This window comes from Rhipicephalus sanguineus, chromosome 6 (genome assembly GCF_013339695.2).
Source record: "Rhipicephalus sanguineus isolate Rsan-2018 chromosome 6, BIME_Rsan_1.4, whole genome shotgun sequence".
NCBI classification, from domain to species: Eukaryota; Metazoa; Arthropoda; class Arachnida; order Ixodida; family Ixodidae; genus Rhipicephalus; species Rhipicephalus sanguineus.
Genome location: NC_051181.1, coordinates 71,664,575 through 71,799,732, shown reverse-complemented (window position 1 = coordinate 71,799,732; position 135,158 = coordinate 71,664,575). Strand labels below are relative to the sequence as shown.

Here is a 135,158-nt window from a genome sequence, read left to right as displayed (position 1 = left end):
TAGGGGTGAAGACGCCGCCCTCCCCCCTCCCCTTGCGGATTGTCATGCCATTACTGTTGTTTTAATCAAGCTGGACGACTGGTCCTCTCGGTACGCGGTTAGATTTTAGATTGAAGAAGCGCACATGACAGAGACGAGGTTATACGGACAAACCAAGCGCTTTAGAAGCCGTTTTAGTATCGGTTGTCCAAGCGCCTTAAAGCCGTTTTAGTATGTATCGGTTGCGCTGTTGTTGTTTTAGTAGTAGTTGTTCTCAAACGAAGGATAAGGAAGGTCTTGTGACAAAACGTTATCTTTATGAGTGCTGTATTGTAGAAACAGCTTCGAACAAACTATGAGCATGGAACAAGAAGTGTGCGGACAAGGCACGTGATCGCACCACAGTAGCAAAGTCAGGGAGAAAGATATGATCACCATAGCAGGCATTTTAGTCGATATCTCTGCAGACATGTTGCCTGGATAAAAATAAACAGAACTCAGTGGGGGCTTCATCTTTGCCTCTCTTATCAGCTATGTGATTCATATACAGAGCATACGATATCGCCCTGCTTTGCGAATGCCGAGAAGGTGTCGATGTGTGAGACAGACCAGGTCGCGCTTTCCTTTGTATTGCTGCTTTCAACAAAGACGTTGTTACAGGTCTCCACTAGCTAGTGCCATCTCAAGCCGTATCAGCGCAACGGTGCAAGCAAACTGGAGTCCCTGTAAGTCTAAAGGTTCTGCTTGGCACATGTTGCGTAAACAGGGGCCACCCTGTTGTCAGCCGTCCTGTCTCGCCTCCCCTCACGTGAGGAGTATACAGGAGAGGCTATTGCATCTGTGGAGCTCCGTTTTGGCTGCCGGAAAGGAACTCATTAGGGACCGAGCGGCGGAACTGAACGTCTCGTTTGGCGCCCGCTGCCATGTCCTCCTCGCTTCTCTCCATTGCTCCAACAACCGTCGTCCCACCGTCACCTACGCACGAGTGGCGTCCCCTCTCGTCCTCCTCCCGCGCAGTGCCACATTTCGAGTGTCCGTGCCGTTCGAGCACATGCTCGTCACCGAAGCCTCTGCCGTGTTGGATGGGGGCCATCTATAGCTTGGGGGTTACGAGTGCCTCGTGCCCGTCGACAAGGAGCCGCCTTTGACGGGCACCCCGCTGTAAGCCGCTGCTCGCCCCTCGTGACCTTACTACCTCTCTACACGCTCTCTTGCGGCGGCTCTTTTCAACGGGCTCTTACGTGGAAGTCCCGTTTCGAGGAAACATTTAAAAAAAAGACAAAACGCCAGCTTTACGTCGCTAAAGCCCCCTGAGACTTCCTTCGTGTTTGATATCGAGGACGCTCTTACACTGTCCTCGGTGAGCTGTACTTACCGTTAGACTCCTGTACATTTGTGTTGTGACCTAGTTCCCACTGCAAGGTGCTTCACTTCTAAAACTAAATGAAGGGTTCACACGGTGAGGTCCAGCACGGACAAGTAAAATTTTGTGGTAAAAGGAGTGACGTGAGTCTTTGAGGACCGTAGCAGTTTTCCTTTCCGTTCTTTACTTCTTCTTTCTACGTGCTCTTTTTGATTACCATCAAGATGCGAGGGACTCAGAATGTCTGCGCGTCTAAGGAAAATGCAAATTGCATCGCGAACCAAACAATGGAATGACTTGTGAATAACTAATCAAGCTGCCCGGGAAAAGTGTTTTGTAACTCTAGTCTCATGGTATTTATTGGGTGTAAGTGTATTCGTCTGAATTCGTGCGCTGAATTCTTGTTAGGGAAGTTACGTCTGCTATTGCATACGTTACATCTTTTATATGTTCTTCATTCTTACAGTAAATACAAGCTATCTCAGCGATGCTGTCCACTTGTGCAACAACATGTATCCGGGAGCATAACTAGGCCCAAACATCTCTTGTATGTTATTCTGAGAAGAATCCTAAAGAAGAGAAGAGATACAAATAAATTCTGTAGAGCCTAAGAAAAGTCAATAAATACAATACGACGTCGTATTGAGATCGAATGTATATTTTAAGTTATAGAAAACTACTAATAAAACAGTGTGCAGCTTGCACTAGTGGCGCAGCGCAGGAACCATCAGCGGAGCTAGTGTCCGACATAGCCAATGTTTGCTATATTGCGAAGCTTTTACTGAGAGGCTAAGTTTTTGCCAGTAGTACTAAGTATGGCTAGAATTGGCAAGACATGTCACCTGACTACCTGTTACGTGATGTTGTAATTCTGGTCACGTGACTAGCTGCTACGTGGTTTTTGCTGGGAACACGTCACGTGACTACTTGTTACATGGTTTATGACGGGGACAAGTCACATGACGAGCTATTACGCGCTGTGGCCTGATTTTAGTCGCGTGACAAAACGTTACGTGATGTTTAGTCACGTGACTAGATGTTGCGTGAGGTTACGCGATTTTTAGTCACGCGAGTAGTTACATGATCGTCACGTGACTTGTTACGTGATTTTAGTCACGTGACTCGTTATTGCGTGATGCTTCGCACTAGCGGTGCCAAGCCTGAAGGGAGTGCGGAGCTGGGTAGCCTTCTTTGTTTCTCTTTATTTCACACTTTCTTTCTTCCTGTTTCTTTTTCTTTCATCTCTCTGTTTATTCTGTCTTTTTTTTTGTCTTTGTTTATCTCTATTTTTCGCTCTATCTCGCTATGTACTTCTTTGTTTTTGTCGCTCTTTCTATCTTTCCCCTTCGTGCGCTTCTTTCTTTCTCGCTCTCTATTCATCGCTTCCTTTTTCTTTCTATCTCTTTCTCTCTCTTTATATCTGTTTCTACCTATTTTCTTTTTCTGTCTTTTTTCCTTTTATTTCTCTCTATGCTATGCTTTACTCTCCCCCTACTTTCTCTCCTCCTTACCCTCACATCTCTCCTCCTCACCCTCGCTTCTCTTTCCCGCCACCATGCTATGCTGCGCTGTACAAATCTATGTTAAGCTATGCTCTGCTAGCGTTCCTGGATAGTCGAGTGGTTAGGACGCTCGCCTTCGGATCGTGGGTACGCGGCTTCGAATCCCGCCGCCTCATCAGAATTTCTTTTTCGTCATGGTTTTCTATTTCTTCATATGTTTCGTTCTCTTTTTGTTTCGTTCTTTCTTTGTTTCTCTCTCTCTCCCTCCGTACTCGTTCTCTCCTCTCACCTATAAGGGTTATCACAGGCCACGCCGGAGAAATTGGCGCACGTGTTTTAGGAGCGAAGCAGCGGTTAGAAAGAAGGAAGCGAGCGCGGTACCGGTTCATGATGTTGATAACTACTGTCCGCACTACCCGGTACAAAGAAAAGCTTAAACATCTCCGCTCTTAAAACAAATTATTTTGGTCATGACGCGCAACAGTGAAATGTCGCATTCATTTATGGAACAAATCTACTTGCCAACAGAGGAACACAGCGCCTTTCGCATGTGAAGGCCAACATTCCTTAATGACATTGATGTATCTGTGCATATTGCCTTGCAGAAATTGCAGTGAAAGAATGAGCATATAGGAACGAGGTTAGTAAGTGCTGACTGGCGTGACATTAAGTGTTATATGTGCATTACCGCGGCAATAAACGCTTTTCTCATGCACTCCAATCCGCGAGAATAATGAAATGTTTGGGGCTCATAAAAAAAAAAAGTACGAAAGATTACAAAACTTAAATTCTACGTTTTTACGTTCTAAAACCACAATATGAACCGCGCCGTAGTGAGCGACTCTTGTCTACATGGGGTAGCTGAACGTGTGCCTTATAATAAATATTATTCGGGATGCGAAACCCCAATAATCATTATTATAATGAATGTTCATGTGTTTTCAAGGTTTTGACCCAGTTCACATGTGGACGTCGTGGCCGGAAATCTAACCCACGTTTTCGTTCATACTAGAGCAATACCACAGGTGCGTTAAGGCATCATCGACGTATAGGTCAGGTGTTTTAACGACCATAGCAGCACAGTAAAGCATGCGAAACTTTATGTACCCTTGTTTTCAGGGCGAATGATATAAAATGTTTTTATAGTCAAATATGAACGCAGAAGAATATTACGGTCGCGATTTACATCGTCACAAACTAGTAATATTATTTACACCTAAATGGAGGTAGGACATATAATCGCCACTATACGTGACAAAATATCTGAATACGAGAAGGCTTGTATGGCCAGTATCACTAAGGAAGTTTGAAGCAAATGCACTTGCCTTCACTCTTTTTTTCAAGCATTAAAAATTCACCACTATAGTGGGAAATTTTCAATGTTTCTTTTAGAATTAGAACATTCTTTGCTTCTCAGTGCTTTATATATTTAAGTCCGGCGCATCAATTATTGAAAATACCATTTTAGTATGTAAAGGCTGCAAATAAAAATTCATAAAGCGGATAGCAATACGTAGTAGCAAACAAGAACTTCGTTCGTTGTTGTTGCATGCGAAATGCTGTTTATTTTTTTATTGAGTGAAAATATGAGTCGCACGCTTTTCATTCCTCCGTGTGATCAAGACTGTCGTATCCCTTCATGGCGTCCATATTTATTTTTTTGGTTCCGTTCAATTAGGCTACTTAGGCTCTCAGAATGTGAAATTCCTGCTGAAATCGAAACCTACAGTGCAGTGATTCTTTGCTCAGTTTTCTTGCATTTAGAATTTTGTCTTTTCGACGCAGAATATTTTTCAATAAACGTGAAAAAATACTAGACTGACATTCTATAGCAGGTCATATGTTGCACACCGATCCCAACGTCGAGACGCCCAACTAGGCGAAATGTGAAACTGGAGAGCTACATGCTATAAAAGAGAGAGGGAATCAAAGTTTATTGAATCAAAGTTTCCTTTGTAGCCAGCAGAAATATTTTTCGGGGGCTGGGGGGGGGGGGTCTAATCATCCTTTCTGTATGCTCGTGCATGTGTTTGCATGTGTGCGTGTGTATATACACACGCAAAATCGAAAAATTTCGTTGGAGGAGTTTCAACCCCCCACCGATCCCCCCCCCCCCCCCCGGCTACGCCCCTGGTCCACGGCTCCACTGGCCATAGCGGCTCGCCGGGCCTGGTCCAAGGTTGCCAGTAGGCTTCACAGCGTCTGCTCGGGGAGTCGCGCCTCCCACGACCAGTGTGGTAGTGCGTTTGTCCGTATCAGAGAGGAGTTTGCCTCACCGGGACGCGCGCGACGCTATAAGTGTTGGTGTGGCTCCGTACCAGGGACGTACGTCTCTTTATTCCATGGGGTGAATCGTAGACACTGTGTATAAGTTTGTGCGTGTGTTTGTCCGCAGTTGGTGCCAATCCCTGGACAGCCGTCTGTCGAACTTTGGGTTAGCTGCTGCCATGGTTGCTCGTCCCAGTCTTTGAGCTTCTAGGATGTCAGCTCGACTTATTGACCACTCGTCATCGTGAATGATCACGGAGTCATTCTGGGCTACGTGCCGCATTTGAGCATGTGATGCTCAGCTGTAGATGGAGTAAGAAAACTTTGCTAAAAACTGATTTATTCATATCTGTCGCACTGCTGACGACTGCAATCCACGACACTGCGATGCAAATAAAAGGGGACAGGGCAGTGGAACTTTTTTAACCATGTATCGGGATGTATAGCAAGCCCTTATGTAACGTACCTTCCGATGTGGGTGCTAGCATCGAACAGCAACAGAAACAACGTCATTTTAGCGACGTGACCATGGAAAAGTATTACTTCGCAAATTGGTAGCGAGTGTCTACGGAAAATAGCTTTGGTAAAATCAGTCCTGTGTTCTTTCTATGCATAGCTAGAGGAATACCTAATGTCTTAGTCCAATACTTTTAACTGGCAGAAACAACGGGGCACGCAGGATATCACTGGCAAACCAACGGGTATTTCTGAGTGTGTGCCAAAACATAGCAAGCAAGAAATTAATAGGCTTTGGCAGAAATTGGGATGGTGTCACTTTTAGGCATGTGTGTGATCGCGCATAGCTTGGTGTTTAAAAGTGAGTTCCCCCTCGCCTAAGATTATGTAAGGCGCTGCTATGTTTGTAAAACTGGATTCAAGCTATGGAGGATCATTTGTAAGATATGCTGACGAATATGCATCAATCAGTGCCACCGAACCACCGTGCACACAAGCATTTGTTACAGGAACGCATGGATACATTTACTTGCTGTTCGTCTTTATCATGCTCGGTAGATAAGTCATGTGTGAATTCAATTTAACCAGTGGTTACGGATGGTGCTCTGCTCGCAAAATATCTGAGATGGTAACTGAGGTCACTTTTCTTACACGCTTTATAACCCTGCCACACCAGCACGCAGAAACTTTCCTACACAAGCGGTCTTTTACAGAGTTCAAAGACTTTTTGTTGAAGAGGCGTTGTCTCGCAGACACACGGCACCGAAGATCTCTTTTTAGTGTTTTACTCCGGACGCGATACCGGAAGCTGGGCGCTAGCTTTTAAAAACAGGATAGTCATAATAAAATGATGTACCTCGATATATAAAGTCCAAGTGTCCCTTTCCGACCATTGTAGCCCATGCTTTCTGCTTGCGCCCAGACAACGCCTCCTCTATTTTTTTTTTTTTTCAATGAAGACGCTGGGCTGTTCGGTCACCGGCGTTGGCCGTACATGTTAAGATGCAGCGCTTGTTGCGTCCGTGCGTGCGACGCGCTAAGCGTCCCCATGTGCTTTCACCGACCCGTTCCACCGCTTTACGAAAGTACACAAGGACGTAAGATTTAAAGGGTTTATTAAGCCTTATGCGACATAAGAAATATAATTTTTATGATGAGCCTATAGGTGACAGAAAGTTTGAAAGTTTGAAAGTTTATTTAACATAACACATGTATTGGTTACAAAAAACACACTTTTGGGGTCCAAAAAATTTGTTAAAGGGTCTCTACCGAAGTTAGCTCTAGTAAAAAACATCGATAGCAGCAGTTATTATACACATTGTAATAAGATCGAACAGAAGTGTCTGAGTTAAGTACAGCAAACAAGTATAGTACAAAAGAAAATTTCACACAAATTACAAATTTTTCGAGGAATGCATAATATAAAAGTCATCTTAGGAGGGAAAAAAAAGGGAGGGAAAAAGGTAGCTGTGAGCAAGTGTGCTATAGATTGTCAATAAGGGAGTGGTTTAGGTTTCTTAGAAATGTTTTCAAATTTGTTATACTGGTTAGGTTACAGTCGAGTTTATTCCAAAGATATGTACCCTTAAAGTTTAGTGTAGAGCGACCGTAACTAGTATTTACCTTAGGCAGAATAAGACGACGACCATTCACAGCAGTGCGACGATACATTCACAGCAGTGCGATACATTCACAGCAGAGTAATAAACATTCGCGCATTTTTTTTTCAGCAATTTCTAAAGACTGGCACCATCTGATTTCGAGGCAACTTTTTTCCAGAAGTCTTTTTGATACAAACACTTTCAAGTGCCCGTGTGACAAGGGTATTAATTATATCGGCTGCTACTAACCCTTGTCGACATTGTTTTTCACCTCACTACGCAGATGCCAGTTCACGCGAGGTCGAAGCAGCAAGCACCCAGAGCGCTGAAGAGGTGCTGCTAGAGAATACGAACTCTGCACAAAACAACAACCGCCTTTCGCAGAAACAAACTTCCTTCTTGCTCTGTCCGTAAGCATCTGAAATTTTTATGGATGTTTTGTATACATTTATGCCATTCTGCCTGCCCGCCAACGTTGGACTCTTCGTAGCATCGTCCAAGTAAGATTCGGAAGACATTTCGAACGAGTGATACGTCTTTCAGGTGTTTGTCTCTTCCTAACTGGAGGTGTTTCACCTACAAGCTTCTGTTATGTGATCCCTCCCACCTATCACGCGGACACTTCCATTTGGAATAGAGGAAATGATGATATCAAATGAAATTTAAAGGAAGGCAACTGCTTTCATGTTGCTTCCATGCAATCATCGCTTGAATGAATCCATAAAGCACGATCAGGTTTGTCAAATTACCAGCACCAAAACCCAAACAATCATTTAGTTATTGCATATCCTCCGGACATCTGAAGTACAACGCGCCTATAGGATTTTAGTGCAATGCGAATAGTAACACAAAATAGCATTGCTCGCCAACCAAGCGAGCTCAAACTGGCTCCTTTGTGGTTTTCTCGGGCAAAACGTATAGAATGTCTCCGAGCGCCGAGAGCGCGTACTCCTCCCTCCGCCTGCAACTGAGCGATTATTAGATCCTCAAATTTTGGCTGCGTGCCCTTTCAACATCTATTTTCGCCCTCCCATCGCTTTCGTCTCGGCGCCACTTATTCTGGAGCCTCGCTCTCACGTCCACGTCACATGTGCGAGGAAGTGCGTCCGACAACGGCAACCGCAAAACACGTTTCTTTTCGCCTCTTCCGAGCGTGGGGGGACTGTCACAGCGGAAACGGCTCGACAAGACATCGGGTCCCTCTCGGAGCATCTTTGGCCGCGCGCTGCGGTGCTGGGTGGCAGTCTGCAGGGCGGAGGGGCTGCCGAGACAGTCGCACGAGGCGAGACGCTTCTTGACGCGTCCGCTGTCAACCGCTACTGGTGAGAAAACGGCAGGAGAACACACGTTGCGTCGGTCAGGCGTGTCGGTTTCCAATCTCGCCGTCTTCGTTCCCTGTCAGACGAGGGTTGGCTCCGATCTGGGCCCTCGGCATCGTCTCGTTCCTCGAGCCGACTCCTTTGGAACCTTCCCAATGCGTCGGCTATAGCTCGTTTCGTGCTGCTCCCTACGCGACACCTCGCACGCCTTGAGAGAAAGTGACACCCATGAATTTGTATTAAAATGCCACATCGTGTTATTTTTGCTGTGGCAGAAACTGTAACGCCTCATGTTAGAAAAGAGCCCACGCGAGAAAGTAAACTTTATTGAAACAAAACCTGTAGGTGGATTACCGTTGGCGCAGCCCCCTCCAGGTCCTCACTGGCTATAGCGGCTTGCCGAGCGTGTCCGTGGGGCGCCAGCTGGCTTTTCAGGGTCAGATCGGCAACTCGCACCTCCCACGACCATGTACGTACTTGTCGTGAATGCGCAGAGTCGATCCAAACAACAGAACCGACGCTAAGGGAGAAGTTCAAGATACGTTCTAGTTTTCACGTGGAAATATTCAGTGAGCGGGACACTTCCATGTTGAAAGCACAGACTTCTTTGGGGACAGAAGTACGCATATTGAGTTACACGTACTTCATTTCGTGATGTGGCTGGTTCCTCTAAAAAACTGTTCAACACTTTGTGAGTTAACGAATCGTCACAGAGAAGGTCCCTCGAATATCAATAAAATGCCAGTTATCATCATCAGCATATCTCAGGTTTTATGCAAGGTAAAGGCTTTCCCAGTGATGGCCAGTAGCCCCTGTCTTCTATGACCCGATGTCGCTTCACATCTGAATGTAAACTTTCTAATTTTAGGACAATCGCTAAGTTTGTACAACGGCCAACCTCTTTGCATGAAAGCCATAAAAAGAGGTTGGCTGTACATAGCAGTACAACCAAGCTGCCAGGTTCTCCTTGCCTTCGTTCAGCGAACTGGGAGCGCAAAACTGGGAGCGCTCCCAGTTCGCTGAACGAAGAAAATGAATTACCAACTGGCCCACCTTTCGATCCTCCTGCAATGAGGTTCTCCTTGCCCTATACTTGTTCTTTTCAGATAGATGTTCGCAGAGAGAAGATGAGAGCACTTTCAAACATTTAGATTCTTGTATCCTTGTTTAAGATTTACGAGAATGCTATGACCCTCCTGAGCTCTCAACGCAAACAGACCCCTGTTGTTTCATGCATCTAAAATTTGAAGGAAAATTTTGATCGTCACAATTTTCCGATATGACAATAACTGGATCGCTGTCTAAACATTCCTCTGCAGGCTCATCAAGACGAAACTGCAAAAACTACGCCGGTACGTTCAGTGTAGTGGTGGGACCAACGTCCACGTTCGTCCTGCTAATCAGCCTTCAAGACCGAGCCTTAATGCTCATTGAGACGCCCTACATTTGCGCTATACTTTTGACGGAGGGAACGCGCTCACGTTAAACAACCGGGCGAGACGCCCGCTGCGTCAAAAAAAAAATGTGCTTGATCCCTCTGATATAGGAATCGGTATAGAACACGAAAGTGAAACAGTTGGCACATAAGCGGAAGTCTCGGAAAGACTCGCGACCGGGATACATTGTCCGGAGACACTGCATTGCACGCGCCGGAGCATCGAGCAAATCACAGGTGAACCACAGGCGTTCGCAAACCGTGCAGGCGAAACCGACCGGGTTGTCACTGAATCGTTTGGTGAACTCGCGGTCCGCTGCAGCGAAGGGTGCATGATTTGCGGGTCGTGGACCATCCTGTGGGTGTGCTAGGCATCCTGCGTCGTATTGTCGAGCGGCTTCGGCGAAGGTACGATCATCTCGGTCTTGGTTCGGTGTGTGTCGCGATGCGGTCAACTTCAGGAAAGCGAGAGGCAGATTTCTCAACTTGAGCCGTGAACGCGCGAAGGCCTCCCGCTCCCCCCTGGCGTGTCTGTCGCTGCACCAAACTCACTTGCGCGACGTTAGCTCGGTTAGCTCGCCGACGTCGTTGTCTTTCGACGGCGCTTAATGCCTCAGTTCTCGTAGTCGGTGCCATCACACTCGTATCAGTAGACAGTGGAGACGGTTGGTGCATATGAAAGCTGCACTACTTTGCACACGCTAGCACAACACGAAAGACGAAGCACGTAACTGACACACTAATACAACGCCAAAGACAGAGCACGCAACTGAATCGTCACCGAGTCAAATCAGCGCGTATAGCGCGTCGCAATTGCAGCCTCCGCGATCAACTTCAGAAACATTTTCAGAGCGAATTGCGGAGGACACGCTCCGCTGTGCTGAGTAGGGCGAACGCCACCTAGGTGGCGTTGGTAGTGCTTCTTGATGCCAGAGTCCCTTCGAATGCTGGCATCGAGGCGTCGTAGTGCTGAGACCACCGAAGCGTTCACTGTCGGTGCGCGTTAGTGTCATAATGCAGTACTTCTCTTTTCTGCTCGTAGGCGGCGGCACCGCCCCGAGCAAGAGCGCAGGTACACGGAGGAGTGTTAGATATATAAGGCGCGTCTGTGTGGCTCTCTGCAAATGCGTTTGTGGCGCAATGGGTTAAACGCTCGGCGATCTATCGTCGCGGACCGAAAGGTCGTGGGTTCGATTCCCAAATTTCCCATGTTTTGAGAACTTTTTCTTCTGGTTTTTTTTCTTTGTATTATGTTCATGTACATATTAAGAACGTCATATCCGTGACGGAAATACGTCAGTGAAGTCTTGGTGGACCCCGGCATAAAACACTTTCGTGTTAAAAAAAGAGAACATCATGAAAGCAGAACAGCAAGTCGAGAGACGTTTACTACGGAGTCGCCGTTTCGGGCGCTCCTCGCGTCATGTTGAGCCGCGTGTCCCAGGAGGGCGTCGCGATGCGGTTGCCCAGGAAAGAAAACTATACCGGTCGGACTGTTTCCGTCGACGGCACGCGACGGCGACGACTATACTACGACGGCGTGTCTGCAGGCTCTGGAGCTGTGTGGGCCCGAAGAAGCTTCTGCGGCCGGCGTGCTTCGCATTCCGGGCGTCGCTGAGGTTTTCGGAGTGCGGCCAAGTCCTCCTCGCGTGCGCCTCCTTCTCGCTGTCTGCGCTCCGCCCTAACGGTTGCTTTGTGGGCAGCGTGCTTGCGTAGTTAGGTACAGCTGATGATACCTGCGCAATCGTACTACTGCCCAAAACCCGCTGAGTCCTCGCGCAGCGCGAATAATGAAGCACAACATCATCGATTCCTTTTCCGTTGTGTGTTCGTGGACGCCTCCACTCTTCTTCCTTTGAACATTCATAGTTGGCCGTTTTCTTTAGCTGCTACACCCAGCACGAGACTGCAGTCTTATTATAGAAGCTACCATACTGCGCCGACTTGAAATGAACAAGCACCTCCACAGCATTCGGCTACACATGCTGCGTGTACCAGAACATATACAAGAGACTGAAAGTTCTTCAGTGCACCAAACACTATGTAGCGTGTGGCCTGGATATACCAGGTAATAAATAGACAACGCCGATCGAAGCACCAGTAGAAGACCATCGGGATGTCCGGCATACAATCGCATGTCCAGAGTACCACCTACAGCTGGTGATAGGGTTAGGCCATCAGCACAAACACACAGCTACTTGGAATGAGGTGGCAGCAATTCTCTGGGTATAACGAGCTGGCTCTACAAAATAAAGTTTATTCCCCCATGGCTTCCTTCCACGATTCTTTTTGTTTCGTGCATAGGTGACTGAGGTGTTGATAGGTGCTTGATGGGGTGTTCAGTATGTCCGCTTGGACGTGTGAGCTGGCGAAGAACACTTGAGGCTTTTGCATACTAGAGCTAGAAAAGGGCCTTAAGTCCGAGTTTGAATTCACCGTTCGTGCGTATTTGCTTGTAATATTAAGGCGACTCTCACTTTGATTAGCGATGACATCGGCCAATTGAGACGTGAGAACATGTGTACTTCGTGGAAGATATGCACCTAGTGTGTTCTTTTATTATTATTTTCGCTAGAAAGCTGTGCTCCTGATAAGTTTTTTCGCGTATGATTACCCTAATTCGATGTAACTGTGTCAATGATTAAAATAGCCAAACACTGTTTACTATGTGGCCTGGTGATGCAACCGCAGCTTACAGATAACTTCTACCCAAACACCTATAAACCAGAAGACCACAGGGATGCCCATCTGACAAGCTCAACTCTCGAGAACCAGCTACACGTTGTGCACAAGGCTGGGCAAAAACATACTGAGGTGTGGCATGGAGACGGCAGTCAAACTTACGTGCTACTATGCGGAAAGGGGCATTCAAACTAGCCACCCGGTTGTAGTGCACACAACTTCCTAGGTCGTCTCTCGTTCTCGGCTTTTTGCACTTTCTTCACCCCTCATTCTTCCTCTTTTTCTCCCCTCTCCTGCATAACATTCCACTCTCTCGTCTTCTTTGTCGGCCAGTGCACAGTTTCGTCTCTCGTTTCTCGGTTAGACGTGGCTGGCGGCCGTGTGTATAGAGAATGCACATTCCGACCGGCGCACACATACACGCGCCTTGGCAGCTTACACGCGCCAACCGCGGCCGCCACCCGAGACAAAGATATTCTTTCTTGGTTCATCAACGAAAGAAGGTCCGCACGGTGCATTCGCACTCTCGCGATGTCTGGGATGCTCGCGTTGGGAGCGCCGAGCGTAAACGCGAGAGTATAATTAGACGACCACTTCGGGGGCCCGCAGTAAAGTCCGAATCCGAGATCGAAAATGACAAGGAACATTTCTTGCGCTTGCGCATGCAGAATGCCCGAGTCCTGGAATTTGTTCCGTTTATAAAGCGGCCAGGTTGGCACGTAGCGCCGGTACTCGGTGAAATGCTTCACGACTGTGGTGCTCGATTTAGTGCGCCATTCTTCTGCTGGTTCCAAAAGATTGTATGGAAAGGGCTAGAGATACGGAAACAAGACCAACATGTGGAACCGTGTCGACGTTTTTAGGTGGAGACAGTGACATCGTATATTCTTTCATGTGTGCGCACGTGCCTATCAGGTTCCGCGCCGCCTGTGTTTAGGAGTGGCTTTTCCTTAAGCATACTTTTTTTTGCGCAGGAACGTCGGACAATTCCAGATGTGACCTTTCCTTCTGTGACGAGACGATAGACCATATATTGTGCTTTGGCGATCACTCTGTCACCGAAGGCGTTGTTCTTCGCACTGCGTTAAAGCAAATGGACCATGGATCTTCGCACCATGGCCACACGCGTCGCAGGCCAGCAAAGCGACGCGGGCGTTGCTGCATGCATTTCTTAAAGGGGTCATGAAGCACCCCTTGGGCTGATTGAAAAAACACATCCTGCGGAAAGCTGACACGGCTATGAACTGCTCTGCCAAATATTACAGTCGTGCGCGCCGCGTAATGGCCACAAGCGGAGCGCGAAGTTGCCGTTTCCCCAGGCACCCTCTTTTCAAACAGAGGCCGGTTCTCACTCTCGTCGGTGGGCGGGGCGTCTGTCCGCTGTACGTCGCAAAGACACAGCATGCTTATTGGCCGATAGCCGACGTAAATCGAGAGCGGCGTTCGGATCAGATGCGCTTCTTGCCGCGGAATGCCGCCACTTGCCGGCGCCGCACTCGCGCAAGCGAATCACAGCGGGAGAGCGATCGCGTTTCATGACGCGCGCTGGCGTAACTTCTTTCCCCCATGCCATCCCTCCCTGTCTAGCTTCCAGTGCGCTCGTCGGCACGAGAAAAGAGAGAAAGCGCTGGGAGCGTGCGCCAAACCCCGTAACTCCGCTGATTCTTGACGGATTCGAGAAATTTTTGCGGCAATCGATTCGGGAGGCAGTACACTCCGATACTGAGGCCATTAGATCATTACTTGGAAAAGTGGTTCATGACCCCTTTAACGTTGACCTGCCTTAGTGATCATTTGTAGGCATGTACGAGACAATAACACATGTTCGACGCCGATAGCGCCTTTCTGTATTTTCTTTCTTCCTTTTCGTCCCTTAATTCCTTTCCCCCAGAACAGGGTAGCAAACCGGACGCACGTCATGTTGGCCTCCTTGTCTTTTTTTTCCTTTCCTGCTCCTTCTTTCAGAGCGCGGGGGAGGATCTGAAACTGAGATGGTGTTTTACGATAATAATCAATCAATCAATCAATCGTAATAATAATAATGAGAATAATTTAATAATGATGGTAATAATAATAATAATAATAATAATAATAATAATAATAATAACAAGAAGAAGAAGAAGAACAAGAACAAGAACATGAAAAAGCGGCATCATGATTGTCAAGCGCGGTGTGTCTGCGTGGCACTACGCACACAAATTTCAAAAGGGAAGGGTGGGGACAAACATCCAGACGTACCCTTGTATCCACACATGTGTTTGCGTGAACATACTATTATAGACCGCTTCGTGTTTAAACTTAATGTTCCCGAAAGAAAGTGGGGGAAATTACTAATGGACAGGGAAAGGCCATCCGACACTTGACTCCTGTAGTCTGCTACAGGTTTCCAAGGCTAAAGCTTCGCAATTCTGACGCATGATTTATAATTGACAGAAGATGCACGACTTTATTAATTAATTAGAGCGTTGATTTGGTGCGACCAATTTCATGACGAATGAAGTTGTAGGATCACATATACATAAAAAAAACATTGCACTTGCTGGTGTGAAAATGTTTCCAATACGTCGGAGTTGATGTATACTTTATGAGAGCATCTGCAGTAGGCGCTGTGGGGAGTTTTGTAGTTTCTTAGGCCCTCCACTTAGACTCTCTGAGACAGAGTGGAGAAACACTTAGACGCTCTGCGACAGAGTGGAGAAATATTGGGCAAACCAGAGGCAGACTCTGCAGGCGTCGCAAGGCCTTGAAAACCAGCTATATTTGGAGAACATTTATCGGCTGGCAGCAGCGAGAACTGAGAAAGCAACCCATCTTCGAGCACTGCTCGAGGAAGCCTGTCCGATCAATAAAGTTCATAACTATCTGAGTATGAAGTTCCACGCGCGCTTTATTGCCGTCTACATGAAATCAGCGAGAATGCAAAACAAAAAAGTTGTGCTCTGTGCTAGTGCAACGTTGTCAAAGAAGTATAAGCACCGAATCAAAAGCAAAATTTCTCAATCACGCCGTAGTCCCTCTTCGTTTGCCTGCTGTCAGACGAATCATAAATCAATCAATGTAAAAAAATGGATTGCAACATACCATAACCCTAAAGGGAGCTTTTGCGGTTGGCACGCCGTGGTACATGACCGGAAACGATGTGTTACATTAGAATTCAAGTTTATGTATTATAGGAAATAAAGTGTTTGACTTTTTTTTTTAAGTTGCCCAGACAGCATGTTTCGGCAAGCAAGCTGCGATTACATCCTCCATGTATGTATATATACAAGCTCTTGGAGCATCAAGAAACTTGATTGCCCAATGGCGCTCCCAGGCTTTTACGCCCACTAAATAACAAGAAAAAGCAGAGCCTGCTCTCTAATTGACCTTTTCCGTGATTGTTTTACCCTTAGATACGTGTTTTTTTTTTCCGCGTGCTTGAAAGAGTTACTTATATATGACTCGGCGTTGTGCGGATTGGTTGAATAAAGAACTTGCTCTCCATTCCTGCATGATATTTTCTTTATCTCGATCAGATTGGCGTTTATCTACGAGTATCAGAGCAAGTTTATTTCGTTGCTCATGAGAAGCTTTCAATATTTTGGTGTATAAAGAGTGCTTTCTAGTGAAAGTCAACAAAGCAAGTTACAGCTGAGAAAAAATTAACAACTGTTTTTACTTATTCATGCCGTTGAATTCATTACAAAAGAGAGCTCACATTTAAAAAGAGAACCTGTTATGTTAAATAAGCAGAAAAAAGAAAATGAAAGCTTAAGGAATGCAGCTAACTGCATTTGGAAATACACAGATTCACACTTGTGCAAACTTCACACACTGCAAAATGTATGCCCCCTCTGCATTTATTTCTACATTTCAAGAACTGTGAATTTCGCCCAGATTTTCTTGAGTTTAATCTTCAACTGACGTCATGTGGTTTTCACTAAATGTATGACATCTTCTCTCCCATTATTATGACTCAGATAATCATCTTATAGTTGTATGTATAAAACGCCGGTTGATGATTATTAAAACTGGAGTGGTTGCTTTCGATTTCGCAATAAACATTTTATGATCGCGTCGTGATGAAGAGATTTAGCACCACCGCGCAATTCGTGATCCTTCGGAGCTGCACTCAGAGTGCCAGCTGAAAGTCCCTCTGCAATTTTGTTCCTTCATGGCTGATACCACTCCAGTGCATCTCCTCTACTGCAGGCATCGACATCGTGTGACCTTTGGCGCAGTAAAATCTGTTGTTTATGAGTCTAAGCGAGCAGTGATCGGAAACCCGGATGCCTCGTCTCTGGGTCAGGTCATCTTGAAAAAAAAAAAAGAAATAGGAAAAAAACGCAGCCGGTGCAACTTGAAACTGTAGCTTAATCTGTTCCAGTGGGCGGATTTGATGGCAAAATACCCTGCGATGGGCAGCCGATATTGTGACAGTGCACATAACAACAAAGAAAGCGGACACTTTAGGAACAGCGCCGCAACTGAAAAGATACATTGGCGTAACAAGTATCCTCCTTTTTATAGACGCGTTTTAAGCCGCTGCAAAGATGGAGGAATCTTTTTAACGACCCCATCATGATCTTTGTCGTGACGCCTTCGAGGAGAGTAAAGTGGCCAGACAAATTATAATCGATTTTTTTGTGTTTGCATGTTTGTGCTTCAAGTGTATAAGCTGAATGAATATACACTCGACAAAAAATGAGCTCGCTGAAATGAGGCTGCGTTGGTATTCAGTAAAATTTGTCGCGAATTCCAAAAACATCCGGGAATGCGTGCCGGGAACTCCCAGCTTATGCGTGAGCTCTGTTCTAACCATTCTTATCCTTGGGTTGACCACTTTCGCAGAGTTGGGATGGTCGCGTTCTCCGGTTGCGTACACTCTATATATACCCACGAGCAAGTGCTATGGACCGGTGCTTTAAAAACGGGTCGCAGGCGCCTCACCTTCTGTAGTCACTTATGTCATACTATTTTACATTGAAGCTCAGATTATTTTAATTTCGGACTTCGCATCGTTAATATAGAAAATGAATTTGCGATAACTTAGTTACATTTGGTCGTTTACCTTGCCATCTAAATACTGACGCGTCACAGTAGACATCAAGACATCATCCAGCGCATTGTATAGCTTTAGTCTAGATATAAAACTCAGCACTTCACTGACAAAAAGCCACGTTACAACTGGTGGACTTAGGAGCGCTTCTTTGTTACTTTTTAGACAAAAGTGCCGAACAATTGGCACGTTACTAAACTACTCATGTGCTGCTGAATTTTCTGAAGCTGTGGTGATTGGCCGGCGTTAATGCCACCTACAAATTGTAGCCAAATGTGTGCAATGTCATGCTCGGCCTTTCTGCGAGCGGTGGGAGTCTGCTCGTGTTATCACGATTCACGAGTAATGTCGCATACTGTGCAAAAGTGCCTGATTTCGACGTTTAGTATGAGTTTCGTTTTCCTATTTCTCTTTCTTTCTTTACACTTCAAACTTTCAAAGTGCCCCATCCGTTTCCCCAGTGTATTCAAGCGCAGTCCATTCGTCAGTACCAGTCTATAAATGGAAACCTTTCATTGAAATTGATTTTATTGAGCTTATTTTATTCTGCAGTATGCTTAAACACAAATTTGTTTGGCTGAATGGCCGAGCGAGATTACGGTGTGCTCACAATAATAAACGGAGGCGTCTTCGTCGGCGCACTTTGTAGAGAGCACAGCTTCAGCGAAAAGGAAGCCCAGTATTCACTCACGGTTTTCACAGAGGCGCCTCTTAATGCGAGGAAGCTTAACTATTGAAAAAAAAAAAAGAACATGACGTGGCGTGCACCATTCGGGCAACAGCGATGTAGACGTTGCAGAAGATGCGATCCGCTAAGCACGAACTGCATAAGGTTCTGCGCGCCACCATCGCTTTCTTCTTTGAGTTCCGAGATTATTACATTTTCATTTATACCTTTTTGAAAGTTGAGTCGGTTCTGTCAAGAGGCTCCTTGTATTTTAGCTGCTGGCGTTGGCAGAACGCGAGCGAGCGCGCAGAGACCAGAGGCGACGCGAAAGAGCGCACAGCACCACGTCTAGTCATCCATCACACCGTCCCCCTCGTTCTCCTGAAGCCAAACGGCGCGGGAGGAGCCAGGAATTGAGGAACGCAGCGCTTCGCTCTTTCTCCTTTTTTATTTTGTTTTTTTTTTTCCTACGCTCTTCTTCCTCCGAGCGGCAGGAGATGATGCCGGTGTCATTTACGCATGCATTCAACAGAATTTCAAGCACCTTCTACAGTGTTCTGTACGAAGAGTGGTTAGCGTCGTGAAATGTGATCCCTTCTCCATGGAGGTTTTTTATGGTTTCTCCGCGACATCGTACCAATGTTCACAACATTATGCGGATTTTTGATGCAGGATATAACTCTCCTAAACCTGCGAGGTATCGGAGCGATCTACACGCTCAGGCACGCTGATGGATGCTGTGCGCTACCCTGTGTATAAATCTGTCTTTTTTTTTCTTCTGAATATTCCGTTTATGTCATGAAAACATTCTTAAAGAATGTTAGCATGCTCTGTTGTGTAATATCCATAGGACTTTGTTTAGTTGTAACATGTTTAGGGTTTAATATTTAATAAAATTATGAATTAGAAACCATCTTCAGCGCTCAGACAAGGACGAAGGAGAGACGACACCACAATGCGCTAACTTCAACACACGTCTGCTAGCGCTGAAGATGGTTTCTAATTCAGTATACCAACAAGCCCAAAAAATGGCAATCCTAAAATTATGAAGTATTGTATGGTATTTCTGCTTTCATTCGCTCGCATTAAATTCCGAATGCCACAGAATACACAAGACACGCATTTACTAGATCATTGTACCGGAGCGTTATTAGCCGTGAAAGGTGTGTATACAATAATATTATTCATAACTTTGCTGAAACTGGCGTATTACTGGCAAATTTCTTAAAGGTGTGTATACAATAATATTGTTCGTAACTTTGCTGAAGTTGCCTCCACTTACAGCCAATAGCGTTACGATACGTACTTGAGGGTATTTTGCTGCAACAATTTGCTGAAACAGGGGACTTTCTTACAGGCTTTTGAAATACCAAGTAGTTCGATTAGGTGGACGCCGCGCGGAGCGAACAGAAACTGCCGTTTGGCACCACGAGCTTTCCGCCCACATGTTCCCTCGTCGTTGCCCCGCCGGCCCGTCTTGCCGGGTCGCCGTTCGCTTCTCCGCTCTTCTGCCAACGCGATAGATGCCGTAAAACAGAAGAACCTGCCATTCACCGCAACGCTGGCGATAATCAACGCAGTCGAACATGGGGAAAAGAAGCCTTACGGCGTCGCTCAGTACAGCATCCCAAGAAGCACGATCAGTGAGATATTGGAAAACAAGGCCTACATTAGCGACAAGGCAGACTAGATGCTTTCGGCGCCCGACGAGTATGCGCTGCAGCGCATATTTTTGAGGCGCTATTTAGATCGATACCGTGTTTCTCACGTGTAACTCAGGCCTGCATATAACCCCGCATCCCCGACTGCAAACCCCAGAAAAAATACTAATAAAAAACACGTATTGACGTGAAGGCGTCGTCCTTACATTATCATGAGGCGTTGCCGTGACGTCAACGTGCGCACCGAAATTCGCATCGCAAATACAATAATTTCATTAAAAGTTGTATACCGAATTTATCGGATATATAGAACTAATTCCGGTTTTATTGCGAGTTCGATATATCCGGGTTCGACTGGATAGCGAAACTCACTTAACCTTCTTTAAGTCGACAAGGAAAAATACAATTTATTCAGGTTATTCTCGTTCCACCTGGACTAATATTGTGCCTCGATTCCGTGCGCGCTAATCACGCACCCGCCAGCAGTGCAGATCTACCCCATGGAAGAATGCACAGATTATGTCTACTACAGGCAGCATCACACGTGCAAAATTGTTAAGGCGCAGAATTGAAAATAGGTCTTAGTTACGCTAGTTAAACTCGGCAGTCGGCCTCAAACTTTTATTACAGTGCGATTTTGCTGGCCATATTGTGCAGGCAGGCCCGCAGCCAGGAATTTTTTTCAGGGGGGACCCACTTGCTGAAAACATTGACTATTTGAGAATAACACCTATTTTCTTTATTTATTGTTGGTAAAAACAGCTACTTCAAAATTTGGGGGGGGGGGGGCGACGCCCGGGCCCCTAGTGCCCCCTCCCCCTGACTACGGGCCTGTGAGCAGGTGACTTACTAGCCGCACTTCGCCGCATACAACACTTTGACTGCGATATTGCCGGGGGCAAGACGTATTAATAGGCGTGAAAGCTTCCTAGCTAACAGCTACATAAAGAAAAAAAAATCTACCGCTTCTGAAGAACGTGACTGGTGAAGCGCAAGGAACCGGCCGCTCACTCCACACACAACCATTCAAAGTTTCTCATACAATGGTCATTTACGCTGCATGGCATTGAACTTAGAACTTACAATACTGCTTCCTGGCATTGGCTCACATTGCTCGATGCATATCAGTTCTGTGAACAAAATTTAAAACGGGGGCATCAGAGCCGCTGTTCTTGCAACAAAGTGCTCTCAAGACCACACGCCTGCGCGTTGCAGGCAAGGTGTCCAAACGAAACTCAGGCGAAAGCGCACCAGCTTCCCATACGGCCTAGCGGCTGCCGCTCAGAGTGCGCGCTAATTGTTGGAAAAGTCCATCACCGTTGACTCTCGGGCAAGTAGTCTGTCTGCAGCTGTAGCTCATCCTTCCTTTCAGCTTCTTCGGCAAGGATCACGTCATTCTCCTGCGCTGAGGCTGCAACGCTTTTCAGGGCATTGGCTGAAACTTTGTCAGACGCTGACCAAAGTGAAAATATATTTACTGACATTTCGGCTGTAACACGGGAGTCCTACACGTGAGTTGTCACCTTGGTGAGCGTCTGTCAAAGTTTTCGTCAGCATTTTGTCCTGACGGGACTATACCTCGTCAGACCCTTGACATTTCAAAGCAGTGCGAAGGGAATAAGGTTGTTGGTATCGATCATTCCTGAACTGCTCTAAATGCACTCGTGTATTTTTTGAAGCTTTAAGACCAAATTAAGAACTGTAATGCGTGCACAGGACAGATTTCCTTCTTGTCTTCTCTTCTACCCTCATCCCATGTCCCCGTAGAGAGCTGCCAACCATACTGTTAACTCACTTGCCGTTCTCTTTGTGTTTTTTCTCTAGCTCTCTCAAAATACCAACAAACAGTGCGGACGTGTTTAAGTATTTCGGAATGCTTAAGTATTCCTGGATGTGGCGCACACAGGAATTTCCCACTGTTTCATCTTCTACTTGAAGTAGTTTGTACAGGAATTATACATTATCAATGTCTAGTTTGTGTATATATGCGTGCGCTTGCGACTGTACGTATTATTTGTGTGTATATGTGATCGTAGTATATAGCATAGTGATCACCCGACATTTGGAGTAACAAGCCAGGCGATAAAACAGGCTAACGTCTCCGGGAACACGACAAAAATTGAGATCTATCTATCTATCTATCTATCTATCTATCTATCTATCTATCTATCTATCTATCTATCTATCTATCTATCTATCTATCTATCTATCTATCTATCTATCTATCTATCTATCTATCTATCTATCTATCTATCTATCTATCTATCTATCTATCTATCTATCTATCTATCTATCTATCTATCTATCTATCTATCTATCTATCTATCTATCTATCTATCTATCTATCTATCTATCTATCTATCTAGCTAGCTAGCTAGCTAGCTAGCTAGCTAGCTAGCTAGCTTAACATTGGAGGTGATCTCTCTTTTTTTATTAAGAGAGCTGCTGACAATGGGCAAGTACGCCGACCATATCCCAAGTTTATTCAGCCACGCTTTCGCGGCGGCGCAGCAAATTTTCATGTTAATGAAGTCGTGCGAGTGAATCTGACATCGATGTCCGCGACGACATTTTCGGTCAGAAAAGATATACAACCACAAACACATCAATTGCTCACATAACTCTTTATATTTCATCCTTTATGTACAGATCTTTTTTTTTCATACACAGTTACCGGGACAAGAAATCTGGAGAATAAAATTATGCACAAGACAGAGCGGCATGCTCCGTGCGCGCGCGCTGATGCATGGTAGTCTGTCCTCATTTATTCATAGGTATATCCACCTGGCATGCGACTCAGACAACGCGTTAAATAGGCCTATAATCTACACAACTCATAAATAACGTCAACACAGCGGTTCACGGGGGTCAAGCTCGTAATGCACGCCGACTAATTGGCTTGCCGCGGAATCGCTCACGCGCGAATGGCGCGGCCGCTACAAGCGATGACTGGAATAAATTAAAACGGGACGAAGGAATAAAACACAGTGCTCCGTCTTGCCCACCTACTTACCGGTTTGTTTTCGTGTAGATGCACACGCACACAGACACAGACGCACACGCACATGGGCGACGCGAGGACACAACCACCTGTACATTGCGCCTCATTGAACATGACCATCCGCAAACCTGCCTCCCAGATGCCGCTAGCTAAGTTGAATGTCTCAGGTTGCTCGTGTCAAATATATTTCTCAAAACACGTGCGTGAAATGGCCTAAACGTATACATGTAAAAACGCGCACACTGTTTCCTTCCCGAAACGTGTGATGTCTAACGCTTCGATAACAGAAGAGACGCGTTTGAGAATTTAAAAGAAGCCTTTCTCTGTGAAGTTCAACAGCACGTTTGTCTGTCACCGCATTAAATGCCGAGTTACCTCGAACTCGAGAAATGCGTGCTTCCGACGCAGGACATGGACACGGTGAAAGGCCTCCTACTATTTTGTATAAAACAAGCTCAATAATATGCTGTATCACTTAGATTTAACTGAGCTAAACTGTGATAACTCAAAATAATGAAATTTCCTTCCAGCGCACAGTTGCTTTTCTAAGAAACAACCACATCATGTCACGATAGGTTGGCAAACATAATGAAGGTTTCTTATTAGGGTTCTTTCATCGATACCGTAAACAGATCCGAAGCCCAGAACACGAGGCATGAGAGTTCTAACGGAAATTATTTTGGGAGTACGGCTCTAAAGGTAAACAGATCGCAGCGTCGTACAACTAAGCGAGGCAGGCTTGAGAACGCTCGTATAGTATACAATGACGGCACCGCGAAACTACCCAGTGGTTTCGCAGTGGTTAGGTTATCCGCGTTGACCGATATACCACGCCCGAAAAGTAAGGTTCCACGCACACTCACAAGGTGGTACACATAGGCACACGACAAGAAGAAAGAAAAGTTGCAGGCGCACACAGTTCGTTCGCATTGTCCTTCTTCGCAGGGGTCGCAGAATGTTCGCGGTATACGTAGCGACACGTCACGTGATAAATAACCGTCGGCGCACTCCTCACTCTGTTGCACATGCGCAGTTCGTTTTCGAGCTCACTCCTTTTTCAAACGTCTGCCGTGTCTTCGTTACTGCGAGGCTGAGGCGTCGATCGGGGAGGTATATGGAGAAGAGGGTCGGCTTCAGAACCAGTAGAGGTCCTTGCACGGTTCTTGGCCTTGACTATCGAGCCCTGCGTTCCATTGGGGAAAGATGACACAAAATGAGAAGAAGATAATTAGTGGTCACAAAAGCAACGCTACGCTTCCGATGCAGCTCAGCCAACAAGCATTGTGAGGTGCTTCAGATGTCCATTGTTATGTAGTTGTGCGGTCACTGCACATTAAAAGAATAACATGCTTCTTCTTTAATTATCGGCCTTGAGGATCTCTAAGTGTCTGCAGCGACAATAAATTTGAAAGCAGAGTGCTCAGCAATTAAATTGCTATAACAGGCCTGCATGGCGGCCGGTACAGTTATTACAGCGAGCACTAAGTGATCCCCGCAGGTGCAAAATGTTGTCGAATTGCAGAACCAAGAATCTCGTTTCAGTTGGGTGATGTGATGTGCCAGCAGGATGTAAAACGACCAGTGCTCACTCATGGCGCAAAAAAAAAGGAAGCTTGAGGTGCCATGCGGACCGTATATCACGTTTGAAAAGCTGAGCGCTGTATTTTCACAAACAAACAGCACATACCTTCCTTAATCAGTCGGACATTGTCTGAAATCCCCGAGTGAATATATTTCTTAAAAAGACTGTGTTTGAATGTCTTTTCAAGGAAATCCTCATTTGAGATAATAAATGCATCTCAAATGGGACACGTGGTTGACTAAAACTTGCGTGGGCGTTTGTGTGAGTTTCTCTTCCGCTCCGTCCGTCCCCCTCTCCCTCCCTCTGTCGTCCTTTCCCAACTATATATATATATATATATATATATATATATATATATATATATATATATATATATATATATATATATATATATATATATATATATAAATCGTAGCACAGAAACATCACAATTTCACGTCATGAATTATGTAGGTGTAGTTCAATCTATAACAATCTTTCGTAAGTCGCAAGATCACGACGCCGTTAGCTATTCAAGGACAAAGCTTCCAAGTCCCGATGGAAGTGGGTCTTCTGGAAGGTCCAAGCCGACAAGGTCATGCTGAGAACATGCCACTGCTAATAAAGCAGACAAGCTGGGGTTCCAGAACGTTATAGGGAGGGGCCAAGATGCAGTCGTAGCTATCGTTTGTGAAATTTTCCTTCTTATTCAAGGACATGTACCTATGAGCAACAGATCTCGATGGAAGAACATTAAACTGGGACTAACAGCTGGCTTATAATCATATAAGGTGCCGCTGAAATGCGCTGAAATTTTCGCAACATAGAAGGGACTAAAATTTTTAGTTTGCTTGCCGCTGAAAAGAATGGCATGCTGCATTGTGCGAATTCGCAGAACTACTGTGAGCAACTTTCACTCACTGAATACGTGCCCCAGCTCTAATAACCGGGGGTCCTGGCTCGAAACTGACGCTCGACAAGTGCACAGTACCATCTAATCGAAAAAGAAACAATAAAACACTGGACTAGACCTATCTGCGTGTAATATGTTTACGGACAAAAATTATTGGGAATTTCTCATGCCAAACGCGAATTTCCCTATATAAGGCACACCGTAGTTGGGGACAAAGTGTAAGAGTGTTGGTAATCCGCGCCTATAAAAATTTCGCCGAGATCAACCATGTGAGCTTGGAAAAGCTACGCCATAGCCATCCGGCTCGCGGCTAGATATTTCACGGACCACTGAATAGTACAAAGTGCAACAAAACTAATTGTCAACGCATTTTTTTTAAATGCCATCTGCAGTGTGTCACGCAATATGTGCTCTCGAATACACGCCTTGAGTCTGTACTTTCGCACACTTTCCGGGGCCCGATGCGCCTACACTGCGCAATATCCTGAACAGGACATCAAAAGATACAAGACTGAATGGGAACGCATACCATAATATCATATTGCTCAGAATGTTGCTAGTTCAAAAAAATATTCATCTCCATGTATTCATAAAGGGATATTTCCTACAGCTTTCTTCGTGTGCATTAAACTTTGCGGACACAAGCCCGCTTGAAAACTGCTCACTTATCGTATTCTTCAGCTGTGAATAAAAGGCGTCAACGAAACGAAGACAAGAATAGACAAGGTCGTACGCCTATCCTATTCTTAATAAATTGTTTCGGTTTTTCACCAAATAACAAAGTATCCGCTTCTAGTTTACATTTTGTAAAGCGATTCTCGGCCAGGAATTACAACGTTGAAACTCCTGGTCTACAGGCTTACCGCGGAGCGCTCGTTCAAACTACGTGAGCACCACGAAGGCTTAGCTGTTGCTGCAGTTTTGCCGAGCCTAATAGATGCGTCTGCGGCCACCCCGCCTAGATACAACGCACTATCGCAAAACAGAAGCGTCATCACCTCAACAAAAAGAGCGCGGGGAAGCCCCCACGCATTTGTCAGTATACGTCTGATTCTGAGTGGGAGAAACGAATCCGGGAGACAGTCGGCAAATTGGAAATGGCAGGGACCGCCGACATGGCAAGAAAAAAAAAATATGTCGCCATTGCCTCTGTTCAGAAAAGTTACGGCATGAGTCACGCTTTCCCGACGATGGCGGGCCTCCCTCAAGCGTTTTCCCGCGTTCTGCTCGAGCTGCGCTACCTCAACGCTCCGCCGGCGGCGTCGCCAAAACGCTGACTCCCGTCCTCCCGCTGTTCCCCATTTCCCTTCACGAGCTCTCCTCTCCTGAGAAACACCCCTACCCACCCGCACCAGACCTGGAGCGCCCGCTCGCTTTCCGGCCAATCAGGAACGAGGAATGCGGCAATTCCTCCTGGCCGGCAAAACATTATTTACTTCCGCCAATGGCCGCGCGAGCCGCCATCATTCCAGCTCCGAACTATATACCGCTGAACGCCACTCACTCTCCGCCTCGCTGCTCCCTACGCGTGCGCGTCGCAACGAGGCTCCCTTAGCGCGCGCGCGTCCGGGAAGCGGAGAGATGAAGCGACGGTAGGGTGTGCTGCGAGCGTTTGGGAGGGGGCGGCGGTGGCGACGCCAAGCGGGCGCGAGGCGAACTCGTTTTAATTGAGGCCGTCGCGCACCGCAGGTCCTCGCTCTTCCCTGGCACCGATCGTGATTCCGCGGGTCGCAAAATAGACGGGCGCGGATGTGCGAAGAGTGCTAGGTAGGGTGGACTAACGGCTTGGCTAGCCTTGTTTCATGGCCATCACTCGGTGAATTAGAAAGAGCCCGGGCTTCGCGAGGCGTCCTGCCCTTTGGTGGGCTGCCTGCCCTGTCGGCGCAGCTTTGCAGCTGTGACGAAACGCGACGAATGGGGCAGTGATGTCAGGCAGTTGCTTTAGCGCTGCCGCTGCGAAGCTACAATACGAAGTGTAAAAAAATGACCTTGTTCATGTTGAATGAAGGAAGATAATTTTGAGGGCTCGTTTCTTTTTTTGACACAAACTTAATGAAAACCAGCAGATAGTGAAGCCAAGGAAGGTTTAGGCGACATTACTTGTGTATCGTAGTAATTATGATATAAATGTGAACAAAGTAAATTGAACGAAAAAACAACTTGCCGCCGGCAGGGACCGAACCTGCATCCTTCGGATTACGCGTCCGATGCCCTTACCAATTCAGCTGCGGCGGTGGTCGTCCCCTCGTGCACTTTTCACGTCTTTATGTGTATGCAAATCGGGCGTGTTAGTCAGCGCCGCTCGAAGCCATGACAGCGAGTGTGGGACGCTCTTATGCTGGTCTCATTCAGCTGGGGAACACCGAGAATTATTACATACGCTACCTGAAAAAGGAGTTAACTTTTAAAAGTCCGCTTTGCAAGTTTACAAAAAAACGCTTCATTTGTTGGCAGGAGTCTGGCAAAAGCATCATTACATTTACCTTTCACATAATTTCTGTTTTCACGTGCGAAATAAGATAGCAGCAGCTTTAGTCACAAATATATGAAGAGAAGCTTTCTGCGCAGATATCGATGTCCCATAATTGAGTTCTTATCCATTGGAGTTACAAGAACTGAAGCGATACAGTAATTGAGTCAGGTTTGTAAATTATGTGCGACTTTGTATTCAATGTGGATAAAAAGGCACCCTAGGCTTCACAACTACAACTTTGAGGCTTCAAAAAATACAATCGGTAACCCAATTTCCTTAACGCTTGCCTATTTCCGAAAAGAAACTGTTCTCTGAAACAACGGTCTCGCAATATATTTTCACAAGTATATTCACCGCTTCACAGTATTGATACTCCCGTCAGTGGACGCAGAATGAGCATACCAAATGCAAAATTTCTTAATGAATAATCATCTTGAGTAGGAACACAAATGGGGCTTTGGAAGTGTCAAATATAAAGTGTAGCTTTATTAAGATATCTTGTTTGTTTTCTAGCTTTTCTTTATAACTATATGCCACATTCGGGAAATTTTCAATGTTCCTTGACAATTACTTTGTGATATATGCACTTGCCTACTGCACTGGAACTGTGAAGCTGCGTTAACAAAGTCTAAAAACTGGCTTTAACAACAGCACCTGAGCAAACATAGCATAACATTCGGTTGTTAAAAAAAAATATGTGGTTTATTCCTCAGGCCACTGTGATATAGTGCCCACTGAAAGAATGAGAAGTCAAATCTCGAAACACGTACATTAGGGATGAATCGCCACTTTTTGGAAAGTGTATCACCTGAGAAAAACGTTTGTGCACTCAAATGTTAGACCATGATGAAATATAGTTAGAACCTTGGAACTCCTTTGTTCCGAAAGACGAAAGCTTGCGACGAAATTTTGGTAACTTGCAAGACGCATTAATCTTACTCAAGGAGCACAAAAAATTATGCAGGTTCTTTATGAAGAATCTGGGAAACGGGTCTGCGAATAATTTCGAACACTAGCGAGCGCATTACTGAACTTCAATCACAAACTATAACAACTCTCCGTATCTCTGAGCATGTATACCTTGCCCTTCTTTTATTTTCTCCTGGAAAGGCTATGCATACCGAGTGGAAAATACCAGCTCAGTTATTATTGGCCTTAATTGCTTTCGCACTTCGTGAACTTCGGAGCACACAGTCGAGATCAGCCGTTCCAGCGGGCTACCCCTTCAAAATGTTAAAACAGTGCAGAAGCTCAGGGAAACACGGAAACTTGAGGTGATGAAAAATACTTGAACATGGAGAGTTCCTGGAGCCAGTGTCTCGACAAGTGGTCTTGCCTCTGTCGAGGCAGCCTTGGAGAAGGCAAGACCACTTCTCGAAACGTTGCCTCCAGCCCTGTTCAAGTATTTTTCATCCCTACAAAATGTTGTCATTTTACGGGTCTACAAGAGCGATATTTCTTACATGCATGTTGTCAGAACAATTTAACTTCTAGGACGGCATATTTCATTTGTTTTAGATGGCTGTCTTGTTAGTGTTACTATTTCCATTTTTCATAAAGAAGCGGCTGGTAATTGAATCTGGTCGTTTCAGGTTTCCGCCATTACAGGCAGAATGCATGGAAGGGCATTCATAGATTTTTTTTCCCTTCTGGCACAGTATTATTTAAAGAAACAGAAGTTTTAATTTCTTGGCGACGGCTATTATATTGCATAGCAGAATACGTGGCCTAATTAGTAATCTGTTGTGGCCCTCATCACCGAAATCAGTGCCTCGGGGAGGCACAGTGACCCACCTACAATCACTACGGCCCTTTTGTGTCAATTAAAGCTTGTTCATTTTTCAAATTTTTATCACGGCGAACAATATTGGCTATCATAAGATACAATGGAGGTTGAAGCACAGTTGACGTGGAAACAATGGTTCGGTTGAAAGCGTCATACCAATGGTCCCGCTGCTTTCCTAAAATTCAACGACACATTACATTACTTCAATGAAAGGTGAGGGATTAATAGCGAACCTAATTTTTGAATTCCGTAATGATCCCCCATCTCATGATATTGAAAAAGCGTTAGATTAGGGAACTATGTTGCTATGGCATAAGCCAGGCATGGAGAAGAGGCGGAAGACGTTAGATGGCGGCCTCTGATCGCCAGCATTACACTGCCAGTAAACAAAAACAATTCAACCGTAACAAGATAGTGGTGTAGGTGTTCTCAATGAGGAGAACCCTTATTAAACTCTGTCCTGTCGTGGCGAGGATGAACCGACACTGAACGCATCTAGAAGCAACGGGTTAACATGGCTAGAAAATTATAGCATCATGGTTCACACATACGTCGCATATGTTCAGTGCAACATACAGCACCGGCTGTCATTCATGTACAAGAACTTACGGATCACCGGCCCACATGTGCATTGCATGTATGCTGTTTAACTAGATTGGCCCTGTGACAAGGATATAATACCTAAGATTTTGAAAGCTTTCTGTTATAAAAAACCTACCGAATAAATTCAGGAATTCCCAGATGTCTTAAGAAAGAGGTGTAGGCACTGTATTTTACCTTCGTAGCAGAATGTAACCCTCAACGCTTTCCTTGGCGTCTAAAAGGCCATAGCATGATGACATTGTGAGAAATAGGCTGCTGCGACGACAGACTGAAACTTTTGACATTTTGCAATCTCGATGGTTTATGATATCACACGAGACTTGTTGCGTTGAGCTTGACAGCGTAGCATACGGAATGGTTACGTCAAAGATATTCACTGACGCTCTCTCGAAATGGCCGGTAATTCAGTGTGACCACCCGCTTTCACTATGGCTAAAGATAGAGATAAAGTAATGGGAAAGAGCCAGCCACCACAGGACAAAGAGTTAGACAACAGGAGGACTCGAAACATCACACCGCAACCAAAACCACCACCACCGTTACAGCAAGCAAAGACGAAGCCCATGTTAATGCACAACCGCCTCAGAGAGTTGGTTAAACTAAAAGCGCAAGCATCCATAGCCACGAGAGTTTCTGCATTTAGTTTAGGGGACGCCAAGCGAGGAGCGTAGAAGCTTCCAGGGAAGTCTGGCAGAAGCGGTAGAAACAAAACAAAACGTACTCTTGCTTTGTCGTAGTGACGTCACCCGCTGTAGACCCACCGGTGGTGGTTGGTTCGGTATTTTTGTTTCGTTTTCGTTTTTTTTTTTTCACCGGTACGCGTGCATCGCCTGGAACTTGTACAACTCCAGCATGTAGCCGCCGCTGTTGGGATCTGGAGACAGTGGTGCAAAGTACGTTGCAGACAATCCGCCAGTTCACTACAGTCCTGGTACACAAGCAACTATCCTGTTTCGTAAGCGTGTTCTCTCCCACTCATGGCACTGAGCTTCTTAAACACTGCGAGTATCATTGCCCTCTATGCGCTAAGCTGTATACCTAGCCACATTTCAATATATAGAAATTCTAGAAGCACCCGTATATACTAGGGGTTCCCTACCGGTCATGGCGGCCGCGGCTGCTGCGGCTCCCATCCCGTAATGATGATGAGCGGCTGCCTGGTATCCGGATGCGTCCACCACGTGGTGCCCGGTCAGCTGGTCGTGATGGTAACGGGCTGCGGGCGAAGCCCACGCATCGCTCTTGTCCAGCGCAGTACATGTGGCTGGAGCCAGGCGCGAGGAGCGCGGCTGCAGTAGCAGCGAGCCGTACTGCTGGGCACCGAAGCGGTGCGCCGCTCCACCCGCAGAGTACGCCAGCTCGTGCATCGCTGAAGACCTGTGTGGAGGAGCATTGACGGTGTAAGCATGGGGACTAACATGATTTCTGACGAAATTGTCTTTACAACAAAGAAGGCGAGAGGGGAGCGGGGCAGTCATTTATTGTCTACTCGAGCTAACCATATTTTGTTACGTCTACCAGATTTTCCTGCTTTTGTCATGTCTGCATCACATCGCGGCGCTACCTGTGTCTGTAACGAGAGCAAAACAATCGAGTCCCTAAACGTAAACGAAATTTACGTTTCTGATGCTCACATGCACTTTAAATATCGGTGCTTTTTGTTCGCGGACGTTTTCTATTGTTCTTGCTTAGTCAATATATTGCCTCTTCATAACAACGCTACGTCGCATCAGGATTTATACCGCTGTGGACAGGAGCATGACCTCTAGTAGACACAGATAAAGCGTGTCAACGCGTTTACATAGATAAATTTCAGAACGCATTGTGAAAGATTGCAAGCAGCGAAGTGCGGCAGGATCATCAACTGATGACGCTGTTAATTTCTCGGTACAATTTCAACCAACTGCCATCTCTAGCAACAAAATGACAGAACAGCCTAACAAACCAGGAGGCAGTATAGAGGAAGAAGACAGTCACGCTCCTTCTACTGCTCCTTCTAGTCCCCATGTTTTGTGCCCTCTTGTATCCTGTAAGCTTGTTGTACAAAAGCATTTAGATCATACCTGTACGGCCCAGCCTGGGGCGCCGTAAGCGCATAGTGCCACGGGTCACTCTGCAAGCTGGCGTGTATGGCAGCGGCATTTGCTGCCGACGCGGCGTGGTGGTGAGCGTGGTGGTAAGGGTGTGGTTCGCTGCTCGCGTACAGGTCCACGGGGCTCGACACTGAGCCGCCTGCGCTGCCGGTGGCTGTGGACATGCCGTGGCTGGATGAACCGCCCGTCGGCGACTGGTGGCAATTCCAAAACGAGGCCGGGAAGTTGCGCTGCGCCATCGGTGGCGCGTCTGCAAATAAAAGAAAGATAACAGGAGCTCAATTTACTGATCCAGTTCGAACTTTAGACCCATAGCATCAGAAATAAATGGTCACAAACTCCTGAAAACATTTTAACATTTCGTTAAAAACGTCGGCACTTGCGATGAAGTAGTATATAGACCTCATGGCATGTATGTGTCTCACTTGTGTATCCCAGACATTCACAGACTTTGTTACAATGAGAACATTTAGTGGTGCGAGATTTCCCCGTGGACGAGATCGGGTGCTGGCAGGGGGTATCGAGTGCTCACTCCGCAAAAGGGAGGTTAACCAAGTTGAGTACAGTTTGCTACCCCGCTCGGGGAGAGGGGGTGTAAAAGATGAGACCGAGTGGAGAAGTTTGTTCTTTGCACAAATACACGCGCTCGTAGAAGCGTTCAGGGTGAACTGTGTACAGAGAAACGTGTTCGAAGCCCGCAGAGAGTAGCGTGTCAGGCAGAGGTCAACAATATCAGGCATCTAGCCTTTGCGTGGTCGCTGTCGGAAAAATTTGCACTGCATTCAGGTACCAACAGATGCAATTAATACAAATCTAGGCAAGTAGTGTTATACATTGGAAGCTAACCAGTACGAAAGGCTACAAGGATGAGGAAGAGAAAGACGGAAGGAAAGAGAAATTAGCCAGCAAAGAGGTAAGGGGAATAAAAGATTATAGGAAAGAATTGCTACAAAAGAAAGAAGAAGAAGAAGAAAAGGAAGAAAGGAGAGAGAACAATAATACGATAAACGACACTGCTTAAAGTCTGTCTCTAAGCCCATTTGTCCGCAAGAAACGCAACAACGCTCTCAAAGCCTTCCGTGTGGAGCACGGTATCGGCAAGACCCTTTCCTACGACAATGGGCGAATGTCAAGTCTATCTAACACCTCTGGAAGTTCTTTCCTTCGAGTACTGAAGCTAGGACAAACACGAGCTCATTGGACAGGTGATGTACTACCTATCACTGACGTTCCCAGGGGGGTGGTTGCTGAATTGAAACCCCCCCTCCCCCCGCCCCAATTTATTTTGCAATTTTGCATGCGTTTATATACGCGCATGAACATGTATCAAGGGTAGTCGAAGCCTTCCTCCCCCCTCCCCCACGCACCGAAATAAAATTTCCGGCTACGCCCCTGCTACCGAGTGAAACACTTCAGAAAAACACTTTCCTGAAAATCACCTATCAGCATTGACAAGATATATAATTACCGAATTGAAGACCTATGTTTCTGTATAAACAGACAGGCGAATGTGCAATGACACGATAATAATTCGGACATGCTACACTTCAAAGGGCCGAAGTAAAAATATTGACTGTGGTCTCCTACGAAACGAAGTCAAAATGCACGTGATGCCATAAATTTTGGCAACTGAATAACTCTGCCGATATTCTTGTAGACCCAGCTTCTTGCTTTCTCAGCCTATTATATTAATTTTCTGCCTTTTTTTTCTTTTTCTTTTCTAACGAGAAAGCACAGCATGTATACTATTTTATATAGCTATCACGGAAATATATTTGCATAGCGCGAAGCAAGATGTCAAGAAAAACACACTCGCTTTACGACGCAATTATACGTCTGCGGTTCTAAAAATGCGTTCTACCTGCTTCAAAAAAACTTCAACGAAGGGCAATAACTTTTCCGAAGGTTGCTTCATAGCGCTTCTAGCATTTATTTTGTTTAGTTTTTAGCTTGGCTCGGTCGCAAGAGGACAGAGCCACTTACGCTGCGCTAACTTGCATCTAGTCAGCCACTTAGACGTCAGCGTTTAAGCACCACAAGCTCGACGCTGCGGAAGCTCATGAGACCAGCCCACCACCGTCGGTGGTTCGGGGGCGAGAAACAAGCGACGTCGTAATACGAGAGAGCCTTTTTTTTTTTCTTAAGTAGCTCTCGTAAAGCCGCGGGTGTGTGCGGGCATGCGCTCATCTTCCCCGCGGTGGTAGAAAAAGGCGTGCCATAAATCAAGACCCTGCAGAGGGCTCCGCGAAGTGAAAAACTCTTCTTCCCAGCCAAAAGGTGGAAAGGGGAGGGACGAGGTGCCTTGGCTTTGAGCCCAAGTGCGCCCGTTAGGAGCGAGAGCTGCGTGTGTCTCGGAACGCTTCGCCACGACGGGAATGCACCGAAGTTTCTCAGTTAAAACACTTGACGCAATAGGAAGTTAAAGAGACACCAAAAGATGTAGACGATTATTCTTGTATTGGTTCCTCTTGTAAAGATTCCTCTTGCCTTGTCGCGAGAAGACCCTTGCTAAGCCACAGCACGCTCAAAAATATAATGCGGGCGGGAATGCCGCCCGGATGTTCCTGCACGGTTTAACCGTGACGTCATGGGCATTGATGGCACTCAGCAAGGCATTAAGGGCCGACATAATGGTTTAACGGCACAGATGAATGGGATTATGTTCTAAGGGAGCCTCATTCTAGCAAGTCCCAGAACGGCTGATTGAGTCAATGTGGCCAACATACGAAAACAGGCTGAAATCCGTGACGTGACGAGCAATCGTCAAACAAGGAAAGCCGCGGGAGCCCCTTTAGAGAAGTACATTTCTACAATGAGATGTGATTACGTGACCTTGTGATGTCATTGTGACGGTACGATGAAGTGACGATGACGTCACAAGTATTGGCGACCTGTGAAATCATGATGACGTCACCGGGTGACGCCATCGCCTGATGATTATGTTTTGCATAACTTGTGTTGACACCGCCGACGCTGACGGTCACTTTTCGCGTTTGATGAGTCATACATGGCTGTCCCCTTAAAAGCACGTAATTTCTTTCACCACATTCGCGCTCATCGGTGCCGGTGTACAAAGGTGTGTGATTACACTGCTTATGGTCGCATGCAATTATATATACAATCTATATACAGATTGTTACCCGGTATCCAGGGGCGTAGCCAAGGGGGGGGGGGTTGGGGGTTCAAACCCCCCCCGAAATTTTTCAATTTTGCTTCCGTATATAGGCACGCACACGTACAAACGCACGTACGAACATACATAAAGTATGGTTGAACCCCTCCCCCCCCCCCCCCCCCCGAAAAAAATTTCTGGCTATGCCCCTGCCGGTATCACCCGATATCGGCCAACCGGCGGCAAACTTCTACTAATACTGCCGGTGAAAACCGAGAAAGGTGGCAAACCTGGCCCAAAATTATCGGCCTAAACCATTGGCTCGGTCGATATTGGCTCTTTGCCGGCCACATTGGGCCATTGTCGGGTATCGCACACCCTCCATAAAAACAATATTGTCCCGACGTTGTGCGCTGTCTGTGAACTTAAGAAGTCCGGAGAGGCCCTGCCCAGATGACCGAAGCTCAGCAGCTGATGGCCTTTGTGACTAAAGAAACAGACCATCTCATGCACTAAGCAATTCTCTCCGAAGGCGCCGTCACCAGTCGTCCGGTTAATAATGTCAGTATTAAGCGCACGCCAGTTGAGGCAGGCCTGTCTGCATACACCCTTGAGGAGGAAATGCTGCAGACTTCTGATGTTTTATCCGACCATAAAGGAGGTCACTGCAGAATATACAGATCAGACATTACGTCCTTGAGTGTACTATTCTAAAATGTCCCCGCCCCCTCCCCGTAATCCATCACTCTCTACCTGACCTCTACTGCCCTCCTCTCTCATTCACTGTTGACCGCCGTTTCAGATGTCAACTGCTCGAGTTAGTTACAGCGCGGTCATCGGCAAACATTTTTGCTTTGACTTCATTCCTTTCGTATAAATTTGCCCATGTAAACAACCGCTTACAACTCGTAGGCATTTCGACGCCGTTTAGCGGGCTGCGAAGGAGGCACGTGTAATACGACTTCATGGGAAGAGGCAAACAAGGTGAAGGAAGGAAGCCATTATATCGTTGGTCTAATCTGGTGGCATGCTTAACGCGACACTTCCGCACTTTGAGTCATTAGACTGGCCCGTTTCTCATTTTATTCGAGCCATTTTGCTGGCGACCGAAGAGTGAGAGATGGCGTCAGAAAATGCTGTGACACGCTATAGCGGGAGAAGGAGATGACTGCGGGAAAGGGTAGCTTGATGACGCAATATCTCGTCTCCCGCCAACAACGCACGGCGCGCGCGTGCCTTGGATATTTACTGTTTCTTTTTCTTCTTTTTTTTTCGTTCTCGTTTGCCGCCGCTCTGGAATGCTCGTTTCACGTTCTCCATGAGTAAGCCGCCGGCATTCCCGTCAGGCGTGTGGCGGCCCACACTTTCGCCGACAGGAACGCTGAAACGACAGCGCGCGAGTGAGAGAGAAAGGAAAAAAGGCCAGAGAGAGAGAGAGAAGAACCTTGAGCGTAAACGGATTGCCCTCTGGCTGGTAACTACGTGAAAAAAGGGGTGCGCACGATCAGACGTCGCTTCGGAACGCGTGGTAGTCGATGGCGCTGTCGTCACCTTCTTAAAGGGGCCCTGCAACACTTTTCGAGCATGCTCAAAAAGTGCTGCCGATCGGTAGTCGAGGCTCCCGAGAACACGCGAGCCAAATATTATAGCAATGCGCACGGCCTGGAATTTACAATAAATTCTCAAAGTCAGCTGAAAATCGCTCCCTCTTCTCTCGACAAATGACGTATTAGTCCGCAAAATATGACGCGATTGTCGGCAGTTCCACCATTGGCTGATGTTATAATCACGATAACACCCTCATTATTACTTTCGTTGTTAATTTTGAGTTCAATAAGTAGATAATATGTATGTTTATATTATGTTATCGCGTTAAAAACACCGAACAAACATTAATATTAGCACTTCCGGTCTCACCGACAGCTCGTCTGCTCGTAGTTGCGTGGTTCCGTTTTCTTCGCCATGCGCAGTGCCGAAAACGTGAATATTTCTGTGCTTTTGACCATCGCCGGTTGCCGTTGAGAGTGGCAGCCGTTCGAGTGTTGCCTCGTCAGCTGAGAACTGCATCGTCGGCACGTTGTCACGACCGACCGAGGCACGGGCGCAGCGTGTCTCCGATAACAATGCTGGCGTCCGGTAATGGCGGCGCTTCGGGTCGTCTGCCAGTGCCGTCTTACGAGGCGGTGTATCGGAGTATGGGCCGAAACCGATCTCAGCTGTCATTCGTTCCAAACGAGCGCGCACGTTTGCTTCCATGGTTGGCAGAGCGATGAAAACACTACGGCGTTCGAGGTGCACACCCAACATTACCAAACCGACGCGCAGTTTTCAAGCACGCGCGATACACAGCGCGATCGACTCCGCTTGACGAGAACGACGCAAGCCGACCGGAAGTGGCGGCACAGACCACGTGGTTGCGCCGAGACGCCAGAGAGAAAAAAATGAAAAAAATGCCGCCGGCGCTGACGTCGCCTCCTCGCAGCTCCACCCTCCCTCCCTCCCCTCACGCCGCGCGCAGCTTTCCGCGCGCTCGCTGCGTTGAGTTGAGAGAGAAAGCTGCGGAACGTGATCTCTATAATTTGGTAACACCACTTAGACTTGACGGATTCGAAAAATTTTTGCGGCATATGGCTCGTGAAGAGTCATACGTCAATAATGGGACTATTCCAATATAACAAATAAAGGTGTTGCAGGGCCCCTTTAAGTACCCAAGCATCACGGTGAAGAAATTATTTCAGTGAACAGCTCTCCTTACACACAGAACCCAAAGCCACACACGCACACACTTTAAACACAAAGGAGAAATGACAGAAAAACGAACGGCAGCCAAGTAGATAAAAATAAGCATCCTTTTTGGTATACCCTACAATGGAAGAAGGGAAAAGGAAGAGACTTCTCAGCACAAGCAAGCGCACGGACCTCTACGAAACGACTGATGTGTCGCGCACATCACCCATACAGAGCATAAACCCCCTTTAACCACAGCGTCCTCGAATGAAGTGCCCGTTATCAAGTTTCAAGAGGTTCAAAGTTATTGTTTGGTAGCACTCCACGGTGGTGACGTCAACTTTCCCCGCGTAACCTCCCTTTCCGAAGTCCAATCTACCGAGCCGTCAGTAGCATGGACCCACGAAAAACGAACATAGTTGATCCCTCGGTCATAGGACTCAGTATAACACGAATAGAAACGTGTCCTCGCAGAAGTAGCTGAAAGAATATTATAGCTTGCTATACGAGAGCTTGCACAATATCTATTGGTGTATGCCAGCTGTAGCAGCGGTCGATGTGGACGCACCCGCGTTAACGCCTGGTGGCACATCTCCATCTCGACAACTAACGTCCATGAACATATTTAAATCTTTGTGCAATAAAGCGCAAAGGCGGGCTAGTTGATTTGGCTGCATAATGATAATTTTGCACACGCAACACAAAGACACAGACGAAAAGTCCATAAGGACCAGCGCAGACTATCAACTGACCTTTATTCAATAAGACACCACAATATATACTCGCTACAAGCACCTCATGATCACTGCACATGAGCATAACGGCATAGTGTATTCCTTTACATAAATAACAATAAATCCTTTAACAGACACGTTCCACTATCACATCTTGTTTAGCAAGTCAATTTCGTTATCATTCAGCGCTATGGATGGATGACTGACACACATCTCTTGAAGATAGAGATGTGCCAAGCTTCTACATTCTCTCTTCTTGTCTGATTAGGATGAGTTGTCTGATTAGGATGAGCACTTCGCCAATTTGAAGGGAAGGCTGGCAACACATTTAGCAATGCATTGTGCTAGTTGTTCTTCGGGTTCGTGTAGTCTTTTGTGTAACCAAACTGATGTTTTGTATAGTAATCCTAATCAGAAAACAAGAGAGATTGTAGAAGCTTGGCACATCTCTAGACTTCAAGACCTGTGGGTCAGTCATCAAACAAGAGAAATTGGAGCTTACACAGTTTGCGTAGGCTATTTACTTGGAGGAGCCGGAGGGGAGGAGTAAAGGCACACTTCACCGCTTTCCCGTCCACTCCCCACCCAAGCTGGGAAAAGTAGGAGGGCAAGGAACAACACCTAGTACACAATTTCGTAGTCATTTATAATCTTATAACTATACTCAACCAGAACAATGTGGTTTCCATAAATATTAATGGACTGAACTTTTTATTCTTCTTTAGAAAGACTTTATGTTGGAGAGCTCTATGAGTAAAGAAACTGGCACTCAGCTTTTTCTGAAGACTTCTGCGAAGTACTTTCTTTTGTCAGCTACATGTTTTGTTCAATAAGTGAGAATTTAAGGTACTAGAGTCGTAGCAGGTTCTTTATATATCGTATTTACAACGCCAAACTGAGACTTTGAAGTTTGCAGAGGGAATGCTCAGATGAAGAACAGGTTATATGTGGCTGTAATTTTTAAACTTCACGGTAATATTTCCAGAATATTATTAAACACCTCTGTGTTGTCGCTGTATAGGACGGCCCAGCCTGCACAATCTGTTTGTGCAAATTCTTCCTCGATTGAAAACAAACCGTTTTGAAAAGCAAGTCATCTCTATGAATGTAAAAAATCAGGTCATATTCAGAGAAAATGCAGTTCCCTCTCTCTCTCTCTCATATATATATATATATATATATACACACACACACACACACACACACACACATACATACATACATACATACCTACATACATACATACATACATACATACATACATACATACATACATACATACATACATACATACATACATACATACATACATACATACATACATACATACATACATACATACATACATACATACATACATACATGGCGGACAGAGTGAGAGGCGCCAGCCCCCCCACACGCGAACGAGTTGGTACGCCACTGAATGAAACCCGTCGGTGACTATGGACAAAGATAGAATTAGCTAGCAAAAGTGAAAGGTGAAGCTGTAGGGCAAGGGTTCTCGAGCATGTTGGTCCTAGGGAACCCCGCTAAGCTCCTTTAAGTACCAAGGGACATCCCCCCCCCCTTTTAAGGAAGAATTTGTCCTTCGATTCACGCTACATTCACGTGCAATAAATTCAAAAGCAAGGGTATCCAAAAAATTATTCACTGACATGCAACTGAACTCACTTTCCTTGCACCAACAAATCGATGCAGAGGGCCAACCGATTCCTGTTTTTATTTTCAGATATGCTAGTGTCGCGAATGCCTGCTCACAAGCAATATGTTGTTGTAAATGGCAGCAGCATGTCCACTGCCTTATCAAATCGCACCTCGGGTTCACTTCTAAGTGACTCGGCGAGTGCAGGACCCACTTTGAGAAACCATGCTGTAGGGCACCGTAAATATGTCAGAAGTGCACCCAGCCACAGCTTACACGAGCTGTACACATGCCCAAAACCGTAAAACATCTGTTCCATCAACGACACTAACAATGCCAGGCGTGAATAAACTATTGAAGCTGTGTTTATGACGAAGATGCGTCTGCAGCGTCGAGTACATACAATTATATATTGTCAACGTCAGCCAGACATCGCCTTGTCGCCAATACAAGGAGAGTGAAATTTGACAATGCGGCAATGTTGAAGAGAAATACTCGTAAAAAAGCACTGGACAAAGTTAGAGAGGTCTGTGAATACCCCTCGACATGAAATATTATCTCCTTTACGGATTGCTTTCTTAAAGACAGAAAATATATTATTAACCTTCAAAGTAATTTCTCTAAAATATAAACTATTGTATCTGGACGCCCAATAACACCCCCACAACTATAGCTTCTTCAGCTTTGGGAATTGTGCTCCTTAGGACGGAAATTTCCATTATGATGTATTTCCATTCCATTCTGAAGTCGTTGGGTCCATATATAATTTCGTTGCGGGTGCAGCTGCTTCCGGGTTTGGCGTAGGTCGATTACGTGTTTTTATTGCCCAATCTGTTTGTATCATGGTGAATCAGTTTATTGCAGAGGAGCAATACTGTCTGCTTCAACAACTGACTTCCTTATCAATCATATCGCATAAAATCCATGTTAAATTCAGTGAGTGTAGCTATATTGACACCCTGTTTATTGAGAGTGACTAACCAATAGAACCTTAAATACTTCAGGGCATTCGGTAACGAAACAACTCTTCAATACTGCCGCAGTACTGTGAAAATGTGTTCTGCTTCGTCTTTTTTCATGCAGTTTCCTTTGGTGCACGGCCGTTCTCGAAGATTTCAAGCATTTCATTTACTACCTCCAAACGTTTCCAGAGCTGTAATAGAGCTGTAATATCACTGGAAGCCGAAAGCATTCTTGCTTTCTCGGAAATCTAAAAAAAGAACATTACGAGTACACAAATGCCGTCAGGTCTTATTCGAATGTGCATACATAAGTTATCCGTTACATGAAGGGAAAGATAGACAAGAAAGACAAGCGAAATCGCTCTCTAGTGATAATACAACCACTCTATCAAGCAGGTGGTTCATGTCAAGGTCACATTGCTGTTAAACTTAGCTCCTTAGAGCGATACCACTTGAACAACGAACCGGCGCTAAGAAGAAAAAGTTCCCCTGTTTCTTCATCGACGCAACTTATTTTATAGTTCCAAAACACCGGAACAAACATTAGGACGACCAATATTATCGGTCGTACAGGAACGTATATGGTGCGTCCATCTCTCCGCGAAGGTGCCCTCATCAATCTTGTTGTTGTGAAAGAAACTTGCGAAGGAAGCAAAATAAAGGAGTTCTCGGCAATTATCTCTCCCATCTCTCTGTTTTCTTTCTTTTTGCATAACATCACTTTCCAGGCGAAAAGGAAGTATAATTTTCTGAAGTACAGCCGCAAATGAGAGCGACCATACATGGTATAAAACCATAACAAATACAGTATGTTCACCCTATCATTTCACCCGTTTTCTTGCAGGCAAAAGAAGTGTATGTAGAACTTGCAGCAATATCGAATACTCGGAAAAGCCAGCAAGCAAAACAAGTCCCCCAGTGCGAAATCGATCCTTCTGTCTTAAAGGGCTCATCTTGGGCGTTGAAGGTCATGAGTTGTTTTCGCTAACACAAAACGGAGAGATTAACTGTTTTATTTCGAAGATGCATTCGTTGCACTAAGTTCTCCTGTCACACGTGCCACCTATACAATACCTCCGACCTCTAAGGGACGAATAAGCCGCAAGAATCACAGTGCTTCTAAATATCTCATTCGATTGGCTTGTATCATCGGCAGTGTAAAGATTACATCATTCGCCAAATAGCGCTGTACTGCCTGCTCAGAACATGCAGTTTGCTATGCACGCAGCGCACTTTGTTCTACAGACGAAACGCCGGCGAATGGCTCTGCGGATTTCGACATTGGATACACCGAATAAGATCGCGATCCCGCGGACTGCGACGCTTCGAGGGACTCGGAGCAAGGCGAGAGGAAAAAACCCCTCTGGAGATGTAAGCAGTCGGAGCGATAGCGTGACAAACGGTGGCCCGCACCCCAACTGGAAAGAAACGGATTAGGTAATACCTCCGACCTGTTCAAAACAAAAAAAGATAAAGAAAAGGCTAGCCACTGCGCCAGCTCTATAGTGCCTGCTGACGTTTCGGCAGATGGCCATCTGCAAAGAACGAATTAACGAGTCGTGGAGGGAGAGATGAAGAAAGAACTGCGCGCGGTCTTGGGCCGCCGAAGACTCCGGTGCGCGGCACGTCTTTGCATCGCGGCGCTACCAGACTTTTTCTCGTACACGTCTTCGCCCTCTGGCGGCCGTTCCGCCGTCCCGCACCACTAGTGCCGACTGCCTCAAGGCTCTCTTTTTTTTATTTGTTTCTCTCTTGCCGAGGCTGCGCGATGCCATGCCCGCTACGTGTCACCACCGTCGCTTCTTTGCATTCTTTCGTTTTCCTTTGGCTTCAGGGTACCGGCTCTTCACGGGCGATGAGCACAGCCGCCTTAGCTTCTTTCTTCTTCCTTTCCTTTCTTTTTTCAACTTCTTCCTGAAGATCGTGGCGGTCGATTTCGACTTAAGAGCGGTGGGTCCTTGTTTTTTGAGGCGCATGTATTCATGCACCTCAAAAAACAAGTGTATAATAGGAGTACAGTAGCTGAGGATGACGATGCCTTAGCGAGCACGCTACGCTTGCGAGGCCGTGCGAGTACACCACGCTGAGAGTGCGCCAAAGATAAAGAAACAAATGCGCTCTTTCATAAGTGACTAAAATAAAGTTGAATAAAAGGAAAGGAAGTGAATGTTTCTTTCCGACTAACATGTTTTCAATTTTGTGGCTCTCTCGTACATTCAGCTCTTTACTGCAGCATGTCGCGCAGTTTCTTTACTGGATTGCCCTCTACACTTCGACTTCGAGCATAAAAGTGAAGAAGAAAGCTTAAAATAGTGGGTAAGTTGGCTCTTTAGTTAAGAGATGAGTGCTTTGTGCTGTTCAAGCGCTGGTTCTTTGGAGTTCCTTGGAAATGGGTCACAGACAGGTCCTAAGAATAGGTACTAACGATCCTCCTCGTTCCAGGAATAAACAAAACGAACAGAGTGATTATTTCACGTCCGCTACCTGACCTGAGATCCAACGGGGTCTCCTGGATCAAGCCGGGCGATCAGCGAATGGCCACTGGTGTCGTGGAATGGGGAACGCACCCTTGACATTTCTCCCTCGTACTAGTTAATTTTTTTTCTTCTTCTAAATAAACGTTTTATCATTATATGCCCTTCTTCTAGTGATCAGCAGTATGCGCAAAAAGCGCATGCCCACTAGACACCTTCTGGCGAAGAAAACATTCCTCTTGATGTATCAGCAACCCATAGAAGTCCCGTAGAATATTGCCTGTTCGCTAATTAGAAAGTATTGCTTTGCGTTTTTGAACATCCTAGTTTGCCACATGTCTCTTTGTTCACCAGTGTTATGATGACGTAAAGGTACATAACAGGGTTTCAAAATAATCCAGGAACTCACAAGAAGATGGAACCTTGAAAAAATGAAAAAAAAATTGGACCATCTCCCCGAAGGGAACCCTGATGGGATGCGAAGCAGCAGCGTTGCGCACGGGTGGCGTCACGGGTTGAACGGCGCTAACGCGGGTGCTGCGGTGAGCGCTGGAAGATTCGTTTGAAGCGAAACTCGGTGTAGCGTTTACTGGTGTAAACGTTTGTTTGAAACGCAGACACGGGAGGCGAGCGGGCGTTGGAGCCGGCAGCTGCGGGCGCTCCGGCGGGTGAGGGAGAGAGTGACGTACGCGCGCACCTGCGAGGGAAGCGTGCGAGGGGAGCGTGACGTCAACGCCCAGCTGCGGCGTGACCTACTTGGCACCGCTCCAACACCTGCGCCGAGGGAAGCGCGTTGCCTCGAGTTTGTGCGGACGGAGGGACAGCGTTACAGAGGCTAGTCAAAGAGCTGCTTCGCATCTAAAACACTTGAACAGGTGGTGTCGCCGGAGGCAACGTTTCATCAAGTCATCTTGTCTTCTTCAAGGAACCAACTGCCTATCTCAGGGCGTGTACATGAATATGCGCGTGTGTATAGGGGCTAATATACCGCCCGCATATGCATTACTGGCTGCCTATAGCGGGAAGAGTAGAGCGAGAACGCTATTGGCAGCATTCTTCCAGGATACCTTCCACTAACAGCAAAACTGCCGCCATCGGCGATGCGTGTGGCTTTCGTGGTTGCAGGCGTAAGAGCCTTCTTGAGTCGACAACGAAGATTAGCGCTCATTGTGGATATATGAGCTCAAGTATTAGTTAATGGTGGAAATAAGAAGCACCGTCCACACTAGGGCTAGTACGAGGCGCCAATGGAGGATTCGGGCATGAAGAAAATAACGTACCAATATGCTCTTAAATTTATGCTCTGAGCCTTTTGAAGCACCATTAAGAATGACATCTGAGTAAGGTTATATTTCATGTAAGACGGAAATGGTTAAAATGCGGGGTAGCTAAGTGCAACAAAGATGTCGTGCACAAGCGGAGAAATTCGGCCTTGTTGTTAAGACATTAGGAAAAATTTAGCGCAAGATGACACAAGGACGAGAAGGGAGGACACAACACGTGCGCTAACTTTCAACAAAATGGTTTATTTCAACCGAAGCACGAATATATACAGTGGTGATGCTCAAACACTGCAGCCAGCCGTCATGCGCAGAGAAGTACTTTTTTGTCATACTGATTTTAACAGGAGACATGCAGAAGTGGCATTTTCTTATCATAACCTTTTGTACAGGATATGCGCACCAACCACAAAACTAATGCATGTTCAAAAAATACAATGTCCACAATCAAAATGCGATGTCCACAATGTCCCTGTCCCTGTCAGAAAAAGAATTGTATTTTTTGAACATGCACTAGTTTTGTGCTTGGCGCGCATATGTTGTATAAAAGGTTGTGATAAGAAAATATCACTTCTGCACGTCTCCTGTTAAAATCAGAATGACAAAAATGTACTTCTCTGCGCATGACAGCTGGCTGCAACGTCTGAGCATCACCACTGTATATATTCGTGCTTCGGTTGAAATAAACCATTTTGTTGAAAGTTAGCGCACGTGTTGTGTCCTCCCTTGTCGTCCTTGTGTCATCTTGCGCTAAATTTTTCCAAAAATGACGGCTTTGTTATACTTAATTATAAGATAGGGCAAGGAGGAAATAAACATAGGAGAAAGAGCAGATGCAAACAGCAGGAGTGTGCAAAGGCAAATTAAGCAGATGAAGAACTAGCGGCACAATACACTATATTCAACAGGCCACTGTCACGTAAATATTACGATGCCTGTGTGCGAAACATGCATCACAGTCACAGGGCGAGATGGAGTAGTGGCCCGTCGTAAACTGCTTGAGGTCGCCTGTTTGAAGTACCGATCATAGAAAGCATGGTGGTTCAAAGTGCGCACATTTATCGCAGTAGTCAGGTGCGCTTCGTGATCCGCAAAGTACGTCGCGAATGTGGTGAAGTCTGACATTCCGTCCACCTTGTCGTTGATAAACGCGGTGTCCGAAAGAGGCCATGCCAATATCGTGGCAAACAAGTCAGCCGTTGTTACCCAAGCGACACAAACCATGCTGAGCGCCGTCTCTCACAACAGCACATTATTCTTCGGCTATATATGTATACTTCCTGGGTGGAGCCACCTGGCTGAGCTGGCGGGACCTCCAGTCACGTTCAGCTTCTGCCTCTTTTGGACCACAATAAAGTTCTCACTCACTCACTCACTCACTCACTCACTCACTCACTCACTCACTCACTCACTCACTCACTCACTCACTCACTCACTCACTCACTCACTCACTCACTCACTCACTCACTCACTCACTCACTCACTCACTCGGCTACTACCAACGCCACCTAGACAAACTTCGTCAAGGCCGGGAAGCTAAACTCCATTTGTCGCGTGACGTCAGAGGTAGTGGGCTGACTTTTTTCAGTGGGCCGCTCTTGCTCGGCGGACGCTAGCACCCATGCATCATGCGACGCTGGTTGCGTTGTGCGCTGTGCTTGGTGGCGGATCATCGCCTACGCCCGCGTTCGGCGGCGCGTTCGCATCGGCGTTTTGGTCACTTCAGCATTACTAGTTTTCGAAGCTGGACGTGTATCGAATCTCTCACGCGCTGGCTGCCATCCGATGCCGAGTTAAGTTGAAAGCAGTGCGAGAAACGCTAATGCTGCGTTGCTTTGAGTTCCGTCAGTTCCTTCGAAGCTGTGATGTGTGCTGCTTGTGTTTGTGAGCGTGTTGGTCATTGAGTGACTAGGCTGTGATGCCAGGGAAGTGTTGTGTTCTACATTGTTGTGGCAACTACGACTCGAGGACCAAGGCACACGTATTTGGATTTCCAACCGATGAAGACACGCGGAAGGCATGGATACGTGTTAACCCAAAGGATAATTTCAGCCCGACAAAGCATTCAAAGGTAAATACACACCTTCTCTTTTGATTTTCGTGTATTCCCTTTCATGTAGTATGATGGTATTACGTTTTGTTTTTGTCACGTGCGTGCGTTTCGCAGTATGTTTGGGTGAACTGCAGAAACGCGAATGGTAAAGTTGTCACTCTCTTGTCACTTGCAGGTGTACGAAAAACACTTCAGTCCGGACGATATTCCACGAGAAGTTTGCAATAAACAATGCACAAAAGCGGAACGAGATGTGTATACTTATTTATGTACTTTGAAGCATGCGTTGTTTTTCATTATTAGAACATTTGGCACGCAAATAACGGGGGTTCCAATCGAATAAAAAAGTCGCCACATGTCACGCACTGTGGGAGTTGATGTAATGCGTAGCAGTCAGCAAGGATCTGCATATATCGCATTATTTGTCTGTGAGGCAAATGAAGGCCTTCAGGTCATAACAACGGGTTCACTATTGAATGTTTGTCGTGCATTCATGCATGTACATTTCGTTAAATACCATGCTATAGAACTTACATTCTCGTGTATTCAATACATAGCTGCTCATTTATATTCGTCACGCACTTATTTCACGTCCTACCGCTTTTGGTATAAATCCGGTTAGCGAAACAGCCGGAAGTTTACTTTGACAATGTCATATAATTCACGCCTTAATTGACAAACATGTCATGATTTGCATGCTAAGACCTGTCACTTATGCTCCTCATACAGCCATGGCACGGCATGCCACTTTTGATACACATCTTGCTAGCCAAACGGTTCCGAGCCCACCATGAGCGTGGCATGCAAGTCATGCAGCACGTGGCATGAATGTCATGATTTTTACGTTACAACCTGTCATTTATGTTCGTCATACAACCATGTAACGCTATGCCAATTTTAGTATACATACATTTAATGAAACGGCAGCGAGCGCTCCAAGAGTGTGTCATGTAAATCAAGCCTTACATGACATGCATGTCATAATTTACATGTTACAGCCTATGTGTCCTGTTTGTCATACACTCCTGTTCCGCGATACCGATTTCGGTGTATATTAAATGAACTAAACGGCCGCTAAAGCACGCATACCGTAGCTCACGCAGGTCGAGCGTCAGCCCACTAGTGACACGTCACTCGAACAGCTTCCAGGCCTTGACGAAGTTTGTCTAGGTGGCGTTGCTACTACGCTCTTCCGTGTTTCCGATTGCACAGGCTACCGTGTACGCCTTCGTAGCTACACATCGACTATCCTTCCACCATAGGGTGTATCTGAAAGGTCTTACTCAGGAGTACTTTCGAGGCACTAGCGTGACTCTGTAGTGGAGTAGCGGACCCCAATACAAAGTTCCCGGGTTTGTTCACTGCGGTAGCTCAGATGTTTTTTTTTGTTTTGTTTTTCTCGTTGATAGGATTAGCGGTGACGGACGCCGGCTGTGGGCGAAAACATCGACACCAGAAATGCCCATAAGCTGCAATAGCTCATGCTGCACGTATCAATCATACCTTGTGGTGCGACACTATGTTTACATCAGCATATTGTGTAAATGCTCCCAGTATCGTCATGGCGTTATAGGAATAAGTGAAAGTTCAAAGCGTGCTAAAATGAAAGTCCTGAAGCACGTCGTATCAGCATTTATAGGGTGGGGTGATGATTCCATTTAGATAACGTAGTCGGCATGAACGAATGAACATACATTCGGCGTCAAATGATACATGAACAGCGGCAAGCATTTGCTATAGTATAGTAGCCTACACGCCTTCCAGTCATTATCAGTGACGTACAGGTGGGCACATCCGGTTTGGCAGCACTGCGCATATGCGCGCCTGTCCATGATATTGACTGGACAGCGCGCACTATACCATTGCGAATTCTTGCCGCGGTTCGCGTATCATTTGACGCCAATAGTACACGTCAATCTGACAGACTGGCACTAGAACTTTTTTGCAAACCATGGTCGAAGCGTATCATCATTATTCGTTATCAGAATGCAACGTATTCATTATAAACATCATAAAAATCATCCGTGTTCAGTTTTCCTCTGCTGCACACGTATCGCTATTCGTTAGAGACACGATTAAAAATAAAAGAGCCCTTACAGCGCGGCAAAATCACCATCTATTGCACAAAGATTCCAGCACGTAGAAGCCCGCGCGATATCGGCTCCTGAGTGCACAGTATTTTAAGCATGGTAAATAAGAGGCGCGAACAAACGGGACGCCAGCAATGGCACAAACCGATAAGACATTAGTTTGCGCCTCTTATTTGCCATTCTTTCATACCAAATCACCCGCATTTATCTTCCGAGCCGAATTTTAATCATTTGCTTGACATCACGTCTCGTTGAGGCGCCTGGGTGTTTTCTAAACAGAAGCACGTGTTATATCGAACAACGCAGGGATGAACAAACAAAGGTACGTGTGTTTTATCGCCGAAAGCTTTATATCGCAGCTCTTGTACATATATATTAGCATGCGCGTGCCTTCTGCTCGTGCCCTGCGAAGCGGCAGCTCCAAGTCGCAAAATCCAACTGAACGCCATTTGTACACAGCCATTCGTTTTAAACCACCAGAAGCCGGGTCACGTGACAAGGGCCGACGGGGTTGGGTCGGGATGACAGAGGAGGGGGCAATTAAGCAACTCTCGTCGCGGAAAAGCCCCGTCAACGAGCTCCAATCAATAACGTGACGATGGAGAACGCCAAGCGCGAAAACGGACGGCTCCAACTCCTGCACCCCCCTCCTGATTCTCCAGCTTCCGCACTATCCCACCACGACAGTAGCAGTTGTCTCGCCAGCTACACAAACAACGCTGCTCTGGCTCGAAAGTCAGGCGACTTCGGGTGACAGAAAAAGGCGGGGGAAAGCAGGGGGGGAGGTTTCAAGCAAGCGAAGGCGCGCGCCACACGACACTCTACCGAAGGCACACATAGAGTCCTCCAGGAACGCGCCGTCATGTTCGCGTGTAGCACGACCGCGCCACGTGCTAAAAGTAGTGCACGCTCTGCGAGACGGAACGTGTCTCAGCAGGACTACCGAAACGAAAGGGAAAGCTTGCCGCTAGTATATGCATCTAGAAGATGCGGCGGGCACACCGGAAGACGTGCGAGCATTCAGTGCCGGCCATCCTTCTTGTTTGCGCAGCACGTGCTGCCGCCAAACGTTGTCAAGCTCGGAACTGCGCAAACTTCCACTCATCAAAGGCAAGAGCAATTCCTATAGTTCCATTCAGCGCCTCCAACGAGAAGACACGCGAAATGAACGATGGCTCGCGCCGTACGTCTCAAAGGAATGCACTTCTGAAACCACAAGCACGGCATACGCACTCGCTGTTCCCTTTCTTTTTGGCACGCGTGTCACGTTAGAAAACACGCAAGTGCGCCATGTTTCTTTCTCGCGCAAATTCCTTCTACTAGCGGAATCTGAGGAGCAACGGCGAAAGAAAAAATGAAAGAAGAAGGAAAAGGCGCGGGCCTCTATTCGAGGGTCGAAATGGGACGCCGACTCCCAACGTCCCACTTTGGCTCATGGCCCGATTAAAGAACAGCTTCATGCACGCATTCGACTACACGGGGGTTCCGCGAGGACCACAGATGTGTGCCGCCTACGATGCCAAATGCATTACGCACGCGCACATGTGCAAGCTCGCTTGAAGCGCTGTGTTCGGTCGCTTTCCGTGACGTATACCCGGTATACACATCGGCAAAGAAGTGCGCGGCGTCTACGACTGAGTCCCGCGGCCCAAGACATCGCATGCACGCGCAGAAACTCTAAGAGAGCCCAAGCAACAGCAAGTAAGCAAAGCGCGCATCAAGCAGCAGTCCCCGTTCCGCTCGGCCGTGCGAGAAAGTCCCAGGGCGGGCCTCGACACAGCAGGACGCGACGTTCCATCATCGTCATCAGGTGCGCCGCGCGGGTCCGGGGCGGCCGCCAAGGGTCTCGAAGTAAAAGCGCAGAGCTCGCGGGCTCGAAACCTGGCTCGACGCGGCACTTGCTGCCACGGCGCCCGCGCCCGTTGACAAATGGACCGGGAGCCGGAGCGAGAGGGGGCTGCTTGGCCCCGGAGAGCGGCCATCTTTCTTCCACGCCGCGGCAGAGTGGCACCGAGCGGGGACCGAGGCGTCGCGCGGGCGCGCGTGAGGATGCAGCCGACGCGTGGCGCGAGGACATCGCTGGGATTGCAGCGAGTCCCCTCTCCCGGCTGATAGACCTGACTTGCGTTCGTCTTCGCCAGTAATCGTGAGCGCAGCATTACTGGAGATTACCGGATGGGGAGACATTTGATTCAATTGACCTTACTTGTCTGATTTTGTTTCGGCGATCTATAAGATTGACTGCGTGGCATTTCTATTAGAACGTACTAACGCCAGAGCACGCTGTGGTGCAACTCATTCCGATAAATGTAAGTGAAAGTTTAGAATTAAATGTGAGTCAAGATGTCTATTTTGCTCGAAGCTAGCTAGCGCCAGGGCGCAACAAATGACAGCGGCTATTTAGACAAAGGTAGCTGCTTGCCAAGGTTGAGAACGACACTAAATTTGCAACAAGAAACTTAAATTTTACCTCACTCATTCTCCTCGAATTCGACTGCAGGTGTTGTGTTGTAGCTCATTAAGTTTTGTCCAGAGCTTGGCTGAGCTGCGTCTTTTCGACGGTTAATGTCTCACTGCAAGGACGCTGCATACACCGCTTACATGAATCAGAAAAATTTGGTCTGAAGTGTTTCACTTATGCGTACTCAACAGATATTGCGAACGTTAGTTCTGAAAGCACATTTTTCATAAGCACATGCCCAGGATTGCGCGCACATTGACCCTTTGGCCACCTGTCGATCTATTTTATTCGATTGACCGATTATCAACAATCCTCAGTACAGCAACATCGTGAAGGTTCTTCCCTTCTATAACGTGTATGTTTACTGCGCATATGAACGCGTTTTAATCCCGCAAAAATTGAAGGTTGAAGTACTGGCAACGACAGACACTGTATCATTAATATTATGCACAAAGATCCCGGAATATCAAACTAAAAATAATACAAGTAAGCAAAGCATGTAGACTTCCGTTTAGTGGTAGTGTACAAAACCTTCATGTTGAGTTGTACAGTGCTTGAACAGTCAAATAAAGCTAATAGAGACACAAATAGCATGTGCGTAAAGCACATTGGACATCCAACCCCATGCAGGTGCGCAAACTACAGTGTATCACTAGATCGTTCTAAGGATGCATGGGAACGGCCGTAACTTACAGCGAGATCTCTGCAACAGACGAATCTTTGGCAATGCATTATTCAGGATATTGATAAAATAATCTAAAACTTTTTTACCTGACACGCGTCATCCAACCAGGAGGTGCTGATAGTACAGCAAATTTCTGGCAAGTCAACTCATCAACAAGGACCTCGGAGTTGATGAAAGCAACGTGGCAAGAAAAAAACATGGGGACATGTGCTGTTTTAATGCATGTTTACATGATTGGAACTGTACCGTGACTTGTGCTGAAGAACTGAATTTCTCTAATTGCTGTGCACTTATCTTTGCTTTGCGTACATGGATGCATATGGACTCACTCATTCTCGTTCCTATGCGGTTCAAAGGCATAGGCCATAAGCAGAACCTCAGACCATAAGCAGCTAATACAAAGAGCCTGGAGCCGCTGCACGCGTGATGCTGCCAGGCTTCTGTGTAATCTGCGTGCCTCCTTTGTAATACGTGTAATTCTCAGTTCAGTGCTATTGATATACAGGTGAATCATGCGCTGTGTGTGTGCGATCCTTCATTTCCTCAGTTCGGGCCTTTCACGCATTCCACTGACCAGTGGCACATCATCAAGGCCGCGTAGTGACCGTAGTGATACACTGGCACAGTCTTTATACTCATTCATTGTAGGCAGCGCCTGGTAATAACTCTTTTATTTGCAGCGCCATTTTCCCTACTTTGGCGCAGGCGTAAACGAATCAGTTGGTAAGCGTGAACGGTATGGTTACAGACTGTCACTTCTACCCCTGTCCTGTAAGCAGGTACTGCCTGCACAGCGCTTGCAAATGAAGAAGTGTCTTCGGAGGCTAACACAGATGGTGAAGACCCTCGTTGTTAGGATTAAGTAAGCAAACTAGTGACAGCGGCTCCGGCGAAGAATCTTAACCGCCGGCTACGACTCAATAAATGTAAGACTGAAAGCGCGTAAGCAAGCGAAAGTGCAGATCAAGCTTGCCGCCTGGCTTCAGCGGCTCAACAGGAGAGACATTGCTCAAGAGGAAGAGGATGACATCACGAGGGTATAACAGCGACGAGCCTGGTCGTTACGCAAGAGAGACGAAGCAAAAAGGCGAAAGGAGGAGGGAGCGAAACGCCGGATGCTGACGACGGCTGGAAAGGGCGGCGCTTCAACAGTACAGGGACGAAATAGGGAGGAAGGGCTGGCGAGACGCCGGTCGTTCGCGTCGAAGCCAGATCGATGGGGACGTTCGAGACGGCGGGACGGGAGGAAGAGAAGTCCAAGGACTGATCCGCCACCAGGGGGATATGAGATCGCCACCCACACAATGCGAGAAGGTTCGAGGGACGCGTCCTCTCCTCTCTGATCGCCAGCGTGCTGCTGGCCTCCGCCTCCGTTTCTTTTTCATCTTCGTCCTTTTGTTGTTTTCTTGCGTTTCCTTCATTTCCCTAACCCCGCTTTCTCCGGCTGACTACGCGACAGGGAAAAAAAGCAGCAAGAGCGCTGGGGCGTCATTGAAGTGCACACGTTCGTCCCGTCCTCCCCGCCTCCTCTTATCCATGGTTGGTGGAAACCGGGAAAAAGAAGGAAAACATCACGACAGGCTAGCCATACATACACGTATATATGGTAGCGTACGCCACACTGCCATACCGCTCGGGCTGTTTTCGCGGCCGTGGCGCTATTGATCTTGCATCGATCCAGCCGAAGCCTTCTTCCTCCTCCTCTCGGAGCTCTGCTCAGGCGTGGTCGGTCCTTTGCACTGCTCGCCGTCTGGGTACGCCCTGTTTTGTACGTGTTTGCGAGCTTCCGAACCTCTCTGTGCCACTCTCCCGTCACCACTCCCCTCTGTATTTCTGAAGTCTGGTTTGTGTATTTGTCCTTTTTTGCTTGTCTTCGTCGATCAGGGCTCGCCGCGTTCGCGTCTTTCTCTCGCGGTCGCGGTGAAATCTTGCTGCCAAAAAGCGCGCGTCTTCAGTTTCTCGTGTGCATCTGTTGGAAAGGGTTTGAGGGCGCCAGTTGCTGGGGCGTGACAAGTTCTTTGCTGGCGTAGCCTGTTCGGGTGTCCCCCTTCCCTGCGACCGAGCGGACGCTCGATTCCTGGCTGACGGATCGGTGAACGTAGTGAGGATGCGCGGGACACCGGTCAACGGAGGATACACGCTGGCCATGCGATCGCCGAGGGATCGATACAAGAGCGGCTGTAGCGCCTGGTACCCCTCCGTTGATACCCCTCGGTTGGCAGCCGATAAATGCATCTCGATGACGCTATATTGACAAATGGTGCATTCATTCCATTAACTGCTAGTAAGGGAGGGGAGGCGTAACGGTAGTGTTATTTTAGGGCACACGACGACATCTTGAAGGGCCCCTATAGAACCTCTTGATATATAGATATTACATTCTTCCCTCTTGATGTTCCCTGCATTTCCGCCGCACTTTGGGGCGCGAACGAAGCGATTCACGTGACGTAATGAAGGTGCAAGCTCTCAATTGGTTCATGTATGTGGATTATAGGTTCAATTCAATTCAATTCTTTATTTGCAGACGTGAAACATAGAGAAATATCAAAACTGGTTGGACCCATAGCCAAAGACTAGTTGCGGGTCCAAAAAGATGAATAAATAAAAGTTCCATATACAAAAGAAAGACATGATACATACATATAGATAGTGATCGTACATCCTTAAATTGCACGAGCGAACAAAGGGAAAACGAAAGTATGGGTAAGTGCACGATTGTATTTAACAGCTCTAGGTAAGCTTACGCAACACGTGTAAGCAAGGCAAATTCCTCCATTCTTATGAAAGGTTAAACATACATGGCTAATCCCATAAGAACAAATCACTGGTGGAGAATGTTTTTTTTAACAGGTTTCAGCAAATTACTGACACACACACCAAAATGACATCATGATTGTTCACATTGGTAAACACTATTCAGAGCAAGTAAGTATTTTTTTAGCACTGATGGCAAATTATTCGCTTGTTTTATTTCTGCGGGTAGTTTCTGCGGGTAGTTTTTATTTCTGCGGGTAGTTTCTGCGGGTAGGTAGCAAACGTTGTCCGTAAGCATTCTTTGTTGGGGGAAGATTATAAGGTTTCCATATACTTGATTTCTGGTCACACGAGAAGATGTGCAAAATAAAGAAACATGAAAAGGCAGGTTGTTTTTGACAACATTGAAAACACACGTGGCAATTTTTAATTCGTGTATCTTATCACAGGGCAAAATATTCATTTTCATAAACAAAGGCAGACTAGGCTCGTCGTAGCCTGAATTGGTAATTATTCTCAGGGCTCGTTTCTGAAGTTTGGGTACAGGTTCAAGATAAGTTTTGTATGTCGCACCCCATGATTCATTACAGTATGAGATATATCTGTGGATGAGTGAGAAATATAAAATACGCAGAGTATTAGTATCGAGATGATGGCGCGCTTGTGAGAGTGCGTAGCATCCCGAGGAAAGCTTTGTGCAAACTGGTGGTCATTAAGGGTAACTGACTGGATCCCAAGAGATGGCAAACGCGTGAGGGGGAGACCGAAAATTAGGTGGGTAGATGAGATTAAGAAGTTTGTAGGTATAACGTGGCAGCAGAAAGCACAGGACCAGGTTGATTGGCGGAACATAGGAGAGGCCTTTGCCCTGCAGTGGGCGTACACAGGCTGATGATGATGATGATGATCATATTGTTTCGCGTTCGAAACACCACATATTTAGTTTTTTTGACGTTTATAGTAAGTTTGTTCATCACAAACCATTCACTTGCTTTTTTTAATTCTTTATTTGCTTTAGTTTCCAGATCACAAATGTTGTCAGCTGTTATAACAATACAAGTGTCATCGGCGTACATAAGAACTTCACTAGCGTCTAAACATTGTGGGAGGTCATTATTATATAATGAAAATAAAAGTGGCCCAAGGACGGATTCTTGAGGAACTCCAGTGCGCATATTCTTTGGTAATGACGTAATATTGTTCATTCTTGCCACCTGCACTCGCTCATGAAGGTAGCTAGTAAGCAGATCCAATGGGCTGCCGCGACAACCATAATGTTTCAGTTTATGTAAAAGTATGTTGTGATCAACTGTATCGAAGGTTTTTTTCAGGTCTAAAAATGTGACACACACAAGTATATTATTTTGCAAAGCTACATTAATTTTTTGAGTTAACGTTAACACTGCTGACGAGGTTGAATGATTCGGACGAAAGCCATGTTGCTGCGGGCCCATAACCTGATATTTTTCAATGAATTTGTGGAACCGACTGGTCAGAATTTTTTTCAAATATAGTATTAATGGTACTGAGCAATGATATTAGCATGTCATTAGCAGGGTCAATAGGGTCTCCGTCTTTGTAGATAGGGACATCCTTAGCAATCTTCAGCTGAGATGAGTATCTGGAGCTGCTGACGAAGTGATTAACAAGTGGCACAATACTACGCGTTTCCTATTACACCTCTCCATGCTGTCGCATGTCTGTTCTCCGTTGTGTCTCCATAAGCAGACGTGCACGTTCAATCGATGTCATCTGATGTAGGGGCTTTTGCACTGTTAGAGTGCACGAACATCACGACTTATAGCGGAAAAGTTCGAACCACTGATGACTACAACGCTAAATGTCCATATTAGCGTGCGTATCTCTCTGTTAGGTTAACAAAAAGTAGTTTCCTTACGCCAGCCCACAAGAAAATGTGACCCATGCATCGACCGATACAGGGTGCGTCCTGCAGGAGAGCAACGGTTGCGCGCCGAGAGCAACTGTTGCCGTTCGTCCTTCTGTTGCTCCCTTCCAACCTAACACTAAACGGTTACTCCCCCAACTTAAGACATGTCAGCTACCTTGTTCCAGTTGGTCTTTTTGGGGAGTAACAGTTGGTCTTTAGGACTAAAACCCGCAGTTACTCTCTTTTTTTTTCCATTTTTTTTGCCTTAGAGTGTAGGTATGCTTAGTTTTGAAACAATTTTGTGTTTTTGCCTTTCTGGGATACTCATCCACGATTTTTTTTTATTTTAGGGCTCCGAATGTCAATTGGCAGACAGCGAGAACAGATAGATGTCGAACAAATATATGATCAATCACCGGATTCATAAAAAAAACCAAGTGCTTTATCCTTTTAATGCTTTTACTTTATTTATTCTGTGATTCTATCTGCCGCAACAGTAACATTAGGCCTATTCTAGAAAACCATACGGCAAAAAACAAGAAAAGAAAAAAACGAAAAGAAACAATGTGAGCAATGAAACCGGCAAACACAACCCGCACGCAGTATTGGAACGCGTATAATCCTCAGTCGGCGTTACACAAAAGCTCGCGCGCGCCAAATCTCCTCAACTCCGAACTCCATGCGTGTACGTGGTGCTCTGCTTTCTCCCGCCGTCACAACCGTCGCGAATGGGTGACAACCGCTCGAGAAAAGCGTGGCGCAATGGGGGGGGGGGGGGGGGGGGGGGGGGGGGGGGGGCGAGCGAGGGAGGGAGAAAACGATGCCGCAGAAGCATCCGCCGCACGTGTTTTTGTGGCCGCCTTAATGACGGCGCACTCCTCCGAAGCGGTCTCTTATCTCAAAGAGAACCTGGGGATCCGCGTTTTGCTCCCGTTTGCGACGATACCCCCCCTCCTCGATTCCCCGCCTTATTTCTGAGCTGACGAGTGTAAGCAGGCTTCCCTCTCGCGCTCTCTTTCCAGATGGGGCACAACGCGACGGCTCCTAGATTGCACCGCCCGTGGGCTCAAAATAAAAGGCCCCCGAGGCCAAAGAGATGTTGGCCGCTTCGTTGGCCGCCAGTGCAGGGCCTTGTGTTCCGTGCGGGCACGGTTCGTCAGCGAGAAAACGACGCGCTAGCCTAGCTTCGCGGCGCCGGCGGAAGAGAACAGTGCGCTGCTGCACAGCGGCGGCAACGGGCTGACAAATGACATGGCGACGCGCGGACCGTTTTGCGGCGGTGCGCCCTTTGATTTGCGTCGACGGGCGCGCTGCAGAAGCGGCGCCGTCGACCGTCTAATAGGGACTGTCGTTATATGGCCGCGCTTCGTTAAGGGCTGCACAGCGGCTCGCGCGGTGTGCATGTGTCATCTGCGGCGTGAGCGGACGCTCGCCCCCCTGAACGGATGCACTGCTTCGTTGCGAGGGGCATTTTCACGTGCAGCGTGGAAGCACGCAATGACAGAAATGTACCAAGCCGTATTGTTGCACCATTATAGTTGCACAGCACGTTACATTGCAAACGTTAAACATCAAAATGATCAACAAAGGACTTCTGCTTTTCGCCAAACGTCATCGCATATGCCTGCCTCTAATGACGGCGATTTTGCAAGGAAATTAAAGACATCACACCCTGCACATTGCTGTATACACAATGAGTAGATCATGCTTACAGCGAATAAGTATGGAAATGCTCACTCGAAGTAAAATCGCATCAGGCAAGCCGCAGAACGCAAACCAGAAAAAAACGCGCGCGCACACGCACAGATGAACAAACGGATAGCTGTACACTAGTTACCTGTACTGCAGCTTTGCTTCCTAACAAAAGAAGGTTTAGAAACGACCTCCTAGTTTCGCTGACCAACTTAACCACACGCACGTAATCTTACATCACGTGTTTAAATCACTTGTTCATGTTTCACTGCAAGGTGCTTTGCAGCAAGGAAACATACCGCGGTTTTCTTGTGCATGTTACCAACACCTATTTGCATAAACAGAAAGTCAGAATGCGATTCAAAAGTGCTTGGTTCGAGCTCACTTGTCTTCACGAGCACATGTGGGGATCGGATCTCGTTACATCTCGAAAGCAAGCGCTCTATTACTCCTAATAAGTGTCGCCTCGCCACCGAGTCGACGACAGCGATACGACGAATGCTCAAGCAGGTTTGCCTCGTATCTCGTCTCTAAACAAGACGTATATCTGCTTGCCGCGCCGCCGCGATTACTGCGTGCAGTCCGAAAGGAGCTCGCGAGAGCTCCCCTTTTTTCGAAGCGGCGATGCTAATCACAGAAGCGGGGGCTCTCGGCTTCCCGTCGAAGAACACATGCGCACTGCCGTTATCTACAGACACGAACAGTCAAGCGACGTCACGAGCTGATTCATTAGCGCCTGGATAAACGGGGACATGGCTCGGCACGATTCGGCCTCGTTAAAGCTACACTCTAAACCCGGTAACTCATACCGCAACCCATACGCAGTTTTAACCCATAAAATAAGGGTTACAGCGAGAGTTGTTTTGACTTTTTAATGCTTTCCGCGATGTTTAAGGGATACGGTGTCCATCTGCTCAGAAAATATAGGTTTCGGAGCGCTTTTATAGGTTACATTAGCAAAAACTAAAGTGTAACCCTTACACAGTAACCTATACACGGCGGCGCAACTTTCTCACGCAATAAAAGCGCTAGAGAGGCTCGCTTGTTGCCTCTCGAAGTTTCAACAGGAGACGCCATTTTGTCAGTTTCATCTCTCCTTGATGCTTTGTTTTCGTGCTTTATGAGAAGCGTGCTATTATGTCGGCGTGGCGGTTGTACGTTTCGCGCCTCGTGAATTAGTTTTCGGTGGTTTGGGGTACCTCTCTCCGCATCCATGGCCTTCACGAACAAGGACATGTTCGGCGTTTTAAGAGGCCGATGTAACAAACAGGTGTGCGACTGCCAGCAGTATACAGTGACTGGTCCGTCGAAGATAAAATGCGAGTATTGCGACCATTGCCCGGGAGTCCACGGGAAGGTAGTCGAGCTTGGTAAGTGCCGTTTGTTCAAATTACATGTGCCTGCGCGTAGCATTTCGAATGTCGGTAGCACTTGCAAACTCTTCTGTGTTGTGGACTGCGTCCTTAACTCTTACACGAATAGTTTCTCTAGTAGCACAGTGCGACATTGCTATGTACCGTAGCCTCCTATCAACGAGGCTACGGTGTCTGTTTAAGCATGGCGCATGTGGAGGTGAAGTGGGCGCGCGTTTATTGTTTTCGGCTTTGTGAAGACGCTGCCGCCGGCGCCCTCCGCACTCAAGCTTGGTAGATAGATTGCGTTCATTACCTGTTGCATGTCCATTTACAGATAAGATTTCTCTATGTTATACCCGCTCGCCTTTCTTTGCGGCTCCTGTCGCTTTTCGTAGCGGAGCCGTCGTTTGCGCCTGGGGGTTATGCAATTACGAAATGCCTTCACGAATTTCCTCTTGCCCAGATGTAATATTATGTATCTTGTTCAAATTTTCTCTGTGTTACTTTGCACAAACTCATGTCCTCATCATTACCTTTTGCAATACAGATTATTTGTTCAAGAATTCCTGAAGTGGCTGCTTGAAAGCTTGCCATCGTTTTTCGGAATGTGTACAGCCACTGCTGCAAGGAAACGCTAGTTCGGAAAGCCAACATGAAAGGTTGTGTCGCCAGCTTCGAGCGGAAATTGCTCTATCCTTAGAGTAAGTCGTATCGTTTTCATCTCTGGTCTTCTGATTTAGCTCTCAATTATTACCTAATCATGATGCTTGCGTGTTATGTATTTCTTGAAACTAACCCAGAAGCGTTATTGTTATGAAATATTCATTGTATTTGACATTTTCAGTGAAAATCAGATTATTACGAGCTGCAACACAGCAGAGTGCCGCTGGCAGTATGATGCGCTTGGGAAGACACTTTCTAAAAAGTATCGATGGTACATGTGGGAAGATCCAAAACCAGGCAGGCGTCTTCAGCAGACACGAAGCCATGTCTATGTAAGTCAAAGGCTAAACATGAGCTAACAAGTGCAGTCACATTCAAGTTGGTTAACCGAGTTTGTGCAACATTAAATTAATCAATTTTCAGCTTGAATAATGTTTTCTTAAAATTAATCAATTTTTAAAAAGTACTCAACAGCTATGAATAGCAGTGTGTACTTGCTGTTTTTCATGATTTTTATTTGCCTTTTTACTTCGTTTTACCATAGCTTGCAAAGGCTTTACAACACCCAAAAGAATTGATGGATGTTTGTTTTGCAGAGTATGCTCACACAAAGACTATCAATTGCACGCAAAGTTAGAAGGCATAGGGAAAAGAAAAGAGCAACAAGTTTCCCAGCCTCCACAGACACATTTGTCCTTACAAAGGAAAGTGCTGCCTCTGAGTTGCAGGTTTGTTGCCTGGCACGTTTGCACAAAAATTGTGAAGTGCCTAGAGTTGATTAATCATCTGCATATTGCATGAGGTCCTATGCAGTTGGATTGCTTGACATGGTACTCACAGAAAAATTCATGAATTTCAGGCATTGGATTCATCTAGCTTGTCCGGTGTGGTATATGATATGGCAAGGATGAGGCGCCTTCTGGAAATACCTATTCCTGAATGCTGTGACACATGCAGATCATTTACCTCGGTACTTCTTGGTGGACGAAATTGTAAGTAAAGTGTTGGTATTCATAGAGTGTTCAAAAATGCGTATATTTGCATATAAGACTTTTCACGACTCTTTTTAGTGATTCACAATAACACTTGCTCACAGGATGGGTGAAAAGACCAACTTAGAAAAGAGATGCTTCTTGTGGAATTTGAGGTTTGTCCAGCTCTGCCCTATTTGAATGTTTTTGCACTTCAGAAGACAATATTGAAATAGCTAAAAGGGTGCGCATTTATTCACAAAAAATGACCATTGTAGCAAGCACTGAAAACGATACTGTGCAAAATATTTATGAAAAGTTTACCCAAGTTTAACACATCAACTACATTTCATTATACATGGCCCGTGTACTTAGGTTTAGGTGCACGTTAAAGAACCCCAGGTGGTCGAAATTTCCGGAGGCGTCTCTCATAATCATATGGTGGTTTTGGGACGTTAAACCCCATATATTATTATTATTATTATTATTATTATTATTATTATTATTATTATTATTATTATTATTATTATTATTATTATTATTATTATTACATTTCATTATATATCTTCACTTTTACCTGGTGCTAGGTTATCGACAATGAACAAATAAGCTACGAAAAATTTTCAGCGATCCACTGTTTAGATGAAATTGGGATAAACCTAAATATTTTGTCACAGTATCGCTATGATCAGAAATGTGCATTGAAATCTAGTGAATAGAGTTGTATGAAGCATAATATGCTGTTGTTAGCTCCAAATGCTTTAATTTTGTTTTTTTTTTTTTGCAGTTCCTTTTAGCTGTGCATTGAGGCGGAACTGAGGTTTCAGCTGAACATCAGTGACCTGGAGAAAAAGGTGACCAGTGCCCTCAAAGTGCGCTCCGAAAGACTAGGACATGAATGTACACTTTTGGACCTCATGAACTACTTACAGCCGAAGTCAACATATGCTCTCATAAGTGAGGTAAGTGAATGAGCTGAACAATATATTCAAATGCTCTTCAAAGCGTGTTGCTGAAGGAAATAATCCAATGTATGATTACTTAAGTACGATAGACAAATTAGTAAGAATTTAGAATGGTAAAGCTACTCGGCAAAGCTTTTAACGAAGCGTTATACGTTCTTGCAACACGGAGACCATTAGCAAGACCATGCCGACGTAGCAGCAGTTGAATAATACTCTTTTGCAATTGCCTCGTGGTTTACTTCTCTCTCTCTCTCTCTCTCTCTCTATATATATATATATATATATATATATATATATATATATATATATATATATATATATATATATATATATATGCGAGGATGAAGTTCAATGGATCCGGTGGGAAATGCAGTCGAGAAAGGAAGACAAAACGTACGAAACAAGCTTTACTAACGTTTCGGCAGGAGGGCCTGCCTTCGTCAGAGTGAATGGTTTGAGATGCCACGCAGGGCATATATACAAGGCGCTTGCTTCCATATCGCAAGACTAAGTGATTTTCACTTTTTTGGACAGGCGATATTGCAAATCAAGATATATACGTGGTTATCACAATGCACGTGCCAATGTACAATAATAGTATGGCACATCTTGGATAGATAGAAACTTGTGTGCATTGAACAAAGTATACAAAACAGCAAAACAAAAACTGCAAACTGCGCACAAACCAAAGAGCACCGCGAAATTCGTACAGTAGTTTATATGGACATAAAGGCAGCAGGATAATCTCGGTCAAACATGGATGAAAATAATACAAATAAATAAATTAGATACAAGAAGCGCGCAAAGCATGTACGTTCAAAATAATGAGTGACAGGCCGCAGGCGCTGCGTACGCGATGATAGCCAAATAGTGAACCGCGCGCAAGCAACATACGTTGTCATAAAATAGTGATTAACAAGGCAAAATGCAAGCAAGTGCACCCGAGCTCTCGTTCATTCCGTCAGACAAAGTTTTGAATTTATGAATTAGGAATGATTCTCTAACCTCGCGTTCATGATGTGATTTAAAACCTGATTCAAGTATTGTGGCTCTGATATACTAAAGGAATGGCCTGCGTCGGTGACATGCCTCGAAACTGGTAAGTGAGGAAGGGCATGCACATGAGCTTTATGATTGTTAAAACGGTACCTAAAGGCAGTTTCAGTTTGACCTATATACTGTATATGACAGATGGAGCATTCTAGCAATAAACCACATTCGCTGAGTCACAATTGAAATCGCCCCTGATTTTCAACTTGAAGTTAGTCGCTGTGCCGGTTGCCAGGGTAGCCGTTGTCATGTGAGCGCACACTTTGCAACGGGGCTTTTTACAAGGATGGCAACCAACCATGTGGGTGTTGTCATTGCCTTTGGTTTTAGAGGAAGTTAACAAATCGCGCAAATTTTTGCCTCGTCTGTAGACAACACGGGGTGGTTCTGGAAAGGCTCTTGTAAGACGTTCGCTCTGCATAAGCATGTTGTGGTGTTTTCGAAGAATAACTGCGACATTAGGGGCCGATGCACTATGGGTTAACACCAAGTTAATCTGTGAACGACTCTTAGCATTTTCCTTCGTTCTACTGAGTGCTGTTCGGTCTAATGCGTCGGCGCGCTTTACTGCGTCATCGATTAACTTCGGCGGATATTTCTGTTGAAGAAGTGCAGTGCGTAGTCGGTTACAATTAGCATCAAAATCAGACTGTTCTGAGCATATTCGCTTAAAGCGTAAGGCCTGGCTATAAGGTATGCTCGATTTGCAATGCCTTTTGTGGCTGCTTTCAAAATGTAAGTACCTGTGTCTGTCGGTGGGCTTGCGGTACAGTTTCGTGGTTAATTTCGTACTACTCAGACATACTGTCACGTCGAGAAAGTTAATAGTGATGGTGAATATGTGTGCGAAAATGATATGGAGGGGTGAACATTGTTAAAGTCCGAAATGAAAGACAAAAGTTCCGCCTCTCCATGTGACCAATTATGATATGTCGTCAATGAATCTCTTATAGTAAAATGGCTTCAACGAACGACCCGACAAGAAATTATTCTCAAGGATTCCCATGAAGATATTCGCATAATTTGGCCCTATTTTTGTACCCATTGACGTACCGCTTACCTGAACGTAATGCACTTCGTTAAATTCAAAGTTGTTATACCGTAGTATCATTTCCAGCAGGATAGCTATAGTGGAGCTATCAATAGAATTATCAAGAGCGGAGTGATCATAAGCTCAACCACGGCCCTTATACCGTCCAAGTGAGGTATGTTTGTGTAAAGAGATGCAACATCGAGAGTGACAAGGAGAGAGTGTTGGGGTACAGTAAGGTTGTTAATATCTGACAGGAAGTGGTCAGTATCACGTAAAAATGATGGAAACGTGGATGGTATCCGGCTGATCAGGCCATCTACGTAACGTGATAGGTTTTCTGTTACTGTACCTATGCCGGAAACAATTGGGCGACCAGGGTTATTTTGTTTATGAATCTTTGGCAACAAGTAGAATCTACCTGCGACCGGATTTAGAGGGATCAAAGAAACTGCCCTTTCATTTAATTTTTATCCTTTATCAGTGCCCTTATTGTGCTATCTAGCATTGCTTTATAGTCTTCAGTCGGATCGGCATCGAGCCGTTTGTAAAACGACCTATCATCCAGTTGGCGTCTAGCTTCAGCGATATATTTATTTGTGTCCTTATTTATCACTTAGTCTTGCGATATGGAAGCAAGCGCCTTGTATATATGCCCTGCGTGGCATCTCAAACCATTCACTCTGACGAAGGCAGGCCCTCCTGCCGAAACGTTAGTAAAGCTTGTTTCGTACGTTTTGTCTTCCTTTCTCGACTGTATATATATATATATATATATATATATATATATATATATATATATATATTTATATATACACATATACATATATGTATATAACACGTATGTTTACATTATTTTTTTACACATTCATAGATGCCGCTGCCTTCAGGAGAGCCTGCTGTTACCACTCCACATATAGTCACTAGCTCGGAGGGAGTCCGCATTTTTGCTGGCGGTCCAAGTGAAGTGATTCAACTTTCTACTGGTGGTCTGGAGCGTGCTCTCATCCTCTGCCTTTATTGTACTGTATTAAGAGCCTGGAGTACCCTTACATTTTTTCACAAATGCTTTTGCTAACGCAGAAGCTTGTGCTGTCACGTGAAGTTGTCCCCGCGGCAGCACAGCAACATGCAAGCGTTTAAAGTGTTTTTTCACGCACTTGAACAAGAGGATTACTCCTTAAAATAAGGCACTTTACAGGGACGGGTCTCCGTATTGTCTTTTATGGTACATGTAGCTTTTATCTACGAACTTCAAATACTACCAGTAGTCGAGTTTCGCAAGCCACTTCTTTGTGCATTCCTAGTAAAGAGTAAAAAAATCTCTCTGACTTTTTTCAAGCCAAGAAAGCAGGCACTTTTTTATGGTATTTCGAAGTGCACAGTACTGTTAGCATAATTTTTACGTTACTTTGGTTTCATTGTAGCCCGAACTAATCGCTGTTTCTTGTTTACTAGTTTCGTCCTTGGGACTAAGTTAGACCTACATAATTCTTGTTGTCTGCGATTTTCCGAATAAAAATCTTTCGATTGCGTCACTTTGAACTCTTTTCTAAGTATGTCACACATCTGTGTGGCGAATTACGCGGCCTATATACTTAAGCTGAAATATTTTATGTGGTATAATTGTAGCAGCATACAATACACTACCGCAGCATCATCAGCAGTCACGTGGAGTGCTATTGAAATTAGAAGTGAACTCCCGATGTTCAATATATATAAATATCTGCTTATGTTGCAAGATACATGGCTTCTTTATTCCAGTGCTTTGTGTCCTAAGGCCACCCCAAAGTCTGCAAAGGTCTATTTGGATAAAATAAGCCGTATTTCAGTGCATTACAAGCAAAGCATTTATCGAATAGAATAAAATGTAAATAAGGTTTGTCGAAAGCTGACATCCCTCTAAAGGGGATTCTTGAGTCGGGACTCATGTTGTAATTTGTGAAGTCTGAAACAAAGGAATGTGTGTGTTTGTACGAAAGACATGCCCGACAGGTTTATATATCGGCACTTCGGCAAAACACCAAAGGAATTGATTGAACGGGATTTTCGAAAATTATATTTTGAAGCAGTGCCCACGCCTCACCATGTTTTCGCTATAGAAATGACAAGATGTGAATTCTTGACAATATCGCACATTATTTGTGCTCTGTGTACTACCTGCCGTTTTTACGAAGGATGGTAGAAGATTGAAAAGATCATGTAAAATTTTACGCTCGAAATTGGCGCTCGAAACTGCGCCAGTGTTTGGGCCGATCGCTGCCCAAAACATTGGAATATACTGCAAAAACCTTGGTCGTGTGTGAAAATCGTCACTATACAGGATAGCTGCGTCACAGCTTCTACACCGTTTATATATATATATATATATATATATATATATATATATATATATATATATATATATATATATATATATATATATATATATATATATATATATATCATGTGTGTGTGTGCGTGTGCGTGTGTGAACGGTATACAACCTACCACGCATGCCGAAAAAACGTAGCACAGATTTTAACAGAGGACGTTTGTTTTTTAAGTATATTATTCCAACGTTTTGAGGGGTGAAAGGCCGACAAGTAACCTTTAAAATAAGTATCTAACACGTACTCTACTAAGGGTTACATATTTTCCTGTATACTTATAATAAGGGTTACGCGCATATAAGTTACTTTTTAACCTTTAAAATATAGGTATACCAGGATTTGAAAATGTGCACCTATAGTAAGGGTTACCCGGTTTAGAGTGTAGTTAGGCCTCGTCGAGAGAACGATGGTAGGCAGCCGACGCTTATCGCAAGCCGCGCAATCGTTGTCCAGACGCTAGTGATGCAGAACTATCGATGGTACTATCGATACTATCGATAGCTGACTCACTATCGAACTATCGATGGTGAAAAATACTATCGATAGCGCTATCGATAGTAAAAAATTCGATGGTACTATCGATAGTATAAAATCAACAGCGCGGACTCACTGCAGAATAAACTTGGTTCCCCGCGCACGTGGTACATAGTGCAGCCGGAGGAGCAGGCTGAAGGGCAAGAAAGTTGACCTGCTTGTGTTCTTCGCCAGAGTGCTTTGCTCACACATGATCATAAAGTCAAACTGTTCAGCTTTAGCGGAAAGGAAGCCTTCACATGTGGTGGGACTGCGCGGCTTCAAATTGACATTGCATTTTATGATTTCAAAATAAAAAAAATATCAAGAAGGTCATTGTAAGGTGTAACTGGTTGCTTTCGGATACGAATCTATTGATGGATATTTTCCGCCATTTTCACGGCGGAAATAATTATTTATCTGCCGAAAAATGCTCATAAATTAAGCGATGCTTATAGTAGGCTATCGCAACTATTTTGGCAATATAGCCGGCCAGCAACCGCATCATTATTCACACCACTATCGATAGTATTGTCACGTGGTTGTGACGGTGAAAAATGCTGCAGCAAGACTGGGAAATGAGGACATCTTTATTTGGGCGAACTTGTGCCCAGAAAATCAAAACTCAAAATACAATCGATACATGCTGCGCACTGATAGCGGCGGGAGCAGTTGTCAGCCGTTGAGTAATCCGATCATCGATGGAACGCGTTGTCCTCTATACAGCAGTCGTCAAACCTTCCAGCGCTATCGCTGGTGCTCGCGTAAGCTTGACTGTTCGCGTCCGGCGCGTAATCTTAACAGAATGATCTTAAGCAATTGTGAAACTTCTCAAAGATTACGAAGCGGTCTGCGTCAAACGTTGCTAACAGTCTTTGTGGGTGAAACCCGAATACGGTACGGTACGAAGAACTTTATTTAAAGATCCGGAGAAGTGCCACCCCTTAGGGTGACACCGCGGGCCGCTCCCACGTTCGGACAGTTAGACCTAGCCTAACCGCCGCATCGCAGGCTCTCTGGACGGCCCAAAGTTGTTGCTGATATTCCGAGCTCTTGAGGGCCGAGCTCCATTTCTTCTCTGTGAGGTCCTTATCCCCACGTAACGAGGGGAACGTCAAAACAAAGCAATGAACACGCGTGGCAGTAATATCGCTATAGTAATATTAACGATGGTACTACCGATTGCACTATCGATAGTTTGTCGATAGTAGCACTATCGATAGTTTGTTTACACTATCGATAGTTTCAAAGAAACTATCGATACTATCGATAGTCAATTTACCGATAGTTCTGCATCACTACCAGACGCATGAATTTAAGATACTGTAGCCACAGGGGCGACATGGCTATTTACGGAAAAATATACATATATATGTGTTTAAGATCAGGGGTTTTTGGCGTGCCTAAACCACGATGTCGTTACGAGGCGCGCCGAGTGGAGGGCTCCGCAGATTTCAACCATGTGGTGTTGTCTAACGTGCCCTGACATCGCACGGTACACGCGCCTCTGACATTTATTGCCACAAAAGACAAAGCGCGCACTATCAACATCTTTGTACACCTTCAACGAATGTTCACCGCGAAAAGTAAAGAACATAACTGTTAGCAGAAAGAACACTCTGTACAGTAATGGGTAACGCCTGCTCCACGCTTATATCGAATAAAAAGTCGAAAATTAAAGCACTGAGATTAGAAAACATGATCAACCGCTCCGCTCACAACGTTTGCATTGGGAAAACTTACATTACACAATCAGAGTGACTCCCGTGGTGACAAAAATCTATTTGTTTAGCCAACTTCAGGGACATATAGTATACTCTTCTAGGAGTGAATAGAGAGTTTTAGTGCCGGGGAGCCTTAGCCATTCGATCTACAAGCCCTTGCGTTCTTTTGTATACCCTCCCAGTGAAATCACTGCGTCTTTCCTTATTTTTCCTTCTTATCCTTTCTCTCTCTCTCATCTTTCCATACCCCTTCCCTAATCCCCTGGAGTAGGGTTGCCAACCGGAAGCTTTTCTGGTGAACCTCCCTGCCTTCACCGTTTCTGTTTCCTTCTTTCCCGCCTTCCGCTCGCCAGCTGCCCGCAAGGGACGTGCAGAAGAACGCAAGTGCTTGGGGAGACCCAGCCCTAAAACTCTCTAATGTGTCCACTATGTGCCAAAGTCATGTTAGTTCATCAAATAGCCTTCTAAGAAAGCTTTGGTTTCAAGTTTTCTCCGTATTAGATACGCCCAAATAGCATTCGACGACAAGCCAGAAGTTTGCTAATGAAGCCCGAAGAACAAAAAAATATACATCAACAAGACATCCAATAACAACACACCGAAGAACAGGAATAAACGGGGCATGGGCGTCCCTCCTAACAGGCGAGCCAAATGGCTTAGAAAGCACCGCCGGCCGCACGCTAAACCGCAGGGCCGAGTTTCTTACACGCGCAGGCCATATGTAAAAAGGCATTATCGCATTTCCTTACCGTTCCACTGAGCAGGGTTGACCGCGCCTTTATTCCGTTTAACTTTTTTGTCCAAGCAGCGTCTAATTCGCTCGTGGTCGACAGGAAAAAAAGAAATGGGGTGACACACGAAACACGGGAGAGTTAAACGATAGTAAGCATGTACAGACCAGAGGCCAGCATCATAAATCACGAGTACATTCGGCTCTTGCCTCCGGCACCGGCACAGCAGGACAAGGCAACCGAGCTCATCCATCCACTTGCGGTATTTAAAAGTCGGGAACAGAAAAAGAACAAACGCACAGCGAGCTATGTGAAAGAAATGAAGAAGCGTGTATAAAAGGAAGTATGCGCGAGGAACGAATTAAGACTGTGCCGCGCATTTCTGCAGGGGCCCCGGCCTTGCCTTGGGGGAAGTGATGAGATGGTTAACTTCGCGATGTGAATTTAGCACTGCGAGAGTGAACTCGGCATTTTTTTTTTAATGAATAGTTCTTTCTCACTGACGTCCCTGACGCCATTCGAGTGTCCTTTGCGTATACCGAGGGATCGCGCGCGAGAAAGATCCAGTTTAAACAGAAAAAGTCAAAACGTGTGCTCAGAAGTCAAACAAGTATACAGGGTGCTCTTGCGAACAAAAAGAAACTTCAGGTGTGTACAAAGAAAAGAAAGAACTTAAATGAGCGAAGTGCTCCTGAGGCGCACTGCAGCTTCTCCCTCGCTCCGCCTTTGGGAGAGGAGGTCGGGAGATTAACGAGCTGGCAAGGAATGTCGACCACTCCAGAGACGCCACAAAAGAAGCATGCATGGCTCCACTGTACGGAGGACGCCATTACCGCTTACTTCGCGAAGAGTTTACGGGGTGACCAAATTGCGGAGCGTGCAAAGGAAAAAAAAAAACAATTACGTACATAAAATAAGTTGAAGCTGCCTTCACAGCGTGCCTCGAAGTCCTTCGACATAAAAGCCTTCAATTTCTTATATCTTATACGTTTTACTTCGCATTCTTTTTCTGGCAGCGCACGTACAGTGTCGCTAGCTCTTTGCTCTCTGTCCGTCTCAAGCCTTCATTGTTTGTGGGATGTAATGCTCTAGTATTCACATGGCACACATATTCGGAGGTGTGAAGTGTGAGCACTTCAGCGAAGATACTTTGGCAGTAGCAACACTGAAATAGACGGCTATAATGGCAACAGCGCGCGTACTTCCCGAAGATAGCTCGCATCTTGATTGCGAGAGAAATGCACAAAGCGCGAACGCTAATCGGATACCGTACGCACTGTCCAAATAAGTGTTGTCAATATATACCGTTTTACTGAATTCCCTTCATTCATTTACCCTAAGGACCCAAGAATAGAGGTCCTCTTCTTGCAACAACATTAAGTACGTTATGGTAACGGGGTTGCAACAACAATAAATAAGTTCACCTAACGAGAAACTTCAGAAAAGGGCTTAAGCTCTAAAAACCCAGCTAAATAAAGAACACGATTATTTCAAAATGAACAAAGCACAGCGCATCTAGTGGTAGCATAAAGGAATGTTTGCGCAATGCACAACCAGAAGGTCGACCTGCATCACTATTTGAGTAAGTACAACAAATAAATACAGTTTTAAGAAGTGAAGTAACAGGCAAATCAGACAAGATATCAGACGAATAGTTCTTGTATAGGTTAGCTATGTATTACAGGTCTACTCATTCAGGTAAGTTTGTAGAGCTGTTTGGGAAGAAGCTGATTCCCGAACTTTGGCAGTGAATTACGGAAGGGTTTTCCACTCGCATATACTGTAGGCATCTGTTAACTTCTCCTGGTCATACACTGTGATTAGTCAGTTCTCATGTTAAGTTAGTCGGGGCCTCTGGCACTTACCCCGTTAATTCCTCCCCCTTGAGTATCATATCTACTTGCTCGCTTATTTATCTTGAGCACAAAAGTGCCGATGTTTCATATTGTCCGATTAGGGGGGTTGTTTGCCACGACACGAGATGGCATCCTTCAATCGCTCACTCTAGAGTTACTGTATATGCTACCTTTAGGTAGCAGAGTTGCGCATGTGTCTTCCAAACACCGCTTGCAACGCTCAGACAAATTTTTGTATTTCTCGACGACACCGCTACAGCGAACTGAATTAACACTAGTCATCGACAGTCAATGATTATTGCCGTCTTCGACACATCAGACATGTCAATCAGCGACACGGGTGGCATGTCGCCTGCAAAAACGGAGTGCTACTTTACCGCATAGCTGTGAATGCTAGCCAGACCTATGCGCAACTCTGCTACCTAAAGGTGGCATATACAGTGACTCTAGCGCACTCGTTATGGCCGATACACCGTGCACTGGTCATGTTTCACTTAATCTAAACTTGGCCAGTGTCCATCATCCCTATCGCTGTCAGTCAAATTCTTACGACGATATAGCCACGATATTTCGTTCCATCGTTTGTTGCTGTGTTGCTTCAGTACAATCGTTATATTGTGCTTTTTCGAAATCACGGAGAAGAATCTGACGAAAAGCTGACTATTGCGATAAGATTGTGCCGTCTAGATGCCGATGTATATATCGGGTCAACCACACGCACACACAGGCACCGACGGCTCAGAATGATTAAATTTCAAACCGCGCATTAATATATCAACGCACATCAGCACCTCGCAAATCCCTTGCTATCGCCTGTTTGCGCATGCTATTGATGGCGAAAGAACTATTGAGGACATCTTGTGTTTTGCTATATAGATTTGGCACGTGGATATCATGTCTCATAGGTAAAAACAGCGCAAACGAAACGAAACACAAGGAAGACACGGGGCAGAGTGCCGACTTCAACTAAAAAAAAAAAAAAGAGGTTACTTGAAGTCAGCACTCTGTCCCATGTCTTACTTGTGTTTCGTTTCGTTTGCGCTGTTTTTACCTATGAACTGTGCATCACCAACTAGCCTGCCAGCAAATTTGTTGGATATCCTGTCACAATCCGTTTACTTATAAAAGTATATGTGAAGTTAACGTCGCAAGGGGCAGCAAGTCTATAGGTTCCTCCGTCCCTACATGCACATATACTGCTTGGCAATCGGGTTTGCTGATGTCGCATTTTCTAAAGAGCGCCTGTCATCGCAGTGATTGCTCAAAGGTGACGAACGACCACGGGCTGCAAGAAGAGAAATCGTTCTCGCAATTTCTCATCCCCGCCCAAGTTAGCCGAGAGCTCTTCGACGAAGTGAAAGGCACAGAATATAGACGCAAGTGACAAAACTGCTCGGTTTACGAGGACCGAGGTCTCGTCTGACTAATCGACTGTATCGGTATACAGTGTACCAGAATAGAACTTCTAGTACACTGTAGTGTCGGTGTATCCATTCAAAGTATACATATACGTCGTGAGTGTGTCTATAGAGTGCAAGCGAGAAAGCTATTGCGGGAGTGTATCTTTTTTTTTTTCGCTCCCCTCGGCCCGACGTGTTTGTCTTCTTCCTTTATAGAGACACTCAGAGAATGCCCTACGCGCGATTGTTTGCCCTTGTTTTGCTTGCATCGGGCTGACCGTCGTATACTCCCTAAAGTAAAAATCAAAACCACTAATCCTTCGTCTCGTACCTTCTACGACTTCCTACCACGCGAACACCCAATCATTGTAGCCCTTTCCTTTTGTTTCTTTGACTTTGGAAAATCGGAGGGAGAGTAAAAAAAAAAGCTATCATGGAACACAACCGAGTTGCTTCCTTTCGACTGTCGCACTCGGCCGGATTCCAGCAGGGTACAATTCCTGGTAGCCGGACGGAACCCACGCTTTCGCGGAAGTGGCTCCCCATATGTGAAGCGCATGCAGACGCACGACCTACATATGTGCACAAAGACGCAGGCAGTGAATGAAAGAGCGTGCAGGTACCCTGGACCACGCAACTTTCTTTGAGAGAGATGTAATGCAGAAGAGGCATATTAGGGTTTTTATAGATATACAATATTGTATTCGCAACGTCTCATGCGGTAAAATCTGCAGACGCTCGCACATTCGCGTGTAATGTGTTATCCAGGTTGCAAAGCGATTCTATTTCCTTATACTGTGCTTCAATAGTTACAATCACTCAGCGGTCAGAAATTACGGTTTACAAAGCGCACTGTTATTCCTTGTGTATACGCTTACTCACACATCTGCGGACGTTTCGCGCAAATGTGACAAATTTGGGAGACATTGGGTTGTCGATCCACAACAAACTCGATAACACTTTCTAACTTTTTTGCTTAACTTGTTTGTAACTTCATGTATTGTTCCGTGATAACATATACAAAGTCCGTGTGGAAAATATCTTGAGGTATTTAGAAACAGAACACGGGAATATTGCTTTGTATCAATGGCACAAGGATACGCTTTTGTAATCCGCCTATTCCACGACGCCATGGCACATGTGTTTTTCCCCTGGCGGAAAAGTCACGAAATGCCTCTTGATCTCGTATGCTTTCGTTCTGGCGATACCAGTTGTCACGGACCCTACCAAAACAGCAGGTGGCAGCACAGTAGAATGTCAAAGGCGGATTGTCTTCGTAGAAGGCACGCACGCACGCAAGTGCACTCTAACAGGTTTGCTGATTGTCTGAACTCTTCCATGGTATGTGGCTGCGACGACATCTTACAGTACTGTATAACAGCGTTGCGCTGACTTCCTATATACATCAATCACTGTTCTATAGTCCGAACCATTATATATATATATATATATATATATATATATATATATACATATATATATTGTTCATTGTACTTTCTTTTCGGACAGGACGCTGATCAGGGCACAAAAGGTTTCCACCTTTCCCTGAACAAAAATTTATGAATATCAAGCTCCTGGAAATTATTCGACTCGTAAAAACAAGAAGCACTGCACTTGGCTCTTCGGGTCACTATAGCTCCTTGCAGTGCTCTTCTTTTGCATTTACTTTGATGTTAAGTCGCAGCTACAGGGCGAACTTTCCTACAAGGACATTCCTTTAGCAGGCTAAAATCGTCACGCTCTGTGTCCTATACCGTTCCGGCCGTATGGACTAAGAGGCCGTGAATGCTCTACTTCACTTCATGCCGTATTTGGCCCTGTACGAAATAATGCTTGCTTTTCTCGCGTAAACGTCGTGCTCTATAGCTGATTCACCTCCTTATTTTTCATTTTCTTTAAATTCCGTATCCCCGTCTCGACTGCCGTGGGAAGGTGCCCTACAACGCGATGATATCGGCTTAACCTTCACGCCCGGAAGCATGTATTCCACGCAAATCTACTTAACGGTCACTTACCCTATGACGCGCATAGAAATTTCTATCGGGCGTCTTTGCCAGTGTTAGCGAGCGTAGGTATAGAGTTTGCTACACAATTAGCCTTTTCCTGCCGATGTGTTTCCGTGTCGCTAAACTCGTGTTCCTCAATGAGAACGTGTGTCTGGTTACAACACCGTACGTTCACTACTCTACTCGATGTTCAGCTCAGATTTTCGAGCGACCGGCTGGAAGAAAAAATGTCCACTATGCCTATAGCTCTGTCACGTGAGTTACCATAATTAAGATCGAAATGCATGTCTCTCGTTCTTAGCTACTATATGCTGAAAATTCCGGTGAAAGACATACCTCAATTTCGTGAACGTTTATCTGTACCATCGATACATCGCATAATTTATTTGCTAGATGTACCAGATACTTGAGTAGACGAGTTCACAGTCATTAGGACCATTTATTAGGAGGTCGTTCTCTCTTTGCGAGTTGGTTTTCTCACTATATGCTCCGCACTTCCTTGCTGCTCCTCCGGCCTTGAAATTGACGAAAGGTGTAAGAGTGACTGACACTTCTTGCTAAAAAACCATTGAAGCTAAGTTACGCACAAGAGGTTATTAATAATAATAATAATAATAATAATAATAATAATAATAATAATAATAATAATAATAATAATAATAATAATAATAATAATAATAATAGCTGGCGTTTTACGTGCCATGACCACGATCTGATTATGAGGCACGCCCTAGTGTGAAACGTCGAATTAATTTCCAACAGCTGAGGTTCTCTAACGGAAATGGGTGTTCACTGCGCTTCACCCTCACAGAAATACGCCCACCATTGCCGGATATCGAACCAGAACCTTCAATGTTTGCAGTGCGACACCTTACGTGCTAAGCTACCACGACATATATGCATGTACAACAAGTTCACGAGACCGAAACGATATTGATATTCATATATAAGGAAGAACTTTATGCGGATACACTGCCATGCATCATCAAAAAAAAACATGGCCGATCCCTCCGTCATGGGAATCGGTATAACACGAAAGTGAAACGTGTCTTCACAGAAGTAGTGCTTATTGCTTATTAGCCCTTTCAGTCACGAATTATGATGCACTGTGTGCAAATGCATCAAACTTCCATGGCATGACTTCAAGGCACTCAGTATTACATTTCAAGAAATAAAATGAAGGAATGTGTTGTTTTGTGTGAGTTACAGTAATTAATGCTAATTAGCGTATAATTAAATACCTAATTATTCTGCAATCAGTCAGCTTCAATCCTTGAATAAAAGGAACCAGCTATTAGGCCCAAAATGCATGCACAGTTTGTTTTTTGGTTGTATGCTTTTCGAGCGAAGAAAAAAAATACTCTTGACGTTGGTCTTGGAACGTCGCACGTCGAACGATCGTCGAACGATCGTCGAACATGGTAGTGTCTCTAGCAAAGTAAGAATCTGCAGCAATATACAGCATAATGAAGGTAAATAAGTGCTGTTTGTCCACTCAGGAAGCCTGCACGAATGTGCACACTAAGTTTCAGGTCATTTGAAGAAACACGCGGAGCGTGATGCGACTTCGAAGTTGATGTGTACATATGTACACACCGTGACTGAAAGGGGTAGTAATATATGTGAGCTTGTACAATGTCTATTCGTGTTTGGCAGCTATAGCACCGTTTGACGTGGATGCACCCATGTTGACAGCATGTCTCTATCGCGACGACTAACGCCCATGATCATGATTAAACTGTTGTGGTAGCTGACGGTGTGAACATATATTTGGACACAGCGAATCGTGAATCCCGCGTAAGGATGATATCAACAAGCTCATAATCAACACTGATACCCGGTATGCACTTCTTCAAAGCGTCGTCAATTAAGGAGAGAAACGGCACGGTGTGCGCTTTCTATGGGTAGCCGACGCCTGTGCTCATGCATACATAACACACACTGCGCTTCAGCAACACGGGAGGTAGAGGTTCGTAGCCTGAGCCGCAAACGCGTCAGTCCCGCTGGCCTCTGTCTCGCAGGCGCTGCTCTCGCTCCACCAAGGCACGACATTCGCCCGTCGAAATCGCGTCCTTTCTGCAACGCATATTGCAGCAGTTTTGTTAGTCGGTGCTCTCGCAATTGAAACAGTCGGCGGCGGAGAAATACCGTTGCTGCACGTGGACGCTGCACTACTCCGATGAGCCGACGCACGCTAACACGAAGCCAAAGGCAAAGAACGTAACAGCGTCAAGGGTGCCTCGGCGATGCCATCTCGGCCAGTTTACCTCTGGTATCGAGACGCTTTAACCATGACCTCCGATATCGCGCGCAATCTCGGAGTAAGCGCTAGTAAGTGTCGATCGTGAAGCATTACTTCTTTTCACATCTCACAGACGGCGGCACCGCCCCGCTCCGCCCGCCGCGAAAGAGAACGTGTGAAAGATATAAGGCGCGTTCGCGCCGTGTCTAGCATCACCCGAGTCAGCTTAGTCGGTAGAGCGTCGGGCGCTTGCCGTCGCGGCCGCAACGTCGTGGGTTTGAATCACAGTGGGGTATCTTTTTCTTGGTTTTTTTCTTTCTCATCCGTTGGCGTCCATTTTATTAACGTCATATCCGTGACGGATGTACTTGGTGGACCCCGGCATAAAACACTTTCGTGTTAAAAAAAAAGCAAATTACAACAATTATTCCGCATGAAGGTCACGGTTCCAAATGTTTGTCACTTTCGCGTTGTCTCCTCACGGACATTTTCTAAATGTGTACCGTACCAGCAGTCTTAGAAGCGAGTTTTATTAACGCATACGTAGCATCCGTAACGGCGTTGTGCACGCAAGAACGCTGCGTTTCGCATGGTGCGCATGAGTCGAAGTTGCGAAACGCAGCTCTATACTAAACGCAGCCTTTTCACGTACGCAACGCCGTTACCGAAGCTACTTACCCAGTGCTAAACCTCGCTAAGTATTCATTGTTGCGTTATACAAACCAGCGGCGTCAGACCATATCGGACTGTTACGCCGGCAACGTTGCAGCTGCGACCCGATGCATCTTGAGATTGTTCTTAACATTCTTCGAGATGCAAGCGATAAACTTCAGCATTTTGTTTTAGTCGCCACTTATGGGTAATTCTGATCGTCCATGCTAAATGCAGACCCGCCACGGTGGTCTAGTGGTCATGGTGGTCGAATGCTGACCCGAAGGTCCCGGGATCGAATCCCGGTCACGGCGGCCACCTTTTCGATGGAGGCGAAAGTGATGGAGGCCCGTGTACTTGTATTTAGGTACGCGTTGAAGAACCCTTGGTGGTCGAAATTTCCGGAGCCATCCACTACGGCGTCCCTCATAATCATATCCTGGTTTCGGGACCTTCAACACCAACAATTGTTACTGTTATATGCTAAATACAGGGCGACTTTAAGCACGTGGTTATGTTCGACTACGACCGAGCCTTCTATAGCAATCCTCGCTTCGGGGTAGTTGTTCGTTTGATCATAGTATTGAGGGACTATGGTTTGATTCAGTAATCGTGGTGTTTGTAATTATGCCTAAAGGCAATTTTCTCTATAAAGAAATAAATTATTCGATTAAACGGGGTCGGGGTGGTTAATGCGCGTGCTCACTGTGCTAAACAGTTGTCCTTGTCAAGAGTCGGTGTCCTTGCCTCTTATTGGCAGCATCGATAGCGCCTGACTGTCGCTTCAATACACACACACACACACACACACACACACACACACACACACACACACACACGCACACACACACAGGCGTGCGCGGGGGGGTGGTGCAGGTGGGCGGCCGCCCCCCTAGTCACCTAAGAGGAGGATGGCGCGAAGTCTGCCCCATACATTGGCTTAATAGGGACGGGGGGCGCTGCTAAGGAACCTTCGCCCGCCTTCACCCCCCCCTGAAGGAGAACCCTGCGCACGCCTATGCACACACACACACGCACACACATACACGCACATACACAAGAGCACACACGCGAAGGCAATGTAGGGCAGCTGTTCCTTGTAATCACAGGAGAGTATCGCTATGGTGCGAATCCAGACATCCGCTGTGAAGCTAAAAGCCCCCTGACAGAAATGCATTTTAAACCCGAAACACATTATCACGGTTTGAATACTGAAGTTCCTCAATACGAACTTCAATAACTTGCTTACATGTTCTGGGCTTCCTTTTCTACCGGTAACAGTCAACATTAGCAATAATGAACTCACTTTTACGTGTATTTAATTTATCGATAATTCACTAGAAGAGAAAACCTCCACACATGTACAACTTTTGACGCCCTGTATTATAATAATAATTCTTGAGGTATAACGTCCCAAAACCGCGACATGACTATGGGAGACACCGTAAGGGAACGCTCCGGAAATTTCGACCACCTGGGGTTCTTTAACGTGCACCTGAATCTAAACACACAGGCCTCTAGCATTTTCGCCTCCATTGAAAATGCGGCCGCCACGGCCGGGTTCACAAAGGTGACGTACGCTTTTGCTCACGAGATAAAGAGCATCACTGTTCGGAAACGTAACTGCAGGTTGGCGTTGCGCACCCCGCTTGCAATGGGTCAGTATTTATATAGGATCGCTACCCTACCAAGCTACGCTATACGTATTCCAACGAACAACTTCGCTCCGATACGTTGCCTGCGGGTGCCAACGGCGTCCACTTTCTTTCTTGTCTTGCCAATCTTATTACGTGTGACAGTAAAGGCGGAATTTGAAGTAGATCGAAAGAAAATGTTCATACTGAGGTGACTGAGTAACTGCTGACCGGTAGGCATACACTATAAGAAAAAAAAAGAGAGAGAGTCCTTTGGCTCTGTTAGAGCGAAGCCGTATACGTCTCATTGGCCGCAAAATTTCGCGGCGTCAGCACAAAACACCTATAGCGCATATGTGCCACAGAAATTGGACAAGTACCGCTACTTACCACAGTAGCCCACTAAAGATTAACAAGGGAACACACGGGCGGTGAACACCGATTAGGGGCCGCTCGTTCAGCCACCGTGTTAGCCATCTGTACCAAGTGCTTCGGCGGTGCTGGAGCGCGTGCCGGTTCATGATGATGGTCATTTTACCTCTCATTGGTCGGAACACTTCGTAGCGTAAGCACAAAACGACAGGTTAAAGGACCCCTAAACCACCTCTGTGCTCCTCTGCTAGCAGATGCGCGCGCTCGTTACGTTTTCGCCTCGGACGCTGAGGAAGTGCATTCGGAGAGGTATACACAGACGAGCCGACGAACGCGTTCGCTGTAGACTCGTGGACAACTGCAATGCCACAACTAAATTTCGACCTCTGAGTGGTTTAGGGACCCTTTAACAACTGAAGGCAAAGGGCATATCTTTCTTTGCAATCAGACATACAGCATAGAGCTCAGCATTCGTTTCAATAACAAAAACCGCAAAACAAGCATCAAAACCGCATGCTGGACGATAAGGCGCCTGTGAACAATGGGAACAGCCTCCCACGCGTTGCCGGTAAAGATTAGGTTGCAGCTGCCTTGCACTTCACACGGAGGCTACGAATGACGTCAGACTGCCCTTCTTTATCCGCACGTATGTTTCTCGCTTTCATATATAAAAGGGAGACCCGACAAGCAACTCATTCAGTTCATACCAAGACTTTCATTGGTATAGCACGAAAATTAAGGGCACCAGAAGAGTAGCGTGAATGCAATGCTCGACGAAAGGAAGAAATTCGTTTTGCTGAAAATGGTCGCGGAACCCATCCCGGTCTGCCACAGAGATTATCACTACCATTACTCCAACGTCATAAAAAAACATACCCCCCCCCCCCCCCGGTCAGCATGTGTGGTGTTTGATACAGCGCTTCACTGGGCATTCACGTTCGCAGAGCAATTTTTGTGTTTCAGGGGGGGGGGGGAGAGGATGAGGAGGTGTTCTGGCTCTTTAAGGACACCCATCAACGCTCTTTGGAGATCAATATACTCTCTTCAGAGAGCTGTGTTACCCCTGAGAGAGTAAACATGTCTCTTTAAAGAGAGTCATATACGTAGCCAGTCAGGACTCGCACAAGGGAGTCACATGTACTATTTTTTTGTTTCGTTGGAGTGTACCTGAAAGCTCTTCCAAGTTAAAGATTGCGAAATAAACACCGCTACGAAGAGCACGCTTTTGACGTCATTTAGTTTACTTTCGGCACGTGAACGGATGTGCAACCTGCAAATAACTGCCAACCAACTTGGATTGAAAAGTCGCATAAAAACGATCACCCTGAAGCCCCCATCACCTGTGTAGCCATATGGATGTGATTCCTATAAGCGATAGTGTATCACATGCCTTACAACTGTGCGGTGATTACAATGCAGTCGTGAGTCGTTAAAATAAAAGAAAGAGATTAGAAAACGAGAGACGGTGCAGCGGCAAAGAACGTCTCATCGTTTACACAACGTTACAACAGTGAGAAACGACAGTGAGACTGAAACGGCAAGAAAAGTTGTTGCATGCACTGACTGCATCGTATATACAGTGCGAGCAGATAGTGTAAGCCAATACGGGGTATTTAGATAAGGTAACTCCACTGTTCAATCACCATATGTGAGTAACTCTGAGTCCGTGACTCGACAGCGCAGGAACAACATCGAAGGATCACCGACCTTTGAGTTGTGACGCGCCGGACTTGCAGGAGGACCCTGCCGTGCCGTCGTAGGCTCCGGACTCACTCAGGGCTCGCGAGAAGTGCTCGTCCACCACGGACGAGATGTCGCCGCTATAGTACGTGAACACCACACAGTTGTCCGACACGTAATGCGCGTCGCCAGGCGCAGCACTTGTGCCGCCGGTGACCGCCGAAGAAGGCGGCGAGCCGCCGCCACCCGTCACTACTGCGGCGTGTCCTCCGGGTAGAGACGAGGACGACGTCGTGGCCTTGCTCGCGTGAACCGAGGACTCCTCGCGGTCGGGGCTCCTGGCAGCCAGGGGCGTCGAAGGCGACGACGACGATGCCACCACGGCACACGTCGACGAGGAAGAGGAAGGGCGACCGCTCGTCCCGTGAGGACCGGAGGAACTGCCGCCGCTGTTGACGCTGTTGTTGGCCGTGGTGCCGCCGCTCCCGCCATGGTGGTTGTGGTGGTGGGATCGCGAGTGGTGCGACGAAGAAGACGAACCCGTCGAGGACGCGGAGCGCGGCGGACCCAGCGACTGCAGGGAGGATGGCGGCGTCGCGGGGGAGGCGCTGCCGGCCAACAGGTCGTGCATTTTGGGGTTCACGAACCGCTGCGGAAGAAGAAACAAGATAGATGCAACAGATTGGACCAACATATTGGCTAGATTCTGCTATCTACCGGGAAAAAAGAAAGCTTTCGCACTACAACGGAAAGACAGCAAGTTCGACATGTGCAGAATACGTGCAGGACAAGGGCGCCCTGCAAGAGACACGCGATTGAACTCGTTATCCATCTACAATCGACTGGTCTGCCATTGTACCAGCATTAGACAGGATAGCTGGCCTATGTTTCTAGTAATCCAAACGCAAATACAGGCTTCTCTCCAACAGGCCCAGCGACTATGTCATTGCAGACAAAAACATTTCAAATTTCTGCCCGGGAAAGCGATAACGGGACATGGAAAGTTTCTACACCACAATTATAGGCTGCAGTGGTGCAGTTACATAGTGCAGTGCTCGCGGAATGAAACGCGACATCAAGTGCCGCATGTAACTATAACAGCTGGTAGGCGCAATTGCTCGAGACAACCTGGCCATGCGACGGCGACCACTAATGATGACGTCCACCTTGGATCAAGTGTGCAATTCAATACCTTACGCTAACGTGATAAGCGGAAGTATAGATGCGCAATTTATTCTTGAGTCGACGCGCTTTATTCCTGGATCACTGTACATGCATACATTTCACATATAAACAGTGGTACCATAGCAACAGACAGTTCTGACGGTGCTTTATGAACGCCGGAGAGCGTATGCTAATTAATCGCGGTGTGTGATTAGTGGCACCATCCAATCTCATTGTTTATTTTCATTCCTAAAATTTGGGAACATCTGTACGTGGCGCAATCTCTCGGCGGCTCCGGCAGCGGCGTCCTGTCGCAGCTGAGTGTGCAGTAGGTGAAGAAAAATTGTTATCAAACTCGAAAATCGACTCTGTACAACAGAGACCCACTGCACCATTCTGGTAAAATAGTGGTATCGCACTACAAGGTGCGTGACTTTCTGTGACATTCGAACACCGCCTATATCAACAAGATATGTACCATTGTAAGATATTCTGGGAAGCTATGTACTTTTTCTCACGAAATGGAAATTTCACCAGAATTTTCCAGTGCGTCTACGCTGTGTAGAGCTGGGAATGCATCTTTTTAACTAGTATTTCTCGTATTATATTATTTTTTGCGTATTCCCATTCAGTTACGGCAGGCGCTGCTGCCGTCATCGAAATATGGTGCACATGTCCCTAAGCACTGGTCATATCTTTTACTAAACTTGATCTTGCTAACGTGTAGGAACACGTTTCGAGAAAAACGTGTGCCTACGCGACAAAAAAAAAAAAAAGCAATCGGAACAGAAAATTCTTGGCGCTCCACCTGACGCCGATATACGCGTAGATTCTAATCCGAAGAACCGCCGAACGAGGCTGGAATTGCAAGACACGGTTCCCTGCCCACGAGTGCATACTCGTTCGAGGGTGCGGCCTCGCGAACTTCGCCCTCGACTTGTTGGCTTTGACCTTCAAGCAACACCAACGCAAGGTCTCGGGCATTGTTCGAGGCCTGTCGCGCCGGTTAAATCGCGCGGCGTCTTCTTTCTTCAAAGGCTGCGCCGCCACCCCGCGCGCGCCTGCAGATGGCCGGTCGCGATACATACTGAACCAGAGGCGCCGGGCGCTCGGTCAGGCGTACATCATCGTGCACTAACTGATGAAGCGAGGGGTGTATCATCGAAGTAACTCCTGTAGGTATATAGCTGTCACGCTCATTGGTTTTGCTTGTTTTGTTTTCAGTCCTTGCTAGAAGCTCGTGGAGTCGGGAGGGACTTGAAAGTATATAAGTTGCCCGGTATCTACAAGCACGGCGGCACTTGTCGATTACGATCTCTTCGAGGACTGTGTTACGCGGCGGTTGAGCGGTATAGGCATTAAGACGCCGGTATGCATGCGCGACGCGCTGCGGCGCCAGACTTGTTTGCAAGAGAAAGTTATCCCGATGGCGCACATTGAAGGCGCGAGCAATCTGATTATGTGTTACTGTGTGTCCGCGCAGGTATCGAACTTGATACTCTCATAGCACGGGGTTAATCGCATGTCTCTGCGGTTTTAATGTACTCCAGGCTTTTCTGCGATTGAAGGCGCTGAGGCTTGCGTAATGGCCATAATGTGTACTATATAGGTATGTGCCTGTGGTGAATGAACATTAAAAACAACTTCTTGAATAACACCTTCATCAGTCCACTGATTGGATAGCATAACTACGGATATTCTGTTAAAACCAACCGCAAATGAAAATTTCAGCTCAATTTTGTAGTAATGATATGCGTAAAACATCGGTTACGTGGTTTTCACGATCTTTACGCTGTTTCCATATATATATATATATATATATATATATATATATATATATATATATATATATATATATATATATATATATATAGAGAGAGAGAGAGAGAGAGAGAGAGATAGAGAGAGAGAGAGAGAGTGAGAGAGAGTTCACTTAGGTGGCGCCAATTTTGTCTCGTTTCGAGATAAAGACTACTTTCATGGTTGTGTTTTAAGGGTCGTTAATGACTATTCGGCTTTCTTTATTTTCTCCTAATAAATTATTTCCTCCTTTTTGCACATTTGTCTATATTTCCGTGCTTTCGTATAATTGCGTGAGTTTGGAAATGTTTTCCACTTGTTGACCTTCGCGCATGCGTCGACAAGAAAAATCACATATGCATTACTGATTTCTAAAAATTTGTAGTTATTTTGTGAAGACATCTGAAATTTGTAGTTATTTGTGAAGACAGACTGAAATTTAGTTTTTTTGTTCGACGAAGAAAAGGCCGATTGTTACCGTTTTATTTTTTGAGCGAAGTCTAAATGCTGGAAGATGCTGAGCCGCAAGCTGCAACTCAGATAGATAATCGACCAAGCGGTTAGTAAATGAATGTTCACCATAATTATGCTGAACACGTTTTGATAATTTCTCGCTGTTCGTCTATATTACGGGGTGACTCATGTGACCACTGCTGGGACTGGCATGTGTAAGGAATTTGTGCTCAGGATATGTAAATACTATTCTTGCGCTTTATAGAGTGAAAAATTGGGGAGGAAACACCGTAAAGACTGTAGATTTTCATTCTGAATTTTTTAGACTGAATTTTTTTTTCTGAAATGAGCTAAAAAGTGTCATAGCGGTGAACATGACATTGCCTTTTTATGCGCTAGCGGGCCAGCGGGCCCTCATTCATGTTTGGGGTATTACCATGGGGTAGAGTGGGGTGTAGGGGAAGGCAACACAAGAAAATACAACACTAGCACTCGAAATAAAATTACAAATAATTGCTTACAGCAAGATTAATTTTCAAATAAATTAATCCTTGCAATATCGTGAGGCTTATGTACCTGCCATATAGTGCAGACAAAGCAGGAAAATCTGATGATCCCAAAGGTACTGCGCATATAGCTTTAGTAGCATTTAGGTCAACTTGGGCACAAAAAGTTTAAAACGCGAGCGCACTGCGCACGGACGTTCAAAGCCGCCAAGAACTGAATCATATGATTTTGTTACCGTTCGTATCGCTGCCAGCGTTGAGCAAGTTTGTGTTATATATATATATATATATATATATATATATATATATATATATATATATATATATATATATATATATATATATATATATATATATATGTGTAATATAGATATATATACTATATACGCGCTCCTTCTTCATCGTCGGCTTTACCAGCCATCCCTGCATGCCTGCTTACGTCACAGGATTCCCCCTCCCCCCGGAAGAACCCGGAAGAATGCGCGACTTACGAATAACAAAGCATGAACAAGCAGTCTTAGAAGCAAAAAATGTCGAAATGCACAGTAGTTCCATGTCACAATAAAGTTCCGTTAACTCGCACAAAAGACTTCACAGAAGAGGGCAGCAGTCCGGTGATATGTAGGAAAGCTCTGGTGGGCGAGGCTGGCTGTTGCGTTCAGGAAAGCTCAAGCATGCCTTGCACATGGAGAGTGACGATGACTGGGTTCGTGGAAATGTCACAACTGAGTAATAATGGAACTTGAAGCATCGGAAGATCGGCTGTGGTGGACGTCGCATTCCTTGTCCTGACTGGCACACAGGCAGTGCTTTCAGTTTCCGTGCTCGTTGACGGAGGTCAATCGGACGATGCTCGAGTCCTTGCCAAGGACAACGGGTGATTACTTGTCTTTCTCGGTGTCTTCTGAGGTGTGGGTAATCGCAGGCGCAGTCTTGATGTCTTGTGCAGAACGCGTCTCTGACGACGGTCCTTTATGCGAAGATGCCTTACATTTTGAATTTGTCTTTGCTTTAAAAGGCTTGCTTTACGACGTCGTCCTTTCAGCTGTGATTGTGCTTTCGAGGAAGCTTTCGTTGGTTGTTGTGCTTGTCGGAGGATCGATTGTAGTCCTTGAGGTTCGTCGACTTGTCTGTGCTGGTCTTGCTGGTGTTGCTCAGGAAATTGATTCAGTTGAGCCCCTTTCGAATCATGACGTTCCCTTTCTTCGCAAGTTGATGTCGTGTCCAGTAGCTATAGCTGGTGCATGGTGTGCTGTTGTCATGCTTGTCGGGCAGCGGTGACTTGGCTAATTGTGAATGTGTGTCGCTTTGTTGAACTATCGAGCAAAGTCCTCTCGAAGCATGAACTCTTTCGGCATGGCAGTGGCTTGGCAAGGTATTTTCTCGATACTTCATCTGGTCCGTCGCGCACGTAATGATCCCATGAGGCGTGCGGTGAGAGTTACGAGCACCAGAAGAGCCACCAGGAGGTGGGCTGCATAAGCGAGGCGAGAAATCAAGGGCAACAGGTGCTTGAATATTGACTCGATTTTTGTAGTGCAATGAAGAGGTGTGCGATGGCGACTTTTGTGCGGATGGGAAATCGGGTGGAAGGTCGGATCTTGTGCGGCCGGAATGCATTTTCGTGAGCATACGCCTTACTTTGTCCGTGGGGAATTGTAAATTCATGCTTGGTGTTCGGGTGCGTGAAAACTGTTTGTTACTGTGGCGGCTGAGTGCGATTGTCTCCGTATGGTGGCTTATAAGCGAGCCTTCGTGGTAGTCTTTAAAACGGGTGGTCATTTCTTGTTTGATTTTTGCCCATGTTTCGTTGTTTTCAAATATGTGCGTGAGGTAAAATCGGAATGCCTCACCGGTGACGTAGTCATTGAAGTTGGTGACCATCTCCCGTTTCGACCAGCATGCAGCGGTAGCGTGGAGCTCGAATAGGTCGAACCACTCCTGCACGGGTCCATCGTCCGCTGATCCGGCGTACTTGGGAATGTCAAGGTCAGTCGATGGTTCGGTCGTGATGCTGGTCGGTGTTTTCAAAAGGATCTGCTTCGGTGGTCTACATGCGGTCAACGCGTCTTGCTGATGGCTTTGCTGCTGATGTGCGGATGATGAGTCGGCTGCCGGGTCTCCATCCTGTCGACTTGTGTGACGCTATGAATGAGAGACGGGCCGTGGCTCATATGCCATACTTTTATTCTATTCACGCGCTCCAATATATATATATATATATATATATATATATATATATATATATATTGTGGGCATTTATTATGCACATCTTCTTCATGTGTACATTATCACCATCATGATGCATTTGGTTATGCATCCTCATCTTCGTCGTGTATCATCATCATCAGTGTGGGTTGATCGTGCCTGTTCGCTGCCGGGTCTTCGGGCCAAATAAACGTCTGCCCTACCAAGACCTCATACGTGGTGGAGGTTGCTTCTGGATCCCCCGTCCTCTACTCGTCCGCTCTACCTCCTGGAGCTTCGCTCAGGTCGCCGTTTGCGCCAGCTGTGCCGAAATATGTCACAGCACGAGCAGGTCGCTGCTGCTGCCGTCCCCACTCTGGCACCGCAAGCCACGCCTTCACACGTCGTAAACAGCCCCCAGCGCGAACCTCATCTCTTCGCTGGTCTGCGCGGAGAAGATGTGGAGGACTGGCTTGACGATTTCGAGCGTGTCAGTTCTGCTAACCGGTGGGACGACACGTACAACCTAACTCACGTCTCCTTCTACCTTACCGGTGTGGCGAAGACGTGGTTCTTCAACCACCTGATTGACATCCCCGACTGGGCTACCTTCAAAGAACAGCTGCGCCAAGTCTTTGGCACACCGGCCGTTCGGTCGGCTCTCGCCAAGAAAACCCTCGAGGCTCGGAAACAACAACTCGGCGAGTCGTACACGTCCTACATCGAGGATGTTCTTGCGCTCTGCCGACGTGTCAATCCATCAATGTCAGAGTTGGACAGGGTACGCCACATTCTCAAGGGCATTACAACTGTCGCATTCAATGCTCTTGCCATCAAGAATCCGGCTACCGTTGCTGAAGTTGTCACAACGTGTCAGCGCCTCGACGAACTCGAGTCCGTTCGTCTCCCACCGGACAGTGACGAAACACGTCCTACAACGGACGCAGACCTACGAGGCATGATAAGGGCACTGATACGTGACGAATTGCGATCCATGGGATTCTCAGTGCCTACACTGTGTCCCAGTCAGCCTTCCGGCACGGCCTTACGTGATGTCATCAGGGAGGAGCTAGCGTCCTTGACTCACTCGGCGCACATTCAACCCGCTGCGTCTCGCCTCCTACCAACATTCCCGCAAGTTGCTGCCACACCTCTAGGGAACGCCAACTCGACGTTGCAGCCATCAACATACGCGTCGGTTGCTGCCGCGCCTCCTGCAAGCTTCCCGTCACCGCCGGCTGAGCCCTCCTCTGCCCATCTGACTGCGCTATCACCCGGTGCCCCAAACCCTGCCTACTACCCGCCTTGGCGATCATCTCGCCCTACGTGCTACTATTGCGGCTATCGCGGCCACATCTCACGCTTTTGCCGCAAGCGCCAGCAAGACGAGCGTCGAGGATACGACATGTGCGAGCGTGACTTCCCCGGAGGAACCTTTTACCAAGGCCGCCGTTATTCGTCACCTCCGCGTCGATCACCATCTCCGCCCGCATCGAGTGAAGTGCGCAATAGTTATCGGCCAACCAGACGCCGTTCACCTTCGCCCTTCCGTCGTTCCTCGTCTCCGCTTCGGCCTGCCTCCCTCACCTCTGACCACCGTCCGGAAAACTAAGCGATGCAGTTTTTGGAGGAAAAACTGCACTCACACACAGGACTCAAATTCCTCCAGCACGCCCTTGCAATATGATTTCTGTAATAGTTGAAGGAGTGCACGTCGATGCCTTGGTGGACACTGGTGCTACGTTTTCTGTTCTTCGTGCTGATTTGTGTGCCCGTCTCAGGAAAGTGATGACGCCTTACGATGGACCTACACTGGTTGCAGCCCAGGGGAACACAATTCGCCCTTCCGCTCTGTGTACTGCCCGCGTACTAATCGATGACATTCTTCACCACATAGAGTTCGCTGTGCTGTACCCGTGCTCTCACCAACTTATTTTAGGATGGGATTTTCTGTCGTCTGCTTCCGCGGCTATTTGTTGTGGCCAACGTGTCGTCCACCTTACCGGCACAGACTACTCGCTCGGCGACGACATCTACAAGCCACTTCGCCTCGTCGCTGCTACAGATACCGAGCTGCCACCACGTGAACAGCGAATCGTAACGGTTGTGTCCAACGACGTCGACTCTGGTGACGTATTGGTCACCCCGTCACCCCGCTGCCTTAGTAAAGGCATAGCTCTTGCATCGGGTGTCGTTCGCTTCCACAATGGTTCAGCTCTCGTCGCCGCCACGAACGCAACATCGCAAAAGATTTTACTTCCGCGGGGCACCACGGTAGCCTGCGTTGCCGATCCGGAGCCTGTATGCGTCGTGCCCCTTACGCCTGTCTGCTCCAAAGGCCACTCTACTGCTGATCGTACTTCTTCCTCCGCCCTTACAGCAGTCATCAGCAGTGACTTGACAGATTCGCAGAAGCAGCAGCTGGTTGCTTTGTTGAACAAGCACGCAACCTCTTTCGATGCCTATTCGTCCACCTTGGGCCAAACTACCGCTGCAGCACATCGTATTCAGACCGACGGAACATCGATTGTGCACCGCCGCCCGTACCGCGTGTCTCTAGCCGAGCGAAAAATCATCGAAGAAAACGTAGCCGACATGCTGCAACGGGACATAATCCGCCCCTCAGCCAGTCCTTGGTCGTCTCCCGTTGTTCTGGTGCGGAAAAAGGATGGTTCCGTACGCTTTTGCGTCGATTACCGGGCGCTCAATAAGATCACTAGGAAGGACGTATACCCTATGCCACGGATTGACGACGCCGTTGATTCCCTACAAGGCGCGGAATACTTTTCGAGCCTCGACTTGCGTTCCGGCTACTGGCAAATCCCCATGCACGAAGATGACAAAGAAAAAACAGCGTTTGCCACTCCGGACGGCCTATATGAGTTCAACGTGATGCCTTTCGGGCTATGCAACGCACCCGCGACTTTTGAGCGTATGATTGACACCGTGCTGCGTGGCCTGAAATGGAAGACTTGCCTGTGCTACCTAGATGACATTGTTGTCTTTTCATCAACGTTTTCTCAACACCTGCAACGCTTGGATGAAGTTCTGACGTGCCTTGCGGGCGCTGGTCTTCAAATTAACACCAAGAAATGCCATTTCGCTAGCAAGTCCATTAAAGTCCTCGGTCATGTCGTGAGCAAGGACGGAATACGCCCTGACCCCGACAAAACCGCTGCGGTGCTTCGCTTTCCTCGCCCTGAGAAACCTAAAGACTTGCGAAGTTTCCTTGGCCTCGCGTCTTACTTTCGTCGATTTATACGAAACTTTGCCTCCATAGCTGCACCACTACACAAGCTACTTGTCTCCGGTACGCCCTTTGAGTGGTCTCAGGAATGTGAATCGGCTTTTGACATGTTGAAGGATGCCCTCACGACCGATCCTGTTCTTTCCCATTTTGACGAGGCTGCTCCGACTCTCCTGCACACAGACGCTAGCGGCCGCGGTTTAGGCGCCGTTCTTCTGCAGCGCGACAACTCTTCGCGAGAGCGAGTCGTTGCATACGCCAGCCGCGTACTCTCTGCAGCCGAGAGGAACTACACGATCACCGAGCAGGAATGTCTGGCCGTCATCTGGTCGGTGCAGAAGTTTCGTCCCTATCTGCACGGCCGTCATTTTTGGGCATTTATTATGCACATCTTCTTCATGTGTACATTATCACCATCATGATGCATTTGGTTATGCATCCTCATCTTCGTCGTGTATCATCATCATCAGTGTGGGTTGATCGTGCCTGTTCGCTGCCGGGTCTTCGGGCCAAATAAACGTCTGCCCTACCAAGACCTCATAATATATATATATATGTGTGTGTGTGTGTGTGTGTGTGTGTGTGTGTGTGTGTGTGTGTGTGTGTGGTGTGTGTGTGTGTGTGTGTGTGTGTGTGTGTGTGTGTGTGTGTATTTGACAGCAGTCAATAACTTCGTAACATTGCAGTATTAATGTGTGCAAGTAACGTCCACTGTAATTATCATTGCTTCCTTCGGGAGAAAAATCTGAGATCTTCATACCTTCAAGATAACTGCCTGCACGGGCAGTTCTCGCTCTTCACGAATTGTTCGAATATGCCTATGTATGTTCGCATCGAGAAAAAATTCCTGCAAATAAGTTAAGTGGGGATGAGCGCTCAGTAATTCTTTCTTTGTTTGTTTTTCACTTCCATGAAAAGCTCTGATTCCAACAAATGAATGATATGACGTCTCACGCAGATGTTCAATTGTTAGCGATTATATATTGAGGACAACAGGAGCGAAAAAAAAACAAAAAGAAGAAAGAAAGCAAAACTCACCGAATCCAAGCAAAACCATCATTCATTTATTTATTTTTTCTTCTCTTCCACTACCCCCATATCTCCCTATAGCATTTTGTTCGTCACTTTCATGCGTAGAAAGTGAAAGGTCACTCCGTGACCAGAGCATGTTATATCCACGGAGCGTGGTGCCGTGCACCGGCGTGCCTTCTTTGTATATATATAGGTCCTTTCCTCAGCGCACTTTATACGGACGGCCCGCAATAAACCTGGCAATAAAGTCTCCAGCAGGTCGCCACGAATACGAGCAATGGACGGCACCCGTTTCTTTCTCCTCCTCGACTTATCCCTCCTTTCCATTTTCGCTCCAAGAGCAAGCCCGATTGCAGGGGCACGCTATAGCTCTTGTTCTCACAACTGCAGAGCCGCGGCAAGTCTGAAGGCCCACGCAATGCGCGAGCTACGAACGGATCGCCGGTCACTGCCGCTTATTGCGAAGCGTTGGCAGCCAGAGACCGAAAGAGGATTGGTCGGGGTGGCGTTATACGCTGGCCACACTATGCCGGCCCGTCCGCTCTCCGCTACTTTCGAGGAGACAGCACTCCCTATATATATATATTATATATATGTATGTGTGTGTGTACGTCTGAACGGCATAGACAGAGCGAACTGGACCGGGCGTGGGCTCCGATATATTGGTTCGCCTCTCTGAATGCGACATATATAAGTGAGCGCATCTCTCGGTCTGTTATGAGCGTCTTGGGTCCCACATACAGAGGGCACCGGGTAACGTATATCGCTCCCAGTCTCTATTGCAACAGCATGAAATGAGCTTGCCCATGGAGCTCTCGAGCAAAGGAGGCTGTGAATTGCGTATGACGATTTCTGCGGCATATATTGCGTTTATGGACCCGCGTCTATTGTATACTGTCGCAATGAGGTTCGTGGGGTTATTTGTATGGCAGACAAGTATATAAGAGTGGCAACAGCCCTAGCTCGTCGGCCACTATTGATTCGACTGCGTGCGCCGTCGCCAATGCGGTGCTTTTCTTCAAGGACGCTTTGGTAGGAGAAATGTTGCTCATTTCAGAATCATATAGATTTTTTTTTCTACAAAAATTACTGCGTCTGAATCCCTTAGTTCCAGACTGCTCTTTTTGCTTCCCGTAGCTCGAACAGCAATCGCAAACTTCTAATTCACCAATAGATCGTTTCATAATGTTTCATTTCTTGATTTACATAAAGGCATGCTGTGGACTTCAAAATACGCGAGTCCCGCACAATAATACGCAGTAACACACTGACCTATATCTGAGTGCTCCCACTCTGCCGGGTAATTAGCCCACCTCACTTATTTAATATGTAACGCCTGCACGTTTTGTCCCATGACGGCAAGTCCAAAAAACTCTCACGGATATCTCTCGTTAAGACTACATATCTCTTTGTAAATATTGTTGACGTAGCCTACGAAAGTTGGAGTAACAAATTATGATGCTTGGCGGCGTATACGGGATACCACAAGCAGTTTAGACGCGCTCTTATGGGCACGATAATATACAAAGAACACAAGCAGAACACAAGGCACGGCAAGGAAGCAGCGCACCCTTACAATGTTTTTCTGTGCCTTCATGCGTGCTGTCTTCATTTAGTGTATATGATTCGCACAGTAGTTCTTTACCACACGTATAAGGCAAAATTATTTTGAGTATTATTTCGCAACATATTGAATGTGTTTCGAATATTATTTGCCGCATTATGCAGACGAATAAACGTTTCCGACTTTCCGAAGCGATGCAGAAGATATATGGTCCAGCGATACTTCAGTTTTGTTTTCACGCGTCATAGTTCTCAGTTAGAAAACACTTTCTGGAGGCCATAAAAGACGGCAAGATATCTTCATAACAGGCCAAAAGGTTAGAGACGAAACTGCCCAATCTGAAAGACTGTGCAACGTTACTCGTAACGTACACAAATGAAACTCGAAGTAAACACAGACCAAACTGTTTGCTTGCGATGCAGCACAGAATGCTTATTTCTGATATATTTCTATATAAGCCTGAGAAACTATATACAGGCCAATGCATATTGATAGGGAACAGCAGCTGTATGTTGGCAGCACTGAAGAGGAGGAGGAGAACGACGTCGTTCGGATTGTCACACAGTCGCCATTATATGGCTGTCTTTTGCTCAAGTGTGAATACTTATAATAAATAGACTTGTGCCTTAAATATGGCCGCCACATTATTGTTTGATTTGCGGGGTATTAACCCCCTTACCTCTGGCATCACCATTTTGACAGCTAAGATTGCTGTTTTTTGCGCGAGTAGGGATTTCATACTTGAATATATGGCTGCGCTTTCAAAGACAGCGCAAAAGTATCAGGGCAAAATGAAGAATGTGTGTTTCTTTCGGGAGCGTTACTTCGTGCACGTCTTGGAAAACAGAAACGAAATATATTTTGACAATGGGGTTCCTGCAGAAAACATGCGCATGTACCACATTTTTGCTTAGCGATGCGCGTTCTAGACGAGTAAGCCTACATAATGAATTCCACGCAATGAAATAATTTTAAACGGTTGCGTTTTGCCAGCCTTGAGTTTGATAGAATGCTATTTGCTAAATACCGCTCACTCTTATTGCATCGCTTTCGCAACATTAGTATTTAATTCTGAGGGAGGTAATGAGGTTATAATTGAACAATTGTCTTCTTATCTTCTTTTATTTTTTTCGTCACACGTACATTTCTGACTTCATTGGTCGAATTTCGGGGATTGTTAGTCGCGCTCGACGCCAGTGCCAGTAGCAGGCTTTGAAATGCATGTTGGAATTGTATGTGTGCATGAAAGAGATGTTGCGCGTTTAGGACGTGCTTAGCTGCATTGCGTATCAACACCAACGTTTTCGTGGTTGCATGCTCCTTTCCACCACATTCAACAATCCATGAGAGCTATATTTTATAGGGTACACAATATATAGCATTTCGGACGCTATTGCCCTTCCGAGCGTAGGAATATATATAGCCACTTCCAGAAATTGCGATTTATAATTCTTAAGACCTCAAAATTTCAATATTTTTCTTCATTTATGCCGAGACAGAAGAAAAAAGTTTCAACTCATGCAACGGACCATTTGAACCACTACAAGTCAATCTTTCATAACTACGGATATTAATAAGTGATGTAACGAGAAAAAAAACTATGCAATTCTGACAAGAAGATACGCTGGCTGTTGTTCAGCTGGCAGCTTCACCGTGCAAAAAAATATATAGAAAGAAGAAAAATGCACAGAAGTTATACCGAACAACTCGTCAAACGTGACAGTGTTCCACATTTTATCTTTGCAAATTGACTTGCACAATTATCAGTCAAAGTGGCTAATACGATTGGCTTTGGTTAGCAGATGGTTAGGTTTCCATTTATAACTATGGTTAATTTTTTTTGTCGCCATCACTAATTGTAACGCTAAAATAGAGACACGTGATCAAATGGTGAAATCAGAGTCACCATTGCTACGAACGGAATCTCTTGCGTGAGCGATGGAATAAAAGAGCGGCCTATAAAATCTGTAGCACAAGGCATAACATCAAAGCAACAAGTCAGATTACTAAATTATGTTAATGAATACTAATTAAATTTGGAAGTAGTGAGGAACGGTGGATTAATTTGAACAACCTGGTTTTTATAAACATGTGTACTGAAATCTAAGTAGACGGGCGCTCTTGAATTTCGCCTGCTTAGAAATGTGGCCTTGATGGGTGGGAATCGAACCCACGTTCTGAAGCTTTGCAACGTGAAACCTCAGGCGCTAAGCGGCCACTGTGTGTATTAAATGACGCGTGATGTGGGAACTTATAAATATTAAATACCTGTCGGCAGCCGGCATAATTATACATCCTGACATATTAATACAGGTGTCTTTACAGCGGATATTAGGCAAATTCTTTTTTACAGCATTGAACGTCCAAAGCCCATATTCTGCAGGACCCTGCCGCTTTCCCCTATGCATCCCGTCGCGCTGAAAAGCGTGGAATTACGTCAGAAATTCTAGAACAGCGTTGCCCTGAATATGCATGTAAGCTATTTGTTATAACTTAAAGAGCGGCCGACTTCACAATCTCGCTCACTATTTTCTTGCGTGGACTTCAAATATAGAACCTTACCTTCCGTTATGATCCGTGATGTCAGATTTGGAAGGGCGTAGCCCTCACGACGAGCGCCTGTATGGCCGGCAGGTCTGTTCTTTCGTTTACGAGTCCTTCAATGACCAAAACAGCGACAGGACTGCGAGGCTTGTTCTTATCAGGCAAAGGACGATAACGTCTTGTCTATGGGTTTGGGCAACGTCCGAAACCCCTCCGAGTCATGCGGCCCAGTGTCGGCCGCTACAACACACTACTTTATCGATGCGAAACTGGGACACAAGCGCAGGCGAGTGTTGTATACGTGACGTGATCGATACGTTATACCATCATTTCACATCTGCATCTTCACATATGCTTAGCTCAAAGCCATTACGGATTCACATTTCGAACAGGCAATTGAGATGTGCCCATTTTTAATAATAATTGCATAGAGTTTTTATGTCCCAAAACCACTACATCATTGTGAGAGACAACATAGTGAAGAGCTCCGGAAATTTCGGCCACCTGACCTGGCGTTCTTTAGTGTGCACCTAAACGTAAGCACACGGGCCTCTAGTATCTTGCCTATAACGAAACGCGGCCGCCGCGGCAGCGATTCGTTCCCGCGACTTTCGGGTCAGCACTCGAGCACCATGCATAACCTCCGCGCCGGTTTTGTACTACATTTTTTTAAAAATAAATCTACTTAGGGAGATCTCCGTGCCTATGTGTGTGACGCCGGCAACTTATTTCCTCTTCAGTGATAGCTGTCTGCGGAAAGATGTCAACAGGCACAAAATTAGATAAAAAACGCCAGGCCTGCGCGGAAAGCGCAGCACAGTCACAGCGAAAGCTCGAAGAGCGGCACTTCTAGAGCCCGTTATAAACTCTCCTGTGGCTACTAATACAGGTACATTAGCAACGTACCCACTACGCCACAAAGCGTAATTTTTGGGAAGTTGGGAAGCACCCAGCACGACATTATTCGTTGTTCTGCGGAGAAGCGAGGTACCATATGTAAGCGATTATGTGCAGTTTGTTGATGCGGCGGTTGATGACGATGAATAATTATGGTTGCGCCCTTTGTAATGGGTTGGAAGCTTTAAACATAGTTACGTAATGCATATTGTGTGACGCCCGGTCGTTCTTTAACTGTCCCACCACGCTTTATAACACACTTTAACTGGAGAAACGTAGAGCGAGAGAGAGAGAGAATTGACTTTATTCTGACCCTGAGGAAATGGATCATGGGAGCCTTATGGGCTTCCTTGGCAACCAACAGAAGTGCACTTGCGAGGAACCCACTAGGCTATAAATCATTGTAATTTTTGAGAAGTAGGGCAGTAGGCACTGTGCCATTTTTCGTCATTCCACAGACAGCCGTGGTACCTGCTAAACGTATGTAAGGCATGATGCGCACTTTGTTGATGCAGTGCCTGATGACGATGAAGAATTATGGCAGAGTCCTTTGTAATGGGTTGGAAGCATTCAACAACCTACTCGTTGCGCAATTCGCATTGTGTGACGCCTGGTTACAGAATTCGCGTTGTGCGACGCTTGGTGCTTATTCTACTCTTTTACCACGCTATATTGCATATGCTAATGTGGTTCCTTCCCAACATGAAGCCTGTATAGGACCTTTTTGCAAAGCAGTTTCAAGCACCGGCATGGCTCAGAGGTTGAATATTGGGCTCCTACGCAGAGGGCCCAGGTTCGAATTCCATCCTGGAATTTTTTTCTTATTTAGTTTTTTTTCTTATTTCGAGCGATACTGGTTACAGACACCGGCGGCGGCGGCGGCGGCGGACAACTACGGCACCAAAAACGGCCGGTGAAATGATCTCATAACAGCTTTCGCTGTAAAAAGGGGAACGAACACTCACGTACTTAGTATTAGTACTACAATAGAAGTTGTTGGGAACTAAAAAGCCACACACATATAGCAACGGCAAACTGTGCATCTTTAAAGGGGCCCTGCACCCTCAATTACGCACGTTGTTTTTATCGGCCGTTTGCTTTCTATGGGTCTTGATGACTGCTGTGGCACCAAAGAAAGCGGCGAGAACGAAGCGTTTGATATTTTAATTTGCTTCCGAAATGGGCTTCCGCGCCGATTGCAGCGTCGTACAACGACAATTTCTGTTACAGGAAGTGAGATAGCGTGGGTGACTTATGCTGTTCGTTTTGATTGGTGGAAAATAAATAATATATAATACACGCTTGCGACACACTCAGTATGTGGAATTTACTCATTTTAATGTGTTTAATGCTCGTTACAGCTGCGAAAAGGACACCAATTTGTGCATCGATTTTAACTTATCAGAAACTGCGACACAGATGGCGCTGCCGAACAGCCTACTCAAGGCGCGCAGCCGGCGCAGCCTTCATCAATACACTGTGCTTTGCGTTTCTGCCTTACACAGATTTTCCATATGCTCGAGGTGTTTAGGTGTGTTTGCGTGTCAGCATACATTGATACAGTCATCTGCTAACTTGTGCGGCACAGAAGCCGTCAAAAGGAGCGGCGCCCGCTTGCGACTAGAAGGCCACCATGTGCTGCGGGGTTCCGGTATGGCAAAATGTAACTCGCGTTTTGATTGGGAGCAGACAAAACTCCAGTGACACGTCACTGGGCGAGTGAAATACGAAAGGGTACGCCAATTTCTGTCGTCTGCTTTTATTTTGAATTTGTAAGTTCAATAACTTCCGTTTCCGTGCGTCTATCTCCATAATTCTTTTTGCATTCATCTCAGGACGGTACAAGGACCGCGTTCCGATGTAAAAATCGGAGGGTAAAATATGGGTGCAGGGCCCCTTTAACAACGTGAGTGTGTAGTGAGAGACCACATGGCGTCTCCTTGTTTACATCTCTGCGCGGCTCTGAATTATGTACCATTGGAGCCGCCGTGAACTCAAGACATGTAGAGTCACGTTTCCGCGGGACATCGCTCTCGCCATGTATTGTAAACAGGAGAGCGACGGAACGGCCCTCCTCCTCCTCGAGGACCCCGCCTCCATCGGGGCAGTCTGCTCGAGGCTCTGTAACTACGAGCAGCTCAATAAAGTTTCTCTTCCACCCTTTGATCCTGCGTTCTTGATATACAACATTCTTGGCGACGAGGATGGGATCTCAGATGGCATATCAGATGGGACCGAAGACGGCATCTCTGACTGAATCACAAGACAAGTGTTAACGACATCTTGCTGTGGTGAAACTGAACTGATCAATCATGGCAACATCGGCAGACCGAATAGCAGCATCAGGGGATCGCAGCGCGGTTACGACGCCGGTTCGAAGGCTTGCTGAGTTTGGTCCCGACACTGGAAGCATCAAAGTCTAGATCGAAAGATTCGAGGTCTTCGCAAGAGCTAACAACATCGACGAGCCGAGGAAGGCGCAAGTGTTCTTAACAGTCCTAGGTGAAAAAGCCTGCATGACACTACGAAGCCTTCGGCTGCCTAAAAGTCCTGCTGACTCCAAGTATGCTGACATCACGTAAGTGCTGCGCGAGCGCTATCCACCAAGGAGATCCATAGTCACGGAACGGTACAGGTTCCATCGCAGGGATAAAGGCCAAAGTGAAACAATTGGAGAATTCGTCATCGAGCTCAAAAAGATAGCGGCAATATGCGAGTTCGGCAGCTTCTTTGAAGAAAGTCGTCGAGATCGGCTAATCTCGGGTCTTCGCAGCGAGGGGATCCGATGCCGTCTGCTGTCGTTACCGAACAAGCAGGCGACATGGGAACGAGTTCTAAACATCGCCACTGCCATGGAAACCGCAAAGAACGACACCAAAGAATTTCTCCCAGCTCCTGCGGACGTCAACTGGCAGAACAAGCCGACGCCTAAAAGGAGGCCAATGAGCAAAAGCAAAACAGCGTCCACAATGGGGACTGCCACCTGTAAACCAGGGAAGCCGCGGAAAGAAGGACTTTCTCGCGAGGGACAAGGAAAATGTTTCAGGTGTGGTGATGAGCATTTTGCTAGGGCATGTCCATTTTTGCAGAGTCAATGTTTCAAATGTTCGAAAAAGGGCCATGTTGCTAACATATGTCGAACTAAACAAACGCATTGCATTGACCAAAGCACAACAGAAGCGAAACTATTGGCAATAGGGCATAACCAGAGAGATGGTCGGACAACTCCTTTAGTAGTAAAGTACATACATGGCAAAGAGGTTCCAATGGAACTTGATACAGGATCAGCAGTGTCTCTAATGTCGGAAAGCGAATTCAAAAAATGTTTTCCCGATGCTGAGTGGTCCGCAACTGATGTGCGCTTGGTCACATATGACGGCACACCTGTAAATGTGAAGGGTTGCGCGCAAGTTGATGTGAGCTATGGCACACGGCGCCATGAGCTGCCGCTTGTAATAGTCAAGCATGAATTGTCCTTGAGGATGGCAACACTTTTGGGGCGCAACTGGTTGTCGAAAATAAGGTTAGATTGGTCAGAAGTCGTACCTGTGTACAACATTCAGACAGAAAATTCTCTTTTGAAAAAGTACCATGAAGTGTTTGCAAAAGGATACGGTACAATCAAGGACTTCAGTGGGAGCATTGTTCTGAAAGAGAATGTGTCCCCCCTTTTTTGTAAGGCTAGACCAGTTCCATGCGCCGTCTTAGAGCAAGTTGAAAAATAATTGCATGACCTTGAGAGAGCTGACGTCGTATATCGAGTCAAGCACAGTGAATGGGCAACCCCTCTTGTGATAAGGCCAAAGAAATACAATTCCGTTAGGGTATGTGGGGGCTACAGAATTTCTGCCAATCCGAGTATAGCGGTGTATCAGTACCCACTGCCTTTACCGCAGGACATCTTTGCATCTGTAGTAGGAGACACAAATTTCACAGTTCTAGAACTCTCTAAGGCTTACCTGCAACTTCAACTTGATGAACGTGCCCACGAGCTATTGGCAGTGAACACTCATATGGGTCTTTTTAGATTTAAAATACTGCCGTACGGAGTAGCAAACGCTCCGGCGATGTTCCAAGCAGTAATGGACCAGATTTTACGAGGAATTCCTGGCACTGCATGCTACATAGATGATGTGCTTATTTCAGGAAAAGATAAGCAAGAGTGCTATGAAAGAACCGAAAGAGTGCTTAAGAAGCTACAGGATCATGAAATCCGAGTTAATGCAGAAAAATGCTCGTTCTTTCAAAGCAAAGTGCGCTATCTGGGACACGTAATTGACAAGAATGGGTAGCACCCAGCACCAGACAAGGTGGAAGCTATCATGCATGCTCCCCAGCCAAAGGATGTTACACAGCTCAAAGCATTTCTTGGCCTCGTTAACTTCAATGCGAAGTTCATGCCAAATCTGGCAACTCTACTTGAGCCACTACACAACTTGCTACGCAAAGAAAGTGCATGGAAATGGTCAAGTCAGTGTGACAAGTGTTTCAGAGAATGCAAAGAATTGCTGCGTAATAACCAGCTGTTGCAGATTTATGATGTCAGAAAAGATTTGCGTCTGACATGTGATGCGTCTGCATACAGCTTAGGGGGCAGTGCGGTCTCATGCGTGGTCGATGGTCATGAAAAACCTGTTGCCTTTGCGTCTCGATCAATGACCCAACTGAGCGCAATTGCGCGCAAATCGAGAAAGAGGGACTTGCCATTGCTTTTGGAATTAAGAAATTTCACAATTTTCACGGATCACCAGACACTGACTGCTCTTTTTGACCCTAAGCGTACCGCAAGCTCTGTGGCTGCTGCGCGAGTGCACTGTTGGTTACACGTACTGTCAAATTACCGTTACCATGTCACGTATAAGGCAGGACGTAAGATTGGCAACGCTGATGGTTTGTAGGGGCTCCCCCTGCCTGAAACTACTGAAGAGTCTGAAAGCATTTTTTTTATTTTGCACTGATACAAGACCTTCCTGTCACAGTTAAAGAGGTTGAGCTAGAGACAGCCACAGATGAAGTCTTCCGCGTTGTACGTGAATTCACATGGAGCGGTTCGTCAAACAAAGTTTCTAACAAGCTAAAGCCGTACTTTGTAAGGAAGTTAGAAATGAGTGTGCGCATGGGTTGTTTAGTGTGGAATGACAGAGTTGTGATTCCCGCTTCACTTCAAAGTGACGTTCTTGGATTGGTGCACGAACAGCACATCGGTATCACTATGATGAAGGCAATCGCTAGATCACTGGTCTGGTGGCTTGCTATTGATCGCAGTATTGAGGAAATCACTAGAAAGTGTGATATTTGCCAGAGTGTTGCTTCGTTCGGTCAGCCCACTCCATTGCAACCGTGGAGATGGTGTGAGAATGCGTGGGAGAGAGTACACTTAGATTTTGCAGACAAAAATGGCAAATCATTTCTCCTTGCCGCACTCCCATTCGAAGTCGCTAGAGCTAAAAAACACGAACTCCACAACAGCGCGAAAGAAAGACAATCGAAGTAGTGAGATCTATGTTTGCTGCATATCGATTGCCACACGAAATTGTTACAGGCAATGGCCCTGAGTTCAGAGCTCAAGAATTTGAGGACTTTCTAAAAGCAAACGAAGTGAAACACACGCTAACTCCTCCTTACCACCCACAATCAAATGGAGCGGCAGAAAGAGCAGTACAAACGCTGAAGAAGTCGCTTCTGCTGCAGGGAGTGAGTGACCAAAAGAAAAACCAGCCTACAACACTACAACAACAAGTGGATAACTTCGTGTTTGGGTACAGAACCACTCCCCATACATTCACAGGGCAGACGCCAGCCGAATTGTTCTTGAGAAGGAAACTGCGCACGCGGCTCTCAATGCTGAAACTAGACTTGCATGAAAAATGAACGAAAAAAAAAAACAACGCACATAAAGTTCCTTATGTGCGGTCCTTACTTTATGGTGTGTGTTTTTTTAGCGCTGCATTATGTCACTCAGCAAACACCAACTCGCCCAACAACACGTCCTTCTGCAACGCACATAAAGGAGAGAGCAGGCAAACACCGAGGCCGCTCAAGACAGTTTGAAAAAGGGGATCTCGTTTACGTAAGGAGCGTTCGAGGTGAAACCGTTAAGTGGTTTCCCGGAAAGATAGTCAACAGAAGGTCAGCCATGACATACCTATAGTGTTTCTTTCGGGGCAAGTAATATTCTGTCACGTGGACCATTTGCGCAGCCGCAGCGCGCCAGGCGATATCCCATTTCACGGGGACGATATAAGCTGCCAAAAGAGAGGTAATGGAAACGAAGCGCACACCGTCGGCACGGCGCCGTCAGCTCCAGGCTTGACGCCGTCGCGTTCAGACAGGGAGCCCTCGGAATCACCTCCCAACACTGACAGTGGAAACGGGAACGCTCTCAGGCGTAGTACGCGCACGAGACGTTTTCCTGAACGTCTGAATTACGACACCTTTAGTCTTAGAGGGGAGGAAGATGTTGGGAACTAAAAAGCCACACACACATAAGCAACGGCAAAGTGTGCGTGTTTAACATCGTGAGTGTGTAGTGAGAGACCACATGGCCTCTACTTGTTTACATCTGTGCGCGGCTGTGAATTATGTACTATTGCAGCCACCGTGAACTCAAGACATGTAGAATCACGTTTCCCCGGGACGTCGCTCTCGCCATGTATTGTAAACAAGAGAGCGACGTAACGGCCCTCCTCCTCCTCGAGGACCCCGCCTCCATCGGGGCAGTCTGCTCGAGGCTCGGTAACTACGAGCAGCTCAATAAAGTTACTCTTGTACCCTCTGATCCTGCGTTCTTGATATACAACAGGAGTAAATATTTGTTCACGCAGAAGAGCAGTTCACGCAGCATGAATGCTCACTAAACCAAGATGTTCTCATGCACACTAGATGTTGGGCACTTGCAAAATAAGTCCATCTATTGCTGCGTTCTGTATAAAACAGTGATGTGCGGAGACAAAAACGCCACGTAAATATGAAAATACACCTTTTTATACGCGGATACCTGAAAAGCCTTAGTAAGGGTATGCCTTCTTGAGTTAGAATTCATTATGTGTGGATCCTTTAAAAAGGCGTTGTCGTTTATACTTACACGTAATTGAATTTGCTTCTGAGTGATAGCGCCGGAAAATTAGGCTGACCCTTATACTTACGGTAGTATAATAAGTTAGTGTGGTGGGCTATAGCTAGAACATTGCCATCACGATGCCAATTCGCGCCGTAACAAGCCAGGGAATTAAAACAAAACAAAACAAAAAAAGACGTGCACATATCGCTACAGCACTGCAGCGTGGCAAGGCCTTATGCATGACTATCACATTTCGTAAAAGTTTTGTTCTATCATCTGCTCAGTGTACTGTCCTAATCGTCATCATTCATTCGTTTCGGAGTTAATAAAGAGGGAAAATATTCCGTAATAATAATTATTATTATTTTGAGGGGAACGTTAATTATATCGCTTACGAGTCATAAGCTTATCGTGTAGTCAATATCAAAGCGTCTTTACATTCGTCTTACTATGGTGGCCTCAGCAAATTAAAGAGCGAGGCCTCCCCAGAAGCTACGAAAATAAATAGGAGGTACGAACATTCTCCTGCGTGTAGGGCATCGTCCAACAAACTGTGCGCATTATGGACGTACATAGATTGCAGAATAGTGCAATTGCTTCACATAGAAATGATGTATGCTATACTATATAGCAGAATGCGTCACACGTGCGTTTGTTATACTCTCTCTTCAGGACCGTAGCCAGCGGGGGAGCGGGGGGTCTGCCCCCCCCCCCCCGCCCATATTCTAATGTAGGGGGTGTTTTACCGAAAATAAATCATGAAAAATGGAATTTTTCTAAAATAGCCATGACCTTCAGCAAGTGCCCCCCCCCCCCCCCACCCAGAAAATAATTCTGGCTACGGGCATGTCTCTCTTATCCAGAATTAGGTTAAAATCAGCATCGTATTCTTGGGCATTATTGCACACGTTAGAAACATAAACGAAATTTGATTACCTCGCCGGCGAGTATGAATGCAGAACTATACATCCAGTGTTTCGATTATCTGGGAGTGGAATCCAAACCTTCCGGGGCTACTACACTCTAAGAGAAAGAAAAAGTGTGTGTGTGACTCCTTTGGGTGAGTCCCGCCTTTCCACGTATGTGACTCTTTTTAAAGAGGCACTTTAAGTCTCTTGTGGGTCACACGACTCTCCGAAGAGAGTATAGTGATGTCCACGTACATACAGTGTAGACGAGCCTCTTTAAAAAAAGTCACATACGTGGCAAGCCAGAACTCTCAAAGAAGAGTCAAAGGACCCTTTTTTTTTATTTCTTAGAGTGTGCCTGTAGATGCAGTAATAACTGGATGGACTACCCTGTCCAATACAGCTGAAAGAACTAGATGTTGCGTTCACGTGCGCCGCGTATCGCGAACCGCGATAACTGCCCTGTTCAGGGACAAGGGAAGTATCGCGTACGTTCTTTGAATGCCGCGTTTATCTCAAGGAGAACTGTCTCGCATTCAGCGCCAGTATGTATATTACTGACTGGATGCTTTGAGTTTTATTTTGGTTTGTTTACGCTCTCCTAAACGTGGACTTCTCCGATAGAAAGTTACGTGAATCTTTCCACTTGCTATTGAGAGGTCACTTCTTTTGTTTTTCGCAAATACCTCATGTGCAAGCTCTCTCTCTCTCTCCTCTCTCTCTTTATATATATATATATATATATATATATATATATATATATATATATATATATATATATATATATATATATATATATATTTATCTGATCAAAGGTTTACCGAGTGGAAGCAACACTCGGAAATTAACCAATGCACCATATCAGCGTTGCGCATGACACTATCTCCAGAGCAAATGAGTAAGTTAAATAAAGCGCATACTGAAACGACGCAGCATGCAATTATACGTATCATATTCAAGAAGAAAATTAGAACTTACAAGGATGTTGCACACATTGTTATACCTATGCTCCCCACAGCTGGGACATAGCCATCGTGGTTACATACGGAGCAAATAAATTTTTAAAATGTAGAATTAAATTATGAAATAACGACGCGAACAAGTTTGTGGATGACAGTGCATCTCATCGCGTATACGCCATCTCCGCCACGATGCCCTTCGGTCCTTACAACATGCGAACCTCTCTTCCATTTCGTCTTTTTTAAGGTGCTTCTGTCGGGCTGAAATTCCTTGGAAGCTTGGACCACCAAGCTACGAGTTCGAATAATACCACACCAGTGAATATCAACATCTATAGTCGTATTATCCAGCTTCGTGTGAAAATGTGATCCCACTAACCATACAACAATACACTTATCGTGTGTGACGATGGTCGAGTATAGAAATTTAAAGGCGACGTATTTTCTCAAAAATCATGTTATGCAGATTATGCATATCAAAAAGACTTCACTGTTCAACTAGCTTACAGCCCTGACGTGTGGTGACATCGCTCTGCCTTGTGATCACTGCGGTACCCCAGCTTCTATATGGCGTGGCACTAACGACCTTGATACTGTGGGCTCAATTCCCACTTCGGCGCCTGCATAGCCATTGAGACGAAATTCAAGGAGGCTGCAGTGCTACAAAGTAAATACAGCTGCTCGTTGAAAAAAAGCTCTCGCTGGGTAACGTTAGTACTTTTCCGGCACTGCAGCGTATTTCTCAAACAGCTGGCACCACATGTCCCAACATGCAACCCGGCAATAAAACGGAAAGGCGGGCTAGTTGGTTTGGCTGCATAATGATAATTTTGCGCACGCAACACGAGGAGAAAAAGCAAAAGGTCACAAGGACCAGCGCAGATTATCAACTGACCTTTATTCAATAAGGAACCACAACTCTCTACAGGCATCTCATGGTCACTGCGCATGGGCAGAACGGCATAGTGTATTTCTTTACATAAAAAACAATAAAACCTCTAACAGACACGTTGCACTATCACATCTTGTTTAGCAAGTCAATTTCGTTGTCATTGAGCGCTACGGATCCAGGGCTCGGCGGCAGTTTTCTGTTTCATAAATGTATCTTTACCAGTACAGGTTCGGTCCCTGCAAGCGGCAACTTGTCTTTTCGTCCACTTTACTTTCTTCACATCTACATCGTAGTTACTACAATACACTCAAAACGGTACAATTAGCGTCCCATACACCTTTCTTGGCTTCATTATCTGCTGGTTTTCATTTAAAGTTGTGTAAAACAAAGAAATGAGCCCTCAAAAATTCCCTTCCTTCATTCTCTACCAGTACAGTCATAATAAATAAAGTACAAAGGGATTTCGATCGAACAACAAGAATTCCTGACGAAATGTCTGTCTATTAAGTACATGTTTCGATATGCGCATTAAAAACTTGTTCATTCCACATGAAAGTGTTAATTAGAACTAAGAGACAAGAGAGCCAAGGAAAGGGTAGGGGATGTTATTTGATTTAATTATGATATAAATGTGAAGAAAGTAAAGTGGACGAAAAGGTAACTTGCCGCCGGCAGGGACCGAACTTGCTTTCTTCGAATAACGCGTCCGATGCTCTAGCGCTGAGCTACGACGGCGGTCATACCCCCGTCCGCTTAATGGGGTATATATGTGCACTTAAAACCTAGGAGTGTTAGTCAGCGCTGATAGTAACCATGATGGATACTATATACATTCTTACGAACAGTAGCTTTAAACTTCCTGTGTCTGCTAAGGCCTGAATTCGAAAATGAACACTCAGTGCCCATACGAACAATGCGCGCAGCGTCGTAATCAGCAACCATGTAAAAGAGACAAGTCTGTCATCCTGTCCTTATGAGTCTATTGAAATTAGCGCATTTATACGTTTATGTAAGCTAAGTGAAATGAAGAAAAGGAAAATAAATAAATTCTGGTAAAACACAATGCTAAGAGACCTATGCAGTGTTCAGTCAATTGCACTGTTCTGCCAGTACCAGAAATGTTATAAAAACACATTTCTTGTCTGATTAAAACATATACCAAAATTAAAACGAGTAGCAGATAAAATGAAAACTACAGGTTTTCCCGCTCACTTTAATCCAAGTGCCAGCTAAAATAATCCTCACGCCACAGAAATAATCTGAGTGCCAAACCATTTAATCCATGTGCCAAACATTTAATCCCAGCGCCAACATATTTAATCCAAGCGCCACCACAAATAGGCCGCGTGCCAGTGAGTTTAATCCAAGTGCCACCATGCTTAACCCAATCGCCAACAACTTTAATTCAAGTGCCAGTCAGTTTAATCCATACACAAGAAACAGACGTTTTGCCATTTATATAGACTAAATGTCGGAATAAGGTAAACATGAAGCGAGAGGAATGTTTATTTTTTGCCAATGCATGCTCGCGCTTAGGAAATAAGGTACTGCGGTATTTTGCCCGAACGTTTGGTGTCGTGTATATTAGAATTCAAAAAGCAGTGCGGTTAAATTATATATGTTCGGTTACTAAATGTATAAGCTCATTATAAGCACGTGGTAAAAGTTTAACATCGAGACAGTTTATGCTTCACCGCTACTGCAGAATTTTGGGTAATCACGTACTTCGTTGATTGTATCTGGGAGAGATTCACGTCGTCTTCTAGCAGACGGCACTAAGGCTACGTTTCCGCAAAAGCGTTTGTAGTCGTCTGCTCGGCTCGATGAGAGCGATGTTGACTTACATACGATATTCACGCATTCCTGAAATCAAAGAATAACCACAAAAACAAGTAACCGCGCATTTATCTGGGTTTATATTCAATTAAGTTTTATGTGAAAGCGTCAAAGGAGATGCCCATGTTCATGTAACAGACGACGATGTGTTCCTGAAGCGTCGTCACTTGTAACACGCGTGTTTTCAGAGGGAATTATTTCCAGACGAGAAGAGAGCTTTGCTTGAAGTCATGGCTGAAGTTTATCATCCGCTGACATCTAAGAAGTTTATCTGACATCCAAGAAGTTAGTCATCCAAGAAGTTTATCATTTCGCTGACATCCGTAAGAATCAAATGTTCGGCGAGATGCACAATGCAGCGCGGAATAACGAGTATAAAGAAAAGAGAAGGAACCAGGGCCACCGCTCGTCCTTGTGCCTTATGTTTTCTCTGCGTATGTTTACTCGCACTGCGTTAAATATGTCACCGTGCGAACTGGGCCAACAGTTAATACTGTTCAAATCACCGGGCACCTCATTTTGTTTTAATAAAAAGACAAAAACTAACACGAATGTAAAATATAACTTCCGTTGTCCACATATCGTAATCAGCAGTCTATGTTTTAGCAAACTGCAGAACGAAAAGCTCTTCGAATTATCTCCAGTTCGCCCTGCCCTGAGCGAGCTTGATAATTTCTTAATTCCATACTCCATCTGACCCATTGCCGCCCTCGGCTAGGTATTGCACATCTTGGTAGCCACTGCGTCACTGTAACTGAGCATAGACTGTCTTTACTTCGCATTACACGACCTGTCCTGGAGCTGCTGCTCTATCTTGTGCCAAAACCAAAATCCAATTATGAGCTCTAGTGAGTAAGTGCTCAGTTGTGCGCCAAAACCAAATCCAATTATGAGCTCTAGTGAGCAACACTTAATTTGTTGAACTACAAAATATTCATTAACATGTTTTTAATGAGCAGCACGCAGATGCCTTTCTTTCGTTCCCATTAATATAATCGCACCCGTTCCAAACATTGCTCCACAAACTAATACATATCAAATTACAAGCCCTCCAAACACGGCTCAAGCAAACTATGGCAGTAAGTTTTTTTTTTTTTTCATGAATAATAGCGGCGAATACAAATATTAATGCAGTCTGCTTTCCGGCTATCGTATTTCATATTGTAGCAACTCTATTTCAATAGCACTGCCGTTTTCATGCCCCGTATTACTGTTTATTGTGTATAGATTAAAGTGAATGGCACTTGAATTAAAGTTGTTGGCGCTTGGATTAAACAAGGTGGCACATGGATTAAACTCACTGGCATGCGGCCTAATCGTGCTGGCGCCTGGATTAAATATGTTGGCGCTAGAATTAAATGTTTGGCACATGGATTAAATAGTATGGCGCTCAAATTATTTCAGTGGCGTAGGGATTATTTTAGCTGGCACTTGGATTAAAGTGAGTGGGAAAACCTGTAGTAGCAGATTGTCCATAACTGTAAGTTAGAACACGCTATAAAGTAATGCCCATATATCAGCCGCATATATGATAAGCCATGCTCACCTTGTAGTCGAGGCATGCGGCCTGGGCGGCCGCGATGCCGGACGCCGCTCCAGCGCCGGGGCAGGAGGCGGCGGCGGCGGCGGCCGCCCGCTGATGGTAGGGAAAATAGGGCGAGTAAGGCTGGTACATGACCTCGGTGCAGCTCATCCTGGCTGCCGCCGCCGCCGTCGCATCAGACTCCCACCAACCCACGCTGCTGGGACCCGTGGGCCCTGCTGGCCGCCAAGGGAACAACGACGACAACCGTCAGCGCTTCTTCTCCTTCAGTTGCAAAGCGCCGTGGGCACTCCGTGAAGTGTACGCGTCCGACAGGGCGCCGACCTTCAATTCGTCGCACGCAGCGGGTGATTGATCCCGCTGATGTGTCGGATGTCCAATACGTCTTAACAGCCTCGGATGTTCGTCTGACCGCTCCGGGCGACGCTGGAAGACTGGTCACTGAGGAAGGTGCTTCGAGTTCTTGGCTGTGGTTGAAGTCGGGAGCTCGCCTGAGCTTACCGCAGCCGACCTTTCCTCTTCACTAAAGGCAAGCGAGGCCACGATTGTTTTGTTTGCAGCGCTGTCAGCTGTAGCAGTAGAGGCGTCACAGCGAAAGTCGCACGACACGGGACAGGAAGATGGAGAGGTACAATAGTGAATCAGCGATCCTTCATAATACTTTAGAACACGGTAGGCTTTTTAGGCGATAGTGGGAGCACTGTGCCGCTGTCAGGGGCACTACACACCGAGCACGCGCACTTGTTCACAAATCCGACGTTCAGAGCGAAATACTAGCAGGGTACGACTGAACCGCCACGTTGCCCCCTTCGCTAAACGCGAGCGCTCGCCATTCGCACGCCACCGGCAAACGGCCAGGTTTTGTTGACTGTCGCGAGCCCGTTCGGCGGGTTTCGCGAGCGAAACGCCTCCGCCAACGCAACGGCGCGATTCGGTGGGAGATCGGGGGGAGAGGGCGGAGCGAGCGAAGGCGGGGACTGGTGAAGTGCCTCTTACGTCACGGCAGGCGCTGCCCAATAGTGGCGCCGTATTTTGCGAGAGAGGAGAAAGAGGAGTCGGAGAACGAGCAGGATCCCGGAGGCGGAAGATGCTGGGGCGTTCAGCTTCTCCATCGCTCCCGCGGATAAAGCTCCGGGCACCCGTCGCTTGAGGGCGGTGCGCTCGGCAGGGCAGGATTGCGCGGTTCTCCGGAGAAGTAAGCTTTACAGCGGCAGCACTAAGCGTGGCCAGCGAAAAAGAAACAACGCACGTGTAGGGAGCTGTGAATGTCACCAGAGTAGCGGCATTCATAGAGTACCCTAACCATCCGTTGTGAACAAAAAAAAAAAAAAAACGGAAAGGTAAGTTTTTGTCAAGCGCACTGAGCCTGATGCACATAAGTATAAAAATTTGGATGCTGGAATGCCTTACTTCTATTCTTTAGGAAACAGAAAGAAAGGTATGCGACTGTCGTTACCGAACAGGAAAACATCTTTGTACACTTACCTGGCAAAACTTGGTATTAAGAAAAAAAAGATCACTGATACATTTAGGTATAAGTGGTGATGTAAAACTTCCGAAATACTGAAGCAGTGGAAAATTGTTTTGAAAATAAAGCAAGGAAACACATTATTTTTTTTTTTCAGGAAATTTTGATAGACAGGAAATAAACCCAAACCTTCTTTAGTGTACGGAAATACAACATACAGCAGCATACGGTGTGGAAAGCAAACAAATAGCAAGGGTTTCTTATTCAGTTTGACATTTTTGGTAGACTATATTTCGGATCTACCGAATATATAGGCTACGCTCACTTACTCTGATAGTCAGAGGGCATGGTGTACTGGCTGCGCGTATCTGGAAGTATAGTTTTATAAATTGGAAATGTCACGTCCCACGCGGAAATTCCATTTTACGGGTTTAATATAGCCAAAACATGGATGAAACGTGTGGGTGCATCGAACGTATGGAACGGAGATAAACTAGCAGCCATAAGCAGGTTACCTTCTGCTATCCCATTGAAACCGGTTAACACAAAGGAAATATTACAAAACTACGTTGATTTTGTGTGAGAATGTTTGGTATTCGAATTGAAAACCGAACTCTCTGCTTTGAACTCAATTTCCGAGCACATGGCAGCTCGAACTGCGATTCTTGTTCCCGTATTTGGTCCATTTCGACACCAAAGAAGATTTTACGACTATTGAGGATGAGCGTTTGCCTTATTCAAATTTAATTGCAGAGTGACTGTAGTCTTTCTTGCGTTGCCGTTGTTGAAATTAGTGTTGAAATTAGTTAACGACGGATCGATGGAAGTTCAGTAAAAGCTCTACGTGTATTCATGGTCCATTGCGAAAAACTGCAGGCTCAAACACGATTCATTACTGCATTTCCTGCTGTCTTACTTCTTGGGGCGCTACAGTGGGATTATCGCCTTTCTAATATGATAATGCTTACACGTGTCTTAAATGAATCTTTAGCAGTTGTAAGTATCAGCCTGAACAAAAATGTGAACAAGTTTACCTCACGGAAGCAACGCATAATCTGGGTTCGATTTGCGCAAGCAGACCACCATGCAATTACATATATGGCCGCGTCAAAACAAACTCAGGAACAGAAGGAACTTCTACGGAGGGGTATTCTTAGCTAGAGTATCAGAAAGTAAAGACAAGCCGTTCTTTGGCACATAAATGTTAAAGCTAAGTTCTTTCTCAAAATATAACTACAGGTCTGGGCATGTCTTATTTTGCCATCGTAAATACGATAGAGCAACCACGGGATGTGGAGCTCTGACATTCAGAAACGTGCGCAAGTATTGGTTGCTTAAAAATGCTTCATTGCATTCGCAAGACCTACACACTGGTTGACACGTGAATTAACAGAGTAGGCAAAGCATTCTTCGTCGCTTTCAAAGCCAGTTTTTTCTCTAACATGTCACGAGTGAAGAGCGTTACAAGGAATGCCCTTATATTTAAAGGTCATATCACTCGAACCGCAGGCTATATATGACATGTATGGTGTGTGAGCTTCGGTGTGAAACTGCATACCACCACATCCATAAAAAAATGTTACAAAAGCTGCACATAAATATAACGCCAGCATAATTTTGACATCCTTTACAGCAATTCATTGCACTTTATACAACAAGCAGCTGTATTTTTTTTTCTTGTGCCATGAGAATTTGTTTTCTTTCTCTTTTTTTGTATTCGAAGTTCTCACCTTTTTCCCGAACGCTCGAATGTCTATAGGCGGGAGGCGTGTAACTGACAGCTGTTAATCAAACAGCGCGTAACGAATGTTTTGCGTAGATACTATACGTCTAGCTACGATACCCACGCGGTTGCTCTGTATACTGTGCTGCTCACAGAACCTCTGATAAAAATAGTAACGAAATAGACTATATTAAATCCCCCGTACGCATCAGGTACCAGGCATTGGTTCTTGCTCTTCCGTGATACTGACTGAGCAGTTGATGACGGTTCCAGGTTGGTTCATGTCGGAAAGGAATGAGCATACAACCCACGAAACTGTCACGAATAAACGTTTCCTTTCGTATTTTCAGAGCCCCCGGTAGCACGTACGCGCACAGTCACCGCCAAAAGTTTATAGACCGCGAGTCATGAGAAAAAGCTGAATAATCCCTCTGCTTCGGCAGGCAGCCTTGAAATAGATTCTCAGTCTGTTCGAATACGCGATAACAGCATGTACTCGCAGTTATTCGACCGAATACAGCTACTTTATTGCTGGCAAATTCAAAGTTTGTGGGCTCTAAGCTTTTGAAACCGACTCTAACATGTGCATGTGTTGCAAAATAATCGCGGCGTGATTTAGCGACTCTTGGAAAAAAGTAAACACACAAATGGAAAGCTTTGTTATTTGAATGTTATTGAGACATTAGTGTGTCATAGATGGCGCGAGCACTTTCTGAATGAAAACCCTCGTCTCTCAAGGGAATGGGGAAGCCAGGCTGCACGGTGGGCTAGGTTGGGACTCCTGTATTGTTTCAGTAAGGTTTATAATAAAATTGCAGCAATGGGTTTATGGTTGAGGCATGTCACACTGATTATGGACACACTTCTGTTGCGCGCAACTGTAGCTATCACTGTAGCCACCAAAGTGCGGCACTATGAGTACTGTATATGGCCGACGATGTTCACGGACAAATAAATCTTGAAAAGCCATGCAAGGCCGCCCATCGTCCCAGCATTTCTTTGTCTTGAAACGAAAATTGCTGTATCACCAACAAAAATGTCTTAGTACCTTTCAGTGTCGGGTTCGTTTCCTTTAATTGATATTTCTCCAACGAGAAATGAAAAAAAAAAAGTTGTTCTGAAATAAAACATAACACACTTCTGCCACGTTGGCTGCATGGCAAGGCTGCCGTGACCTGTATCCGTTTAGGCCCAGTACCCATCAAGTGGCCAAGCAATGCTTTCTTTGAGTGCGTAAAGGCGCGAATTGATAGCAACTGCAGCGGAGTAAATAATACCAAACATCGCATGCTCATTACGTCACCGACGTCTATTTCGATTGAATGTGCCAAATTATATATACTTATAATTGCAATATAGTGCTCGCGTTTCCAACATAATTATTGTACATACACTCATGCGGTTATCACGGTGAAATGTAAATGTTCCACGTTATGTATGGTGTCACGTGGTTGTGACGGCGAAGGGCGCAAAACTCCTGCCGATAAAGACTACACTTTTTTATTAGGCGAAATTGCGTCCATCTAGCGCGCGCACGAGCTCCTACGAACTTGCACTGCAGTAGTATAATGGCCGTTTGCTAAGCTCCCCACCCTCATTCCTCGGTACGAGCTCTGCTGGAATGAAATAAGCACAAAAAAAAGAACTTGAGGGAAGCCAATTTATTATCAAAAAAAAAGACGTACTTGCTCACATCCCTTTCTCACCACCATCTGTTCTCAAGACCAAGAACATGCGGAAGGAAAAGAAAAAAAAAGCTAAAAAAGAAAGGTTTTGCTATTAGCTCCGTACCGTCGGCGTTGTTTGTAACAGGCCTGTACTTTCGATTTAAGGTTGGATTCGTATATATAACAGCAATCTCGCAGACAAAACGAATCAAAGCACCGGATTCACGAGGAGGACTGTAACCGTGCACGTATATTGCTGTTTTTTCTTCAACGCTTTTTTTTTTACCGACCTCAGTTATGACGGTGGCTCCCCGGCTGCACGTCGACACTCTCATCTTTCGCGCCTGGGTGCACGGACGCGTCGTTTGCGCCCAAAAGAATTTCGCGAGCGCTGAGATATACGTGCAAGAGCCAGGGAATGCTTGGATGGGGGTGCTGGCCGGTCTCATCCCGCGTAATAGAGTCCGCTTAACACGCGCGCGCGCTGCGCTCCTCCAAAGAGCCGCAGTTCTTTCGTCATTTATTTTTTTATTTTCGTCCGTTTGGTACACGTTCATATGCAGAGATAGGGTGTGTACATGAAACGACTCTCGGAAGGAGGGGCGGGACACCGCGCGATATGGAAACGAAGAGACGAGACCTTCGCTGCTGCTATGTAGCGCTAATGATAATTACCGCGCCGCAGCAGGCGTTCCAGTCTTTCTGAGCAAGCGAGCCGCACGAGACGCGTTAATAACCGCACGAAATGTCGGCTGTATGCTTTTCGCGGCGTGCGCGTCATAAGCGTTATACGAAGTCCCAGAGCCTGCCTGGAATGACGTGGAATGTCTGGATCGCTGGAGGGATTCAGAAAATACAGTGCTTGCTGTTGCTGCTTTTTTTTACTCTTGTGTGTATGCGGTGAAAGCGTAAAGACAATTAACGCCGATGCCGAAATGTTCCGGTGACTGTCGATGGAACGGCAAGTTTAGCTTATCTGGACTGCTCGCCGATGTACATGTCTTGATAATGGCTGGAGATTACAGTCCGATAGTACCGCATTGTGATAGTCACTTCGTTATCATTACCTACACTCTATACACTATATAGATATGCGAAGCTCTTAAGCAACAGGAATAGAAGGCAGGAGATTTGTCACCAACGAAGAATGGAGAAGCGTTGAGGAAAAGAGCCGCTATTGGCTGTAGGAAATGCGCTAACGTCGCTTCCCAACAATTATAATTAAAGCGAAGATCAGTGACATGTGTCATATAAATCATTAAATAACAAAAGCAACCGCCGTGTTCCTGTAGGAGTAATGGCAGGGACAACAAACCACTAACGCCATTTGATATGCAAAAGCGCTACCGATCGCGGCGTGCAGCCTCGTCAAAATAAAACTGGCTTCGCGACTAGGGTGGCTATAGGTGTTTTAATGTGATAGCGCTAAAGCGCACGTTCCAAGAAAGGCCCTCTGTGGAAAAATTGGGAAGAAATCACTGAGTTTTTGCACATTTATTTCCCCAGAAAACTTCATTAAATCGAGTTCACTGCCTTGAAAGCTTCGTTAATTCGAGTTGATGAAAACATACGACCCTTATTGGTACCTGTCGGGGAATGTAAATTTCTTCATGAGATCGGGAAATTCGTAAAATCGGGTTTCGTTAGATCGAGTTTTCAGTGTATCGGGTACAGTCTGTCAATACACTTGAGCAAACTCAGCTGCATTTCACCAGCATATATATATATATATATATATATATATATATATATATATCGAGAGAGGCGGAGAGATCTTGACCATGCCACTACATTGGCTGGTGAAATGCAGCTGAGTTTGCTCAAGTGTATTGACAGACTGTACCCGATACACTGAAAACTCGATCTAACGAAACCCGATTTTACGAATTTCCCGATCTAATGAAGAAATTTTTAGAGAGCATTGAAAATGATCATTGCTTCACGAAGCTCTGCATAGGAGAGCACCATATTCATGTTTCGCGGCCCATTGTCCCTTACCATCGCAACGCGAAGCCTCGCCCGTTTAAATCGTGCTATGGTCGAAGGATATAAGCGCTGATACCCTTCGTTAAGTATATGCAAGCCGTGACGCAGAATGCAGTATCACCTCATCAAGGCATAAATTTTAGCACCGTATCATGTCGAAAGCCATCGAACAGTATTTAATGGAATGCCAGGAATGTTTTTCAGAAGGGAGGGGAAAGCCATCGAACAGTATTTAATGGAATGCCAGGAATGTTTTTCAGAAGGGAGAGGGGCTGAAGGTTTTGATTCTGAGAAAAAAAACCTATTTTCATTATTTATTTTCGGTAAAACACCCCGTTTATCAAAATTTTGAGGAAGGTGGGGGGGGGGGGCAAAGTCCCTCCCCCTGGCTACGAGCCTTCTTGGCACGCCACCTTAATTTAAATGTTATTGAAAAGCGACCACCCGCATGAGACTGGAAGTCTGCTTCCAGCTTTGATTGTACTATTCAAACAAAAAAAAAGACATATATTTATAGCGGGAGGAGTGCTTTAAAACGCATGTATGCATGCCATCCAGCGCTACATCTGAAGTGGTTCTTGATTTAAGTACGTTCTTAGCTTGAACGGTTTATAGATTTTCCGTGTCAGAGATCGATGCTGATTTGAGAGATCATTATCCCCTGACTACGGACGTCCTGATAACGATCGCAGGGTAGCCATGAAATTATTCCCGCACTGGACACAACCTCACGAGGACGGTGCCTAAATCAAAGTAATGACTTCGCTTGTAGACTTTTTGTTTCTGTCCGGATGAGCCGATCCAAAAACAGTAATGGCTCTCATTACCGCATTCCGTAGTTTGTGATCGATAATTGAGAAACACAGGCAAATCAATTGCCTCACCAGAAAGTTGGTAGAAGTGAAAGGGTCAGTCCTTTAAAGCTGGCCATCGAACTTTCTGCCTGCTTTGGTTGTTTTGAGATACGCACGCGTGCATCAGAGTGTTCTTAAAATGCCTTTGATGAGTGACACGGAAAAACTTGGAAACAAGCGGAGGCGCCGTTTTATACGAACCCCGCTTTATTCATATGTCATACAACATCGTTCAGTTTTCGTGAGCAACGGGAAAGCGAAGAAGCAACGGAGGCATTACGAAAATGAAAACTGAAATTCTTTACGCCTCCGCAAAAAGCCACGTGTGCGTCTTCTTTGGTACTATTGCTTCTTGCTTCCTTTGCGTACTTTTGTTTTCATTTCTTTCATTTTTTTTCGCAGATGATCGGGCCAGTCAAGTTCCCGTCAAGCAATGTATTTATTCTGCTATGGATTCTGGGCTCGATTCCTTGATATAGGAGATGTCATGCAAACTCAGAGGTTCAGTGCCCAGTATTTGATTTCACCACTACCCGTCAAAAGCATACACTTCTGCACATTTACTCGCGTATACGGTTAAACTATAACCGAAGGTAGGAACATGCACCGAAGTGAAAGGAAACAAGGAATTTCCTTGGATAGAAAGTTTCGTAAATGGACGAGTTATCGATGGAGCCTCTCGCACTTTTTTTTTTATTTTGTCTCAAACACTTCGTACTTCAGTCGGTCACCGAGCCGCAGTACAAAGCGATGCGTATCGTTGTTTACAAAACCACCATGTCAGATGCCCGCTTGTCTCTCTTACGCGCCTCACGAGCGTCAGACATATAGCCTGGTGTGGTGTTTTGCTCATTGAATGCGCTTTACGGTGCGTCATCTCGACGTGGGTGCTGTCCCTCGGTCAACCGGATGCACGACACTGCCACTCCGCATAAAGTGCGCACATAGCTCGGCCAACTTTACACTATCAAGCATTCCACAGCCGCCACGGGGTTTCATCGCGTGCTGGCGCCGCACTGGCGCACAACGAAATCACATCGGAAGTGCGCGAGCGCGTTTGAAGGTAAATGGAAGATGAAAAAAAAAAATGTTCAACTTCATGCGCTGAAGTATCTTGTCTCCACCGTGCCATCTCCCCTTGTGTAGCTTTAGGCGTGCGACACATCCCTGCAACACCGCTTGTTGACTAGATTCGGAAATGTTTATGGCACTCGAATCCTGAGGCAATAAATTTCGTTACTGAGGTCATCCCAAGGTTACTTGTAAAAGTGGACCAGGGCCCTTTTAGCTTCAGAAAGCCGGTAGGAGGTCTGTAAGAAAGAATGAGAGACTCGGTCACATCCATCCGTGTTTTTTCTTCTGATAACTACAAAAAGAACGCAGCCAAAAATAAAGAAAAGCCAAGTCGTCATCATCATCATCGGTACTGGGCAAGAACTGTAAGATATGTCCGACGTAACGTCGGCACCCACGTTAAGGCCGAAACATATACAGCGTTTTTGCCGGCGTTTTCTGACATTGCGTCCCTCGGCGTCGTCGCATCAACGCCGTCAGAGAGGGCGCCAAACTATATGAAGAGCGTTAACTCAGCGTCGCATAGTGTGGCCAGAGGGAATGAACCTGACACCTCGTAAAGCAGTGTACAGTTTCCGTCAATGGACCAACAAGATATATGCCTTATTACAGCTTTTATGTCTCATTTGCAGTTCTAAAAAACGAGTCACAGTGCCGCTGAAAGGTCTATTTTTTTTATTTGACTTGTAGCGCCAGCTATTGGCATTAAGAACCACAAACTTGTAATATATGGCCTCTAAGCTTGAAGTTGCCGCACATCATTGAGGCCACGTATTCGGCCAATACCCTCATTCCTGCTTAGCCTGCCGATGAACTTGAGTACGGCTCTCGGAAAGAGTTCAAAGTTATCACGAGCACTTTGCTGTCGAAGCTTCTAGGGAACAAGCTAAGTCAAATACAAGCATCAGTTGAGAACTTAAGGGCCACACAGTGCACGGCGACCACTTATTAGATCTGAGGCGGGCGGCAGTCATTTTGGCAGCAGCGACGACGCCGTTACGTAGAGGAAGTCGCTGCCAGCTGCACGCTGATTGGTTCTGCATCCATCGAACTGCTTCCGGCGTCGACGCTGCATGCCGCCCGTGGTGTCTGGACCATAGAGTTTCCTACAACACTTACTAGAGGGAACCCTGGCGCTAGTGTGAGCTGCAACGCATGACGCTTCAGCCAGCATGGGAATGATGGGTAGTGCACAAATTCGTCTAAACTTCGTTCTTTCGGCTCCGTTTGGCTGCACGTCGCCTGCATCCGCTTTGTCGCAAAACGAAGTTCAGCAAAGGTCAACAGTTCCACTTCACCCTTTTAACTTCTTTAGGCTCACCAATTTATATCTGGTCACGAAGTTCACAACGGTCTATTCGTTTACCCCAAAAAAACACCAAAACACAGCAATAAAAAAAAACCACAAGTACGTTTGAAGCCGCAAGCACGAAGACTAGGCAAATTTGTGTACTACTCATCATTCCCATGGGAGCTGAACGATCGCAGTGCCAGAGTCCCTTCTAGTTAATTTTAGGAAACTCTATGGTCTGAACCGTCCAGAGGTGGACGTTTCGGCCACCGTCGCCGGTAGCGTCGACGTCGAAGGACGGCGGTGTACGAAACGCCGGGAAAAGGCCCGCAAAAACGCTCTATATGGTTCGGCCTTTAGAGCACAGACGTAAACGAAGTGCACGGTATGATTCGTTGAGGCGCATATCATAAGAAGCGTTCGTTGGCATATTTCTGCGGCGTCGAGCAACACCAGACCACTGCTTGCTGAGTCGTGATAGCAATCAGTAATGATAATTGTGCATTCTTGTAAGAGCGGATAGCCAGCAATAACACCACATATGACATTAGACAAGCACTACCGTCCTATTTGATGTTAGACAACCATCACCAGAACTTCTAATGCACTGGTGATTGAAATACACCATCTGTACCGCGGGTCATATGCATTAGCAATATCTGCATTAACATCGCTAACTATATTAAATGGTATTTATTTCTCTTGTATGACCCATGCAATGTGTGTCCCCACAAAATGTTCGATGTCAATTTTGGCTTTTCCGGGATTGATACAGACTGGAAAATTAGACAGTTCATCACGTGTAGAGCATACCCGCCTACCCCGGGCCGGACATCTGGGTATCATGATTAGTATGACTAACATGACAGGAATGCCATGTCATTCCCGTGGAGCACGATCATTCATGTTCGTAATACACTTGTGCCATCGTATGCTAATTGTAGTAAAGTCAAGCCCGCATATATCGAACTCACGAAAAAAAACAGAAATTAGTTCTGTATATCGTATAACACCATATAAAACTTTTAAAGAATTTACCGCATTGTCGATCCGAATTTCGGTGTGCAGATTGGCTTCAATGCACTGCTCCGCGATAAAGCAGGAAAGGTGACTTCATGGAAGTACATATATAGGGATCTGTTTTATTTTAGCTTTTTTTTTTGTTGTGCAGATTGTAGTTAGGGTTCCCCGCCACGGTGGTCTAGTGGTTATGGCACTCAACTGCTGACCCGAAGGTCGCGCGATCGAATCCCGGCCGCGGCGGCTGCATTTTCGATGGAGGCGAGAATGTCTGAGGCCCGTGTACTTTGATTTAGGCGCACGTTAAAGAACCCCAGGTGGTCGAAATGAGTCCTCCACTATGGCGTCTCTCATAATCATATCGTGGTTATGGGACGTTAAACCCCACATATTATTATTGATATGTAGTTGGGGTTGCGGGTTATACGCAGGCACGGGTTATACGCGAAAATATGTGGTATCCATGTAAAGAGCGCGTCTCATAAAAGAGTGCATTTTCTTTTATATTCTTAATGCATGTAGAGCGGGCATATATCAGCGCGGAACGCAGCCTCCGGTCATAATTTTTTTTTATTTATGCATTTTTAAGCATATTCTTTTTAACACTGTCCGCAGTGTATGAGAACAGCCCACAGCGTTCTACTGACGCGCAGTCTCGTCAAAGAAGGTTCATTCCATGAAGGAGCTGTTATGACTGGCAGTCGGTGGCGAAGCGCTGACCATGAGAATCGGCGGGCGAGGCGTTCTCACACTGCTAGAACACCTGCATCCTTCCTGGAAACGGAATTCCCGAGACGGCAAGCGACCGACAATGGGCAGAATCTCGACCTCAAAGTAGGGGACGGCAAAGCCAGAGACAATGGGCCACGTGCGCTTGTATTGGTGTGCTGCGAAGACGACCTGACCCGTATGTTTAGACAGGAGTCGCCGCAGACCCTTTTCTGCCCTTCGGGGAAGAACTGGAGGAGCAAGCACGTTCTGCCCTTCGGGGAAAAGAAGAGTACGAGGAACGAGCCCGAGGAACCTGTCGCCTTGCTTCCCCCACAAGCGTGCCGTTGACCACCTGACCCTTGCCGTTTGAAGAGTGCAACGACCCCTCAGCGACAGTGAAATGGACTGTGCCATGGTGGGTGGGGTCGTGTGTGTGACTGGTGGTCATCAAGAAGGAGGAGCCAGTCTGAGGGGTTAAAACGACGGTGCTGAGTGAGAAATGGGGCTCTGAGCCCTCGGTAACCGGCTCATCCAATTCGCTCGTCGCTGAACTCTGTCCTTGTCACGATGTAAATTGAGCGTACGAAAAGTGTCAGTAAACTTGTTATTGTTTTCCCATCTTGCTAGCATCAGTTCCTCAACCCGGAGACTCGACTACGCTACCAAACGGAGTCCGGGTACGACGCTGCCCTATCGTAGCAACAATCTGGTTGCCGAGAAGGAACGGATCCAAATACCCAGGCACGACAGAGCGCATGCCTGAATAGGCGGGCAAGTCGGAAGAGGTTGAGTCATTACGGCAGGAATCAGGCGGCTTGATAGATACATAGATAGATAGATAGATAGATAGATAGATAGATAGATAGATAGATAGATAGATAGATAGATAGATAGATAGATAGATAGATAGATAGATAGATAGATAGATAGATAGATAGATAGATAGATAGATAGATAGATAGATAGATAGATAGATAGATAGATAGATGCGATCACAGTGTCTCTGCTTTGCAAACCAACGCTGCACACTTGAAATACATCGCATGTCAAAGCCAGAATAAAGGAGGAGCCATATGTGTGCGCAGGTTTCCCCATTAGGAGGCGCGAAATTTCATCGCAACATCCCCCCCCCTCCCCTCCGTTGGTCGAGTCCGAAAGACAACATGCTTCACAGTGGATAAAATGACGTGCTTCGTACAATGACCTGCCTTTGGTCCATTGAAATGATCAAAAATGCGCTGACACGTATGTCGCGGTGGCACTGCACAATAGTCGTAAGCGTTTACAAAGGCCCGTAGTCCTTAAAAAGCACAAACGAGTTTAACTGTTTTGTGGCTCCCCTCGCTCTCTCTGTGTCTCCCATCTTTCCACTCCCCTTCCCTTTCCTTCGGCGTAGGGTAGTCAACCGGACTGCTGTCTGGTTAACCTCCCTGCCTTTCTACCTTTTGTACTCCTTCCTTCCTTTGGTCCATGGCTTCCCTGAAGTAAAGATGCGAAGTGGACAGTTCCCGGAATGCAACATCAGCTGCCTTTCGCCGTCATTATCGTCAAAAACCTGCGTGGTCATTACTGAGTAATCGCATGGGGCAAACACTGCACCCCCCTCAAAGGTGAATAAGGGGGGGGGTGGCTGCATCCCCCTCCCCCGCCTCGCTCGTGCGCACGCCTATGGGTGGAGCCCTATTAACGACGGTACCATAGCTCAAGAAGAACCTTGGATGGCTTTGTGGGCTTCGGACCGACTTGAATAGGGAGCATCAGTGACTAATACACCATGAGCGAGAGATAATAATGAAATATGATGCTTGGAGTAGTTCACCCGGAAGAACTAAGCGATGACTGCTGAAAGCTCGGCATTCTAAAAGCTAGTTCTGAAACGTTTCAGCAGAGACGTCCGCAAATGGCGGCATATAAGCCATGTGCCCAACCTGATCATAAGCACGCTTGCATGATGGTTCAAGCATCGGTTGGAAATTCTTCCATAGCAGGATCAAACAAGCGTCGCTTTCGGATATCTAAGTGTTGTTGGACGTGACGAATGCAAAGTACTGGGTAATCATCAAATTTGTGCAAAGATCTTCAACACAAACAATTGTGCATCCCGAAAGCATCTTCAGTCACAACATCATCACGTGTATTGCACGAAATACACGTGCGATGTAGTCTACTCAAACACTATCTTGTCCTTCCCGGGTATGACGAATTCACGGGCAACGTTAAAGAGTTCGCGCAATGGAGCCCAATACGCAACTAACAGATCCGATAGCTTTCTCGTAGGTTGTTGCTGCCTATGTAACGATTAAGTAACGGTAGCAGTGCTCTTGGTTATCGCGACGAGGAACATCTGCCCCAACGCAAGTAGTCTTAAACGACGGAGTAAATTCCCAACCTTCTCCCCACTCCCTCTTGACTCCAGAGCAGCGCTCTCTCAGCTGCGTAGCCGCTGTCAGTTGCAGAAGGGAGTGGAAGGTTGGCCTAGCTGCCGTGCCTCGTCGTGGTTGCTGCTATCTCTCAAGAATGGAGACGACTCCTTTTCTTACAGCAAAACAACACGATATTTATATACAGTAATATATACAAGGTTAAGTGGCAGCTATGTACATTGGAACTTTCGCAACATCATTCGGCAGAGCCGACAAGTGCATAGCACCGCTCCTGCGACAAGAACCCCCGTGAGGAGCCGGGAGCCAGGTTTTAACACCATCATCGCTCCTCCCAGTTTTCCCCACGGCAAATCAAAAAAACTCAGCCCGCTTATTGGGCCAACTGTAAATTGGTCTGCCGTAGGCCTCCACCCTCTCTCTCTGAAGCCTTTTGAGCCACCTGCCTGAGAGAGAGTCGTGGAAGACGTCCGGCAAACAACATTCTCAGAAGTGCACTAAAAAAACATACACGATGGTGGCATCGTTCAACTACCCTGATCGTGTTCATACACTGTGCGTCCGGTTAACTAGCGGAGCCATGCCACTTTGCGACACTTTGCGAGATTTATTGGAGCCCGTGCACCGTCCTCGGCGACATCTCGTCTCCGTCGACAGGCGTTCACGGATCCTATGCGAGATTTACGGTGTCACAGTCTTAGCTTCCTTCGCACCGCTTCCCGGACCCCCCGCGGGCTGCGGGCCGCTGCGTTGGTCGTTAAACCGATGGTCAATAGGGCGCGTCTTTTTCTTCGAACGGTTATGGGTAGCTGGGAAGTGTTCTTTTGTCCCCGCGCTTCCTACATTCGAATCGATGCTCGCTGCGCTTCGAACCTCGACTCCGAGGCTGGCTTATGGAAGCCGCCTTCTGGGGTTAAGACACAACTATCCCCCCCGTTCTCGACACGCCGGACCTTACAGACGGTTCAAGAAATATTGCTATAGCATATATTTATTCAGGCGAAAGGCTTAGATGCCTCATCAAACTCGAAATTTGACTGTCGGCGTCGCCGTCCCGCGGCGTCGGGGACAACACGAGGGATGCAAAAGATCGTCAAGTGATGACGTCATCACGATGTTACAATCTCCAAATTTGTGACGTCATTATTACGTCACTACGACGTCCCGTGAGGTCATACATCATGACTCGACATCGTAACTTGGCCAGAGGTGTGCCGATCACGGAGGCAGTGGAAAACTAGGTAACGTGCATCCGATCTTGGAGGCAGTGCAAAACGCTGGCGGATGGTGGCGGGGCAGAATAAATACATCAACTCAGAAGAAAAAGAATATGGCTTTCGCCTTCCAGTCGTCTTAGCTGAATGCATAAGGGACCCCGTGACTTTGGGCGCCCTCAATTTCTCACATAAAGCTGTTTCTCTATCTGTAATTTGTTTTGTTTCTATTGGAAACATCCACATCTCTACGCGTGTCACGCTTTATTCACCCCTCTGAGAGAAAAACAAATATGCTAACTATATAAATGAACTATTTGTACTTTCAATTAGAGTTGTTACACTCTCATCGGCGGACGCGCACGTCAAATACTCTGACTTGACATTGCTGCGAACATTATCTTTTATCCTAATTGACTGCCACCTCTGCTATTGTAGTGAGTAGTGGGGCCAAACGTACGCATGCATTTTCTTGAGTTTTTATTTATTCTTAAAAATTTCGCAGCTTTATTTAGTGTGTTCATAGTAATTGTGTATTTGTTGTTTTTTTTAGTATGGTTCATTGAATCTGTATAATACTTTTCGCTTATGGATGATAGTTTCGCTATTGTTTCTTTTTTCTGCACACAAACAAGTTCGACGATGAACTAGCTCGCCCAAACCAAAGTTTTGCTATAACCTTTTTTTAATGCGAAGCATTTCTTAGCGAACTTCTGCGACTTTGAGCGTATCTATCTATCTATCTATCTATCTATCTATCTATCTATCTATCTATCTATCTATCTATCTATCTATCTATCTATCTATCTATCTATCTATCTATCTATCTATCTATCTATCTATCTATCTATCTATCTATCTATCTATCTATCTATCTATCTATCCGCCTACGACTTTGAGCTCTCCTGGCCGTTTCGTTAATGCGATGTATACCAAGAATGGTATAACATAACATGACCGTATTACGAACGTAAATGACAGGTCATAACATGAAAATCATGATATGCATGTCATGAACAGCATGATTTACATGCCACGGTCTTCGGGCTTTTGCGGCCATTTCGTTAATTTGATATATACCAAAATTGGTATGGCGTGACAATAGTGTATGACGAACACAACTGACAGGTCCTAATGTGCAAATCATGAAAACAATGCCATGTACAGCATGATTTACATTATATGGTCTCGGGAAGCTCGTGGCCGTTTAAATGAATGGACACCTACCAAAACTGGTATGATGAGACGTTTCTGTATGACGAACATAACTGAGACATCGTAACATGAAAATCATGATATGCAAGTCATGTACGACATTATTTACATGCCACGCTCATGGTACCCTGGCGTCCATTTCGTTTGCTTAATATACACCAAAATTAGTATTGCGCGACGAGACCGCATGATGAATGTAAATCAGAGGTGGTAACGTGAAAATCATGACATGCAAGTTATGTACGACATGATTTACATGCCGCGCTCATTGTCCGAACGCTGCCGTTTGACTCGTGTGATATGCATCAAAATTGGTATTGCGCGACGCGACTGCATGATGAACATAAATGAGAGGTGTAAATTTGAAACTCATGGCATGGAAGTCATGTACGACATGGTTTACATGCTACGCTCATGGTGCCCTCACGGCCACTTCACTCGCTTGATATACACCAAAATTGGTACTGCGCGACGAAACTGTATGATGAACGCATATCAGAGGTGGTGACGTGAAAATCATGACATGCAAGTCATAGACGACATGATTTACACGCCACGCTTATGGTGCCCTCGCGGCCATTTCGCTAGCTTGATATACGCCAAGATTGGTGTTGCGTGATGAGACTGTATGATGAGCGTTAATCAGAGGTGGTAACGTAAAAATCGTGACATGCAAGTCATGTACGACGTGACTTACATGCTACGCTCATTTTCCGATCGCTGCCGTTTTTGGTTAGACGAACAGACTGTTGGGCGAGTTGGTAATGCATTATGTGGAAAACTTGTGCTTCTTCCTTTGTCTGCGTTTTTTGCGCAGTTTACCACATAACCTTTTTTGTATTGGACCTATCACTAGCCGCTTAGGCTATGGTTCCAAATATTTGTGTACGCATTTTTCATATTACGGTGCAATAAAATGCTGCTTTTGACTGATTTGATTCCCCACTCCGAGACTACTTGAAACAGAATTTCCAAGTCGAGGGCCTTGAAAGTGCACCTCTTAACATCCCATGTTACGCAATCATGTCATTAATAACATCCATGCACCTTTCATCGATTATAGCTACAGGTAGCGCGTGAGCACAATTCGTTCTCCTTACCGCAGTGGTCGCACACATCCTTGTCGAAACGCACGCCGCAACGCTTAACTTCTGCGCCGGAAATATCTGCCAGCGGATACTAAAGAGTTCGCCTCCCTCCTTTCCCGTCTGTTCTTGGGACTTCACCAACTTTCGTGATGCCCCACGTTCGAGACGGCGAATTCCTCGTCCGTTTAGATTCATAACCGGAGGCTCCAAAATGTATTTGTATGGGAAGTATGTCGCAGTATAAGTGAACCGTGGGCTTCACGGGAGAACGGTCGTCCCCCTGCGTCCCCAAGGAGGTCGTAAAGAGAGCCCGAAACAGAAGCCGCGCGCGGAAGATTTTACGACGAAGACTATGAGTCCCGACCCGACCGCGGCTCGGGTTAAATAGCCTTTAGCAGAGACTTTATTCGGGGGACGCTGCACGGATGTGCCGGTTCTCACTTATACTCGAGCAGTGCTCCAAGATGATTTCGTGCGTGAGAAATTCGCGTAAAGGAAGGAACGACGTTTACCCCGCTATACTCCTTTTTATATACTATACATACGACGAGAAATGTGTCTCCAGTAACACTAAATGATGGGGGTTTATGTCCCAAAGCTACGGTATAATTGAGGCAGAGGCATTAGTAGAGGACTCCAGAAATTTCGACCACCTGGGGTTCTTCAACGCGAATCTAAATCCAAGTACACGGGCCTCTAGCATGTGGCCTCCATCAATATATGCCGCCGACGCGTCCGGGATTCGATCACGCGACCTAAAGCAATGTTTCTTTCATGAGGAATGGCAGTGTGTACGGCCATGTCTGAAGAACTGAGTCTTAGGGACGAGTACATTAATACAATTGTACTGAGTTCACTTCGTAAACGATGCTTTCTATACTTCTCGTAAATACTGTCTCTAGTACTCCGCACTGAACTAACCGACGAGAATGACGTTAGCCCTATTCTGCTAGCTTATGAAACCAACACAATCGACGAGATTGTAAGATCTGACAAATTTAGCTTCCATAACGCGATGAATATTGTTCAACAGCAGAGCTGTTTAAGCTCGAGTTCCAGACGTCCCAGGCGACCGCTCAAAACTCGCGTAGCTGTGCAAAGCGAAGTAGAAGCTTAGCATAGCCATGCATAGTATAGCATAGTATATCAAAGGGTGGGAAAGGGAAGTGAGGCTGAGGAGAGAGAAGACGAGAGGGAAAGGAGGAGGGGGTAAAGCACAGCGTGGTGATATACAATATAGTATGGAGTAGGAAAGGACAGTGAGGGTAAGGAGGTGGGAAGAGTGGAAGGAGGGTATAGCCTAGTTTAGCGGAGGCGAGTGGTGGAGGAAGGCGAGTTGGAGGTTGCAGACATGCAGGTGGTCAAGCAGAGAGGAGGAGGGGGTAAACGGAGAGGAGGAGGAGTGTGACGATTATCTCTGGAGCACTTGCGAAGGATGGGATTGAGAGTGAGAGAGGAAGGAGACCATGGTGGCACGAGAAATACACTTTATCAATTCAAAAATGGCAAAAAACCGCGAACACTGAAATTAACCCAATAACAAGACATACACATAATAATCCAAACAAGAACTAGCTACAATCCAGTCTAGCCAGTCTATAGCCATTATGGCGGTTCAGTAACCGAACGTTCTTACGGTTCACCACGTCGACTCCGTGCCTGTGTCGTGTCAACTTCTCGTCGAGTCCCTCGACAACATCCTCAGCAAGCTCCCGTGGTTGTCTTCGGTCGCTTCCACCCAACGTGCCACTTGTCTTCGTCGCCCGTGTCCGAGTCGTCTTCAGCCTGGTAGGTTAGGCCTAACTCATCATTGGCCTCCGTTCCGTGCTTCCTGGACCCAACTGATGACGGGGCGCTCCGATAACTGTCGTGTGGGCCGCTGCTGTCCTGATACGCAGGGGAAAAGCTGTTGACGCACCGGAACTGCGTTGATGAGGTGCGGCAAGACCGGGCAGCCTCTCTCGGTGTCTCCCGAGGTCGACGGCCACTTCCCGAGCCTCTCGAGCCGACAGCCTCCAGAACCGGGAGCCCGCTGCTTTCGCCGCGGTTGCGACGCTAACTTCCTTGACCTTCTCAGTCCGGAGCTCAACAGAACAGTCCCGTCTCTTCTTCTCGTGTCTCTCACCACGGCTCGTGTAACGTGCCACGAGCCCTTCTGTAACCAATCTCGTGCACGGACGTGGCACGGGTGCTCACCATAGGGTAGTTTTCCATACTTCCCGCACCATCGACGCATTCCGCCTTTTGGCACGTGCCTCGTGCCCTTTTACTCATGACAAGGAGCAGGGCACGTGTTGTAGGGCGTAGTCGGGCGTGGGAGGAGGCAATGTGCAGCCGCGCCGAGCGCAGGCTGTGTTACGTTAGTGATGACGTCTTAGTTTTGAGTTACTTTGCACTTCGTCGCAGAGGCTTCCTCTCTGCTCCGCTGTCCCTTGGTCTTTGCGAAGTGAAGTATGTTAAATCAACGCAAAATTTTTTTCAATACAGTAAAATTGCGAAAAAAAAGTCACATGGTTCCTTATCCATTCGTCTATATGATGACCGGAAGGTGAAAACCATTTCTCTTCTTGTTTTTCTTCTCAGTAGACTGCATGATTTTAGTTGAACATTGTGTAAATCCTTTACAGACTCGTATTTGGCTTACAGGCAGAGCATCGGCAGTGCTTTGTCCTGTTCAATGCACTGCTACTGCATCTAGCTTAAATTTAGGTTACTTTGGTCGAATTCCGATGCAGTTCCTGGGCTACAAAAGGCGCTACAGTAGGCAGGCTTTTCTATGTGGGACCCGTGACAGTGGGTACGACCAAAATTTACGTCTTTGTTTTAAGTAAACTGCATAGCCCATGGCGCGGACTTAAGTTCGCGGTAATCAGAAAGATAACAACATGTATCTACTGAACCACTGAAAGTTTCCTTACGAGCCGGCAGATAGTGTTTTCTGAGTTGAAGCTAAGACAAGTACTAATAACTAATTGAAAGTACTTTGTAGACAACTCAGTCTTTGTTAAGGAATATTGAATGAAAACAGCGATAACATTATATAACAGCGGCTAGTCAGCATTTTCCGCCATTGTGGCAACATTAGCCAGCGCTAACAATATGCGAGTCAATAATAAACTGCGGTAGTTGAATTCCATCCTGAAATATTGATTTGTCGAGCTATCTTACAAAATTAAGGTGGAAAACAAGAAAATCTACTGCAACGAATAAAATAAAATGGGGGGCAGGGGGAAGGGACGTAAAACGTTATGTGTGAAAACTGTCCAGATACCATACACTGGATCTGGACAATCAACGTACACACGATTCCGTCGTGCTACCGCTTTTCTCCAGTATTAAGCCATATCGTCTGGTAGATTAACTCAAAGGGAAACAAGTGCTTATTGGCCGACCAGTAAACAGGCGTTGCAAACAAGTCTTTAAGAAAACAGCGCTCTTTTCCAATAAGGTGCAAGCACAACGCCCCTATAGTGACGCCACGAGGTGTCCTCTGGCAGCTCAAAATGCTGGAACGCGGAAAGACGCCAGAAGGAAAGTTCCGAGCTCTTTAAGTATGTTGGATTATTTCGCATTCTTGCATGATCAGAGAGGCATCTGCGCTATACTACATGACAGCTACCGCTCCTATCGAAAAAAAAAAATACTATCGATCCAAATTTGAAGGCAGCCTCACAATGGTCAACCTCGTTGGTCACGTGCAGCGTCACTTTATCGCGGAGGTTCGCCACGTGTCCATAAACGAGTGTAGCATTCACGTGTGCGGACTACCCCGCGGAAGATAAAAGGCTTTACGTCTTTTTTTCCACGCGCCCACCCTCACAGCTCTGATCCATTATATACATCGCAGAGATAAGCTATCTCTGGTGACAGGGCGCTATCCAGTTGACCCAACCGCGAATTGGCTATGTGACTCCTTTCCTCCGCATTCCACGCGCTCCATAACAGACTTGATGGCGCATTTTTTTTTTTTTTGCAGTACCGGGCCATACCGACAACAAGCGTCGTGCGCCGCTTTGAGAATCTGCCGTATCAGCTCACCTTATCTCTCCCTGTATAGGAGACGTCTCAATATATACTGACGTCTTAATAGCGGGCTCCGTGTGGGCCTCTACCTGGCCACAACGCTTCGCATATATACAAAGGCGCGGCGCCGTGACAGTCTTATCTATACTGGACAGCGTAACAACTTGCCCAGCGACACGCGTCGATATATTGAGGTGTGGAAGTGGCGATAGCAGCAACCGAAACCTCGCGTCGGCGTCGATTGTCATAGAGCGGCCTTGGGGTCGCGACCTAAGCTATACCGATATTTTGGGCACGTCTAAAGGCGCATGCGTTGTATCGGCGATGAATATGGAAAAATGACCGCGTAGGAATAACGGCTATTTGTTTTCTCGGCCCGGCACGCGCGAATCGATAAATAAAGCGTTACCACTTTGCGGAAACATGCGAGCTATAGATCGGTTGCTGCTGCTTTCCTGCTGAGGTGCGCAACTTTGATTCTACTTATTTTTTCTCTCGAAGTTCAGTTCTCTGCTTCACGAGATTCAACTGTTTATGTAAGCATGAACATGGCTGCAGATGGCACAATCGCTGATATCACTTTTTTAATTCGGAATGAACATTGCTTGGCGTCGCTTTGTTCAGCGTTCGAATAAAGGAAATCCATTTGAGTGCAAAACAATCTACGCGAGTCAAACACCCTAACTTATCTCAATAATTACAGCTAAAGAAAAGAAGCATGCATGTGAAATTTGTGGCTTGGCACCTGCGGATACATATAGCTTGTAAACAATGGTGTGCAAATCAATTCATAAGATAATCAACAATGCGATTTCTCTCTTTGCTGGTTCACAAAATTATGAATGAAACGTCCAATATGTCACAACTGCTCGAAAATCGAGGCAGCACGAACGCATGCCCCGATTTCGCCGTAATTCGGCGTATTAATGTCGCAACAGTTTGGGTAAATAATCCATCGCGAGTGCTATCTTTCTTTATTACGACAGAAAAAAAAAAAGGTTAGTGTTGTTGCGACAACTGAAGAAAAACGTTTCAGCAGTATCAGCTGTACTTCATTCCAAGTGTTCAGAATATAAATGCTGCTCCCCATTACCTCTTGAACTGGGCGAGGCCTGTGTTTACTAAATGGTTTCAATAACAAAACACATTGCAAGAGGACATTATATATCGCTTTCCTAAACGAAGCGTCACGTCCTCCACCCCGAAGACTTCTAGAAAACGCACACTTCAGTGCAAGCGAGGTCTCGAAATATCGTTTTCTATATGTGCTGTGCGAAGTTTGGTGCTGGGCGCGTGAGTGAACATCGAAACGCCATATAAATGCTTTATTCGAACGTGTCTGCTTGTGAAGAGGTGTGAGTACAAAGAAACAAAACCAAAAGCTACTAAAAAGCTCTGTATGAGACCCCCATAAATAAATAATAAAGAGTATCGAAGAATATCAATATTTGAGAATAGGAAATAAAACAGGCAGGGGCGTAGCCAAGGGGGGGGGGGGGTTGGGGGGGTTCAAACCCCCCCCCCCCCGAAATTTTTCAGTTTTGCTTTCGTATATATACACGCACACATACAAACGCACGCATGAACATACAAAAAGTATGGTTGAACCCCCCCCCCGAAAAAAATTTCTGGCTACGCCCCTGAAAACAGGAATAGTGTCAAGGTGGTCCATACAAACCAAAAGGCGTGTTCCTCATCACTGAAGAGCTCAATGTGCTTATTGTTGTTTTTTTTTCCTTTTAGCTGAGTGCTCTGCACTTGGGGTAAATATTTCTCTCATAACGTTGAAGCAATATCTAGGCTCATCATTCAAAATGACAACCTCAAATGGAAGAATAAAAACGCTGGGCCTGCGCGGTAAGCGCAGCACAGTCACGTCATAAGCTGGAAAAGCGGCATTTCTAGGAGCCGTTGTAGACTCTCTTGGGGCTACCACTACAAGTAAACTTCCAAGGTACCCACTACGCCATAAATAAATTTTTGTGAAGTTGGGAAGCACCCACTACGCCATTATTCGACATTCTGCGGAGAAGCGAGGTACCCGCTACAAATCTGTAAGGCATTGTGTGCACGTTCTTGATGCGGCGGCTGATGACGATGAAGAATTATGGCTGAGCCCTTTGTAATAGGTTCGAAGCCTTAAACTACCTACTAGTTACGTAATTCGCATTGTGTAACGCCTGGTTACAGAATTCGCGTTATGTGAGGCCTGGTTGTTATTTTACTCTTGTGCGATGCTATATTACATATGTTAATGTGGTTCCATCCCGACATGAAGCGTGCATAGGGTGTTTTTGCAAATGAGTTTCAAGCACTGGCATGGCTCTGTGGTAGAATGCTGCGCTGCCACTCAGATGGCCCAGGTTCGAACCCCATTCCATCCTGGGTATTATTGCGATAGCAATTATATGGACACTCTAGGCTGGTGTTTGCCGTCGCCGTTACCGTCGCCGTCATGTCCCGGAGACGTATATGCATGTATATACAAATAAAACAAAGAAAGAAAAATAAACCACAAGAAAGAAGTTTTCATAGTGCACCACAGGGACTCGAACCTGCGACCCCTCGCTCTTCAGCGCGCCGCTTTAAACAACTCGGCCATGCGCCACCGGTTATGCAGTAAACTAACGGCGTGCTATTTATATACACCATTTAAAGCTGGCGGTATCCAGATCTCGGAG

The 135,158-nt window shown here is 46.1% G+C and overlaps 1 protein-coding gene across 2 annotated transcripts; it reads right to left on the bottom strand.

The window, feature by feature from the left end:
- Window positions 1–22,588: 22,588 nt before the first annotated feature.
- Window positions 22,589–110,977, bottom strand: LOC119395878 (uncharacterized protein DDB_G0271670). Of its 2 annotated transcripts, XM_037662883.2 has the most exons (6): window positions 110,766–110,977; window positions 82,198–82,819; window positions 32,372–32,651; window positions 31,408–31,685; window positions 31,030–31,182; window positions 22,589–24,155 (listed from the first exon to the last, which is right to left on the bottom strand). In XM_037662883.2, the coding sequence occupies exons 1-5, from the start codon at window positions 110,910–110,912 to the stop codon at window positions 31,118–31,120; spliced, it is 1,392 nt and encodes a 463-aa protein (XP_037518811.1). In that variant the 5' UTR covers window positions 110,913–110,977; the 3' UTR covers window positions 22,589–24,155; window positions 31,030–31,117. The 2 variants fall into 2 exon arrangements, with proteins under 2 accessions (XP_037518811.1, XP_049272760.1); XM_049416803.1 differs by lacking the exon at window positions 31,030–31,182.
- Between the last annotated feature and the right edge of the window lie 24,181 nt (window positions 110,978–135,158).

Excerpts from the sequence above, each read along its gene's own strand:
- LOC119395878 (XM_037662883.2), bottom strand. The coding sequence starts at position 110,912 with ATGAGCTGCACCGAGGTCATGTACCAGCCTTACTCGCCCTATTTTCCC. Across the intron at positions 82,820-110,765 it reads CCGCATGCCTCGACTACAAG|CGGTTCGTGAACCCCAAAAT; the intron begins GTGAGCATGGCT and ends CTTCTTCCGCAG. Across the intron at positions 31,183-31,407 it reads AGCCGCGGCCGCCATGACCG|ATCCCAACAGCGGCGGCTAC; the intron begins GTAGGGAACCCC and ends CACTGTCTCCAG.